This window comes from Rhamphochromis longiceps, linkage group LG23, assembly GCF_057381845.1.
Source record: "Rhamphochromis longiceps isolate RC_006_pf linkage group LG23, R_longiceps_female_GT1.1, whole genome shotgun sequence".
NCBI lineage: Eukaryota > Metazoa > Chordata > Actinopteri > Cichliformes > Cichlidae > Rhamphochromis > Rhamphochromis longiceps.
This window is the reverse complement of record NC_140578.1, coordinates 48235913-48380091: the sequence shown is the minus strand read 5'-3', so window position 1 is coordinate 48380091 and position 144179 is coordinate 48235913. Positions and strand designations below refer to the sequence as shown.

At 43.9% G+C, this 144179-nt stretch overlaps 5 protein-coding genes across 7 annotated transcripts in view; 4 read left to right on the top strand and 1 right to left on the bottom strand.

Moving 5' to 3' along the window:
* rcan1b (regulator of calcineurin 1b) overlaps positions 1–6891 on the top strand; it is a 20660-nt gene extending 13769 nt beyond the window's left edge. Inside the window, exons 3-4 of one of the 2 annotated variants that reach the window (XM_085397620.1) lie at positions 781–940; positions 3746–6891. In XM_085397620.1, the coding sequence (XP_085253746.1) occupies positions 781–940; positions 3746–3930 (345 nt within the window). In that variant the 3' untranslated portion in view covers positions 3931–6891. The remainder of the gene's footprint in view (positions 1–780; positions 941–3745) is intronic. The other variant, XM_085397619.1, reaches the window with a different exon arrangement.
* A 5323-nt stretch (positions 6892–12214) lies between these two features.
* On the top strand, positions 12215–27298 carry LOC146642975 (histone-arginine methyltransferase CARM1-like). The gene is made up of 14 exons (XM_085398068.1): positions 12215–12277; positions 13903–14029; positions 14836–14964; positions 15052–15206; positions 15278–15382; positions 15665–15775; positions 17212–17389; positions 17911–18001; positions 20295–20376; positions 23520–23605; positions 24101–24190; positions 24421–24558; positions 25968–26057; positions 26161–27298. The coding sequence occupies exons 1-14, from the start codon at positions 12215–12217 to the stop codon at positions 26201–26203; spliced, it is 1488 nt and encodes a 495-aa protein (XP_085254194.1). The 3' UTR covers positions 26204–27298.
* Positions 27299–54983: 27685 nt separating this feature from the next.
* Positions 54984–56842, bottom strand: LOC146642974 (uncharacterized). Its single transcript, XM_085397437.1, has 8 exons — positions 56440–56842; positions 56330–56365; positions 56073–56252; positions 55832–55943; positions 55598–55659; positions 55440–55514; positions 55250–55354; positions 54984–55132 (listed from the first exon to the last, which is right to left on the bottom strand). The coding sequence occupies exons 1-8, from the start codon at positions 56516–56518 to the stop codon at positions 55029–55031; spliced, it is 753 nt and encodes a 250-aa protein (XP_085253563.1). The 5' UTR covers positions 56519–56842; the 3' UTR covers positions 54984–55028.
* A 3793-nt stretch (positions 56843–60635) lies between these two features.
* On the top strand, positions 60636–127413 carry plcd4a (phospholipase C, delta 4a). 2 transcript variants are annotated; one of them, XM_085399356.1, is made up of 17 exons: positions 60636–60723; positions 74229–74276; positions 74441–74472; positions 74783–74941; positions 75148–75376; positions 83075–83204; positions 83757–83988; positions 84134–84335; positions 92235–92379; positions 96285–96437; positions 96581–96748; positions 119043–119199; positions 119284–119400; positions 124537–124715; positions 124828–124960; positions 125420–125569; positions 127148–127413. In XM_085399356.1, exons 4-17 carry the CDS (start codon positions 74812–74814, stop codon positions 127237–127239), a joined length of 2217 nt encoding a protein of 738 aa, XP_085255482.1. In that variant the 5' UTR covers positions 60636–60723; positions 74229–74276; positions 74441–74472; positions 74783–74811; the 3' UTR covers positions 127240–127413. The 2 variants fall into 2 exon arrangements, with proteins under 2 accessions (XP_085255482.1, XP_085255481.1); XM_085399355.1 differs by lacking the exon at positions 74441–74472 and having other exon boundaries at positions 60638–60723.
* A 6655-nt stretch (positions 127414–134068) lies between these two features.
* The window catches only part of slx9 (SLX9 ribosome biogenesis factor), an 11798-nt gene continuing 1687 nt past the window's right edge, over positions 134069–144179 (top strand). Inside the window, exons 1-5 of the mRNA XM_085398668.1 lie at positions 134069–134465; positions 135003–135123; positions 138456–138488; positions 141994–142062; positions 143959–144133. Coding sequence (XP_085254794.1) covers positions 134295–134465; positions 135003–135123; positions 138456–138488; positions 141994–142062; positions 143959–144133 — 569 coding nt within the window. The 5' untranslated portion in view covers positions 134069–134294. The remainder of the gene's footprint in view (positions 134466–135002; positions 135124–138455; positions 138489–141993; positions 142063–143958; positions 144134–144179) is intronic.

Sequence of the window (144179 nt, the reverse complement as noted above, 5' to 3'; positions counted from 1 at the left end):
CAGTTCAGTTTTATGTACACAGCGCCAAATCACAACAACAGTCGCCTCAAGGTGCTTTATGATGTAAGGTCGACCCTACAATAACACATGCAGAGAAAAACCCAACAATCATATGACCCCCTATGAGCAGCACTTTGGCGACAGTGGGAAGGAAAAACTCCCTTTTAACAGGAAGGAAACCTCCAGCAGAACCAGGCTCAGGGAGGGGCGGGGCCATCTGCTGCGACCGGTGCACAATGCCCTGTGGTGAATGACGCAGTGGGCAGTGATTAGACGTTCCACTTCACAGTAGGGCGGATCCCAGAAGCATAGGATTTCCACCTCCATGTTTGCTGTGGGGACTTTGGGTGGTACTCTCACTGGAGCAGTGGGATGATGACAGTTACATGCAAATCAACGTAGAACCTTTGCAACGTTTTTTCTTCTTCTACTAGAATGAAACTACCCTAAAAATGAGAAACTGTTCATTTGTTTTTAAGCAAACTTACAAAGTCAGAGGAGGATTGAATAAATAATTTTCTCACTGTAGTTAAAGTTGGTGAAATACACAGGAAAAAATATCCAATAAATCACTGAATCTACAGTTTAATGTGACTGTGTGGCTTCAGTGGTACGACTATAGAAGCACTGTATAAATATCAGTGCATTAGTTAGCTGGGTAGGTAGGTGACAGAAACATAATCATCAATCCATTTCTTTCTATATGATGCTACAGTCTCAGTAAACCTGTGATATATTGCTGGTTATTATAAAGTGCTGCCCTGCCTTTGCACTGTGTAGTCTGTGCACATAGGGAGTCCTCGGCTGGAGCCTCCCAAGCCAGAGAAGCAGTTCCTGATCTCGCCTCCTGCTTCCCCTCCAGTCGGCTGGGAACAGTCTCAGGACGCCACACCGGTCATCAACTATGACCTGCTTTGTGCCATCTCTAAACTGGGGCCAGGTATACAACACATTATGATTTGTGTTTTCCATCCGTGTGTGAATGTGCGACAGGTTTGTAAAACACAATCGACACTTCCTGCAGCCTCAAATGCAAACTGAAGGCTCTTTACAGGCTTGGAACGAAGCTGAGTGGTACATGATTTAAAACGCTGTTCCTCTTCTTTTAATCTTTTTGTCTTCCTTCATTTAATTCTCGATAAATTCATCACAACTGATTACAAGTGCAAAGTGTGTGAGCTTGTCTCCACACTGATATTGACATCAACGCCTACAACTCAAAGTCAGGAGCCAGGTAGCAATGACTGCCAGCAGAACTGCAGACAGGTGTGGTGGTTAGAGGGAAAACCCAACACCGCGATCAGAGCGTCGTTACTGTCACGGAAACAAGTACAACAAAATTAAGTGCTGTCCCTGCTGCACTGAAAAGAACAGAAATAATAAAGAGAAAAACTATAAAATGAGATTTAAAAAGGACAAAAGAACCATCTATTGCACTTAAGGAGCTGCGCTATGGTAGGTGCTCATTGCAGTGTTTCATTTTCATTTCCACTTTATTTAACAGGGACCATGTACAACAAAACAATCTCCTTAGAGAAAAGATGTCCCAGGCCGGGATCGAGATGACATCACGTAAATAGAGCAACAGTGCATACTAGATTCCAGATACTCAGGAAGCTGAGCCCTGAATTATGATACAAACCATTCACACTGAGATCTTCAAGGTCAGTTTCATGATAATTGGTCAATAATTGACTAAAAGGCTTAGAAACTATCATTATTACAAACAGTGTATTGTGAACATATAGAAGGTATTGCAGATAAGATTTAAAAGATTTAAAATATGTCACATTTGACCACTGACCTCTTTTTCATGGGCAATAGAAAGATCTGAAGGTAAAAGTCAGTTTTAAATGGCACTATACAACTTTATTATGTTTCTTACTGCTCTTGTTTCTATTGAATACATCTAGGGATTCTAAATATCACGTTACTTTTGACCTCTGACCTCTTCTTCAAGGTCAAACTTTCATGAAATGTGGGGGAGGTTCTATTAAATTAATGCTTACAAGTCTTGTGCATGTCACACAATCCATTGTTGTTGTTGTTGTTGTTGTTGTTGTTGTTGTTGTGATGATGATGATGTGTTAGTGAAAGTCTGGCAACACAGCTTTGTATAGCCGTACAGGCGAATGGCTCCTCGAGAGACATGGGTGACACTGAGCTCAGGGAAGTGATGGGAAACCCACACTTCATGCACATCTGCTAGCATAGACACACAGCACATTTAAAAGCAGTGAGGATTAGAAACCAACAAATGTTTCTGGCACAACTTCACCTTCTTCCAAGGTGCATGGAGAAGACAAAGATCTGATGACCCGAAGACTCCAGCAACACTTAAAGTAATCCGGTCTTTAAGTGATGACGTGACGAATCCTGCTTCCAAACTGCTGTGTTCACTAAGGCTGTTGTGTTTTTAACTTGTTTTAATGCTTTGTGTCTTGTTCTATGTAATCTACAAGCCCTTACAAACAGTCAGTGATCACTGTCGGCCTCTCGGTTTTTATTACCGCTAATCATGTTAAAGCTCTGTTTTTAAAACCTTACGATGTAACTACAGCCCAGCGCATGCAGCAGTATATTAGTGACTAACCTGGTATTGTGGATGGATAATCTCAGTTGTTCTCCTGACTGAAGCTTGGTCCGTTTACAGCATCCTGCTATGTGACTGCATTTGTCTCTAACCATCAGGAACCCTCACGTTAACTTTTATCAAGTAGCAAAAAAGTTAGCGTTCATCCTCCAGCTTCACCGTGTTTATGCTATGCTAACATAGCTGTGTCGCTAGCGATCACGTAGCACATCATTATATAGCAGCTAGCCCAACTTCAGTAACCCTACAAACGTCACTGCTGTTTAGTTTTGTCTTGATTTATGTTGGAAGTGGTAGCAGAGCTGTACGTTTGAATTTTTCAGAAATCTCTCAGTCAGAACATGCTACATCATGTTTAGGTGGAAGCTAGCGAGCTAACTTCCTGTTAACTTCTAACTCTGTTAAATGTAATAAATCCTGTTTTCATGGATGCCTGGATGTTAAACTTAATTGTTACACCTGGTAAAGCAGCAACGCTGATCATTTTATTACAGATGAAAGAATTTAGACAGTTTTTAACTCTCAGTAATGCCGCAGTGATCATGTGACTTTGGGACCTGCAGCAGAGTTTAGGCCCGGGAACGGCTAATGACGTCAGACTTAAAGACTGGATAGGGGCGGCTTTACTAAGTGACCAACACGCTTTGGCGTGTGGCCTTCAATGACCCCGATGAAGGCCACACCCCGAAACACGTTTGTCACTTAGTAAAGCTGTTCCCTATTACTTTAAATTTGACTATTTGACTGTTAAAACTATTTAGACCTGTTGCAGCTCCACATGCTGATGCTATGTTCACACCACCAATGTCAAAGTTAGAAGAAGTAAAGGTAGTATGGGTTAGGAGTTGGTGTCGGCTGATGTGGCTAAAGCATCTAGATTCTGCCTCCAGATGTATAAAAGCAATGTTTCCTAAAATTGAATGATTAAAATAGTTTCTTTGATACATTTGAAATTGCCAGCTGATGTCAGACCTCATTGACATCTAAAACTGAAATCATCAGGTCGTCAGGATCGTGACAGCTTTGTTCTCCATTTTGCATTATCTCTATCGCTGAAGAGGGAAACCTCATCGCTGCACAGTGACTTGGTACATTGTAGCACGCCCTGTGGGAAACGTCCTCCAATTTGACCTTTTTTTGTTTTATTCTTAGGGGGGAAGTACGAGCTTCACACAGCAACACCAACCACTCCCAGCGTGGTCGTCCATGTGTGCGACGACGAACGCGGTGACAGCTCCGCACCCGATGACAGCGACCAGGATGACAAGCCCCGCCCACCACGGCCAAAGATCATTCAGACTCGACGGCCTGACTACACACCTAGAGTTGAGCAGTGAGCGGTGCTGACAGGGGAATCTGTACTGTGTCAGCGTCGATCAGCAGCTGAACACGCTCGCAGAGATTTGGATAAAACTGTGAGAAGGCGTCTGTGGGTGCTGCAATATCCAGCTGAAGCAAATGACTAGAATTGCATGCTGCATTTGTGTCGTGTTCGACAGACCGAAGCGGGAAAGGGTTTAAATTGACTTACTGTACGACTGTTGATATCTGCTCTGATGCTCCATTTGTCTGTTATTAAGGTGTGAAGCAACCCGCTTCAGCTTTTTCACATTTTAGTGGCTTGTGTGCTCACTAGCATGAAGTCATGACAGTGTCCATTGCTCTGCACTGTTGTCTGATGTATCTGCTTGGCCTAAACAAAGCTGGCCTCCTGCTGTCTTTGCTGCGACTCAGTTTCCCAAAAAAAGCAGTTTTCCTGGAATTCTCTTCAAAGTAGTGTTTGAAGTTTGCTGCATTCTGTGTGTGTTTTGGTTGTCTCATAGCAAACAGCTGTTATTAAAGGCACCCACATAGGAAGTGATTTGTAGTGACGGAGACCTTCAGGCAACAACTATCAAGATGGCTGCTGGTGGCATGAAGTTTGGAGTTAACCCTCGAGAACCTGAATGTCTGCAGGCCGCTGACTCTCAACAACACAGCGATACACCGTGATCACATCCTGCGTGGACGGCCGTTTACTCTTTGGCTTAAAGTCCAACCAATGTTTATCTGTTACTTTAGAACGCCACACTTACCTGTTCGTGTCCCTGACCATGCCGTGCTTTAAAAAAACAGATGACACTTTCTGCCATGTGGGGGTTAAATAGTGTTCTGAAAAATGTCTTTCTGCCAATGTGTGCGAGCGCTGCTGTTCAACCAGTGACTCAAGCCCCAAACACGCTGCCGGTTATTTTGGGGCCTGTTTTGTACTTGTGGCACATCCAGCTCATGTCCTATGGCTTCTACTATGAAGCAGGATGGTCAAGATAAAAATGGTCTTATCCAGGTCATCTCAGGGTTAACCCTGGATTTTCTTTACTTAGATGGTGCAGTAAGACGTGGTATATATCACTCATGTACCCATGGTAACTAACCTCTTATAAAAAGAGGTTATGATAGAGATCGCAGATCACCACCTACGTACCAGTCTGTGCGGTCCCTCAGACCTCTGTGTGTGGATACTGGGAGGGTCTAAATTATTTTTAGTGTGTGAAGTCTACATGTTCGCTGCAATTAAACCGTTTCAGTTCTGTGAGGATTAGTGTATGGTCCCAAAACAGAGCTCCTTGTTGTACTTGCTCAGTTTGTATCAAATGAATTCTGCTCTTGTATTTATTCACTGTCAGGCTGCAGCTGATACAATAAAAACTCTTTCAAACAGACATTTCATTACATTATAGTCCATCAGATCCTCTGATGTCTTAATGATAGAGCTGTGATATTGAGAAGTTTGATAAGTTACACAGTCAGCAGTTTTGGCAGCTTTCCTTCCTGGTTTCAAATCGGCTAAACTTCATATAATTTTAATACTAAAGCAGTGTACAGCACCTCTGTTACTGCATGTGTTTAACTTCTCATATTTTTATCTTCCTTCTTAACTCTCAGCCGTATCAGACTGATGGGGACTGTGGTCACCCTGCCGACAGGCCCAAGTTTGTGAAGCGATAACTCAAGAATGAGGCGACAGGTTTTTGAAATTAATACCATAGGAGGCTGAGGGGTAGCACTGTAAAATCTGCTGCTCTGCTGGCTGTTTACGTACCATGTTTGACCAGGCAACACCATCCCTTTCATGTGATAGTGCAGAGAAATCCCGGGTTGACCAGCGATGGGAGGTTTTATCCTGATTTCAGATATTCCAGTAAGAGAATAAAGGATGGGATATACTGGACTTGCTTCGTAGTACAGGGCCCTGTTGTGTGCATGTTTGACTGTGTGCTTTCAAAGATGTACTAACTGCTGTGTTGCTGTTGCATCAGTAGGATTACAGCAATTTCCAACTAATTGTTGTTTGATTTCCAAAATGTTGCAGCCGTGAACGCGGCGTCATTGTCACCCTGCCAGTATGGGCTGGCAGACGTTGGGGACAACGAAGTATTGACTGACTGAACGAAGATGGCTTGTTTCACATTGATACCATAAGTGTATCTACTATGAGGCTGAGGTGCAGCACTGGCTATCTTTAATATGTCTGCTTTTCTGAAGTTTTTATAAGACTAGCTTAGCTTTTTCTGCTATATAGTGCTCAGCTGCAGATGTTCGAACGCTGTGTTTCAAATCTGTGTAGCTAATGCATAACACAGGACTGTCACCTCTACATGAACATTTCAGAACTGGACTGATGCTATATATCCCAGTTTAACTCTGTATAAATGGAATCACAACACACTTGTTTGTTTCAACCTGTAAATGGAACTTTAGGGCCACGTGACACTTTGTGATACTGAAAGAATCTAAAAATGAAAACGTGTCTGTCTTTGCCAGTCGAGCATCTTAACGGGCTGTAACTGCACCTTTAGTCCGGGTATTTTGTTTCCCTTTCATTTAGACACAATTGGACAGTGTGGTGGTTTGGCTACTTTTTTACTAGAATTTTATTATTTTTGAAATAAGTAATAAGTTACCGTGAATAAATATTTCACCATCTAATTCCATCTGTGTCATTGTCCTATATAAGAGTATATGTCTGTATTACACACATAAGTTTGAGTATATTTCTGAACTGTTTTAAGGACTCCTGGTTGAAGTCATTTGAATGAGGTTTGTGTTTTTCCTGTATGTGAATTTTGTAATATTTTGGTCACAGTGGGCTGGACGTTTTGACAGTGTAAATAAACACAGTTCGAAAGCCTTCCACAGACTAGAATCACAAAAAGAAGTGTCCTCACTCTGTTGTGTTAACTTCAGTGATCTCTTCCTCTAAACCATTAATGAGCCTTCTAGACTCCATTCGTTCAACACTTCTCAAAGACATTTTAGCTTTGATTAATGCTTTCTTTACTAACAGACACCGCATGTGTTCGACGTTATTAAACCATTCCTTTAAAAGGCCTTTCTTTGATCCAGCTGTCTCCCCTTATTTACTTCTTCAGACTGAAGACGTCACTTGGATGAGTGACGAAACGTTTCTCCCACTGAAAACTTCCACATGAACAGAATCAACTCTTTGGCTTTTTTAGCTCAGGTGGTAGATCAGTAACATTACTAAAATTTTATTTATATAGCACCTTTCAAGACAAACATCACAAAGGTCTTCGCACAAAAATACAAAGGCATTTAAAACAAAACAGACAAAAGTTCACCAAATGCAGGTCATTGCTTCGATCTGTGGATGCTCCATTCTGCATCTCAAATATCCTTGTGCGAGATACTAATCCCAATTCATACATCAGAGTATGAATGTGTGTGAATGTTAGATAGAAAAAGCATTTTTTTAAAAGTGCTTGTGTGAACGGGTGAATGAGGAATGTTGTATAAAGCACTGTGAGTGCTCAGGTACAGTAGAACAGCGCCATAGATGAAACGTTTTTGTGACAAATGCTAATGGAATCATTCTTATGAGTGGCATCTATTTGGTTCTTTTTTCTTTTTCTTTTTTTTTCTTTTTTTTTTTTTCTCGCCTGTCCCATTTGGTTCTTTAGCCATCAGAATTGTTGTCTGAAGACCAACAAGGATACCCAATGGATTTACTTTGCCAAATGGATCATCGTGGCATTGCCGTATTGTTCCATTTGGTCGATCTTTGTTTTTATTATTTATTATATTTTATTTTCAGATGTTACAGACGGGACAGACATGAGTGAGAGATAGGAAAGGGAGAAAGAAAGAGGAAGGAAAGGAAAAACAGAAGGGGAGAGGGACAGTGAGAAAGGGGGGGAGAAAAAAAATAAAAATCTCCTGGATCACCTGTTGAGAGAAGAATAGAAAACAAGCAAAAAAAGACCAAAAAAAAAAACAAAGCAACATACTAAACACAACACCATCGCATTAATCTAGCTAAGTGTAAACAGCAGTAAATACTAAATATTCAATGTTGTTGTGCAGCACGCAGGACAGATGTGCTTCGAAGTAGCAGCCAAGAAAGGTGTAATTTGGGTCTACGAGCAGTGAACACCCGTGTGCATACCTGTGTGGATCAGCGCGCTTGTATTCCAAAGGTTTCTCCATGTAACAATCTGCTAGGGAGTGTGGGGGGGCCACAGCCCCTATTTGGTTCTTTTCAATTCAATTTTATTTATAAAATGCCAAATCACAACAACAGTCGCCTCAAGGTGCTTTATACTGTAAGGTCGACCCTACAATAATACATACAGAGAAAAACCCAACAATCATATGACCCCCTGTGAGCAGCACTTTGGTGACAGTGGGAAGGAAAAACTCCCTTTTAACAGGAAGAAACCTCCAGCAGAACCAGGCTCAGGGAGGGGCGGGGCCATCTGCTGTGATTGGCTGGTGTGAGAGAAGGAAGACAGGATAAAGACATGCTGTGGAAGAGAGACAGAGGTTAATAACAGGTATGATTCAATTCAGAGAGGTCTATTAACACATCGTGAGTGAAGAAGAAACACCCAGTGCATCATGGGAATCCCCAACAGCCTCAGGGATTCAGCGTCACCTGATTGAGCCTGAATCTTAGCTGGAAGCTGGTTCCACAGAAGAGGGGCCTGAAAACTGAAGGCTCTGCCTCCCATTCTACTTTTAAATACTCTAGGAACAACAAGTAGGCCTGCAGTGTGAGAGCAAAGTGCTCTAATAGGGTGATATGGTACTACAAGGTCATTAAGATAAGATGGGGCCTGATTATTTAAGACCTTGTATGTGAGGAGCAGGATTTTGAATTCTGGATTTAACAGGAAGCCAAAACAGGAGAAATCTGCTCTCTCGTTCTAGTCCCTGTCAGGACTCTTGCTGCAGCATTTTGGATTAGCTGAAGGCTTTCAGGGAGTTTGTAGGACTTCCTGATAATAATGAATTACAGTCGTGTAATTCATGAACTAGTGAACCTTCTCAGGAGTGGCAGGCCGACTAATTACCCCAAGACCGCAGTGACGAGTCCTCCAAGAGGTCACAAAAGACCCCAGAACAACATCCCAAGAACCGCAGGCCTCATCTGTGCCAATTAAGGTCAGTGTTCATGAGAAAGAGACTGAGCACCAACAACAACAACATTAAAATATGGTGGTGGCAGTGTGACGGTGGCAGTGCCGCTATCGAAGAAGAATAGTTTGCACTGCTGACAGAGACGAATCTGTTGTTGAGGTATGAGGTGAGCCAGTGTAGTGCTGTGCCGCTGACACCAGCACTGAAGTGCAGGCGTTGTACAAGACCGTTGTGGTTTCTATTCTATGCTGCAGGTTGCCTTGATACTAATGATGGTCTGTTTGAAGTTGAAGCTTCATGTGTCATAAAAAGAAGTGACAAGAAAAGGAAGAACACAGCATGGATATGTCACATGATGTTAAACTGAAGCTGGTGGGCAGAAACTTGGTAGAGTGGGCAATCATAATGAAGCAGTTCCTTTTAATTTGTAGATTCAAGCTGCTCTTCATATTTCTGGCCACCAGATGTCACCAAAGACTGTATTGAAAAGCTTTGATCAATGAACCTTTTTCAATACAAGCGTCAGTGCTTCAGAAAGTGTCATTTGGCCGTCACTATCCGAAACTCACCTTTTGAGACTTTTGAGAGGATTGGAAGTTTGTAGGTTGGTCAGTAGTTTTTTGGTAAGGTGGGTTCTAGGTTATTGTTATTCATCAGAGGTCCAACTGCCTGCTTGAAGAGAGCTGAACCAGTACTGAAAGACAGAACTGTTGATGATTGAGAGAATGCTTGGACCAGCGTCTAGTGGATGGGTTGTGGATTTAATGAAAGAAGGATGGGATAGTGTGGTTTGAAAACAGATCAGAAGAAAGAATCAGTTAAAATGTGAGGGGAGGTAGTAATACTACTCCTAATATTCTGAACTTTACTAGCAGAGGCATCCTAAAAAGGCACTGGAGGAGATAACAGAGTTGGTGGTGGAGAACAAAATCCTCATAATGGGATTATTGGAGGTTTTTGTGATTTTGTAAAAGAAATATTTACAACAGCAGATTTACAGATTTCTTCTGGGTTATTTTACAAAATTAAAAACAGAGCTTGAAACTTGCTCCTCCTTCACTGTCTCTCTGGTTTTATACAATCTGTCCTGAGAGCTCCAGCAGTGTCACTGATCCAGGGTGACTTTTTAGGCCTGGGTTTACTCAGTTTATACGGAGCAATGGTTTCGATAACTGTGGCGCAAGTGGTGCTAAATAAGTTGATAAGGCGAGGGAGCTGGAGGCAGGTGCTTTCAAAGGCCTCACCAAAATTCTTAGCAGTAGAGGAATTAATACAACCTGATCAGCGTAATGTGTCCAATTCAGTGTTAGGTACAGGAAACATGGAGCAGTGCATACAAATGACAGGGAAGCTGTCTGATAAGCAGGCATCAGTTATATTCAGATTAAAATCGAACACCTGATGGCAACACAGTGTGTGGCCTAGTTTGAGAGGGTGTAGTCTGTTCACGAACCGGAAATCCAGAGAGGCTGTATAGATGAATTCAAAACGCTTCTGGAAAATATCTGTCAAATATGTGAAATCACATGTACCACATCACCCTATTAGAGCACTTCGCTCTCGCTCTGCAGGCCTACTTGTTGTTCCTAGAGTATTTAAAAGTAGAATGGGAGGCAGAGCCTTCAGTTTTCAGGCCCCTCTTCTGTGGAACCAGCTTCCAGTTTGGATTCAGGAGACAGACACTATCTCTACTTTTAAGATTAGGCTTCAAACTTTCCTTTTTGCTAAAGCATATAGTTAGGGCTGGACCAGGTGACCCTGAATCCTCCCTTAGTTATGCTGCAATAGGTGTAGGCTGCCGGGGATTCCCATGATGCACTGGCTCTTTCCTTTCCAGTCGCCTTTCTCACTCACTATGTGTTAACAGACCTCTCTGCATTGAATCACATCTGTTATTAACCTCTGTCTCTCTTCCACAGCATGTCTTTATCCTGTCTTCCTTCTCTCACCCCAACCAATCACAGCAGATGGCCCCGCCCCTCCCTGAGCCTGGTTCTGCTGGAGGTTTCTTCCTGTTAAAAGGGAGTTTTTCCTTCCCACTGTCACCAAAGTGCTGCTCACAGGGGGTCATATGATTGTTGGGTTTTTCTCTGTATCTATTAATGTAGGATCTACCTTACAATATAAAGCGCCTTGAGGTGACTGTTGTTGTGATTTGGCACTGTGTAAATTGAATTGAAGTGAATTGAACATGTCTGAGTAACTTGTGTACAAAACCTTTGGTGTTTCAGAGTAAGGTCTTTGGATATTGTTGATATTGTGCAAGTATCAAGATTTTAATGGTTTATATCGTCCCCAAATGACACTGGGCTAATTAATTAAATAGTTTATTGTTTGCAAGCACTGTAAAAAAACTACATCTGCTCACGATAAATTATAAAACTATCAGGTCCCAGAGAGTAGTTTTACACCAACATTTGTACTCTGAGTGAGAAGACCAGGATTTACTTACACTGTGATTAGTCAATGAAAATGTCACAAACACATCAACATAATAATTTTAATCATACTAATAAAGAGTTTTAACAGTTTATTTGATTAATTTAAAAATGTAAGAAGACTATTTTCACTATTGTCAAGTCACCATAAATCATATTTGTTTGTTTTATAAAGATGCAACAGTAATGATTCATGTCAACAGAATTTTAAAGAGCAGAGCACAAATACACTTTCAGTGCGCGTTTGTCCAAATCTTAAACGTATCAAGTATCGATCCAAATACAAGAACAAACAGCAAATAATCCACTTCTGAACCTGTCGATAATGTAAAGTTCCACTGACCTAATGTTAACACCAGTGTGAGAAAACAATTCTTCTCTTTGAAACACTGTTTGTGCTCCAGCTCAGCTGCAGGGTGTAGCTGTACTGAGACTGAAACGCTGATCTAACACCTCGACGTTACAATACACGATTGATACTGGAATACTGAATGCAGTATTCCAGTATTCCAGTAAGTTACTTCTGGAATACTAAATGCAGACTTTCGTTTTTTCTTTGGGAGCTATACCACAATGTACAACTGAGCCAGCGAGGCTACTGCTCCGATGTTATGTTAGTTGGTTAGTTCTGGATTTCTACGTAATTTATTTTCCCTGCTGGACTCCCTGCATTCATCCCTCCTCCCTCTTTCTTCCATTCCTTCTGTGCCTCCTCCTCCCTTTTTCTCTCTTTCCAAAGAGCAGCTTCCTTTTACACTGAAAAATGGAGACGAGAAGTGATCATTCACTGGCTTTCTCTGTCAGGGTCTTCACTCTGCAGGAAAAGGTGAGAGCTGAAGCATGCGTGGATACACATAAAGAGGTGATATTGGAGGTGACAGAGGTGCACTCTTTCACCTCCAATAAAGTGTTTTGCATGCACTGGCATTGGCTACTGTAGCTGTAATTCTGCATGAATGCTGTTGCTGTGGAAGTGAAAGCAAACAGGCTGCTGCTGTTGAGAACGTAGGATCAGCTGTGTATAATTCTAAAAAACATGCCTTTTTATTTATTATTGAGCTGTTAAGAAGAACAATTACACAAGAACTGAAATGAAAATCAGTGAAAGTTTTGGTTCAAATCCTCATCAGTATGTACAAAGGAGGTCTGGAGAGTCGTCGAAGTATGTGTGTCTACAGTCATCTGTAAAAGTCAGCAGAGGCTTTGTCACCTTTTTGCAGTTAGGCTGAAGAAGAAGAAACTGTTCATTGTTAAAGCAAGGTTAAACTAACAGATGCACATAAGTCTTACATCCTGTTGACTTGAACATTTACAGTATAGGGCCTGAAAATTCCAGTAGTGTTAATTTGTCATATTAATGTCGCTTTATAACAGTAAGGTTGACAGAGTATTTTTCCCGGTGTCAGGTAAATCATTCCTACAGTTTAAATGAGCCTGGCAGCCTGTGTTACTGTGGAGAAGCAGGGGTTGGTGCAATATGGGCTGTAAGGCCGGGTTAGGAGAGGCGTGTTCACATGTTAGTGCCATGATCGACGCCATAAGATAAGATAAGCTTTATTAGTCCCACACGTGGGAAATTCTGGTAGCTATCAATAAAGGCTGATTAAATGGCCTGTATTTATATAGCGCTTTACTAGTCCCTAAGGACCCCAAAGCGCTTTACATATCCAGTCATCCACCCATTCGCACACTGGTGATGAAGCTACATTGTAGCCACAGCCACCCTGGGGCGCACTGACAGAGGCGAGGCTGCCGGACACTGGCGCCACCGGGCCCTCTGACCACCACCAGTAGGCAACGGGTGAAGTGTCTTGCCCAAGGACACAACGACCGAGACTGTCGGGGCTCGAACCGGCAACCTTCCGATTACAAGGCGAACTCCCAACTCTTGAGCCACGATCGCCCAATTAGTGCATAGCACAGCAGCTATCTGGAATTTTGGTCAAGTTAAACCCAAAACTGTTCAAAGGATGGCTGGAGGGCAAAGGACTGCAGTACTTTTTGGGCGTGTCCCTGTAGCTCTGGCATCACATGAACATTTGACTGAAGCCTGGGTTCTGGCTGGACCACTCACTGACGAGTCTTCCCTGTTTTTGCAGCAAAAACAAACATTCCCACAGTATGATGCCGCACCACCATGCTTCACTGTAGGGATTGCATTGGCCAAGTCAGTAGCATCAGAACGACCAGCTCAGCCTTCAATTTGAAAGTGGAAATTCCCACCATGACATTTCCCATCACTGAAATTGCTGTGTTGAGAATTTATCCAGTCAACAAAAGCAAAAACTTTATATAGTTTTGTCCGTGCAAGATAGGTATTGTTTTTTCTCTGCAGTTAGCAAATTCTGCTCCATAACTAATAATGCAGTTATACATAATGCAGTTCGCTTGTAGGCAAACTTAAGATTTGGAAGACAGAGCTGAACACTTTGCTGTGGTTGGCTTCTGAAGGAGGAGCAGGTTCAAGGAGAGGTGAGCAGAGGCCAGCATATGAATGTGTGCGGACAGAGAAACGACCAAGAACTCACTCTTCATCTCACCACAGGACAGGAAGCTCAGCAGGTAACTGTGCAGGATGGTAAGTACGCAAGGAAAAGCAAAACACATACACAACTATACAAACACACTATGTTTGCTTAGACCAGTGGTTAGCGGCAGTAATAACAGAAAGCCAGTTAGTAATTGAAAGTATGTATATATGTATTTATAGTGAATATCATCTGGCAATAGAAGGTGGTTAGTTCTGACCTAACTTTACTGCTCTTGTATGGAAGTTTGTGTCCCAGTGGGTCACACGTTGGCTGTAACACTTTGCATGTGAGTGGGTAGCATTAGCAGTTTATGTTTTTTGTTTAAGTAAAGTTTTCATGGAAATACGTCGCTCTGTCTTGTATTTAGTTTTCCTCAGTGATGTTTCTGAGGTCTTTATGGGTTTTGGGGTCTTTCAAGCTCACGTAGGTGGCCCAGCCAGTGTTGATCATACTCCGGCTTTCATCTAATGAATCATTCTTCCTAATCCCGAGTCACCTAGAAGCCCTTACAGCAGCCTTCATGGTGAACAAGTGAAAAGGCAAGACCAGCACAGACCTTGTACAGTGAATGGCCAGCAAAACCTTGCGCCACACATTAGTCAGTTGACTTCCATCCTCCCCTCTGGTACTGATTCACGAGGTCGCCCCTGCTTCTGTACAGTCCCCGAGGGGAGGTGTCATGATCTGAAGAAGCTGAATACTGCACCATGTCTGGTGTCAATGCAGTTGCTATGACGTGTTCTTTAAATGACTCACAGCTGCTGATCTCGGTGACGTTTGGCACTTAAAAACTCTGTGGATACAAATCTTACTGTTTTTAAGTGTCCTCTTTATGTGTGGAACGTGTTTACAGCCAACGAAGCATTGGTTTTCCAGTTCACTGTTTCCGAGGAGATGGACTGCTGCCAGGTCGGAGGTCAGTCCTTCTTAGTCACCAACAACAACAACTTCAGTCTTCTGCTGCAATTCAAAACTCCAGCTGGTTTGTAGAGTATATTCTATAATAATTCCTACCATGAGAAGTTCTGATTTGTAGACTGCTGAAAGAAACTTGTCTTTGACTCTTTAGATATGCAGAACTTCCAGAGATTACTGAAGACCGAGGAAAATGAAGAGAAGGGGAAAGGTTGGATTGAAGTACATCAGGGAGGCAATAAGGATGCAGAGAGAGGACCAACAATGTTTAACAGAAGGATTGAAAAGAACCCTGCACAGTGCTACCAGGTAAGCGAACCAAGAATTCGAACCTTAAATTTGACACTCGAACATGGTTTAATGCTTCTGCGTGTTTGCAGTTCCACAGCTGTCTGACCCAGCAGCAGAGCCTGCTTCAGGACTACTTGAGGAACGCCACCTATCAGAAAGCCATTTTAGTCAATGAGGCTGACTTCAGAGACAAGGTGCACTTCTATGAATGGATAGTGTTATAGCACGTTCCTTAATTATGTCTATAAGGTCTGTACAGTTTACCTATTTCACTGCTGTGAAACGTGTTTTCCCATTTCCTGGTTTCTTATTGTTTTCCATATAAAAGCTTGTGCTCTTGCTGAAAAGCTGTCTACAGTTTTTGCTTTGTGACACTTTCAGTTCTTTTCCTTTTCACTTTTGGTCTGAGGTTTTCACTTTGTCTTTATTCTATGGGAAGTTTGACTTGGCGTCTGCATGCTTTCTTGTCTCTGTAGGTGGTTCTGGATGTGGGCTGTGGTTCTGGTATTCTGTCTTTTTTTGCAGTGCAGGCAGGGGCTGCCAGAGTGTATGCTGTTGAGTCCAGCCCTATGGCCAAGTATACACAGGTCAGCGTGGTTCATTCTTTTACCGTTTATATTGTTTTCCTTAACTGTGCAGGTTTAACTCTTTGTTTATATTTGAAAACCTTTCTTGCAATAATGAAGCCATTGTTTAGCATTCTCTAACTAACCTACAAGCATAATTTGAAGTTTTGGTGTGTAAGAGCTAAAGACATGAAGGGCCTGGATTACAGTCTACATGCATTTTGGCTTTGATAAAGTCTTAAGTGAGACCAGAGTCATGCGTGCAAGCACATAGGGCACATACATGAGATGCAGAGCGTGGCATTCTCAGGAGTTAATGGATTGCTTCAACATGTGGCCAAGAGTTTAGTAGGATAGGGGCTGCAGAAAGCTGAAGCACACAGTACAGACTTACACTAGTGCTGGAAATGATACATTCGTAACTGAAACAATACTACTGTCATGCAAAAGTGCTTTTTAAACACAGACAGGAACAGCTATTTGTAAAAACTCTTTGGGTTAAATAAGTAATGCAAACTTTAACAACAGCAGACTTTCTGTGTGTGCATTCTTCCTTTGTGTCTGCATGGATTTGCTCCAAATATTCTGCCATCCTACCACAGTTAGAAGACATTCGTGTTAGGTGGACTGGTAATTACATATTGGCATGTACAGTGGTTTGCAAAAGTATTCGGCCCCTTGAACTTTCCCACATTTTGTCACATTACAGCCACAAACATGAATCAGTTTTATTGGACTTCCACGTGAAAGACCAACACAAAGTGGTGCACACGTGAGAAGTGGAACGAACATCAGACATGACTCCAAACATTTTTTACAAATAAAAAACTGCAAAGTGGGGTGTGTGTAATTATTCAGCCCCTGAGTCAACACTTTGTAGAACCAGCTTTTGCTGCAGTTCCAGCTGCCAGTCTTTTAGGGTCTGTCTCTACCAGCTTTGCACATCTACAGACTGAAATCTTTGCCCATTCTTCTTTGAAACAGCTCCAGCTCAGTCAGATTAGATGGGCAGCGTTTGTGAACAGCAGTTTTCAGATCTTGCCACACAAGCAACTGTAGCTTGTAGGCTAAAGTACTTTAGTACTGCAGGCTTTAGACTACAAAAGTCCATTCCTGAGTCAAATGAGTTTAATAAACCCTAGCTAAAGTCCTGTTAAAAACTTGAGAAAACTATTTCTCATAAACATGAAAGTTTATTTGGAGACAAACTTCTCTAAAAAGTGGGGTTCACAATGGCTAAAATGATTACTTATTATGAAACAGATTGATAATGAGTGGGATACAAACATAAGACAAAATAGGAACGTCTGCTAACATGTTTCCAGAGTGTTGCACAGTACAGTATAGTATGTGGGACAGTGTCCTGGTGCTATGGAGTGAAGTTAATATTCTTTAATAGTCGTGCAGTCTTACAGTGAGTTGTTTAACGCAGGAGATATTTTCTGTCTCCTGTTCAGATCCTGGTGGAGGATAACCGTCTCTCTGAGCACATCAGGGTCTTTGAGGGGGAGATGGAGCAGGTCAATCTTCCTGACATGGTGGATGTCATCATCTCTGAGCCCATGGGTTATATGTTAGTTAACGAAAGGCTCATGGAGAACTTCTTGTTTGCCAGGAGATGGCTCAAACCCAATGGTAGGAATCCAGATATTGAGGTTAAACTATGTTTTAATGTAACGAGGCATCATTTGTATAAGCCACTATGGATGTGATTAAAAACACTGAGAAAAAAAACACCTTTAATTGAGTTCCAACTGCAGGAATTCTCTTTGTTCTGAGTAAGAAGGTACTTTGTTCCAAGTGGCACCTCAAAAAGTACTGAGCAGGGCTGGACTGATTAGTTCAGCTCTTCAGCTCGGTGCATTTTCTTTACGTGAGAGGAATAACAAATGAAAACTGCTGCTGTCACTCTATTGGTGGAAGTAATAAACAGCAATGCAGTGAAATCTTGATTTCCTCTGCTGACGAGGTTTGGTTCGATTTTATGGTGACAGCAGCTCATTGGCTGAAGCAGTTTTATGAAACTGCACCTTGAGCCTGCCCCCACATTCTGCAGTGGAACAGGAGCGACTATATCTTCCTCTGTTAGCGTTTTTGTCTTTCACTTATTCATTTTCTCTGCCTTTCTATTATTATCCACTTCTCTCAATTTCCAGGTGTGATGTTTCCCTCCTATGGAGACATTCACGTGGCTCCTTTCAGTGATGACCAGCTGTACTTTGAGCACTACGCACGGGCCAATTTCTGGTCTGTCACTCACGCACAGATGCACAGACATAACTCTATTCCCGGGGACACGAACACACTGGCTCCTTTTTATATCTCGCACGTTTGACAGTCAGGCTGTGAAACATTTAGTCCAGTCCTGACTCATACAAACCAAAATGGATTTGGGTTTTTTTGTATCAGTCGAAGTCCATAAAGAAAGCAGGAAAAAGTCAGAAGCTGAAGAGGTACGGGACATATAGTAGGGTGCAAACGAGGGAAAAACATGTCAAACTGAGGGCTTAAATATGCACAGGAGGTGATTAGAGAGAAGCAACTCAGCTGGGAAAACAATGCACTGGTGAACTGAACCGGACCAACGAGACAGAAGGGGAAGTAAAACCAAATGCAAGGCACACAAAAAAAATCTAAATAACACATAGAAAGTAATATTGCTGTACCCTCTGAGTGAGTGAAATCGGTTTTAGTAGCAAGGAAGGAAATGATCTTTTTGCACAGAGACACAGTGTGGTTAATCAGATGGTGCAAAAAGCTCCATTTGGTCAACCTCACAAATAGGACGAGTGGATTTGTACAAATTGAAATGGCTGGTGATGCACAGATGCAAGGTTATCAACGGTTCCACCCTCGTGCAATAAAGGACGTATGTTCTATCACAAGACGGCTAATCATCTACATAAGGCGTGAGGGTGTAGTATCCATGGCAGTTTATCTTGAAACAACAACTGTAATCTGCATATTAGCACAAATTCCCAAATAGAATCGTTTTCTCAAAATAGTATTTAAACCTTATTCTCTGAAACACAACTGGACCCTAGTCTTGACCTTCTGATTTTTAAGCTAAGGCAGGAATATTTCTGATCACCTGGACCCATCATTTCATGTTAACACAGGGAGAAATATACTTTGAAGAAACACAACAAAAAAGGAACAGAAAGAACTTTTATGATGAGACAGCATGCCTTTCTTGTTTTTATAACATTTGTCATTCATTTGTTTGATGTGATGTTGGACAAAGTGGAAAACGGCATGCATACTAGACCAGAGGTCATACAGGGGACTCTGAGCACCTGACTCATGTGGATACAGCCCTAATTACTGGGCTCTCAGGCCTGATCACCGCTCGTATGTGCCAGCATGCTTTGGCCAGTTCACAGAACATGTTTTTAAGACTTCTGACTTCATTTAAAATACAGCTCTGGTGACGATCGCTTCCATGCCTGCCACCATGTGTGTGTATGTGAGTGCTGCTATGCTCTCTTCCCCTCACTGCTTTACCACTATGTGCAGGTCAGGCTCCGTCGGTACTGAGGAATGAATGTAAACTGTAAACGTTTTCCATCAGTTTCTACTTCCCTCACTTTTCAGCAGTAGAAGAAAGACATTTGACAATTTTAATCTTTGTAATCACATTTACAATAACATTAATTATTCTCTGAAGTTCTGCATGATTTCCTGTTTTTTGGGGGGTGGGGGTTGTGTATTTCTCATACACATTTCTGATCCAACAAACTTAAATATTAGACAAAGTTAACACAAGTGAACACAAAATGAAGGCGTTTATTATTAAGGGGAAAAAAATCAAAACCTTCATGGCCCTGGGGGTCTGGTCTGGGGAGGTTTTGCTGCCGCGAGACCTGGAAGACTGGCCGTGGTAAACGGAACCATGAATGTCTACCAGAACATCCTGAAGGAGAATGTCCGACCATCTGCTCGTCACCCTGAGCTCTACAGCAGGATAACGATCCAAACACATCAGCAAGTCCACCTCTGACTAGACCCCTCCAAAGTCTTCATTTTGTTTTTCTTCATCCATCCAAAATCCTGACCTGAATCCGACTGACATGCTGTGGCACGACCTTAAAAATACCCTGCAGCGTGGCTGAATTACAACAATTCTGCAAAGATGAGTGGGTCTAAATTCCACTCTAAAACACTCATTGCCAGTTATGACAAACATCTGACTACTGTTGTTGGTGCTAAGCGTGGCCCAACCACTCGTTAGGTTTAGGGGGGGTAATTACTTTTGTAGGTTGTAGATGCAGATTGTTTTACACCTTCATTCACAAACTGCATGTTGTGTTTACTTTTGTTATGTTTTATCTAAATGGGAAAAAAGGAAGAGGGCAAACATTTTTTCACACCACAGTATATATAAGCTATTGTTAAATATTTTGCTCAGACTAATTAAGTTGCAATCTGAGCGCATTTAGAAACTGAGGGGTAAAATTACAGGTACGGTGTTAACCACCAGTTGTGCCAATCGGTCGACTGCAAATAACTTGATCTCTGCTCTTTACATGTTTCCCTTCAGGCAGCAGAGGAGCTTCTATGGCGTGAACCTGAGTGCTCTTCACAATGCTGCGGTGGAAGAGTTATTCAGGCAGCCTATAGTGGTATGGTGCACTGTATGATACAAAACATACACGTAGATGAATAGAAAATGTGTAATGAACATTAAACTCAGCACAAAAACTAAGGATATTTGTGATCTTAGATGGTTCCACATTTGTAAGGAAAATGTATTAGTGGGTTGCACCCATGAAAAACGTGCCAAATCTGCGCTACCATTTCCAGTCAGCTTGTTGTATGATTGACTCTTGTTTTGAGCTTCTGGTAGAGCTGATGATCAGGTGGCTGACTGGTGCCTGATTATCAGGACCTGTTAGCATGGACCCCGTTTCAACAGTCAATAGATATCTTATCCAAGCATGACACATTTGGCTGATCTGGCAACTACAATTTGGTCTTCTGCAAAATCAAGTAGCAGCATTGTTTCAAGTGAGGCCTAGTACCATCTCTAAATTGAAGGTGAAGTTTCATATAATGGGAGGTGTCAGAGACAGTCCATGAGCACTGAGTCCAGATTCTGCCTATGGCGGTTGGATCATGGCATCAAAGTACTTTTCGATTCGAGTACTAACCAGGCCTGATCGTATTTAGCATTTGAGTTTGGACAAGATCAATCATGCTCAGGGTTGTATGGTCATCAATGCCAAATTCTGTGTTAAACTGACTCCACTTTTAGCAATGAAAATTGTTCTCACAGATGGGTCATTGGCTTGAACCCAGAGACCATCATGAGTTTTACTGAACAGTCTAAACCAGGCAGGGAATAATGTGGTCAGCATGACCGGGAACATGTGATTAGTTTTTTCAATTGACTGCAGAACAGTTCCCAGTTGTTTTGATTGTCTTCCTCATCATGTTATGATAAAAACAAAAGATAAAGCTGTTTTATTGAGGGCTCATTGGATGGTTTTGATCAAAATGATGTACATAATATTGTCAGAATTGTGGAGTCCAGCACAATTGCAGGCACGGTCTCTGCGCACAGATGAAAAATCTAACCTGAATTGAAATTAAAATAAATACTTTAACAATTCAGTTCTGCAGTGTTAGTCAGTGACTGGCTGCTCCCGTATGGGATCAGAACGATGCCACCTTATCCCACAGTCCAGCCAATGATGCGATTCACATTCGTATATATGCAGCTAATCAACGTCGCTGACAGGCTCTGACAGCGTCCTTATGTGCGACACCGGTGTTTTAGCAAAGCGGCTGATGTGGAGTGAAGCCACGTTAATGACAACGTGTACAACCATTGTAGATGTGAGCAGGACAGACGAACAACTGACGGGAAAGTGTGGACTTTATACCAGTTTTTAAATTGTGTTGATCGGCCACGTAAAACCAGAGTTATGATAAAATATCTGCAATGTTTGTTTTTCTTCCTGAATACTGTCGTTGTTTATATTTACTGCAGCAAGAAACGGTAAAAACGGCGTTTTAGAAGGAAAACGCTCGAAAGCCTGTGGGCAAAAACAAAACTCCCAGCCTTTCCTATTGGTGGAAAAATGTACCATGTGGACCAATCAAAGAATGATATGGCAACATGGCCTTTAGTTGTTTAGGGAGGGGGAAGTTTTAGGAGTGACGGTGTGTTTGAGATGTGAGAGATTTGAGACGTTTAGCGCAAATCTTGTGTAGTTAGTGTGTAGTTAGCGTGTAGTGAGCGTGTAGTTAGTGTGTAGTTAGTGTGTAGTCAGTGTGTAGTGAGTGTGTAGTTAGTGTGTAGTTAGTGTGTAGTCAGTGTGTAGTTAGTGTGTAGTTAGTGTGTAGTTAGTGTGTAGTTAGTGTGTAGTCAGTGTGTAGTGAGTGTGTAGTCAGTGTGTAGTGTAGTCAGTAGTGTTGTGTTGTGTGTCAGAACAATGAGGCGCCTGCTGAGTGTTACAGGTGTTACAGCAGTGACACATCTGCTGCTGTCAGGCCTGCAGGTATCAGGCTGTTGTTCTCCTTCATCTCATAGTGGACAGAAATTATTTTTTGGAGCGGCACAAATAATTTGTGTGGCATCAGATTAGATGCAGAACAGCTGATTGTTCTGTAAATAGTTTGAAATGTTTGTTTAAAAACACCTTGGCTGCATTTTTAGGTAAACAGCTGCAAAACTTTGTTGTTTGCAAAACTCAGTTACTTTTTTGAAGAAGTAACTATGTAGTTAATTACCCAACATTGGTCATTATTTACTGTATTTGCAGACAGAGTTACAGACTCTCTCCCAGACCACAGACTCATAATACAGTCAGAGCTTTATTTAAAAAAGAAAGTTGTGTTTTCAAAATTGGAGTTCAAGTTATTTTTACTTCCAACAGTGTTAACATGCTGCAGGTCATGAACAAGATTCTTTTAAATTTTCATTGTAAGTGGGATAAAGCAGTTAATTAGAAGTCGTCTAACATAAATGCTGTAATTTGATTACTTTAATAAACATGTGACTTGGATGGATCGGATGCTGGCGTGACTACAGTGCACACGTCTGCTGTTGCTCACAGCAGTCCAAGAGATGCTCAGGGAGTTTGTGTTCGTTCAGACACGTGAAACATTAGAGGCAACATTGCATGAGGGGAAGGTAAACTGGCGGTCTGACAAAGGGAGCTGAAGGCAAGGTACACAAAACAAACACAAAATAAAGCAGGAGGAGTGAAAACTGAAGAGGGAAAACACATATTCATAAACTTAATACACGAGAACTGTCACCAGAAGGAAGGACACAAAACAAGGAATAAAGCTAAGGAAACTAGGAACTGAGAACTAAATACACTAAGGACTTCCTGAAGTTATTATAAACATTACACAAAGCAGCAACCACAATAAGCTTTTCTATTTAAAACAAAAACATCAAAGTGATGCAAAATGCTGCGTGAACTCACCCAGGACCATGAATAATATGTTCCTCAACACAACTGAGCACTCTCTGTGCATGACATCAAAACAGGAAAACAAGGAAATGTCTTTTGGACGAATGCGTCCACAGAGCCAGAAGTTCAAGTTCCAGCCTAAAGGGACAGAGAATCAGTGCAAAGGAGCCCTGGAGCCGCTGTGGACGAACACTTACTGTGACATTTTTTAATGTGTGCTCTTTTAATTTGTCATCACTCTGTGTGATAATTGGCATTGTTGCTTTCGCAGTTTCTTTTTCCTCCTAAATTTTATACTCTTATCAAAAGCTTGTAATAAATTTAAACGTTTGTTCCAGGACACATTTGATGTTCATATCCTGATGGCCAGGTCTGTCAAGCACTGCATCAATTTCATGGAAGCTAAAGAAGAGGATTTACTCAGGTTATACACTGAATCATATTTGTTGCCTGATCAGAAACATTGTATCTACACCTCATCTATGCAGTGATTATGTCACATTATTGATGATTTAAGATGTGACTGGAATGTACTTATAGGCAGAAAACAGATGAGTGGTTATATAAATAAACGAGTCACACCTGAGTAAAAACACAGCGTACATCAGTTAACGCTAAGAATTCCTGTTGGTTTTGTTATAGTGTGCTATAAATGATAGCTTTGCCATTTCATTTTTTTAATGTTCAAAGTTGAATTATTGACTTACTTTATGATTTAATACTTTATTATACTTTACATATGTTACTACTTAATGTTTTACTTTTTCTGGTTGGAAAGTAAGGTGATGCTAGATAGTCCAAACAGTTTGAGAAAAACACAAGTTAATGACATATTAACGAACACTGGATGCCAAAACCTTTGTGTGCAAAGGTTTTTAACTATTTGATGAAAATTGAAAAACAAAATCTGTGTTTACAGAATAGAGATTCCCTTTGTGTTTACTCTGCTCCAGTCTGGTCTGATCCATGGACTTGCCTTCTGGTTTGATGTGGCCTACCTGGGATCCAAGTAAGTAATCCAATGCTTTCTTTCTAAGATTTAATGAAGGATTTTCAATGCAGACCAAATGGAAGGATGCATGGAACGAAAATATGTTATAGCAACAGAAAAACTTTGATAATTCAAGCACACAGAAAATTTTGATCTGACAAACAAAATATTAAGCCATGTCCCCCTCAATAGGTATATTCACCTGAAGCCGTTCAGTATGGAGGTGATCTCTCTCACTCTCTTTGTAGGGCCACAGTATGGTTCTCCACTGCTCCCACAGAGCCTCTGACCCGCTGGTTCCAGGTCAGATGTCTACTTCAGACGCCGCTCTTTGCCAAGCTTGGACAGACTTTGTCTGGGACAGTCCAACTGGCTGCTAACAACAGGTACAGCTGTGCTGTCCATAGGACTGCATTATCAATAGGGCAAAGAGGGAAAAGCAAAGGAGCTTTAATACCCTGCTTTAGTTCCACAGGTGCTTAAAGTGCTCAAGTTGCCAGTTGGACACGTTTTCACAAGAAAAGAGAGAAACTCACAGAAAAATACATAATCAGCTAATTCAGACTGTCTCGTTACTTACAAATATGAATGATACAATATTTGCCAGTTACCGTATTTCCCGGACTACAGAGCGCACCTGAATATTAGCCGCACAAGCTAAAATCAGGGGAAAATCCTGTTTTGTACATACATTAGCCGCACCTGACTAAAAGCCGCAGGTTTCAATGTTGACTTATCATATGTAAGAGAACATGCACAAATCGAATTGTCAGGAAAGAGACGGCTGTTTGGTGACATCACTTTTATTAATATTTTGAAAAACAAGTTATGAGTACATATTTGCATAACTTTTTAGGGTACATGTACAAGTACCAGTAATTACAAGTACAAAACATGTACTGTGCTTCATAAATGAGTAACAAATGTAGTACATAATAACCTACAGCACACCAGAAAAATAGATTCAGACTACCTTTTAGGCTCAGGTGCAGTGACACGGCTTTATCAAGAAGAAAAGTCAGTCATTCACCATCTTTCTCTTCTTCCTGCGCACTAAAACCACCAAAGTCCTCTTCTCCAGTGTCGGAAACGAACAGGTTCAGGATGGCTTCGTCATCCACTCTCCGCTTCTCTCTTTCATTGTCACTTTCAAAACCAAAGAAATCTTCGTTGTCAGTGTCAGAGTCGAACACCCTCAGAAGGGCCGTGGCGGTGTCCTCCTCTCCATCATGCAGCAGTCCAGCCCTTCGAAATCCGTTGGTGATCGTGGATGTTTTCACACTTTTCCACGCTGTCAGAATCCACCGGTGGAGTTGGGCATAACTTGCTTTTCGCAAGTTTATCACCGCTCATCATCCACACCTCCCGCTGAACGCGTAGTGCTACTTTGAAGTTTGTTTTTCGCGCTACTTCGTACGGCACTACGTTGCCTGGCCGATGGACATGTGACCAACATACCACTCTTGAACCTCGATCCTTCCGCCAGGCAACGTAGTGCCGTACAACAGCGGAACAAACAAAACAAATCCGCTCATGGACAATCCATAGAAAAGCCGCACCTGACTAAAAGCCGCAGGGTTCAAAGCTTGTGCAAAAAGTAGCGGCTTATAGCCCGACAATTACGGTAATTATCTGTCAGTTGCCTTCCTAATCACTTTTTATGTACCTTTGTGGGCAAATAAAGGCACTTATCGCAGACAGGTCAGTGGGGTTGGGGATCAATAAAGGTTCAACAACAAGTTTTTCCCAGGTTACAGATTTCAACTTGTACCAACCCTTATCTTTCTCACTCCAGACAAAGCTATGACATCCACATCACAGCTACAGTGGACCAATCAGGCTTCAGATCTGGGAACATCCTGGATCTCAAGAATCCTTTCTTCAGGTCACTTCTCTCTACTCTTTAATGCATACATGCTGAATTATTTTGCTATAAAATTTGCCCATGAAATCTTGATTTGTTTCTTTTTGTTTGCTTTCAACTTCAGAAGTTACCCAAGTGGAAATCTTCAAAGTTCATTTTGTCAGTAGACCAAATTTAAACATGAGTACAATTTGTACAGTTCGTGTAAGTTCTATGTCCATAAATATCCATCCATCCATCATCTTCTGTTTATCTGGGCATGGGTCACGTGGACAGCATTCTAAGCAGAGACTCCAAGACCTCCCACTTCCCAGCCACCTCCTTCAGCTTATCCAGGGGAACACCAAGCTTTCCCAGGCCAGCTGAGAGATGTAATCTCCCCCAGCATGTCCTGGGTCTTCTTGGGGCCTCCTTCTGCTGGGACATGCCCAGCATGTCCCTTTCAAAAGACTGAACTCCTCACACTCTCTCTAAGGGAGAGGCCAGCTACCCTTTGGAAAAAAATAATTTCTGGCACTTGTTTCTGCGTTCTTGTTTTTCTTTCAGTCACCATCCAGAGCTTGTGACCATAGGTGTGGATAGGGATGTAGATCGACCAGCAAAGCGACAGCTTAGCCTTCTACACTATGACAAACTGGTATAGCCCCAATCGCTCTGTCAGTCTCTTGTTTCCCTCTCCCCTCACTCATGAACAAGACCCTAAGATATTTAACCCTTTGGGGTCCACGGATGCGCCAGCGCATCCAAATCACATGACCAATTTAAGATGACAGAGCAATAAGTTGCAGCCACCCTGAGTCTCCATTTCAACTTGTGTTGGAAATGTGGACTTCAAACTATATACCAGTTTTTAAATTGTGTTGATAGACCAGGTAAAACCAGAGTTATGATAAAAATAAATGTTTTTTCCTGAATACTATCGTAATGTTTACTGCAGGAAGAAGAGCATAAGAGCAAAGGAAAGAGCGAGATAGCAAGTTTTGAAATGTGAGAGGTTTGTGACGTTTAGTGTGTTTGGAGTGTGAAGTTAGTCTGTTGTCTTGCGTAGTTAGTATTTAGTGTAGTTGTCTGTTTTGTTTTGTGTGTCAAAATACCTCCTGCTTCCAGGCCTGCAGGTATCAGGCTGGTTATGTGCTCCTCTGTCTTATGGTGGACAGAAATGATTTTTTTGGAGTGGCACAAATAATTTGTGCAGCATCTTATTTGATACAAAACACCTGATTGTTCTGTAAATTGTTTTAAATGGTTACAAAAAAAAAATAACGCCTGATGTCTTGGTTGCATTTTTAGGAAAATAGTTGCATATAACTTTGTTGTCTGCAAAACTTGTGCATAGGTTTTTAAAATGTACAATTTCTATTTTCATTTTTAACAAAAAATAATTCATTAAACATGTTTGTGGTTTTTACAATAAAATATATACATTTTTTTACACTGATTTTATGTTTTATGTCTGATTTTAGATCAACTGTGTTAATAAAATTTGTCAAAATTGAAAAAATTGCTGTAAATTCAGACATGTGAGGTTGTGTTGATACCAAACAAGGCAAGATAAATAGTTTTTAAAGGTGAAATATAGAGGTAAAATCAAAGTAGTTAAAACAGCCAAGTATACCCTGGACCTCAGATGGTTAAACTCCTCTACTTGGGGCAGCAAGTCATTCCTGGCCTGAAGTGAGCACTATATACTCTTTTCTGGCTGAAGACCATGACCACCCAGATCTCTATGTGATGTTGCAGAGACATGTCAACCAAGACAGCCCTACAACATCCAAAGGTTTTGGGGAACTCAGGGGGAACCTTGTCAAACCTAGGGGCCCAGCTACCAAGGAGCTGTTTAACTACCTCAGTGATCACGTCCCCAGTGATGGGCGGGTCTTCCCCTTGTCACTAGACTCTGCTTCCTCTACAGAAGGCGTGTCTGTGAGATTGAGGAGGTCCTTGAAATATTCCTTCCACTGCCCAACTATATCCCCAGTTGAAGTCAGCACCACCCCACCTCTACTGCACAACCATGTAAGGGCAGCACTGCTTTCCCCACCTGCGCCATGTTGCACTTGTACATCAGCTACCTCTGAAATCCCACAAGCTAACCAAGCCCAACAGAACTCCATCTTCAGCTCTCTTTAGCTCTGGTGTCCATCATCTGGTTTTGGGGATTACAACCATGACAGGCACCAACCACCTTGCTGTCAAAGCTCCTTGCAGCTGCTTCAGCGATGGAGGTGTAGAACATGGTCCATTTGTCCCCAACTTCCCCCAGAATGCTGTCAACGTTTTGCCAGAGGAAAGAGTTGAAGATCTTGCAGACTGGCACCTCTTCCAGGTGTTACCAGAGCACCCTCACTATATATTTAGGCATACCAGCTTTGTCTAGCTTCCTTCTCTGAAACCTGATGCAACTGACCACCTGGCAATCAGTTGAAAGCTCAGATCCTCACTTCACCCAAATGTACAGAACATGTGGGCACAAATCCAATGATATGATTACAAAGATCAGACATCGACCTGCGACCTAGGGCATCTTGGTGTCTCATGCCCTTATGGACACCCCTGTGTTCGAACATGGTCCTTGTTATTCACAAAAGTAAGAAAACCACTCGGGTTCAGATCAGGCAGGTCTGCTCCACCATCTTCACTGTTGCTGTCCATGTTTAGTGTTGAAGTCTCCCAGTAGGATGTTTCTTCAGGCTGTGCCCAGCCAGGACCCATGGGCTAACCTGACCACCAGACCCTCTCCCTTGAGCTCCATCCCAAGGCCTGGCTCCAGGGTAGGGCCCTGGTAACGCTTTGCAAGGCAGGATACACTGGTCCCTTGATTTTATTCTTTCCTTAGGGGTCAACTGAACTGCTCTTTGTCTGGCCCCTCACCCAGGATCAATTTGCCTTGGGAGACCCTTTCTGTTTATAAATAAATAAGATATTTTTTGTCTGTGTATGAAATTACATTTATTTAAAACAAAAGCACTTCTCCTGAGATGGAGATCCAGTGCAGGTAACCTCTGCATGCTGTGGTAGAAAGTAAGTTGATCTTCAAAATCTCCATGTATAAACTACCTTATATGCCTATATGTTGTCAATACAAACAAAGACAAACAGCTTTAAATAGCTTTATATAGGACTTTTATCACGTTGACCCTAGATCTTTCAACTCCAGAGAAGAGGTCAAATGTGACATGATATTTTAAATCTTTATACAGTACTTTCTATATGTTGTTAATACACACCACACTTACTGCATAAGAATTATAGTTTTCAAGCTGATGTATGAGGTTTTTTTCCTGAACAATAAAGCATTAAGTTGACTGTCACTTGGTGTTCGCTCTCTCTGCGGTAGAGTATCACTTCCTGTTCCTGCTCAAACACAGTGGTGTTTCTGAGTAGCTTATCTGCTTAGCAATTTAATTAAAAACTTTTAGATAACTTCTTTTTTCATAGTATAATCTTCACGTGCGTCATCCGAAGCACACTTTCTGTGTACTCACTACCTAACTTATAGCCAAAGTATTCACTCTCTGTCTCTGTACTGTTTCGCTAGCTTAGCTTAGCTTAACTCGTAGCCGACTCGTTAGCACCATGGCTACTTCACCTGTCCCTCCTGCACTTTCCTGCTGATTGTGTCAGATGTTTAGTTACTCCTCGGCCTCCTTTAGCAGTAATGATATCTGTAACAAATGTAGCATATTTGCAGCTCTGGAGGCCAGGATTGTTGAACTGGAGACTCGGCTTCGCACCCTTCATTCACCCGTAGCTAGCCAGGCCCCTGTAGCTGGTGCAGCCGAAGGTAGCGTAGGCCCCGCTAGCTGTTCCCCGGCAGACCCCGAGCAGCTGGGGAAAGAGGGCGGCTGGGTGACGGTGAGGAGGAAGCATAGTTCTAAACAGAAGCCCCAGGTACACCACCAACCCGTTCATGTGTCTAACCGTTTTTCCCCACTCAGCGACACACCCACCGGGGACATGTGAAGCTAGAGACACCGGCAACCATAGTCAATTGTCTTCCAAGGGCCAGAGCAGGCGACATTGAGGGAAATTTAAAACTGCTGGCTAAGGGTAAATGTATGTAAATAAGGGTAAAATTCACGTCGGCAGTAATGACACCCGGTTACGCCAATCGGAGGTCACTATAATCAATATTGAATCGGTGTGCAACTTTGCCAAAACAATGTGGGACTCTGTAGTTTTCTCTGGTCCCCTCCCCAATCAGACCAGGAGTGACATGTTTAGCCGCATGTTCTCCTTAAATTGCTGGCTGTCTGAGTGGTGTCCCAGAAACGATGTGGGCTTCATAGATAATTGGCAAACCTTCTGGAGGAAACCTGGTCTTGTTAGGAGAGACGGCATCCATCCCACTTTGGATGGAGCAGCTCTCATTTCTAGAAATATGGACAAATTTATTAAACCCCCCAAAATATGACTATCCAGAGTTGGGACCAGGAAGCAGAGTTGCAGTCTTACACGCCTCTCTGCAGCTTCTCTGCTCCTGCTACCCCCCAAAAACCCATCTCCATAGAGACTGTGTCAGCTCCCAAACAGACAAAAAACAAACTAAAAACCAGCAACAAACAACTTAAACATAAACAATTACAAAGAAAGAACAATACAGTATCCACATCTGAACCAAAGAGTAAAACGGTGAAATCTGGATTATTAAATATTAGGTCTCTCTCCTCCAAGTCTCTGTTAGTACATGACTTAATAATTGATCAACAAATTGATTTACTCTGCCTTACAGAAACCTGGTTGCAGCAGGATGATTATGTTAGTTTAAATGAATCAACACCCCCGAGTCATTCTAACTATCAGAAACCTCGAAGCACAGGCCGAGGGGGCGGTGTGGCAGCAATTTTTCACACCAACCTATTAATCAACGAAAGACCCAGACAGACTTTTAATTCATTTGAAAGCCTGATGCTTAGCCTCGTCCACCCCAGCTGTAAAATTCAGAAACCAGTCTTACTTGTTATCATCTATCGTCCACCTGGGCCTTACACAGAGTTTCTGTCTGATTTCTCAGACTTTATATCTAATTTAGTTCTGAGCTCAGATAAAATAATTATTGTGGGTGATTTTAACATCCATGTAGATGCTAAAAATGACAGCCTCAACATGGCATTTAATCTGTTATTAGACTCAATCGGCTTCTCTCAAAATGTAAAAGAACCCACCCACCACTTTAATCACACTCTAGATCTTGTTTTAACATATGGCATAGAACCTGAACATTTAACAGTGTTTCCTGAAAACCCTCTCCTGTCTGATCATTTCCTGATAACATTTACATTTACAATAATTGATTACACAGCGGTGGAGAGTAGACTTTATCAAAGTAGGTGTCTTTCTGAAAGCACTGTAACTAAGTTTAAGAATATAATCCACCCACTGTTATCATCTTCAATGCCCTGTACCAACATAGAGCAGAGCAGCTACCTGAACGCTACTCCAACAGAGGTCGATTATCTTGTTAATAATTTCACCTCCTCACTACGTACGACTCTGGATACTGTAGCTCCAGTGAAAACTAAGGTCTCTAATCAGAAGTACCTGACTCCGTGGTATAATTCTCAAACACGTACCCTAAAGCAGATGACTCGTAATCTGGAGAGGAAATGGCGTGTCACAAATTTAGAGGATCATCATTTAGCCTGGAGAAATAGTTTGCTGCTTTATAAGAAAGCCCTCCACAAAGCCAGAATATCTTACTATTCATCACTGATTGACGCCAGGACCGCCTCCTACAACGCGGGTCTCGCCACTGGCGATATGAGCACCTACAAAGCGGCCTCATACGGCGTGCGGCGCGCGGTGAGAGATGCCAAACGCCGGTACCGGGAACGTGTGGAGTCCCGCTTCCACCAGGGCGACACACGGAGTATGTGGCACGGACTACGCACCATTACGGACTACAAAGCCAGGGACACTGCGCCGATCAACGCCGACTCTGCATTCACCAACGAGCTGAATCGGTTCTACCCCCATTTCGAGGTTAGCCAGGCGGCTAATGCTATCTACCGCCTGACTACCGAGGACAGTGACGTCATCAGCGAGAGACCGGTGACCAGCATCGCGGAGCATGACGTCCGAGCGGCACTGAGGAGAGTGAACACAAGGAAAGCGGCGGGGCCAGACGGCATCACCGGCCGTCTGCTGCGCTGCTGTGCTGACCAGCTAGCAGGTGTGTTCACTTACATCTTCAACGAGTCCCTGGCGAAGTCTGTGGTCCCCACATGCTTCAAAAGATCCACCATCATCCCTGTGCCCAAGAACAGCAAACCCTCATCCCTGAACGATTACCGGCCAGTTGCACTGACCTCAGTAGTAATGAAGGTGTTTGAGAGGCTGCTGAAGAACATCATCTCCTCCTCCATCCCAGACACCACAGATCCGCTGCAGTTTGCCTGCAGATCCAACAGATCCACAGAGGATGCCATCGCCCACGTCCTACACACCACTCTCAGCCACGTGGACAAGAAACAGGGTAACTATGTGCGAATGCTGTTTGTTGATTACAGTTCAGCGTTTAACACAATAGTGCCCTGCAGACTGTTCACAAAGCTGAGGGATCTGGGACTTAACAGCCGTCTGTGTGCATGGGTGTTGGACTTCCTCACTGGCAGAACTCAGGTGGTGAGGGTGGGCAGGTGCTTCTCCAACAGCATCACCACCAACACAGGAGCACCTCAGGGATGTGTCCTCTCGCCACTGCTCTACTCCCTCTACACTTCAGACTGTGTGGCCACCCACGGCTCCAACACCATTGTGAAGTTTGCTGACGACACAGTGGTGTTGGGTGCCATCTCCAACAATGATGAGGCGGCCTACATGGATGAAGTGAAGAATCTGGCATCGTGGTGCCAGGACAACCACCTCCAGCTGAACGTCAGCAAGACCAAGGAGCTGGTGGTGGACTTCAGAAGGGGTCAGCACAGAGACTACAAGCCCATTATCATCAATGGAGCTCCAGTGGAGAGGGTGCAGTCCTTCAAGTATCTTGGTGTCCACATCTCCTCAGACCTGGCATGGGCTGCCCACATTCAGGTCCAGACCAAAAAGGCTAGGCAGCGCCTGTATCACCTACGACAACTGAGGAAGTTCAGGGTCTCTCCAGAGATCCTCAGGATTTTCTATACAGGCGCTGTGGAGAGCATCCTCACACAGAACATGACATCGTGGTTTGGGAACAGCTGTGTGAAGGACCAAAAAGCTCTCCAGAGAATGATCTGTACAGCAGAACGCTGCTGCAGGATTGCTCTCCCCCCGCTTCAGGACAACTACACCAGGAGATGCCGGACTAGAGCAGATACTGAAGGACCCGTCCCATCCTGGCAACAAACTGTTCCAACTTCTGCAATCTGGTAGAAGGTTCCGCATCTTCCGGGCAAGGACAGAGAGACTCAAGAGGAGCTTCTATCCCCAAGCCATCCGTGCCCTAAACACACACACCCGCCCTCTCACATTATCTATAATTGACTGAGACAGGACTCTTCCAGACACTAAACCAAGGCACAATGTACATTTCAATTCCTTTAATTTTAAATATGTTTATATTGTCTATCCTGTAAAATAGTCAGATGTCTATTCATATTAATGTACAGAATTCACCTGCTTGCTGCTACTACTGCACATTCACCCAGTGTATATACTATATGTAATGTTCTTCCTCTACACCCCCCCCCCCCCAATTTTTGCACATGTCAAGGAGCGTGTCAGGCTACATTTCACTGTGTGTTATACTTGTATAACTATGCATGTGACAAATAAAGAACCTTGAACCTTGATTGAAGAAAATAAGAACAACCCCAGGTTTCTCTTCAGCTCTGTAGCCAGGCTGACAAAAAGCCAGAGCTCTTTTGAGCCAACCATCCCTTTAACGTTAACTAGTAATGACTTCATGAACTTCTTCACAAATAACATTTTAATCATTAGAGAAAAAATTACCAGTAATCATCCCACAGATGTAATATTATCTACAGCTACTCTTAGTACCATTGATGTTAAGTTACACTCTTTTTCTCCAATTGATCTTTCTGAGTTAACTTCAATAATTACTTCCTCCAAACCATCAACGTGTCTTTTAGACCCCATTCCTACAAAACTGCTCAAAGAAGTCCTGCCATTAAATAATGCTTCGATCTTAAATATGATCAACCTATCTCTAATAATCGGCTATAATAATGACAACATATTAAACGAACAATATTTGTCTCATATATATAATACAGCTATACATACACTGTCAAAGATACTTGTCTTTGAGTGAAGATTTAAGGTGATAGGAAATATAAATAACTTTAAATAAATAGCTTGAATCTTTGACACAGAGTTCAAGCTCACTGCTGTAATATCTCATAATAATCTGACAATAAATATAATATTGGCCACATTGTATTTACATTACCAAAGTGAGATGATTTTAGTCTCATGAACAACATCAGCTAATTGTTATTTACTAACAAACCTTAAAATGACTGTTCAGTACAGAAATGAAGCCCAACAATCATCTTTTACTAGGGGTGCAACGATACACAAAATTCACGGTTCGGTTCGATACTTTGGTGTAACGGTTCGATATTTTTTCGATACAAAAAAAAATGTTTGTGCCTTTTTAATTTGTCATTTATTAAAATTATAAATATATATTTTAACTCAAAAGTACAGTTTTTAAATTTAATGTTGCTGAAACATCAAAGTAATAAAATAATAAATCTATCTGATTGAGGAATCACTCATCTTTGGAAAAGAGTTTATTACAGAGAAATGCCTCTTTCCAAAATAAAAGCTATACTATACACTTCTTCTGGGCTATATAGGGCTTTGGAGTTGACGTCACGCCGCAATGCATTATGGGAGCGCAGCGCCATTTTCGGGGTCTACGAATCAAAACAAACACACTGTGTTGGAACGACGACTACAAGAAAGATGCTTAAAAGCAGCTCAAAAGAGAATGAACTGTATAGAGACCGATTGCGTCCAGAGGCGAAGCAGTGGTACTTGCAGAAAATAGCGTGCATTGGAAATGTGGACCCGTATGAAATACGGCCGTGGAGTAGAAACCCTGAAGACCAACCGCTATTGACGTAGCCTGACATATTTTCGTACCTTGTCTGTGGAGTCAGCGCGTACAAGTCGTCATTCAAACAAAGGTAAGTCAGCTCGAGTACTGCGAGTAAAATGCGTTTGATTTCCCTGCAAACATTCACATTAGTGCAGCATAAATTCATTCATGAGGGGAAATTACAGTGAGAACATGTGGAGGCTGTTAGGTGGATAACATAATGAGTTCAGTGCATTGATGAGACATTGTCCTGAAGGATTTAGTTATTCTTTATGGTTAAAGAAATTGCAATGATTTATTCATATTTATTATAAATAATCCTAATTATACATCTTGCTTCCATGTTTGTATCCTGTGTCACTAAAAATAAATTTTATTTTAGTTTCATATATTGATTAATGACCTGCAGAATCTCATATATTGATTAATGACCTGCAGAATCTCATTATCATATTAAGTGATTCATAATTGTCACTTTATGCTTTCTCCATCTTGAAAGTGATCACATCCTTGCATTACATACTTTAGGTTCATTTTCTGCAGGCAGGTTTCTGACAGAGAACAGGCAGATTTAGAATATAACATGCAGCGTTCTATACAGGGAGTGCAGAATTATTAGGCAAATGAGTATTTTGTCCACATCATCCTCTTCATGCATGTTGTCTTACTCCAAGCTGTATAGGCTCGAAAGCCTACTACCAATTAAGCATATTAGGTGATGTGCATCTCTGTAATGAGAAGGGGTGTGGTCTAATGACATCAACACCCTATATCAGGTGTGCATAATTATTAGGCAACGTCCTTTCCTTTGGCAAAATGGGTCAAAAGAAGGACTTGACAGGCTCAGAAAAGTCAAAAATAGTGAGATATCTTGCAGAGGGATGCAGCAGTCTCAAAATTGCAAAGCTTCTGAAGCGTGATCATCAAACAATCAAGCGTTTCATTCAAAATAGTCAACAGGGTCGCAAGAAGCGTGTGGAAAAACCAAGGCGCAAAATAACTGCCCATGAACTGAGAAAAGTCAAGCGTGCAGCTGCCAAGATGCCACTTGCCACCAGTTTGGCCATATTTCAGAGCTGCAACATCACTGGAGTGCCCAAAAGCACAAGGTGTGCAATACTCAGAGACATGGCCAAGGTAAGAAAGGCTGAAAGACGACCACCACTGAACAAGACACACAAGCTGAAACGTCAAGACTGGGCCAAGAAATATCTCAAGACTGGTTTTTCTAAGGTTTTATGGACTGATGAAATGAGAGTGAGTCTTGATGGGCCAGATGGATGGGCCCGTGGCTGGATTGGTAAAGGGCAGAGAGCTCCAGTCCGACTCAGACGCCAGCAAGGTGGAGGTGGAGTACTGGTTTGGGCTGGTATCATCAAAGATGAGCTTGTGGGGCCTTTTCGGGTTGAGGATGGAGTCAAGCTCAACTCCCAGTCCTACTGCCAGTTTCTGGAAGACACCTTCTTCAAGCAGTGGTACAGGAAGAAGTCTGCATCCTTCAAGAAAAACATGATTTTCATGCAGGACAATGCTCCATCACACGCGTCCAAGTACTCCACAGCGTGGCTGGCAAGAAAGGGTATAAAAGAAGAAAAACTAATGACATGGCCTCCTTGTTCACCTGATCTGAACCCCATTGAGAACCTGTGGTCCATCATCAAATGTGAGATTTACAAGGAGGGAAAACAGTACACCTCTCTGAACAGTGTCTGGGAGGCTGTGGTTGCTGCTGCACGCAATGTTGATGGTGAACAGATCAAAACACTGACAGAATCCATGGATGGCAGGCTTTTGAGTGTCCTTGCAAAGAAAGGTGGCTATATTGGTCGCTGATTTGTTTTTGTTTTGTTTTTGAATGTCAGAAATGTATATTTGTGAATGTGGAGATGTTATATTGGTTTCACTGGTAAAAATAAATAATTGAAATGGGTATATATTTGTTTTTTGTTAAGTTGCCTAATAATTATGCACAGTAATAGTCACCTGCACACACAGATATCCCCCTAAAATAGCTAAAACTAAAAACAAACTAAAAACTACTTCCAAAAACATTCAGCTTTGATATTAATGAGTTTTTTGGGTTCATTGAGAACATGGTTGTTGTTCAATAATATCATTATTCCTCAAAAATACAACTTGCCTAATAATTCTGCACTCCCTGTAGATGGATACATAAAAAAATGAAAAATTACATGTATGTGCTAACTTTCTAAACACTTTGTTACATTTATGATAAAGTAGATAAAACACATTTATGTCGGCCTTGGCTCATAGTTCTTGTCTTTAAATGAACTTTGTGTGTGTTTCAGGTCCTGCACTCTCAAACACTGAATGAACCAGCATTGCAGCCATGGGTCACTGTGAGCATCACAGGAAAGGTTGAAGCCGCCCGCTGCACCTGTATGGCCGGAGTCGCGGAGACCTGCAGCCATGTCGCTGCTCTTCATTTTAATGTAGAAGCAACAGTGCTGATCCATGGCACAAGGACTGTTACAGATGAACCTGCATACTGGGTTTTGCTGGGTAATATGACCAAGATACAGCCAGAGGTTGGCCATAAGATAGACTTCTCCTCTTCAGCTGCCCAAAAAAAGGCTCTTGATCAAAACATAAACAGACCATCTGTAGTGACAGGTAAAAGGAGCCATCCTCAAAACAGAAAAATCCCACCTGCTACTGTGGAGGAGTTGTCACTGCTATTGGATACTTTGCTGGAACGAGCTAACTGCGCTAACGCTCTAGTTCCCACCAATGTAATTGAGCATTGCGTGGCACATCCAACATACTGTTTTACTTTAGTCCATGACGCGCTTACCTTCAGGGTCATACATCACATGAAGACCAAAATAGTTCCAAAGGCCAGATCTGAATGAGGGTGGGGGAGGTTCAGTTTGCCATGTTGCAAGGAGACCTTAGCTTCTGTCTCGCTAGCTTGCCCTGTGCTCAGATCCACTGAGCGCTCAACACAGACAGCATCGTCAGAAGGAAAGTTGATAAAATAAATTACAAATGTTGTATTGTTCGATACGAATGCGTACCGAACCGAAAGCACTGTTTCGAACGGTTCAATATCAATACGAGTATCGTTGCACCCCTAATATATATAGATATATATATATTAGGGGTGCAACGATATGTAGCTGGGTAATTATGTCATTGGCATCGGTGAGCCACTGTCAATATGTGACATATTGAAATCGCGTTTGAATTTGCGCTTGTTTTTTTGCTTTCACTTTGCAATCGCGCGAACTGTGTATAGAGAGCGACAGCACTGATCTGTGAGTGATGATAATTTGCGCACCAATTCCTCTGACATCGTCTTATTAATCGTTAGCTTACTATGCAAACATGACAAGTGAAATCTCCCGCAGCTTAAACATGTGAGAGGTTGATCGCGCAGAGAATCGCTGAGCTTATGTGAGTGCGTGTGTAAAAGCAGGAGGATTTATATTTGACTACAATGACCTGGATGACTGAGAACCTTCACAGACAGATATATATTTTAGTTCTGCTGAGCCAAATAAGACAGGTCAGGGTGAAGAAGTGACAGCCAAAGAAAAGCTTACCACAAAACGGAGAAGTTATGACAAATCAGACTATAAGGCAAAAAGAAAGTGCAGCTTCATGGTTTCATGGACAAAATAATTTCTGTGGCTGCAATATGACGAGCTAAATAACCAGGGCTGCACATAAGTGGTCCGCAGGTGCGCATTCGCTGTCAAAATAAAAAATGCGCACAAGGGTTAGGGTTAAATTTAAAAACTGTACTTTTGAGTTAAAATATATATTTATAATTTTAATAAATAACAAATTAAAAAGGCATGAACATTTTTTTTTTGTATCGAAAAAATATCGAACCGTGACACCAAAGTATCGAACCGAACCGAACCGTGAATTTTGTGTATCGTTGCACCCCTAATATATATATATATATATATATATATAACACCCAGCACGCCCCTGCGGGCGGTTTATCCTTCAAGCTCGGGTCCTCTACCAGAGGCCTGGGAGCTTGAGGGTCCTGCGCAGTATCTTAGCTGTTCCCAGGACTGCGCTCTTCTGGACAGAGATCTCCGATGTTGTTCCCGGGATCTGCTGGAGCCACTCGCCTAGCTTGGGAGTCACCGCACCTAGTGCTCCGATTACCACGGGGACCACCGTTACCTTCACCCTCCACATCCTCTCGAGCTCTTCTCTGAGCCCTTGGTATTTCTCCAGCTTCTCGTGTTCCTTCTTCCTGATATTGCTGTCATTCGGAACCGCTACATCGATCACTACGGCCGTCTTCTTCTGTTTGTCTACCACCACTATGTCCGGTTGGTTAGCCACCACCATTTTGTCCGTCTGTATCTGGAAGTCCCACAGGATCTTAGCTCGGTCATTCTCCACCACCCTTGGGGGCATCTCCCATTTTGACCTCGGGACTTCCAGGTTATACTCGGCACAGATGTTCCTGTACACTATGCCGGCCACTTGGTTATGGCGTTCCATGTATGCCTTGCCTGCTAGCATCTTGCACCCTGCTGTTATGTGCTGGATTGTCTCTGGGGCATCTTTACACAGCCTGCACCTGGGGTCTTGCCTGGTGTGATAGACCCCAGCCTCTATGGATCTTGTGCTCAGAGCTTGTTCTTGTGCTGCCATGATTAGTGCCTCTGTGCTGTCTTTCAGTCCAGCTTTGTCCAGCCACTGGTAGGATTTCTGGATATCAGCCACCTCCTCTATCTGCCGGTGGTACATACCATGCAGGGGCCTGTCCTTCCATGATGGTTCCTCGTCTCCCTCCTCTTTCTTGGGTTTTTGCTGCCTGAGGTATTCACTGAGCACTCGGTCAGTTGGGGCCATCTTCCCAATATATTCTTGGATGTTCGTTGTCTCATCCTGGACTGTGGTGCTGACACTCACCAGTCCCCGGCCCCCTTCCTTCCGCTTAGCGTACAGCCTCAGGGTGCTGGACTTGGGGTGAAACCCTCCATGCATGGTAAGGAGCTTTCTTGTCTTTATGTCAGTGGCTTCTATCTCCTCCTTTGGCCAGCCTATTACCCCAGCAGGGTACCTGATCACGGGCAGGGCGTACGTGTTGATGGCCCGGATCTTGTTCTTACCGTTCAGCTGACTCCTCAGGACTTGCCTGACCCTCTGCAGGTACTTGGTGGTTGCAGCTTTTCTAGTGGCCTCTTCATGGTTCCCATTCGCCTGTGGGATCCCCAAGTACTTGTAACTGTCCTCTATGTCTGCAATGTTGCCTTCTGGTAGTTCAATCCCCTCAGTTCTGACTACCTTCCCTCTCTTTGTTACCATCCGACTACACTTCTCCAGTCCGAACGACATTCCAATGTCATTGCTGTATAGCCTGGTAGTGTGGATCAGTGAATCGATGTCTCGTTCACTCTTGGCATACAGCTTGATGTCATCCATGTACAGGAGGTGGCTGACAACTGTTCCGTTCCGTAGTCGGTATCCGTAGCCAGTCTTGTTAATGATCTCACTGAGGGGGTTCAGGCCTATGCAGAACAGCAGTGGGGACAGAGCATCTCCTTGGTAGATCCCGCACTTGATGGTGACTTGTGCTATGGGCTTGGAGTTGGCCTCTAGTGTTGTACGCCACATCCCCATTGAGTTCCTGATGAAGGCTCTTAGGGTCCCATTGATCTTGTACAATTCTAGGCATTCCAGTATCCAGCTGTGGGGCATTGAGTCATAGGCCTTCTTGTAATCAATCCAGGCAGTGCACAGGTTGGTCAGTCTGGTCTTGCAGTCTCGGCTGACTGTTCTGTCTACCAGTAGCTGGTGTTTTGCGCCTCTGGTATTCTTGCCAATTCCTTTCTGTGTCCCGCTCATGTATTGACCCATGTGCCTGTTCATCTTAGCCGATATGATGCCTGACAGGAGCTTCCATGTAGTACTGAGGCAGGTTATTGGTCGGTAGTTGGAGGGGACCGGTCCCTTCTTGGGGTCCTTGGGGATCAGGACCGTCCGGCCTTCAGTTAGCCATTCCGGGTGTCTCTCGTTAACTAGCAGCTGGTTCATTTGTGCTGCCAGACGCTCGTGGAGTGCAGTCAGCTTCTTCAGCCAGTATGCGTGACCCATGTCGGGCCCTGGTGCTGTCCAACTCTTCATACTGGAGACCCTTTCTTGGATATCTGCCACTGTGATGGTTACTGGACCCTGTTCAGGGAGGTCGCTGTGGTCTGCCCTCAGATCCTCTAGCCACTGAGCATTGCCGTTATGGGTTGCATCCTTCTCCCATATGCTCTTCCAGTATTGCTCCGTCTCCAGCCTTGGTGGTGCTGTTCTCTTATTTTCCCTTGCCACTGAGAGTACACCTTTGCTGGTTCTGTGGAGAACAGCTGGTTTATTCTCCTGCCTTCTATCTCTCTGGTGTACCTCCTCAAGCGGCTGGCCAAGGCTGTGAGTCTTTGCTTGGCAGTTTCCAAGGCCTCAGGTATGGACAGCTTGCTGTATTTCTTAGGCACCTTATTTGTCGCACCTTTCTGCAACTCCGTTAGTTGGCTAACCTCCCTCCGTGCTACTTTGATCTTGCCCTCTAGCCTCCTTCTCCATGGAGGGTACTGCCCCTTGTGGCTGTTCAACTTGTAGCCAAGCATCTCACTGATCACTGCTGCCGTATTGTAGATCAGCTTGTTAGTGTCGGTAATCGTGGTTGTAGGTATTGCCCGTAGTGCTAGAGAGATACTCCCATACAGCTTATGACAAAATTTAATCCGAAGTGATTGATGGCCCTAATCATGACCTTTTGACCTCCCCCCTCCCCCCCCGGAAGTGTGTAATGAGCGTGACGAATTGCATCCGGAGAAGGGGGGGTGAACCCCGGAAGCGCGCCATCTGTTGCTAAGCGTGTCGAATTGCATCCTGAGAAGGGAGGGGGAAACCTCCGGAAGCGCGCCATCTGTTGCTAAGCGTGTCGAATTGCATCCGGAGAAGGGAGGGGGGAAACCTCCGGAAGCGCGTCATCTGTTGTTGGGAAAAAAAAGTTTTTAGAGGGAGGGTCTGCAGCAGGGGAGGAGAATAAAAAGCAGAGAGGAGGAGTCCGTCACAATTTCTAAGTCACAGACACACAAGATGGATTTCCTTCTGCAGCCCAGCAGCGCTCCTGTTTACTTGGACGGCGAAGAAATCTGCTCTCCCTCCGAACCCTCGAGCATGGGGGGCAGCAGCAGCGAGTGGTCCTCGTCGATTATCAGCGATACGCCCGTCTCTGTCTACAGTAGCAGATCCGAAGCAACCGCCACTCCGCGGAAAGAAGGAAGAAGTAAGAGCGTCTTCATGTTCCGCAGCCAAATTCCAGCACCGAGAAACTTGCGGGGAGAATGGACTCTGCCTGCTGAGGGTTGTGGAAAGTGGGGCTACATATTCAAATATGAGTCGGGGGAGCTCTGGCTTTATCAGCTTAACGAAGGGGAGAGCTTGACGGAATCGAGCAGCATTGTGAAGCTGACTCCCGGTGACTGGGCCGTGCTGAAGCTGCTGGTTGCGATGGTTATCGGAGAGGCAAATGAGGATTTTCCCATTCCTGAAGAGGAAGATGTTGCCGCTAAAAGACGCCGGAGAGAGGTAGATTCTCCTTCCCCTCCTCCTCCTTCTCCTTTCGGCTCCGATGATGAAGAAGAAGAGCATGATGCTGCTGATGATGAGAATGATGAAAAAGATCCCCCTTCCCCTCCTTCTTTCTCCTCTGATGAAAAAGAGGATACTGACCCTGCTGTTGAGAATGATGAGGATAAAGAAAAGACCCCCTCTGTAGAGGATGTTTCCTCCCCTGATGAATCAGCTGTTGAATCAGCTGATGATGATGATCATCATCCTCTCTACACAGTTACAGAAGAAGAAGATGATGAGCCCCTGGATGAAAAACTTCCAGAAGACGACGATGTTCCCCCAGCTCCAGAAATAAAAGAGGAGAAAGCAGCCCCTGAGAATAAAGAAAACATTCCCCCAGCTCCAGAAATAAAAGAGGAGAAAGCAGCCGCTGAGAATAAAGAAAACATTCCCCCGGCTCCAGAAAAAGCTACGGAAGAAGAAATAGAAGCTATTCCCCCTCCTCCGCCACGGAACGGGGGCATACGCTTCAATGATGAGCAACTGATCAAGACTAAAACAATCTTGTCAACCGTCTGGTCTTCAGGAACCACAGCCACGGGGAGATGGAGAATGAGAGCCAGCCTGCGCTCAACGGATGAGTCTGATGCGCCTGACATTTTTGTCATGGAGAAATTCAACTCCGACTGCGGATTATTTCGCAGCATGATGGTTTTACCAGCCAAAGAGTGGGTCGTAAGAATGCTGCAAGTGAGGAAGGATATTACAATTCTTTTTCAAACTTGCCGCTGCTGGAGGGATGCTGTAGGAGTAAGGAAATGTCTCAGCTTTTGAAAATCCCCGCCCCTCCCGGACCACGCCCCCCTTCCTTCTGTTTTAAAAAAGGAAGCCCGATCAAAAAGCCTTTTTTAGCTCAGAGAGAGATGGACTCTGCACCCCTGCTTCGCGATGAGGAGACCAGCTCCACCGATTGTTTTTCTGACGAGGGTGAACTGGTACCCGACACTCCTGGCTACTACGGGCCTCTGAAGCGACAGCGGCGGCAGCGGCAGCAGCAGCATGCCGACGAGATGGACGGCTGGGCGTCTTCTTTATTCATCGACACTGTGAAAACGGCTGTGTATCATCTGGTCAACTTGGTGATAAACAAGTACCGCACCGAGGAATGTAACGGCTGTAAGATAGATCATCCCAGCCAGAGACAACACGAGTGTCTGCAAATTCTGGAGGATGATTTTTACTCCGACAACTATTACAACATCAGAAAGAAACTGCTCACCCCTCGCTTTGTCCCTTCCATTCAACGTCTGCTGATTGCCCGCAACATCAAGACTGAGGACGTTAAAGTTGGGATGGTTGCGGAGACTCTGCTTCATGAGCTGAAATCGGTGAGGAAAGTCTTTGACGCCATCACAGACGCTTATGACGATTTGGTGGGGCAAGACGTGGTCAAAATCGGGGAACTCCGTTTGGTTACGGAGTTTTACAAAGGTTGCTGATTCTTATCCTGCATGCTTCCTATATTTAACCTTGGTTTTTAATCATGTATTCTGTTTCTTTTAAAAAAAAAAAAAAAAACTACCTCGTTTTTTAATCCTGCTTTATTTTAATCATGTATTCTGTTTCTTTTTTTAAAAAAAAAAAAAAACTACCTCGTTTTTTAATCCTGCTTTATTTTAATCATGTATTCTGTTTCTTTTTTTTAAAAAAAAAAAAAACTACCTCGTTTTTTAATCCTGCTTTATTTTAATCATGTATTCTGTTTCTTTTTTTTTTTTTTTAAAAACTACCTCGTTTTTTAATCCTGCTTTATTTTAATCATGTATTCTGTTTTTTAAAATCCTACCTCATTTTTTAATCGTGTATGCTTTAAAAAAAAAAGTATCCTGTTTGTTTGTTTGTAACCTTTTAGCATGTTTACCTCATGTTTTTAAAAAAAAGAAAAATAAAAAAAAGAGTTTTTGTATTCTATAAGTGTGTTTTATCTCAGGGTTTTGAATAAAAATGTATTCCTGTTTTTTTTTTGCATGTTAAACCCTCTGGTTTTGAATTTAAAAAAAAAGAGTTTTTGTATTCTATAAGTGTGTTTTATCTCAGGGTTTTGAATAAAAATGTATTCCTGTTTTTTGCATGTTAAACCCTCTGGTTTTGAATAAAAAATATTTAAAAAGCATTCATCTCTGGTTTTTGAATAATGTATTCCTGTTTTCTGCACATTAAGCCCTCTGGTTTCGAAAAAAAAAAAAAATAATAAAAAACATTCATCTCTGGTTTTTGAATAAAATAATAAAAGCCGACTCCTGCGACGCTATAACGCAGACGGGCTTTTTATCAGAAGACGAGATGGCCGAGAAAAGTGAGATGAAAAAAGTGTATTACGACCCACATCACCCCGGTAGTTTCGGAGGGGTAAATAGACTCCGACGTGCTTTAGAAGATGAAACTGGTAAAAAAGTTGATATCCGCAAGGTGCAGAATTTTTTATCCGAGCAGGACGCCTATACTCTACACAAGCCGGCGCGAGTAAGATTTAAGAGAAATAGAGTGTTTGTGACCAAACCCCTGAAGCAGCTTCAGGCCGACCTGTGCGACATGAGACACCTGTCTGAATACAACGACGGATTCAATTATTTATTAACCGTCATAGACGTATTTTCAAAAAAGGCTTACGCCCGCCCCCTGAAAAAGAAGACGGGTTCGGAAGTGACTGAAGCTTTCGAATCTGTGTTGAGAGAGAGTGAAATACCGGAAAATTTACAGACCGATGCGGGAAAAGAGTTTTTCAACAAGAGTTTTCAAGCTCTGATGAAAAATCACAGCATCTCCCATTTTGCTACCGCCAGTGACCTAAAGGCCTCGGTGGTGGAGAGATTTAACCGCACCCTGAAAACGAGGATGTGGAGATATTTCACCGCGCACAATACCAGACGCTATCTGGAGGTGTTGCCCGACCTGTTAGAAGGATATAACCGCAGTTATCACAGCAGCATTAAAATGGCACCTGCAGAGGTGCGCCCCGAGAACGCGGATCAGGTGTTTCGCAACTTGTATGGAAAGACACCCGCCCGTCCTAAAATAAAGTTGAAATTTAAGAGGGGGGATCTGGTGAGAATATCCAAATTGAGTATTTGATAAAAAATACGAACAGAGTTTCACGGACGAAATCTTTACTGTGATCCGGGTCCTTCACCGATCGCCACCCGTGTATAAGCTAGAAGATTATGACGGCGAGCCTATCGAAGGGTCGTTTTATGAGCCCGAGCTGCAGAAAGTGAAACTGACCGAGGACAAAGCGTTTCATGTGGAGAAGATTTTAAAGCGGCGCACAGTCAGAGGGGAAAAACAGGTTTTTGTCAAGTGGAAAAACTGGCCGGATAAATTCAACAGCTGGGTGAAAGCCTCGGAAGTGGTAGGCGTATAAAAAAAGAGACCCCTCGCATCATTCGGCTCATTTTTTAAAATTCATCATGGAGTCCGAAGGGTTTTACGTGACCCTGCCTTCCAACGCCAGCAAGGACTTATTTAAAGATAACACCAGCGGCTGCTACACGGTGGATCTGGCCAAACCCCTCGAGCTGACCGGAGAATGGAGCGTGGGCTTATGCGAATTCATTTATCCGCGCACATGGTACAATCTACCGCCGGACGCCTCCTACTTGGAGCTGATGCGGACGAAGGAGGAAGATCAGCCCCTGGTGATTTTAAAATTCGGCAGGGGAGGTCATTACGGACACATTAAAGATCTATTGGATCACCTGGTGCCGGCGATCCAAAAGTACGACCCCTCCTTCGAGGCCTCTTTCAACAACATCACCAAACGTCTGGATGTCAAAGGAGTCGGGAGCCATAAAATAAAGGTCTTCCCTCCTCTGGCTTACATGCTGGGATTGAAAACGAACGAGTGGTGGACTCTGTCGAAGCGCTCTACTCCGTATCCGTGCGATATGAACGCAGGCGTATATAACCTGTTTCTCTACACCGACATCGTTCAGTACCAGCCGGTCGGTGACAGTTACTCACCGTTGCTCAGCGTCCTTAACGTGAAAGGCGATTACGGAGACGTGATCAGCATCAGACATAATACGGTCCATTACTTGCGCGTATCTAAAAAATACATTAAAACCATACGCGTAGAAATTAAAACGGACCGCGACAGATTCGTGGATTTTGTTTACGGGAAAACGATAGTCAAGCTGCACTTTAAACCGGCTTGAGAATGGCGGCGCGTCTCCCACAGGACCCCCACCGTTTTGTGAGGTATTATGAGGGGCAGGTGGGAGGTTCCCTTCCGGGTTTTTACGGAGCGCCCGTGATGTACGGCAGAGGGATAGGATCCATCTTCTCCAGACTGTTTCGTTTCGTGTCTCCTCTCTTCAAATCCGGGTTCGCCGTAGCTAAACCTCACCTGAAAACGGCCGCAACCAATATGGCTACAGACGCTGTGAAAAGAGTGATGGGTAAGCTGACCGAGCCTCGCCAGGAGGGGGCGGGGGGTATGATGGTCCTCTCCCGCAGGAAGAGGAAACGCCCTCCGGGCGAGCGGATTAAAAATAAAAGCACCGGAGTAAAAAGTAAATCAGTCAAGACCAGCGGTGGGAAGAGAAGGAAGCCCCAGAGGAGCTCGGACATATTTTAGAAGAAAATAAATAAATAAAAAATGTCTCTCTTACACAAGAAATCTGCCGAATGCACCCTTGCCGAACTGGATCTATTTTCGGCTCCCATGACCCAGCTATCCATAGAGGATAAAAAATATCAAGAATGTCAGCCCCTCTCTGTTTTGAACGACAACTCACCCATTGAATTTTTCATCCCCGGAGACGGGGAAAAGTATCTCGATCTGAACGACACCATGCTCCATCTGAGAGTGAAAATTACGGAAAAGGACGGGAGCAACATCCCACCCGATGCAGGGGTAGCCCTCATCAATTATCCTCTCAACACAATTTTCAGTCAGTGCGACGTTATTCTGGGGGATCGATTGATTTCGCAGTCCAGCGCCACCCATCCTTACAGAGCCATGATCGAGACGCTGCTCAACTTTTCAGAAGACACTCTAAAGAGTCAATTCAGCGCCGGTCTGTTTTACAAAGACACGGCCGGAGACATGGATTCTATAGTTATAAGCAACGGGCCGAACAAAGGGATAAAACAGAGAGCCGTTTTCACGGCCGAGTCGCGAGAAGTGGACCTGCTGGGTCCCCTCCACGCTGATATTTTCTTCTGCGAGAGGCTCCTGCTGAACTCTGTGGATTTGAGAATTAAATTGATACGCAACAGCGACGCCTTCAGTCTGATGGGAACTCGGGATTCGCAGTTTGCCCTGAAAATAACTTCGGCCTCTCTGTTTGTTAAAAAGGTCACGGTCTCGCCGGCCGTCAGGCTGGGGCACGCCGCGGCCCTGATGAAAGGAAACGCCCTCTATCCTCTTTCGCGCGTTTCTGTGAAAACCTACTCCATCCCTGAAAATTCCAGGATCTGCAACCAAGAGAATCTCTTTCTGGGAGCCATGCCCAAATACGTGGTCCTGGGCATGGTTCATCACGACGCCTTCACCGGGAGGAGGGATCTGTCGCCTTTCAACTTTAGACACAACGATGTGGAGTATCTGGCGTTGTGTCAGGACGGCAGGCAGGTGCCCGCCAAAGCTTTCCAGCCACAGTTTGACCGCGGAAATTCGGTCAGGGAGTTTTATCACATGTTTTCCGCCACGGGGAGACACCTCAAAGATTTACCTCTGAGCATCGACCGCCGGGAATTTAACGAGGGGTACGCCCTGTTTGCCTTTAATCTGGAACCCAGCGAGGATGCTGACGCCCTGTCTCCCGTCTCCAACGGGAATTTGAGGCTGGAGATGAGATTCAGAGTTCCTCTGCCTCAGACCACCACTCTCATAGTGTACGCCTGCTACGACTCCATTTTGGAGATTGACTCTAAAAGACAGGTGCTGGTGGATTATTACTAAAAAATATACATGGATAACCTTCAGCTGGAGCACATTCTACATCACGCCTTGGGAGACGTTTTCTGCGGGGTTTGGGCCTCGGACCAGCTGGCCTTTTTGAGGCGCGACTTTAAACCCCCCGCCTACTTTATAGTAAACACTCACCCCTCGCACTTGAGGGGAGAACACTGGCTGGCTCTGACTCTGGAAAGGGACGGTTCCTCCACTTTTTTTGACTCTTACGGATTCCCTCCCGACTTTGCTCACTATCCCTCGGTCATCTCAGAGTTTCTGGAAGGCCGCTCTGACAAAATACTCTATCACGATCGTCAACTTCAGCACCCTATGTCTGTCGTTTGCGGGCAACATTGCATTTTTTATCTATGTCACAAGGCTCAGGGGTTATCCGTCGGTAAAATACTTTCTCTGTACTATAACGATGTGTTTAAAAATGATGACATGGTGTCTGACTTTCTGAAAGGACGCTGCCCCGCTCGCTCTCGCAGAGGTCATCACGGGGTGTGCTCCTTACAAAAGTTTAAAGATGCATGTATCGAATAAAGAAACGTAAACAAAAAAAAAGTTTGTTGCAGCGTTTTTTATTTCATTTGTAAAAAACAAAAAACATTTGATTTTACATAGAGGTCCAGGTCGGGGAAAGCGTTATTTTGACCCGAGAAGGTTTTCTCCCCCTTCGCGCAGGTGTCTGTCCTCCCTCCTCCTCCTCCTCCACAGATTTAAGACGCGCATACTGGTCGCGAGCTCTACGGTTATGTATTGAGGATGAGGGAATGTTTGTTTCGACCAAAGTAGTTAAAAACGCGTTCCATCCTTTCGGTCGCGTTTGGTTTTTACTTTTAAAAGAGAGGGAGAGGTTTTTAAATAGATCGATCATGTGCGAACCCCGCACCGCATCCCCCTTGTAAACAAATTCACCCCTCTTTGTCCATCCTCCTCCACCCTCAGCTAATTTCTGCATAATGTAGCGGGCGTTTTTGCGATCTCGAGGGGGTAAGGATTTTAATACTTCCATCATTTCATCATCCTCCTCTCTGGGCCGCTGCACTTGTTGCTGCACCTGCTGATGCACCTGCTGCTGCACCTGCTGCTGCACCTGCTGCTGCGCCTCCTCGGGCGGGAGGTGGAAAGTCACCCTACTCTCCTCGTCCCGGCCCTGTTTAGAGAGTGTGAGATATCTCCGCAGCAGAGACTCGTATCTTTTGATTTTTTCGTACGAATTTAGCCGCGGATCCTCCAGTATGGCTTTCATCTTTTCGTCCAAATCGTCTTTGGCAGTTTCTCTGACGGTAGGCTCGGTGGGTCGGGTCAGTTTTTTCAACTCGTGAGAGGGAACGAGAATCATTTTTTTAAACATCTCAGCGTTTTTGAAATATTCCTCCCAGCAGGTTCCCCAGAATGGGTACGGCTGCGGACAACAGAGGGAAAAGAAACCCGCCCGTTTGTTTCTTTAAAATTTGACGTTTACGGTTTAAACTCGTTTTCTTGTCGGCCAGCAGCCTGATGATCTTTTTCTGGCGTTTCAGTTTTTGGTATTGAGAAGCGGAAAGAGGTATGTTTCCCTTTAAAAGATTTAAAGCTATCTCGCACAGCGCCTGGAGGAAATCCGGGGAGCTGTGAGCGAGAATGTCTTTGCGTTTCTGCGGCGACGCGTGGTACAGAGCTTGCAGTAAGACTGCGTTTCTTTTTATACGCTGAGACATGGCTACTTGGGTTTAGGCAGGTAAATGACGGGGTACTGCCCCGGAAGCAGACCGGCGCGCACTCTGTAGCGTTCTGGGCACGAGGGAGTGAGATCGAGGATTAAATACCCGTGGGGCTCCTCGGTGGCGTCTTTGAAACTGTCGGAGAAAAATGTTTTTTGCGAAGGGAAAATCTGACGGGCCAAAATCTCAATCTGCAGCTTGTCTCTGGGGTTTTTAAACAACACCATATAATTGGAGTTTAAGCTGATGGTGCGGCTGTATTTACCCTGATGGAAAACATTCTGGGTCAGCATCATGACCGAGACGTTTTTATGGTGGCGGTATTGAGTGAAAATTTTAACCACTTCCTGGTGATCCGAGGCCTGAAAGATGACGTCATCCAGCACCACCAGAACGTCTCGGAAATCTTCGAAAGAATCAGGCAGCCCCTCGACAAATTTAATGTTTTTATTGGTCTTTGAAAGCTCCTCGTACATGGGTTGAAAAGAAGTATAAATCCACACAATATTCGCGGGCACAGTTTTCCAAAACACACTTTACAAAATGAGTTTTCCCACACCCGCTAGGACCCACAACGAGACAGGAAAAAGGCACTTTCAGTCTGTGATCAAAATCAGTTTCCTCCATTTTTTTTTTTTTTTTTTTTTTAGAAGAAAACTAAAACAAAAACACTAGTACCCAAAAGGCAGAGTTGTGCCGTCTGGAAAGAGACGTCTCTTGTCGTAAACCACGCGAAACTTTTTCTGAAATGTTCTGTTTTTGAGCACAAAGCCTCTCTTATCCCTCTGAATCCCGTTCTGAGGGGTCTCGAGCTCCGCCTCTTTCATACCAGAAAGGTAACTTTCCACCAACCCGCTCATACTGTCGAAATTGACACGTTCGCAACATTCTCTCGTCTGCGTTATTCCTTTCATTTTTACCACCAGTTTCTTTTTGTTTCTGGTCCGGTAGGCGTAACTCTTTGGACCCGCGGAGACAAATTCCTGGATGGTGTCCCCGTCTAATTCGTCCGTGAGATCCCCTAGATAGTTGCCCAGCTCTAAAGGTTCCTCCCCCTCTTTCACTACGTAGATCAGAGAGTCGGTGTCGGTGTACAGAACGCTGCGCTGCAATTTTTCTAAATACTCGTAGAGTTTTAGACGGGCGTAGGCTGTGGTGAAAGCGGCGATGAAAACGTTATTGGTCGCGCCGGGAGGTATCACGCACCGCTCGTTATAGCTCCACTGAATTAAAGCCACTTCCTGTTTTTTGGTCTTTAAAAAAGAGACGTGTTTAAAGTCGTACTGTCCTGAAAAGACGTAGTTAAAAAACTGACTCGGCTTTCTGACCAGAGTGGTCTGAGTCAGGTTGGTTCTCTGAGCAAACTTTCCCCAGAAACTGTTGAGACACAATTTCGAAACTTGTCTTTTGGCCGGATTCACCTCTATTTTTGACGGGTCTAAACGTATGCCCTGATGCCTGTGGTACTCTTCCACGTATTTGTTCCTCTCATCCTCGTCGCGAGCTTCCGGAGGATAACCGGAGGCTTCCTGTTTGCCTTTGAGAAAAGTGTTAATATAACCGGCGAAAATATCGCTGCTGCGGCTATCAAAGTGCCAGACCTCTGTGATTTTAGCCACTCTGTAACCTAATTCTAAGGCTTTGTTAAACTCGACGGTGACCCAGACCCCGGTGAGAGCTCTGGCCTCGTCGTCGTGAAGGCACGGACCGCTTTGTTGATTAGTCTCGGCGCAGGTGCGACAGAGGGAGAATATTAATTTACCTCCGGGGGTTTTGTACGGTAGAACGGGGAAATAGAGCCCGCGCGGCGGGTAAACGGTGGCTCTGATCAGCCCGAAATAACTGCGAGGGTCTGCAAAATTCTCTCTGATGATTTGGGGGTGATGCAGAGGGTAAGCGCGCTTGGCGTTGACGTAAGGGTACAGGGATGTGACGTCTACGTAATACACATTTTCTCCTGGCGAGGCGCTGTAACGCAGCCTCAAGGCCGAAGTGCGGCCTCCGTAAAGTCCCGAGCGAGGAGTCAGAGGTTCCGGGGCTTCGTAGCTCCGCATAAAATTTTTAACCTCCTCGTTCGATTTTTTCATCTTGTTCCATTCGTGCTCCCACAGAGTGACCGTGCGGACGCTGTAAACGTTTCTCAGCTCCCGGAGCCTCGCCTCGGCAGAGGCGTGCAGGTCCCCGTAAGGAGCGCGGGTCAAAGGGCAGATTTCCTCAGGCCTGTAGCATTTTGGACAGCCGTGATAAAAGCATCCCAGAAATTCCCACACCCGCTTTTCCCCGTTAATCAGCGCGTATCCGTCGACAAAGTACAGGCCTATTTTTTTCTCCCCACCGGTTGTGAGAGCGTGTTGAACGGGAATTTTCTGAGAGCGAGCTACCCACTCCAGCCACTGAATGGACGCGTGCGAATAGGCTTTGAACCTGCGCCCGTAGTTGTCGGGCGAGGGAATGGCCAGACTGTTTTCGGGTAGGAAATTGGTGAGAAACACTTTCATGCAGGCTGAAGCTATAGTGACGCAGCTGAAAGGGTCTACTTTAGTTTCGCCTATAAACCCGTCTCTGAACTTTACGCACGCCTCCCTCAGGATATTAACGTCGTTTCGGCAGTAATACAGGGACTCTTTTTCAAAGTTAAACACTCCCCGGGAGGCCTCGCAGTGCCAACGCAAAAACTCAGCCCGTTCAGGGAGTGACATGCGCTCCACCCCGTAATCTGAAGGAGGAGGGTACGGACCCAAGTATTTTAATCGGTCCCGCGAGCTGAATTTGTGAGGAAAAAATCCCTTGGATTTGTCCTCGAAGCCTAAAGCTTTGGGCATAGCGCTGAGACGCATGGTGAGAAAAGAAAGCGAGTCTATGAATTTGAGAAGGAAATCAGATTCTGTGAAACATATAATTTTACTGCCTTGCATGATGAGAGAGGGCGTCATCCCCTCCCCCACCAGGTGACTTAGAATTAAATAGCTGTCAAACCCTTTCGCGTTGTGCGCAACGAACGTGGTCTCTCTGTATCTTTTCCTTCTGTATCTTTGGAGAAACTTTTCAACACAGTCTACACCGTAAGCGTGCCACTCTTCTCCTTCTAGAGATTTTGTGCACACTAGGTAAGGGACGTGCGCCCCCTCCCTGTCTGGGAAGGTTTCAAAGTCATAAAAGATTATGGAAGCGTTATCAGAGTTTTCATGTTTCAAAGGTTGGATGTAACACAGGTGTTGATCGTTGTTGGGAGGAAGCTCCGCGCGACAGATTTTACATCTGGCGGCTGTGCACCTGTGCTTTTCGCGACGGGAGAGGAGTTTGCAGTCCGGACATTTATACAATTGTTGACAAACGCTGAGGCCTGAACCGGAGTGAATTCTAGGTTGTTTGTGCTTTAAATAACACGCGCGTGTGCGACATGATCTGTTACAATCCGTACAGATTACAGAGTCCAGAAAGTGAGTGGGGCACGCGGGGTCAAAACAGAGGTTGCAGCGGTTTTGACAAAAGTGTTCCTCTCTTTTATAATACCCGCGGTGACACTCCTCGCAAATGTACTGGATTCCTAAAAATGTTTTTAGATTTTTTATCCCGTAATAGTGATGCTGGAATAAGAATAAGTACAGCGGGTGAGGCGTGTTCGGGTAGTCTGTTTCGATTAATGAAAGAGTTCTGTCCTCGGGCGGGCGGTAAAACACGACGATTTTACGATTTAGTATTTGTTCGAATTTACCTATGTCGGTGAGAGTTACCTGAGTGCGATCGCTCAACCCCGCTAAATGCTGCAGCTCTCTGCCGCGTTCCAGGGCCTGTTTATCTGTGAAATGAGGTTGAGTGAGGTGAATCAGGTTGATGGCAAAACACAGATTATCGTTTTTGTTTTTTACCACGTACAGACAGCGACGCTTTTTGACTAGAATTTCATCATCTAACATTTTGCGAATCTTTTTACGCGGGTCATTACTGCCACCGCCTCTAGGATTTCTAATTACTTGCACGACAATTTCTAGGGGAGAGCCTGCGACGATCGCTCCGTTTGATTGTATCAGCCTGGCTAGCAGGTCCTCAAAAACCGGTACAATGTTTTCAACGCTTTCGTCGACGTTAAAAACAGAGTGATTTTGCGCGTGCTCGCTGATGATCTCCAGTTGAACCCGGTCGTTACGACTAACTTCCGGTCTGACCCTATCCGCTAGATCTACAAAATTATCCCTGACGTCGAGGTAAAATTGAGCGAGGTCGCTCGCTTCATCCGGAGAGGGAATGTTAAATACTCGCCTTATTTCGAAATTATTAAATTGTTCGCGGCGAGTCACCGCATCGTTCTGTACCCGAGATCCTCCTCCTTGTTGATGCTCCGCAGGCCGGTCCTCCTCCCTGGGCTGCTGATGATGCTGCTCCACCTGCACCTGCTGCACCTGCTCCTCCCCCTGCTGCTGGTCGTAGAGCTGAAGAGCATTTTCTATCGGCTGCAGAGGGTCAAAGTTCAGTAGACCGGCAAGCCGTTCGTTTTCAATGTTTTGAAGGAGGACCTGCAATGCGTTTTCTAAAGGTTGTAGTGGATCGTTCGGTGGTGGGGCTATATTGTTTTCTATCGGTGGGGCTAAATGTTCATCGTTTCTGTTTAATTCTGCCACGGCTTCCAACAAAGCCTCAGGAATGCTGCGTTCTTCCGACATGATTTTCTTTATTTCTTAATTCACAGACTTTTACATGCGTATGCTTTTACTTTACAGGTCCTTGTGTCTGTATATCGATGCATATGTGCGAACTGTTATGGCGTACATGAAAGCGAGGTCTTCAAGGATTCTCTTCTTATGAAGCAGCCGTCGAGCTGTAAGAAAAGACGGACAGAATGTATTTTTAAACCTTACATTTTTTTTTTTTTTTTTTTTTTTTTTTTATAGAGCGGAGAAGTTTAATAGGATCGATTCATCCCCCCGTCAATTACCTCTCAGTCTCCTGAGAGGAGGAGCTCTCAGTCTCCTGAGAGGAGGAGCTCTGGACGGTTCCTCCTCCGCCTGATTTTCTTCCGCCTGATTTTCTGTATCGGTCTCTGTCGGGGAAATAAAACAGAAGAGATTTAAGAAAACAATCTCCTCCTTCCTATTTTTTGAGAATGAAAAAAACTTTTTATTTACCTCGCTCCTCCGCCTGATTGTCTTCCGCCCGATTGTCTGTAGCGGGGGATTGGTTAGGTATATCCGCAATCTCGGCTGTCGAGAAATAAAACAGAAGAGATTTAAGAAAACAATCTCCTCCTTCCTATTTTTTGAGAATGAAAAAACTTTTTATTTACCTCGCTCCTCCGCGCGATTGTCTGTAGCGGCGGTTTGTATAGGTATAGCCGCAGTCTCGGCTGTCGAGAAATAAAACAAAAAGAGAAAGATTTAATAAATAAATAAATAAATAAAAACTTTCTAGCACGCTTTATACCACTCCAAGTCGGGAGGGGCGGTATAGCACACTCGGATTACTCCGTCACATCCTGTTATTTATCGAAATGACGGATATTGCGTCATATTGTTTATCTTTTGGTTTAAAAGGTATTTTCCTGCAGTTCTCCGGGTATGCGTTGACAAAAATAACGTCGTCTTCTTCTTTTCGCTGCGGCGGCGGCGGGGTCTGTATATTCTCGATTACCTCTGTCGAGAAATAAAGCAAAACTTTTTAAAAATCTGCTCCGGGTCGGGAGGGGCGGTATAGCACACTCGGATTACTCCGTCACATCCTGTTATTCAACAAAATGGCGGATAATGCATCATATTGTTTACCTTTGGTTTTAAAACTTTTTTCTCCGTGGTTCTCCCGGTATGCGGAGACGAAAATAGCTCCGCCTTCTCGTTCTTCTTTTCGACGCGGCGGCAGCGGAGGTTCTGCGGGGATTATGGCGTCTAATTCGCCGCGGAAAACGGCCGGATTTTTGCTGCTACTCTCTGCACTATCAATAGCCTCTGTAAGTAACAGAGTTTGGTTAAATCAAGTCTATCTAAACTTATTTAAAAAATGGTATATACTTATTTAAACGTACCGTAGTCCACTTGCGTGAAATCATTGATGTAGAAATCTAAAAGAAAGTAATCAAATTATTGACATCTCTGTTGATATATAATTTAAAGTCGTAAAGAAAAAAAAACTTACCGGGGTGAGGTACGAACAGTTCTGGCGAGATGGCCCTGGCGCTCTGATCGGCGGCGTTGTTTGAACGGAATGCTGACATAATATTCACGGATTCTTCCTCGCGATTGGTAGAACTGTCACAGTAGGGGCTGAGCAGATATCGACTCCCCTCCCGTTTCTTCTCTCATTTTATCCTAGTCTAGCGAAGCATCTGTTTTTCGCATCTTTCTCTTGACAATACCAATAGTTAGAGAGGGTTGTTTTTTTTTTTTGTTGTTTTTTTTTGATTGCCTTCTTGCGAACGCCGTCTGTTTTCCACATTCTGCAACGGTAAAATATGACTTTGAGACGGGTATTTGTTTTACCAAATGGGCAACAGTTGTCTGACCTTGTTCTTGCTGTTGACAAAACTCGCCTCATGGTTGACTCTTTCCCACAGAGGGGGGTGCTTTAATAAACTTATTCGAAAATGAGCTTTTTTCCGCTAAGGCTTATTTTATTGGGAGATGTACGAAATTATTTACCGGGTTACAAGCAATGATAATATCGGCTGTTGACTCCTCAGCGGATCAACATTTTCTATCTATTGAGAAAACCCATTGTAAAAGTAATGAAGGAAAAAACTCTTCCGCCGTCTCACTCCTCCTTGACCCGCGGTGTGTGTGTGTGTGTGTGTGTGTGTGTGTGTGTGTGTGTGTGTGTGTGTGTGTGTGTGTGTGTGTGAAACAAGATCGCCTGTCGCTGCAATTATGGTTTGTTTTTCAGTCTCTCAAAAGGAAAAGTAGTATTCACTAAGGGATATTTATTCATTTTTTACACATAGGCAGCCTGTAGGTTACAAGCGGATAGAAAGTTCTTCTTTTCATCACAAGCTATGGTGTATCTTAAAGGTTTTTTACAGCGTCTGTATTATAGGAAAATAAAATACTATTGAAATCTCTACAGGAAGTCACTCTTTATTTCCATTACAAACGCCGGTGCAGCTTAAGAAAGTAAAATTACACCCGCTATTGTAAAAAAACAGAGAAAATTGTCATAATATCGAAACAGAATTCAGACTATGAGTTTGCGGAAAACTAGCTGCCGCTCTGTCTCTCTATACATCACAGAATCAGCTGCTGCATCACCGCTGTGCTTAGGGAACATGACGCATCAGGTCTGAAAATGACTAGACACTTCCGGAGTATTTCCGGTAGGGTCATAAGGTCCGGATCGAGGCCTTCCATGGTAAATATGCTGTATTTGAATATGTCATATTCAAAGCCTTCTTCTTTGGGAGAGCAGATCTCATCGGACACAGGAACGCTGCTGGGCTGCAGAAGGAAATCCATCTTGTGTGTCTGTGACTTAGAAATTGTGACGGACTCCTCCTCTCTGCTTTTTATTCTCCTCCCCTGCTGCAGACCCTCCCTCTAAAAACTTTTTTTTCCCAACAACAGATGGCGCTCTTCCGGAGGTTTCCCCCTCCCTTCTCCGGATGCAATTCGTGACGCTCATTACACACTTCCGGGGGGGGAGGGGGGAGGTCAAAAGGTCGTGATTAGGGCCATCAATCACTTCGGATTAAATTTTGTCATAAGCTGTATGGGAGTATCTCTCTGTGCTGCATTAACATCATCTAGCAGACCTTCTGAGGGTACTTCACGTAATCTTGGTAACCGGCTACGGGGGATCCAGGTTTCAAGCTTGGCCATGATCCTATTTTTCAGGTCAGTTCCTCTCGCACTCAACGATCCTTCTCCTATCGCACTTGGGGCTATGTACCCAATCTCGGGTGGGGGTGATGATATCGCCCCCCTGACCTGGCGTCCTGACTCCTCCTTGCCGTAGCATTTGTGTTGTACCTCGTCAATCTCTAGCTGTGAGAGCAGTCCCTTCTTTCGAATGTTGGAACACTGAGGTACTAGTTGTTTCGCCGTCATTGTGGATGTTGGGTATCGAAGAATCCATAGGTCCCTCATCCTATTCATGTAGCCCCTTCCGCCGGCGTTACTTGCGTAGTAGCATTCCATATATATATATATATATATATATATATATATACATATATATATATATATATATATATATATATATATATATATATATATATATATATATATATCAAATCAAATCACTTTTATTGGGGCGGCTGCAGCGGGGCGTGGTCTGAGCGGAGTATGTTCATACACTGCTGTCTCTCTGAGACTTGAGTGATCAGAGAAATGTCTGAAAGTCTTATGGGCATCACAGCATTTACTATTCTGAACAGTGACATTTTAAAAAATGGCTCAGACAATTTTTTGTTGACTGGAGAGCCACTGAGTTACAGTAAGTGTAATAACAATAAATTATGTTGCCATATCAACCACCTGAATGAAACATTTGAAAACATTTAAACAGATGTAAGGATTGCAGCGACCCAGAAGGTTTCTGGTTCCAGTTTTTGTGGGTGTTACCTCTTCAAGCAGAAGAATGAGCCACTGTCTGTTAACTTTGCAGAGCTCAAATTGCACTGGAATCTTGGGAATACTGTCCCATAGTTCCTGTCTGAATTCCTCAGCATATAGGTTGTCCTGCCAGTTTTACTCAACAGGTTTTACTGAAAATGGGAGAGACAAAATCGTCACATTGTATCATGTCAATGTCAATTTACTGGTCCAAAGAAAAATAAATAAAGATGATTTTTCAGGGGAAATGGTCCTCCAACTCTCCAAAGAGACTTCAGCCCGCTTGTTCAAGCTTGTGGTGCATATTATCTACATTTGTCTGACAACTCTGGGAACTTTTGTTATAGGAAATCTTCAGTGGTTTCATTTTTTTTCTTTAATCACTGCCATTAGTATGTTTTGCAACCATGAGATTGCAAAGGTCTTGAGAGAGCTCAGTGGTTTTACCCATCATTTCTCGTGTGACACTTTGGTAACAAGTTACCTTTTTAAGTAAATATATTTCTAAAGATGCTATTGTAGTTATAGTCCATCTAAAAATAAGGTTTTACCATGATGAGAGTCCTGTGATAAGTTGACTCCATGATTCAGTAACTTATGGAACCACCTTTACCAGCAGTAACTGCCAGTTTATTGGTGTATGCAGGAATTTGTTATGCACTGCTTTCTGAATGTAGTTTTCTTTTTGGACTCTACTGATGAATAAACTAGCCAACCCCCTGATGCATAGTCTCAGTTCTTCTAGCCTTCTACCTACTGGGTTCTACAGCTTGTGCTTGATGTGAGGGAGCCCATCCATTTTAACATTGGCTTAGTGAGTGTAATTTGAGGTGAGGAGCTGATCTGAAGCCACAAATTATTGATGCCCCTGAACCTGAGCAGAAACACAGATGAAAAGCACAGAGAGAATATTCATGTTGTAAACTGGCAAATTTGTAATGCAGCTCTCCGTTGCATAAGTAATGTTAGTAATCAGGCAACTGGTAATCTGTCACATTGTTTATTGTTTTGATAGGAAAACATTACCTGATGTATTCTCTCCACAAGCCTGCTGTTAAACTGACTTGATCAAACTTTGATGATTGGGGATCGGTAACATGACGCAGGGCAGAACACATGCTGCACTATCAGTTTGAGTTCTGCTGCTCCTAAACCTGCCATCACAGACAACGTAGTCTGTGTGCAATTCTCTGCCAAAGAGTTTGGGGGAATGACAACAATAAATATTTAATAAAAATAAAACACTGTAATATTTCAACACAAGAGATATAACGAGTCTGGCTGCTGTGAGTCAGTCTCACTCAACAACTTCCTAAATATTGAAAACTTTCAATTAGTTGGAAAATGTTTATTTAAAATGCACAGTAAATCATTTTTGGTAAATAGGCATTGAAAATTCTTAAAATCATTTATTACATTTAAATGTGAAATGAGCACAATCAAGGTGAGTCAAAACTACATTTATGCTCATGGCCAAGGTGCAAGTATTCACATGGATTCATAATGCCAGTGAAACTCACTGTACTGAAACCCTTCCCCACCAAACAATTCAGGCTATTTACGGCGCTTTCAACCCAACTCTGTGCTATTCATGATGTTTTAGGAGCTGAACTTTTGCATCCAAATGAAGTCTTTCTTCAGCTCCACATGTAATGCATGCACAGCTTGCAGAACACTTTAAGAAGGGGGACAGGAAGCAGATGGGGAACAGTGAGGAGGAGGGGCAGCTCACTCACCTGCTCACCCAGGTTTGACTTGTTCTCTTATCAGTGCATTGTGGCATGCAGATACACAGCAGCAGCAGAGGCTCCCAGATTTTATGATCTTTTAACAGCACAGCAGCAGTCAGCTGGACACCGGGATGATCCTGCAACAGGTCAGATTCACCTTCATTTTCCAGTGTTTTCCTCCCAGCCTCAGTTTTATTCTTCCATGGCTTCGTTTACATTCCTTATGTATGAACTGTAAAGGACACATACTCCTCAGAAACGCAGGAGCACGCTCACTTACTTGCTGTAATACTTGAATACTTGAATTGAATCTTTGTCATATTTTTTGTTTTCTAGTAAAATGTTACCTTTTATCACTTGATAAAAAACAACACCTTGCACTTACCAATATGTAACACAGCAGCTTTGTGGTTTTTGCTGTAGTCAGAGTATAGTGTAGCTCTGCCAGTGGTTTAGGTAAAGCAAATGACTTTACTAATGTCAGAGACAACTGTAACTGATTCTGTGAAACAGAAAGAGCTTGGTTAAAGAAATAAATGACTAACGGTAATGAAAAAAAGAGATTTGTCAAGCGTAGCTGGATTAAAGAGCTTAACAAAGACAGTATGAAAAATGTATTATGAGACATGAAACCATGAAAGACCAGCAAAATAACTCCCAGCAGCATAAACAGCACAGGGCAGGAAGCTTCTTCGTGGAGCAGGCATCTCATGAATATGCACTCGGAGAAAGTGAGTCTGCATTCATTCATGAAGTAAAACAGCTAGCTGGTGAATAGGATGTCTTGATCCACGCTCAATCATCCAGGTGAGTAAATCTCCAAAAGCTGATTCTGTTCATCTCGACGTTTTCAGTGGGAGAAACGTTTTGTCACTCATCCAGGTGACCAGCTGACTGCAGGTTTCCCCAATCTTATAAACTGTTCCTTCAGTGGGCTGGTGTCAGTTATTATGCACTGTTTATAAGGCTGGGGAAACCTGCAGTCAGCTGAGACTGAAGACGTCACCTGGATGATGATGAAACGTTTCTCCCACTGAAAACGTCCAGATGAACAGAATCAACTTTTGGAGATGTTATAGGACCTTCTTTCTTTGAGGGGACAACACAGATCTTCCAAAATACAAAACAACTTTGTCTCATGGTAAATGGATAAACAAGCCTTTCTTTACACCTTCAGATTGTTTATCTTCAGCATCCACTTTACTGTTTGTTGTTTTCTTTAACAGCCTAAAATGATATGCGGGCCAGGAACTGGTTTGATTTATTTAATAATTTATTTATTAATAATATAAGAAAATCCTACAGAATCGTATTAATACAGTGGTACAAAAACCGATCTTTTAAAAAGTAAAGGGACTGGTTCTTATATAACACGTTTCTACTCTGAGCACTCAAAGCACTTTGAACAACTTGCCTCATTCACACAAGCACTTTCTCTATGTTCTTTCTATCTAATGTTCACACTCCAATGGATGCATCCAGATCCTTATCTAGCCTAAGGATATTTGGCATGTAGACTGGAATCAAGCCACCAAAATGTACCATTTTAAGAAAAAAAATAGGCTAATTTTGAATTCTTTTGGCAGCAACACATATCAACAAAAGTTGGGACAGCGTACCACACCCTGTTCTTTAAACAAGAGTCCATAAATGTCTGAGGAGACCAGCTGCAGGACTTTTAGGAGAGATATGTTGTTGCACTCTTGTCTAGTTGTGAAATGTTTTCAGTTGGTAGAAGGACTGCATAAGCTGCAAACACTATCACAGTCTTTGCAGATTATGCAAGTTGGGAGGATATTTTTAGCTCTAAAAGCTTTTAGGATTGATAGGCACCGTGCACATTTTCACTGCTATGCAGATGACACCCAGCTCTGTCCATGAAGCCAGATAACACACACCAATGAGTTAAACTGCAGGAATGTCTTAAAGACATAAAGACCTGGATGGCCGCTAACTTTCTGCTTCTTCTTTTTTCCAGCAGTGTCTTTATTTATTTTGAACATAGCAGTGTACACATCTATGAAGCGTAACCAAACAAGTAGAATAGAATAGAATAGAATAGAATAGAATAGAATTAAACTTTATTGTCATTGCACATGCACAGGTACAGGGCAACGAAATGCAGTTTGCATCCATCCAGAAGTGCTTTAGTGATATAGATATATTACAATATATATTAGCAATAATATAGATATGTAAGTATATAACAGAAATGGGTCTATTATGGTATGTTATAATGTACACAGTATGAAGTATGTTGTGAATATTCTATAACTATAAGTATGTACAGGCTGTAGTGAGTACAAGCTATGTACAGGCTATGAACAGGATATAAATATGAAAAACTATACAGAATATGAAATAAATAACTTTACAGAATCTGGGATATACAGCTATACAGAAATGTGAACTATGCAAGTTGTAAACAGTTGTAGAATTAAAGATTATCGAATGTACAGAATGATTATTTACACAGAGCTATACAGTAGTGCAGTTAAGATAAGTGAGATATAATTTCTACAGAGGCTATATAAAGTGCTAGTGGTTGTGAGTGGTGGTTCAGTCCATGTTATTATTATGTGTTTGAGGGTACAGTTGTCCATTGTGGGTGTGTGTATGTTCAGTCCATGTGTTAACGTGGGTCAGATGTCAGGAGGCAGAGTTCAGGAGTCTGACAGCTGTGGGGAAGAAGCTGTTCCGGTACCTGGTGGTCTTAGTCCGGAGACTCCTGTGGCGCCTCCCAGAGGGCAGGAGGGTGAAGAGTCCATGTGATGGGTGACTGGGGTCTCTGATGATTTTCCCAGCCCTTTTCAGACACCGCTTCCTGTAGATGTCTTTTATGGCAGGAAGTGGTGCTCCGGCGATGCGCTGGGCAGTTTTCACAACCCTCTGCAACGCCTTCCGGTCCGAGGCAGAGCAGTTTCCGTACCAGACTGTTATACAGTTGGTCAGGATGCTCTCGATGGTGCAGCGATAGAAGTTCACCAGGATGTCTGAGGACAGGTGGTTCTTCCTCAGAGTCCTCAAGAAGAAGAGGCGCTGGTGAGCCTTCTTGACCAGCTTGGAGCAGTTGGTCGTCCAGGTGAGATCCTCGGAGATGTGGACTCCCAGGAACTTGAAGCTGCTCACACGCTCCACAGCCGTCCCCTTAATGTGGATGGGTGGATGTGGGTCAGCATTCCTCCTGTAGTCCACGATGAGCTCCTTGGTCTTCTCGGTGTTAAGCAGCAGGTTGTTTGTGTCGCACCACTCAGCCAGACGATCCACCTCCTCCCTGTAGGCGGCCTCATCGTTGTCACTGATGAGGCCAATCACCATGGTGTCATCTGCAAACTTAATGATGGTGTTGGAACCATCAGCAGGTGCACTTCAAGTAGCTACACTTACAGAGACTACAAGCTACACATACTGCCTTTATACACATAACACCATATAGGAGAGGATGAGAAAAAAAAAACAGCAACGACAAAACAACAAAAAACAACACAACACAAAAGCAAAACAAACAAGGAGGAAAAAAAAGAAAAAAAATTATGCACCCTCACAGGTATATGTTCAATGTAAATTAGAAAGTAGTTTTTTAATGTCAAGCAATAAACATATTCCCAAATGGACTGCAGAGGGCCACCTATGAATCCTCCCCAAAAATTTCCACCAAGTGGGGCAAGTTTTTATTAGCAAGGAAGTTTTTGAAGGGGCCCCAGATGCTATCAAAGCATCGTTGCTTACCCCTGATTGCGTAGGTGATCTTTTCTAAGGGCAGAGTAGACGTTAACTCTGAAATCCATTTACTTCTTCTTGGTCTATCCACCTCTTTCCAAGTAATGGCAATCACTCACTTAGCCATCAGCAGCCCTATGTCTAAAAATAAGCGATGTTTCCTTGTTATATTACAGTTAGCTGGACAGGTGCCCAGCAGAAAAAGTTTTGGTTCTAAATGCATTTTTATTTCTAATATTTCTTCAGTCCATTGTTTCACTTCTTCCCAGAATTTCCTAATTTCAGGACACTGCCACAAACAATGGAGAAGTGTGCCCTTTTCCTCGTTGCATTTTATACAAACATCCGGGATGGTAGTGTAGAAAGCATTAAGTTTGACTGGAGTCATGTACGTACGCATTAACCAAGAGATTTAAACGCGTGTTCACTGTTTGTGATTGTGCCCTGGCGCAAGCCCTCTCCCTCTCTTCAAGGGAGATGTTCTCCTGTAAGTCTTCTTTCCAGGATTCAAGCTTCTTTACGGACGTTTCTGTAGAGGCAGCCACCAGTTCATTATAGGTTTTGGAAATCAAGCCCCTTCCCCGGCAATCTTTCACCATCATTTCTTCAAGTGTTGATAGGCCAGGAATGGACAAGGGCTGGTTTTGCTGTGCTCTAATAAAATCTCTCAGCTGTAAATATCTAAAGAACTGGCTGCGGACTATGTCATGCTTTACAACCATTTCATCAAAGGACAGTAAATGTTTATTTATTATTGTAAAGATCTCCTATTTTTTGTAACCCCCTCTCAGCCCATATTTTAAATCCCCCTTTCACCCCGTCCTGGGGGGAAATTATCATTTCCCCATATCCACAGTGGCACATTCTCTTCTGAATAGTAAATTAGTGTTCTCAGCATTGCATTGGGCCCGAAGCAGCAATAAATTTTGGTGTATTTCAGGGGACCTTGTTTGATAGTATTCATTTTCTAATTCCTTTATTTTTGTCTCTATCCGTTTTGCCTTTTGGAAAGTCAATCTTGCTTTAGAGCTAGTGATGCTAATTATTTGGCCCCTAATAAAAGCCTTAAAAGCCTCCCATCTTATGCTTGCAGAAGTTTCTATTTTATTCATTTCAAAATAGAGGCTAATTTGTTCATCCAAAAGTGAGACAAAACCAGGGTCCGCCAACCATTTTTGTTTGCAACGCCAAATCCTAGCATCTTTCACAAGCTTTGAGTCCTCAACCAATGAGCCCTGACAGGCTCACCTGTGAGGTGAAACCATATCAGGTGATGACATCATGAAGCTCACTGAGAGAAGGCCGAGGGTTTGCAGCGCTGTCAACACAGCAGAGGGCGGCTACTGTCAGGAATGTAAAATATAAAATATATTTAGAGTTATTCATCAATTTTTTTTGCTATATAATTCCATATATCTTGTTTCATATATTTGATGGCTTCACTTTGTATCTACAAAGTAAACTATTAAAAATAAAGAAAAACCATTAAAGCGAACGTGGCTCAAGAGTTGGGAGTTCACCTTATAATCAGAAGGTTGCCGGTTCGAGCCCCGGCTAGGACAGTCTCGATCGTTGTGTCCTTGGGCAACACACTTCACCCTACCGCCTACTGGTGTTGGCCAGAGTGGCCGATGGTGCGATATGGCAGCCTCGCCTCTGTCAGTCTGCCCCAGGGCAGCTGTGGCTACAACTGTAGCTGCCTCCACCAGTGTGTGAACGTGAGAGTGAATGAATAGTGGCATTGTAAAGAGCTTTGAGGGTCTCGAAAAGCGCTGTATAAATACAATCCATTATTATTATTAAATGAGAAGGTGTGTCCAAACTTTTGACTGGTAGTGTAGCTCATAACTTGATCTTCAGGCATATTATTGTGGAGCTGATTGATAGATACAGAATGAAAGCATCAAATACTTTCCATTCAGTTTAAATGCTTAAGGCCTTAAAGCTAAGAGTAAAATTAACATTTAACTTGTGCTTGCTCATAATTCAATTCAATTCAATTCAATTTTATTTATATAGCGCCAAATCACAACATAAGTCGCCTCAAGGCGCTTCATAGATACAGAGAAAAACCCAACAATCATATGACCCCCTATGAGCAAGCACTTTGGCAAAAGTGGGAAGGAAAAACTCCCTTTTAACAGGAAGAAACCTCCAGCAGAACCAGGCTCAGGGAGGGGCGGGGCCATCTGCTGCGACCGGTTGGGGTGAGAGAAGGAAGACAGGATAAAGACATGCTGTGGAAGAGAGACAGAGGTTAATAACAGATATGATTCAATGCAGAGAGGTCTGTTAACACATAGTGAGTGAGAAAGGTGACTGGAAAGGAAAAACTCAGTGCATCATGGGAATCCCCCGGCAGCCTACGTCTATTGCAGCATAACTAAGGGAGGATTCAGGGCCACCTGGTCAAGCCCTAACTATATGCTTTAGCAAAAAGGAAAGTTTGAAGCCTAATCTTGAAAGTAGAGATAGTGTCTGTCTCCTGAATCCAAACTGGAAGCTGGTTCCACAGAAGAGGGGCCTGAAAACTGAAGGCTCTGCCTCCCATTCTACTTTTAAATACTCTAGGAACAACAAGTAGGCCTGCAGAGCGAGAGCGAAGTGCTCTAATAGGGTGATATGGTACTACAAGGTCATTAAGATAAGATGGGGCCTGATTATTTAAGACCTTGTATGTGAGGAGCAGGATTTTGAATTCAATTCTGGATTTAACAGGAAGCCAAAACAGGAGAAATATGCTCTCTTTCTAGTCCCTGTCAGGACTCTTGCTGCAGCATTTTGGATTAGCTGAAGGCTTTTCAGGGAGTTTTTTGGACATCCTGATAATAATGAATTACAGTCGTCCAGCCTGGAAGTAATAAATGCATGAACTAGTTTTTCAGCGTCACTCTGAGACAGGGTATTTCTAATTGTAGAGATGTTGCGCAAATGGAAGAACGCAGTCTTACATATTTGTTTAATATGTGCATTGAAGGACATGTCCTGGTCAAAAATGACTCCAAGGTTCCTCACAGTGTTACTGGAGGCCAAGGTAATGCCATCCAGAGTAAGAATCTGCTTAGATACCATATTTCTAAGCTTTTCAGGGCCGAGTACAATAACCTCAGTTTGATCTGAATTAAGAAGCAGAAAGTTAGCGGCCATCCAGGTCTTTATGTCTTTAAGACATTCCTGCAGTTTAACTCATTGGTGTGTGTTATCTGGCTTCATGGACAGATAGAGCTGGGTGTCATCAGCATAGCAGTGTAAATGTATGCTATGTCTTCTAATGATGCTGCCTAAGGGAAGCATGTATAATGTAAACAGAATTGGTCCTAGCACTGAACCCTGTGGAACTCCATAATTAACCTCAGTGTGTGAAGAGGACTCTCCATTTACATGCACAAACTGGAGTCTATTAGATAGATATGATACAAACCACTGCAGTGCAGTACCTGTAATACCTACAGCATGTTCTAATCGCTCTAATAGGATATTATGGTCGACAGTATCGAACGCTGCACTGAGGTCTAGCAGGACAAGCACAGAGATGAGTCCACTGTCAGAGGCCATAAGAAGATCATTTGTAACCTTCACTAAAGCTGTTTCTGTGCTGTGCTGAGCTCTGAAACCTGACTGAAACTCTTCAAATAAGCCATGCCTCTGCAGATGATCTGTTAGCTGTTTGACAACTACTCTTTCAAGGATTTTTGATATGAAAGGAAGGTTGGAGATTGGCCTATAATTAGCTAAGACTGCTGTGTCTAGAGATGCTTTTTGAGTAAAGGTTTAACTACAGCCAGCTTGAAGGCCTGTGGTACATAGCCGATTATTAGAGATAGGTTGATCATATTTAAGATCGAAGAATTAATTAATGGCAGGACTTCTTTGAGCAGTTTTGTAGGAATGGGGTCTAAAAGACACGTTGATGGTTTGGAGGAAGTAATTATTGAAGTTAACTCAGAAAGATCAATTAGAGAAAAAGAGTCTAACTTAACATCAATGGTACTAAGAGTAGCTGTAGATAATATTACATCTGTGGGATGATTATTGGTAATTTTTTCTCTAATGATAAAGATTTTATTTGTGAAGAAGTTCATGAAGTCATTACTAGTTAACGTTAAAGGGATGGTTGGCTCAAAAGAGCTCTGACTTTTTGTCAGCCTGGCTACAGAGCTGAAGAGAAACCTGGGGTTGTTCTTCTTTTTTTCAATCAGTGATGAATAGTAAGATGTTCTGGCTTTGCGGAGGGCTTTCTTATAAAGCAGCAAACTATTTCTCCAGGCTAAATGATGATCCTCTAAATTTGTGACACGCCATTTCCTCTCCAGATTACGAGTCATCTGCTTTAGGCTACGTGTTTGAGAATTATACCACGGAGTCAGGTACTTCTGATTAGAGACCTTAGTTTTCACTGGAGCTACAGTATCCAGAGTCGTACGTAGTGAGGAGGTGAAATTATTAACAAGATGATCGACCTCTGTTGGGGTAGCGTTCAGATAGCTGCTCTGCTCTGTGTTGGTACAGGGCATTGAACATGATAACAGTGGGTGGATTATATTCTTAAACTTAGTTACAGTGCTTTCAGAAAGACACCTACTTTGATAAAGTCTACTCTCCACCGCTGTGTAATCAATTATTGTAAATGTAAATGTTATCAGGAAATGATCAGACAGGAGAGGGTTTTCAGGAAACACTGTTAAATGTTCAGTTTCTATTCCATATGTTAAAACAAGATCTAGAGTGTGATTAAAGTGGTGGGTGGGTTCTTTTACAGTTTGAGAGAAACCAATTGAGTCTAATAACAGATTAAATGCCATGTTGAGGCTGTCATTTTTAGCATCTACATGGATGTTAAAATCACCCACAATAATTATTTTATCTGAGCTCAGAACTAAATCAGATATAAAGTCTGAGAAATCAGACAGAAACTCTGTGTAAGGCCCAGGTGGACGATAGATGATAACAAGTAAGACTGGTTTCTGAGTTTCACAGCTGGGGTGGACAATGTTAAGCATCAGGCTTTCAAATGAATTAAAAGTCTGTCTTGGTCTTTCATTAATTAATAGGCTGGTGTGAAAAATTGCTGCCACACCTCCCCCTCGGCCTGTGCTTCGAGATTTCTGGTAGTTATAGGGGGTCATATGATTGTTGGGTTTTTCTCTGTATCTATGAAGCGCCTTGAGGCGACTTATGTTGTGATTTGGCGCTATATAAATAAAATTGAATTAAATTGAATTGTTTGAGCCAATGTGGACTACATGGGAGACGACCAAGGAGGACACCATTACTGAAAACAAACAATAAAAAAGCCAGACTGGAATGTGCCAACCTACATGTTGACAAGCCACAAAGCTTCTGAGAGAAAGTCCTATGGAAGGATGAGACAAAAATGGAACCTTTTGCCAAGGCACATCGGGTCTATGTTCACAGACTTTGCTTGATCTGGCACAGTGTCTTGAATCTGTGCAGGGTACAATGAAATCTCAAGACTATCAAGGGATTCTAGAGAGAAATGTGCTGGCCAGTGTCAGAAAGCTTGGTCCCAGTCGCAGTCAGGGGTCTTGCAACAGGACAATGACCCAAAGCAGAGAGCTAAAACCCCCAAGAATGGCTAAGAGGAAAACATTGGACTATTCTAAAGTGGCCTTCTATGAGCCCTGACCTCAATCCTATTGAGCATCTTTGGAAGGAGCTGAAACATGCCGTCTGGAAAAGGCGCCCTTCAAACTGGAAAAAACTGGAGCAGTTTGCTCATGAAGAGTGGGCCAAAATACCTGCTGAGGTGCAGAAGTCTCATTGACAGTTACAGGAATCGTTTGATTGCAGCGATTGTCTCAAAAGGTTGTGCAACAAAATATTAAGTTGTGGGTACCATCATTTTTGTCCAGGCCTGTTCTATGCATTTATTTTGTAAGTAATTCTGTTGAAGCATGGAACGCTGAACACTGTAGCAATGCTCACAGGTACTAGTGAGACAGCTATTCAGGTGAAAGAGATTAGACAGGTTCTTCCGGCTTATCTCTCAATACATCTGAGGGAGGGCAAAAGGACTTTACATACAGCCTTTTATGATTAAAGTTATATAGAGTGACATACCAGAGTTTATCTGTACAGTGTGTGGTTTTGCTAATAGTTAATTATTCTTAAATCTAATCAGAATATGATAGAATAAGTGGTAAATGGCCTGTATTTGTATAGCGCTTTACACATTCAGTCATCCACACATTCACACACTAAATAGATCTAATCAAAATGTAATCAATAAAGTTAGAATCACCACAATGAAATGTTTCTGATACCAGAGTTCTGGTCTTTTGTCTGTGTGTGTGTGTGTGTGTGTGTGTGTGTGTGTGTGTGTGTGTGTGTGTGTGTGTGTGTGTGTGTGTGTGTGAACGTAATATGGTCAACACCTTGGAGACGCTTACAGCTGCTGTGAAGGCTCAAAACAACACCATTGAGCGTATGAGGGGAAACATCAGAGAGAGGCCTGCTCAAAATGAGACCCTTGAGCGACAGTTGGAAAACATCGCGGAACGGATCACTGCAGCTGTGAGGTCTCAGAATCAAAAGACTGACAACACCACGGAACAGAAGTTTGATACCATCATGGGGAGGCTCGCAGCTCTTCAACGGGAGATCGAGAGACCAGCCTCGGAGTGCTAGAATTCGAGCTGCTCACAAAGGAGAAATCAACAATATTCAACATTTGGACACCACGGCTCCAGCTGCAGGCCCAAGGCTGGAGCCCACCAAAACAACTCCCTGATAACGACTGTGTGATGACTATTCTTCCCGCCCCATGAAGGACACCTGGATTGGCTGGAGGACTGTTTACTTAGCCTGATAGGCCGAAGGACACTGTCTCAGCTAAACTATGGACACACACACACACACACTTACACTGATAAGCACTCACTCATCCCCCTCCCTTTCCAACGCCTTCGATGCTTGTGCCCTACCGGGGATGATAGCAGTCAACTGGACCAGCACAGATGCTGCAGGACCGGATGCGCTGTCTACGCCGGCTCTCTCTTACCCTTTACTCGCCCCTGTTGCTTGTCTCGTGTTTCTATGGTGTATTGATAGTCATGTGCTTTTGTGCTGAGGTGTTTTTTCTTTTATCAAACTGTTCTCCCACTAGGAGCTCAGTCTGAGTGGAGTTTTTTTTCTCCTCCTCTTACCTCATGTAGTGTATTTTCGTTGTTTTTTTCCTATCAGCCTACCTTCTGACATGTCTGCCCAATGTGATGTTTGTGTAAAGTTGGTCAGAAGGTTCCTTTGTGAGTGCGCATGCGCCATTAGCGTGCTGCCTGCTGTAACCCCTAATTTCCCTCGGGATGAATAAAGTATTCTGATTCTGATTCTGATTCTGAATGCAAACAAACGCTGTTGTGACAGTGATGGACACTGTTCTGATGGTATATATGTATCAATCTATCAATCGTTTGTTGTAAGATTCAGATAATTATTTATTAAAGTGAGACATTTTAAATGAGAATAAGAAAGAAAAGTATTTCCTTGTGCCCCCCTCTCCCTGTTAATGCCCTACCTGGCCCCCTGGCAACACTTTGCTAGACCCGCCCCTGCACAGTTACCAGCTGTCAGCTGCTTAGAAAAGAATCCTGGTGTTATTTGTCTCTCAGAAACAGTTCATAACTTCAACTCATTCATGTCACCTAAAAGGTAAACCTGTTTCTCCATCACAGCTCTGATGATTCAGTAAGGACATCTCCTGGTTTCATCTTCATGTTTCCCTCTCATCACATATCCAAACCACATCATGACCAGCAGCTTTACAGCTGTGGCTCCAGCAAACATCAGCTGATACTAGAAATTAATATTAAATAAATTCTAACAACAGCTGATCAAGCTTAAACCTGCTGCTGTTGTTTAGCGCGACATCCGCTGGTTTCCTCTTTCTGGCGCAAAGTTAGCGATAAACAAACAAGAGAGACGATCAGCTGATCATTGATCAGTTTCATGATTGAAGTAGAAACGGGAGAGGGAGGGGAGAGAATGAGAGAAGAAGAGGCAGCTGTGCAGCAAAGACACAGAATAACTCCAGCTTTGTGCCTTTTTCATTGTAGCTGAATTACGGGACAAACTGTGTTTCTTTTCACCTCAACACGAAACGAATAATATTTTCTCTGAATACGAGATGATTCCGTCGTTTTACAGGACAGTTGGCAACTCTACTACCTAACCTTATGAATAAAATAAAGTTAACTATCAGTAACATCATAGCACCACCCAGCTGTATAGAAACTCCGTCATACTAGCTAGTACCCAGCATAACGAAAATAAACTCCACCTAAACTTGGTTCATATCTGACCCAGATAGACTGCAGGTCATAACTTCTTACCTGAAGTTCAGTTCACCTGATACTCGGACCGGCAGCCGCCTCGGGTCTCTCCTCCTCCTTCCTCCCTTTCTCTCATCCACCTGCTGGCCTCCACCACTTGCTAATGTTGCTGAATCTGTGGAAGCTCCGCGATAGCCACCACACGAAGTAACGAATAACGAGCCTATCAAAATCCCAGTAACGAGTAACGCGTTCCCGGTTTTGGCATAATAACTAGTTACCGTGCTCGTTACCACAATAATAACCTAGTTACTGTAACGCGTTACTTACGCGTTACTTACGTGTTATGACAGACAGAGACACAGACGCAGACTCATAAGCAGGCTTAATGACATCATGGACAGACAGGGGGGGACATGGAAGGAGGGAGCAGGACAGGCACAGAACAGAAACCTAACAAAACGGCGAATAATACTGGGATACCTAATCAGAATAACAAAAGCACAAAGAAACACAAAACACAACACACAGACTCAGGACCATGACAGTGTGTGCTTCTGTGCTGCTATTGTTTGTGTTAACTGAGAACGTAGCAATGGCACAACGCCCACATCTTGTCTGAGGCGGACAAGCTTTTAGTGTATGGTCAGAATGACTAAGCAAACATTTAGGGAATGTCTGACTTTACCATGTATGATTTAATATAAGGAACCATATAGAGTATATTGTGTTTGAACCACAGACCCATGAAGAGAACAAGTATTCCTATGTAACTGAGTTAAAACGTAATCATATTGGAATCATGATATTCATATGGGGTTGCGTTAAAAGGAAGTATTGAGAGATCATACAATCATAAAGAGAAACGGTATATTCATGTCATGTCAAGTATATAAATATATGATTACGCTGAAAAAAATCATTTGAATCTATCTGTGACTGAGCTAATGAGAGCTGCTTGTTTGAGGGCCTTTCTGTCTGTTCATTGGGTTAATATCAGGCGAGTGACTTGACCATTCAAGAATATCCCACTTCTTTGCTTTAACAAACTGCTGGTTACCACTCCTAATATCATAGCAAATTCTTAGATGTTTTTCTGTTTTCACAGCTCGAGGATGGCTTGTTTTACCTGCACGGGGAGCTCCTTTGACTGCATGTTGTCAGTTTACAGCAACATTTTACAAATGCAAGCACCACACCTCAAATCAACTCCAGGACTTTTATCTGCTTAATTGACAATGACATAACAAAGGAGCTGACCACACCTGCCCATAAAATGGCCTTTGAGTCAACTGTCCAGTTAATTGTCGTCCCTTTAAAAAGAGGCCCAAACCGCTGATCCAATTCGAATGTGGATGAACGCTGAGAGTCTGCACATTATGTCCATGAGAAATGTAACCAGAGTAATAAGATGATTTAAATGAAGTAATCTCTGACCTGGTAGCTGAAAAATGAGAGAGAAAGAGGGTAACAGGGTGTGGCTGGACATCAGGTGATTGGATGTCAATAAAGTTGATGCCAGAGGTCATCTCGGCACATGTGACGTCTAGAAAGGACGTCTAAGAGTTACTTGAAACAAGGCATTTTTTACAGTCAGAGCTTTTCTCCTTTCCTTGCACTGACTGCTATGTTATGCCCTTTAGATGGCAGAGTGACCACACAACAAATGGCTTCCACAGGAAATGGCCTCCGTAAGTCAGCTCACGTCTTGTTTATGCCTGCTGGGGTAACTTTGTTTGATTAATAAGTACATGTTCCTTTTCCCCCCTGACCTTTTTCCTGTGTGTGTACACTGGAACATCTGATTCATTTTAAACAGTTCATTATAGCATCATTCTTGTCACTCTGATTTTAGAAAGATAATCAAAGAACACAAATGATACAAATGTGAGTAGAATATCTGCTTAATATTTGATTCACAGATGAAACAAACTAAATCTTATTTTGCTAAACCTGACTTAAATGAAATGTTCTTTTTTTAAAATTCACATTTAAGATGCACAATAATCTTTTTTGTTTAGCATATCTATTCAGTAGTAGATGTCTAGACAGTGTCATAACGCTTTGGATGTGTGATGGAACTTCACATTAGCCTGTCAGAAACTTGAAATTAAAATTAAACATGGCATGTTTGCATTTAAATTTCTTCGAACCATGCTTTATTTTTTTATTTGTGATGACTGTCTCTTTTACACAGGTAGTCAGGGGGATGATAACCTCCAGGCCATGCTGGTGGGGGCGATGATGAGGAAAATTAAGTCTCGTAACTGGAAGAAGCAGCGATATTTCAAGCTGGAGGATGACTTCATGACCATCTGGTACCAGTCTAAGAAGACTGGCAATGTCCGCTCCACATGTAAGAGAACAGTTATAATTAAAGAACCCGTGGAAAAATGACCTAATAGACCTGATCCAACAGTGGGCGTTTTGCTTACAAGTATATGTGTGTGCGGGTCACAAGCTCTTGGCATTAAGCATGCTCACAATCTGGCACAATTTTTCTTTTTTTTTGCTTTATTTTTGTGTCTAAAACCTCCTAAATTCCACTTTCTTTGTTCCTAGTTTCTGTGAATGATGTGGAAGCAGTTCGAGAGGGGCACCAGAGTGAGGTCCTCCTCAGTATTGCAGATGAGTTCCCACCTGACAGATGCTTCACATTGGTCTTTCGCGGTCGCAGGGGCAATTTGGACCTGGTGGCCGAGTCAGCTGAGGAAGCACAGTCCTGGATATGGGGCATGAGGAAACTGATTGAGAATGTGGAAAACATGGGTGAGAGGGAGAAACTCGATCAGTATCCTTCACTCAGTTTACATACATATGCGGTCAACCTAACTATATATAAAGAATTTGTGTTGGGTGTACATTACATCACATTACATTTTTCAGTAATACAGTAATGTAATGAGTTACTGTACTAAACTCAGTAATCTTATAATCACATTTGCATGTCAGATAGAAAGAGAAAAAAAACAAACATATCTTCTTCTTCTTGCTGCAGACATGTGCTACTCTTTTGTGTGCAGAGAGGAGAACTATAGTGCCGGGTCTACAACGTTTCGGGAGTGGAGATTTGGGGTTTATTTTTATTGCATGAAAACACAGTAATAAAGTATGTCAAGGAAAGAAACTGCAGTATACTGCTATCAAAATGTCAGCTCTTTGCAAACGTCTGAACAGATAGCAGGCGAACACAAAACTGGCGAAAAACCCAGTGTGATCTTACAGCTACATGTATGCTGACCTCAGCCAGCAGCCAGTGCAGGTAACATGGAAGTGATGAGCAGTCGGGTTTACACAAGTAAACAAAATGCAGTTTCTAAATGAAGGTGTTTATTATTAAGGGGGAAACCCTAAAGGGGAAAAACTCCAAACCTGCATGGCCTGGTGTGAAGTGATTGCCCCTAAACCTAATAACTGGTGGGGCCACCCTTAGCAGCAACAACTGCAATCAAGTGTTTGCAGTAACTGGCAATGAGTCTTTTATAGCGTGATGCAGGAATTTTGGCACACTCATCTCTGTAGAATTGTTGTAATTCAACCACTTTGGAGGGTTTTCGAGCACAAACCGCCTTTCTAAGTTCATGCCACAGCATCTCAATCAGATTCAGCTCAGGACTTTGACTAGGCCACTCCAAAGTCTTCATTTTGTTTTTCTTAAGCCATTCAGAGGTGGACTTGCTGGATCATTACTCTGCTGTAGAACCCAAGTGCACTTCAGCTTGAGGTCATGAACAGATGACCGGACATTCTCTTTTAGGATGTTTTATTTGACAGCAGAATTCATGGTTTCATTTACCACAGAAAGTTTTCCACGTCCTGAGGCAGCAAAACAGCCCCAGACCACCATCACCATTTTTTTTACTGTTAATATGATGTTCATTTTCTTTTCTTTTTTTTTTCTTTTTTTTTTGTGTCCCGTTTGGATCTTTAGCATCAGAATTGTTGTCTTAAGGCCAAGAAAGATGCCAAGCGGATTTATTTTACCAAGTGGATCATCATGGCCTTGCCATATTGGTCCATTTGAGTGACCTTTATTATAATTATGAATTTATTTTATTTTCAGTTGCTATAAACGGGACAGACATGACTGGGGGATAGGACAGGGAGAAAGAATGAAAGAAAGAGAGGGAGAGAAAGAAAGAAAACCAAAGGGGAGAAGAGACGGTGAGAAGGGGGGGAAGAAAGAAAAAAAAATAAACAAAAAAAAACAAAACACCTGGGTCACCTGTATGGAGAAAAAAAACAGAAGAGAAAGCAAACAACAAAGAGCAACATAATAAAAAAAACGGCACCATCACAATAAACTAGCTAGCAGTAAATATCAGTAGATACTAAATAATAAACGATATTGTGCAGCACGCAAGATAGACAGCGCACAATGTGCTTTGAGGCAGCAGCCAGGAAAGCTGTAGTCCGCGTTTGTGAATACCCGTGTGTACACCTGTGTGCATACCTGTGTGGATCAGCATGCTTGCATTCCAAAGGTTTCTCCATGTAACGATCTGCTAGGGAGTGTGGGGGAGCCATAGCCCCGTCCTCCAGGGTATGAAGCAGGTATGGAGGAGATCAAAACTCCAGACATCCAGAGGCCCCCAGAACACAAGAGACCATGGAAGACCAACAGAGGGGCAGACGCGCCACTGTCCCAGTAAGAGCTGAGGAGAGTCCCAGATGAGGGCTCACTCAGCAGCCGCAGAGCAGAAGCCAGGGGGAGTTGCAGTGACGCGCCCGTGAGCTCCGCCGGCAGCCAGCTGTGCCTGAGTGACCGAGCCCCAGGCCGAGAGGCCGGGGGCACCCCACCTCCGAAGTGGCCCGAGCGAGCCCCAGGCTCCAGGCCCCGATAAGTGGCCGCCAAGGAGTGAGCCGGTGTGTACCCGGACGCCCACCCCCAGACACAAAGAACCACCAACGCACCGACACCTGAGGGAGTCCGCCACTGGCAGGGGAAGTGGTGGTGGGTGGAGATAGGCCTCCAAACCTTGGAGGGCCTGAGATGTCCCCAGAGAGGTGGCGTCTGATACCCAACCTGACATATAGACACAGACATACAGGCACACACATATACAAACATCCATTCCCACCCTCATGCTCTCATATGCACTTATTCCACACTCAACCAACGTGGAGACAGACATAAAGAGACGCTGTACACACGATCATACTCCCCAAGCGTACTCTACGAACCGGGTCTAGGTACCCTTGCCCCTGGAGGGGGGAACTGCACCCAGACCCAGGTGGTGTTACCCTTTTCCCTGCGGTGGGGAGAGGCAGACCGCCCCGACTCCGCAGCAGCAGGGAGGCCCCACACTCCAGACCGCAGTCGGACGGCCAACTCCTCCTAGCCCCCCCGCTCCAGCAGGCCGCAGAGAACGGGGGTGAGAGAAGACTCCAAACCTCCCTCCACCCGCTCATTGTAGTGTTGATGCATGTGTGTTCTAAGGTGCATTTAAAACCCAGGAGGGCATGGAGCTACCTGCCAGAGAGCAGCAGGTAAGCGCATGGTCCCTCCTGCTAGCCCTCAATGTCTACGTGTATTTAAAATTGAGAGGTGGGCAACGACGCCAGGGGTGGGGTGTACACCCTGATGGTAATTTGGACTCCGTGTATCGTGCCCACCCCCAAGATCCTATATGTATGAGTAATGAGAGTGTGAGTAATGTGAATGTCTAAGTTGTGGGATAAAATTGAGGCAGAGGCAGCCAGAAGGGGACAGAGGGGGGAGTAGCCTCCTCTGCACCCTGGTGACATACCCCTACTCCAAGGCCCTGCATGTGTGGGTGGTTGTGGTGGAGCAGGAAGAGGGAGGCAGCTGGAGATGGGGAGGGAAGGAAGGGAGGGGCAGGTGACCCCTCCCTGGGGCCAGCTCTCCCGCTGACCCCAGTAGGCACTCCCATACTCCGCGACCCGCCAGGGAAAGGGGGCCCAGGCCCATCCAGACCGGGGCCCAGCGCAGCAGCGCCCCCCGGCCCCACAGAGCCCGGGACAGTCCACCCAACCCCACCACAGAGAAAACTGCACCCACCCCACCATCCACTCATCTTCCAGACTACATGAGACAATAAACACCCAGGCTGAGATCTTCCTCCACCTCTCCTGTATCTCCCCCTCCTGCAGAGAGTTCCTGAGGAGAGGAAAGCTCCTGCAAGGTGTGACAATCTCCCCCACCAGTTGAAGAGCCCCCCAGGTGGCTCGACGCACCGGCAGCACCCTGCGCCAGGGATGGGCCCCCATGCACCCACCCGCCCACAACCCCGGCAACACACAAACCAGGACCCAAGGCCCCGAGGCCCGGCCAGGGCCCCAGCCCAGAGACGGAGCGCCCCCAGAACCTCACGCCCCTCCCGGACCCACCCAGGGGCAGCCAGGCTACCAGGTCAGTAACCCACGTCCGTCAGCACAGACTCTCCCCTAGCCCCGCTACATGCAGCCACGAGGAAACAGTCACTCGAGAGCCAAAAGAGCCCCCAACCGGACATAACCGCTACCCCGGGTTGAGCCCCCCAAGGAAGATGCCTCCGGGGAACCCCCCGACGCCCTAAGCCTGTCCCTACCCCCACACCAATCACAACAGTGAAGGCGGGACCAAACTATGACCCCCCACCCCCATGTTCATTTTCTTAAAAGGTGTGTTACAACTGTGTTACTTTTACCCCAGATATAATGGGGACAAACACCTTCCAAAAAGTTCTGCTTTTGTCTCATCAGTCCAGAGAATATATTCCCAAAAGTCTTGTGGATCATCAAGATGTTTTCTGGCAAAACTGAGGTGAGCCTTTAATGTCCTTATTGGTCAGCAGTAGTTTCTCCTTGACCTGCTCTGACTGCTGCTTTTGATATAGTAGACCAGGGGTCCCCAACTCCAGGCCTCGAGGGCCAGTGTCCTGCAGTTTTTAGATGTGTCCATGATCCAACACAGCTGATTCAAATGGCTACATTACCTCCTCAACATGTCTTGCAGTTCTCCAGAGGCCTGGTAATGAACTAATCATTTGATTCAGGTGTGCAGACCCAGGGTGAGATCTAAAACCTGCAGGACACCGGCCCTCGAGGCCTGGAGTTGGGGACTCCTGCAGTAGACCATCTCATGTCCCATTTAGAATACCATGTGGGCATCAAAGGTACAGCTTTTGAGTGGTTCAGGAGAGAACTTTCTCAGTCCACTTTGGTGACTCTGTATCTTCCTCAGCCTCTCTGGCATGTGGTGTCCCACAAGGAGTCCTTCAGGTGCCTTTTGGGAAGCTGGAACAGGTGGCCTGTTTCAAACTTGTGATTCTTTCTGACAGTCTTGTCATTGCCATAGTATTATTCATATACTCAAGAGTACTACTCCATTTCTCTTCATATTTACACCATGGACGTACTTGAATCCACCTTCAATGCTCCCGGCTTTGCTTTACCTGTACTACTACATTGTCACACATAAGATCCCAAACTTATTTTTGTATTTATACCTTCATGCAATTTGCACATCTCTCTTACAAATTATCAGTCTTACTTTTACTGTTTTTAACTAACTTCATTTCTACCTTTCTTTAATTTTTATCACCATCCATCCATCTTCTTCTGCTTATCTGGGCCCAGGTCAGGGGGGCAGCAGCCTAAAAAGAGAAGCCCAGACCTCCCTCTCCCCGGCCACCTCCTCAAAGAGATATAATCCCTCCAGCATGTCCTGGGTTTGCCCCGGGTTGGACATGCCCAGAACACCTCACCCAGGAGGCATCATTTTCAAATGCCCAAACCACCTTTTCAATGTAGAGGAGCAACAGCTCTACTTTACACTCAGTGCTCTCTTTACCACAATGGACCAGTACAGGATCTGCATCACTGCAGCCGCACCACCAATCCATCTCCTGCTCCTGTCACTCGTGAACAAGACCCCAAGATACTGTCCCGGAGTGGGGACCCTTTTCCAGCTGAGGACCATGGCCTAAAAATTACAAACAGAATAGGTGACAAAGGGCAGCCCTGGCGGAGTCCATCAACCACCTGAAATAAGTCTGACTTATTGCCGGCTATGTGGACCAAGCTCTTGCAACAGTTGTGTAAGGATTGAATGGCAACGCATACTCCTGAAGCACCTCCCACAGGACACTCCGAGGGACATGGTTGAATGCCTTCCCCAAATCCACAAACAACATTTAAACTGGTTGGGCAAACTCCTATGCACCCTCAAGTATCCTCAAGAGGATAAAGAGCTGATCCAGTGTCCCACGACCAGGACAAAAAACACATTGTTCCTCCTGTATCCAAGGACTTTCCTTTCCACCACACCAGTCTGCCGATCCAGATGTACCGCCCCTGAGCTCCACACAACACTAAAGAGGCATGTCAACCAAGACAGCCATACAACGTCCAGATCATTTAGGAACTCATCCACCCAATGGGCCGTGCCACCAAGGAGTTGTTTAGCTACCTTAGTGACTTCACCCCTGGAGATAAGCGAGTTGCCCCCCTCGTTCCCAGATGCCACCTCCACGGAAGATGTGCCAGTGGGATTAAGGAGGTCCTCAAAGTATTCCTTCCTACAATTTTCTCAGTCAAAGTCAGCAGTGCTCGACCCGCACTATACACAGTGCAGGTAGAGCACCACTTTCCTTTTCTGAGTCGCCTGACAGTTTGGCAGAATCTCTTCAAGGCAGTCCAAAATTCTTTTCCATGGCTTCTCCAAGCTCCTCCCACACCCAAGTTTTTGCTTCAACCACTGCCTGAGCCACGTTCCGCTTGGCCTGTCAGTATCTATCAGCTGTCTCCACAGTACCACAGGCTAGCCAAGCCTTCTTCAGCCTGGTGGCTCCCTTCACCTCTGGTGTCCACCATTTGGTTCGGGGGTTACCACCACGACAGACACCAACCACCTTGTGACCGCTGCTCAGTGCAGTGGCTTAATTCAATTCAATTCAATTCAATTTTATTTATATAGCGCCAAATCACAACATAAGTCGCCTCAAGGCGCTTCATAGATACAGAGAAAAACCCAACAATCATATGACCCCCTATGAGCAAGCACTTTGGCAAAAGTGGGAAGGAAAAACTCCCTTTTAACAGGAAGAAACCTCCGGCAGAACCAGGCTCAGGGAGGGGCGGCCATCTGCTGTGATTGGTTGGGGTGAGAGAAGGAAGACAGGATAAAAGACATGCTGTGGAAGAGAGACAGAGGTTAATAACAGATATGATTCAATGCAGAGAGGTCTGTTAACACATAGTGAGTGAGAAAGGTGACTGGAAAGGAAAAACTCAATGCATCATGGGAATCCCCCGGCAGCCTACGTCTATTGCAGCATAACTAAGGGAGGATTCAGGGTCACCTGGTCCAGCTCTAACTATATGCTTTAGCAAAAAGGAAAGTTTTAAGCCTAATCTTGAAAGTAGAGATAGTAGCAATATGCTTAATGCTTAAGCAATAGAGGTATGTCATGCTTTTTATTTGTTCTTGTTTCTAATGTCTCTGTAAAGCACTTTGAATCACCTTGTTGTTGAATTGTGCTATACAAATAAACTTGCCTTGCCTTGCCTTGCCTTACTGTACATATATATATAAAAAAAAAAAACACCCAGCACGCCCCTGCGGGCGGTTTATCCTTCAAGCTCGGGTCCTCTACCAGAGGCCTGGGAGCTTGAGGGTCCTGTGCAGTATCTTAGCTGTTCCCAGGACTGTGCTCTTCTGGACAGAGATCTCCGATGTTGTTCCCGGGATCTGCTGGAGCCACTCGCCTAGCTTGGGAGTCACCGCACCGAGTGCTCCGATTACCACGGGGACCACCGTTACCTTCACCCTCCACGTCCTCTCGAGCTCTTCTCTGAGCCCTTGGTATTTCTCCAGCTTCTCGTGTTCCTTCTTCCTGATATTGCTGTCATTCGGAACCGCTACATCGATCACTACGGCCGTCTTCTTCTGTTTGTCTACCACCACTATGTCCGGTTGGTTAGCCACCACCATTTTGTCCGTCTGTATCTGGAAGTCCCACAGGATCTTAGCTCGGTCATTCTCCACCACCCTTGGAGGCATCTCCCATTTTGACCTTGGGATGGATAGATAGATAGATAGATAGATAGATAGATAGATAGATAGATAGATAGATAGATAGATAGATAGATAGATAGATGGATGGATGGATGGATGGATGGATGGATGGATGGATGGATGGATGGATGGATGGATGGATGGATGGATGGATGGATAGATAGATAGATAGATAGATAGATAGATAGATAGATAGATAGATAGATAGATAGATAGATAGATAGATAGATAGATATACATACTGCACTTTGTCATAGTATAGGCCCTTACCAGGCCCCTGTGACTCTTTTAATTGTGGTGTTTATTGTGACTTTACTATTTTTATTCTTTGTCATGATGCTGTTAGGTAACAATTTCCCTTGTGAGATCAATAAGGTATCTGTCTGTCTATCTTTACAGTGACCATTGTACCATTACTGTAGCAAAAAAAAAAGTTTTATTAGAAAGTTCCTTGATTGTTGTACTCAGATGGATTGGTGAATGGTTCAAAAAGGCAGACAAGAACAATGATGGCAGGATGAACTTTAAGGAAGTGCAAGACCTGCTGAAGATGATGAATGTGGACATGAATGAACATCATGCTCACCACCTTTTTACAGTGAGAGACCTGTACTAAATGTGTATACTAACAAAGTATACACATTCCTGTGATTTAAATATTCAGTATTAAGGTTGTTTGGGTTCTGTTGTAATTTTCTTGGTACTAGGATTAGGAGATTATTAAATCCAGTTCTTTGTATTCTTCAACGAACAAGAAAGACACGGCTCAAAGTGGTCTAACTCAAAAGATCTTTAATTTGACATATTCCAGAATATGGAGACTAGGCACACACAGCAACGCCAGCTCAAGTCTCAGGCAAAAACAGGAAGCTTGGTTATTTATATACTTCATCTAGACGTCACACACACTTTAAGTTTCGATCAAACACTCTACTTAGTTTCACTTTCGGCCTGCAGCTCCTATTTTTGCAAAAGCATGCAGTTTCCTGTCAGCCTGCGACCTAGTTTTACACTGAAGTTTGGGCCTCTCATAAAACAATCTAATCAGAAAATAAGCATTAAGAATATATATTTATTTCTCAACAAGATCTTACACTTTGATGCATCTGTCCACCTGGCTACAGTACACATTTTTTGCCTCTTGTCTCAGATGGCTGATAAGTCCCAATCAGGTACCCTGGAGAATGATGAGTTTGTGCTCTTCTACAAGATGTTGACTCAGCGAGAGGATGTACTGAAGGTATTTCAGGAATACTCTGTTGATGGTCAGAAGCTATCCCAAAGCAACCTGGAGGACTTCCTTAGAGAGGAACAGCTTGAGGGGGATGATATCCAACTGCATGCTAAGCAGCTCATTGAGTGCTATGAACCCTCGGACAAAGGTGCACACATTGTAAAGAATACACTGCATCTTGATGTTTTGTTTGAATATAATTTTTATGACATTAGGATCAGTCTATTCCCTCATGAGATTTTATGGTACAGTTAGCACATTACACCATTGACACCATCTTACTGTCATTCCAGCCAAGCGCATGAATGCCATGACATTTGATGGCTTTTTGATGTACCTCGGCTCAGCTGAAGGCTCCATTTTTAACCCACAGCAGAGGGGGATCTTTCAGGACATGACTCAGCCACTCTGTCATTATTTCATCTCATCGTCCCACAACACCTACCTGATGGAGGACCAGCTCAGAGGACAAAGCAGTGTGGAGGGATACATCAGGTAGCAGTACTGGCTTAAAATTACCATGCTTTGATCAAATTCACCCCAACATTATTCTAAAATATGTTGCACATGAAGAGCTGGGGTAGCTAGTGAACCACTCCTTCTAACAAGCGTGTCTGCAATATGCTAGCTTGTCCAGAGATACTTCTAGAGAGTAGTACCTTGAAAGAGTAGGGGTTTGTAAAATTGCACAGTAAGCCAAAACATGGTTGCTCACAGCTAATTCATCAGGTTGAGATTTATCAGTATGTATTCGTAGTCCAAAGTTGGATTATCATCAATTTTGATCATTTTGGTTTGCTTAAGTCACGCACAAGTAAATACTGGACTAGATCATTAATAATTAAATGCTTTCCTTTGTAATCATTTTTGTATATTTGTAATATTCTTCTTATGTATTTCATGCATGTATTATTTTAAGACAGGTGGGGATTATGTCTCCTCCCCCCCGTCTTCATCATTAATGATCTAGGCCAGTATTTACTTGGGCATGACTTAACCAATTAACCAATACCAACCTGTTATATATCAGCTGATTTATCTATGAAGATGTGATTGGTTCATTTGAATTTTTTTCTGTTTTCTGAAGCACACTTCTACTACAGGGAGTGCAGAATTATTAGGCAAGTTGTATTTTTGAGGAACAATGTTATTATTGAACAACAACCATGTTCTCAATGAACCCAAAAAACTCATTAATATCAAAGCTGAATGTTTTTGGAAGTAGTTTTTAGTTTGTTTTTAGTTTTAGCTATTTTAGGGGGATATCTGTGTGTGCAGGTGACTATTACTGTGCATAATTATTAGGCAACTTAACAAAAAACAAATATATACCCATTTCAATTATTTATTTTTACCAGTGAAACCAATATAACATCTCCACATTCACAAATATACATTTCTGACATTCAAAAACAAAACAAAAACAAATCAGCGACCAATATAGCCACCTTTCTTTGCAAGGACACTCAAAAGCCTGCCATCCATGGATTCTGTCAGTGTTTTGATCTGTTCACCATCAACATTGCGTGCAGCAGCAACCACAGCCTCCCAGACACTGTTCAGAGAGGTGTACTGTTTTCCCTCCTTGTAAATCTCACATTTGATGATGGACCACAGGTTCTCAATGGGGTTCAGATCAGGTGAACAAGGAGGCCATGTCATTAGTTTTTCTTCTTTTATACCCTTTCTTGCCAGCCACGCTGTGGAGTACTTGGACGCGTGTGATGGAGCATTGTCCTGCATGAAAATCATGTTTTTCTTGAAGGATGCAGACTTCTTCCTGTACCACTGCTTGAAGAAGGTGTCTTCCAGAAACTGGCAGTAGGACTGGGAGTTGAGCTCGACTCCATCCTCAACCCGAAAAGGCCCCACAAGCTCATCTTTGATGATACCAGCCCAAACCAGTACTCCACCTCCACCTTGCTGGCGTCTGAGTGGGACTGGAGCTCTCTGCCCTTTACCAATCCAGCCACGGGCCCATCCATCTGGCCCATCAAGACTCACTCTCATTTCATCAGTCCATAAAACCTTAGAAAAACCAGTCTTGAGATAGTTCTTGGCCCAGTCTTGACGTTTCAGCTTGTGTGTCTTGTTCAGTGGTGGTCGTCTTTCAGCCTTTCTTACCTTGGCCATGTCTCTGAGTATTGCACACCTTGTGCTTTTGGGCACTCCAGTGATGTTGCAGCTCTGAAATATGGCCAAACTGGTGGCAAGTGGCATCTTGGCAGCTGCACGCTTGACTTTTCTCAGTTCATGGGCAGTTATTTTGCGCCTTGCTTTTTCCACACGCTTCTTGCGACCCTGTTGACTATTTTGAATGAAACGCTTGATTGTTCGATGATCACGCTTCAGAAGCTTTGCAATTTTGAGACTGCTGCATCCCTCTGCAAGATATCTCACTATTTTTGACTTTTCTGAGCCTGTCAAGTCCTTCTTTTGACCCATTTTGCCAAAGGAAAGGACGTTGCCTAATAATTATGCACACCTGATATAGGGTGTTGATGTCATTAGACCACACCCCTTCTCATTACAGAGATGCACATCACCTAATATGCTTAATTGGTAGTAGGCTTTCGAGCCTATACAGCTTGGAGTAAGACAACATGCATGAAGAGGATGATGTGGACAAAATACTCATTTGCCTAATAATTCTGCACTCCCTGTATGTGTTACTATGACCCTGATGAAGGCCACAAGCCGAAACGCGTTGGTCAGTCAAAAAAATTGTTCCTCTTTCCTTTAAGTGTGCTGTCTTTAAGTGTGCTCTGCCACTAAGAGTACTCCTTGGGTGGTTCAGTGGAGTTCAGCTTGTTTTTTTTTTTCTCTCTGGCATACCTCTTTAAGCAGCTGGCCAAGGCTGTGAGTCTTTGGTTGGGAGTTTCCAAGGCTTCAGTTATGAACAGCACTTTTTAGGTACCTCTTTTATCATCGCACCTTTCTACAGCTCCGATAGTTGGCTAACTTCCCTCCATTATGGCTTGATCTTGGCTTCTTGTCTCCTTCTCCATGGAGGGCACTTCTTCTTGTAGCTGTTCATTTTTGAGCCAGGCCACATCTTCTAGTAGACCTTCAGAGGGTCTTGGTAACTGGACACTTGCTACGGAGAGTCCAGGTTTCTGTTGGAGAACTTGTCCCCTTGGTGCTCAGAAAATAACCGAAAACTGAACATCCTATCACGGGTAATGGGAAATACAGACTCAGTCGTGAAGCTCTGGATGCAAAGCAGACAGTGAGTTTATTTACAGTCCCAAAAAAACAGTCTTAAACATGAAAAGAAGTGCAATAGTCCAACAGTGCTTTTCTCCAAATTCCCAGTAGTGGTGCAGGTGAGTCTCCCCAGTGGTAATCCTAGCAAGCTTCTTCTCTCCAACCCTCCTCCCCGTACTTTTCCTCCTAAAAGACAAGCAACAACAACACATGAGCAGGTTAACCAGCTAAAGCTACATCACCAATAACGAGCACACTTTACTTACGAGTACAAACCAGCGTCGACTGCCATCCGGACACACCGTTACCTCAGCCCAAAATGGGGGCTGATTAGTGACAGCTGGGTTGAAGATTAGGTACAGGTGTGTTGGCTGCTGAGCGGAGACACTTCCGGGTCAGGGGTCGCCACACTCTCACTCTCCCAGAAGCAGACCCAGAGGGCGGGGAGAAGAAAAAAAGGGAGAGAGCACACAAGCACACCACAAGCAGGTCGTCCAGGGAGGACCTGAAACAACTTATCATGAACTTTGGGAGGCACAGGCAGGTCCACTCCCCACCTTACAAATGGAGAATGGCTTCACAAACACCATCGCCCCGGTAAAGAAGGCCCAGCAGCGGATTCACTTCCTCTGTGTCCTCAGGGAGAATAACCTGTACTGGAAGATGCAACTGGCCTTCTACGACTCCTCAATGGAAAGCGTTCTCTCCTACTGCTATGGTGTTTGGTACACAGGGGTCAAACACTATCAGCAAACACTTTCCTCGCAAAACCCACCCCTGCCCACCCACCTCATCAATATGAGCCATGGTCTGAGTAACTCTCATCACTAAGGCCAATCACACACAGACTCTACTCAGACCAAGTCCTTTGCTCTACTTTCAAGCACTTTGCAACCTTTTCTCCAACGTGTTCCTTTTCTATTGTTTTTAATAGATTCGTCTTGATTGTATATATTTCTCCTGTTTGTTAATTATACCTGCTGTCTTACTATTTATATTTTATTTATCCACAGTTGGTGTGGAGCACCCATAATTTAATTTTACATGTGCAATGGAAATAAAGGGCAATTCAATTCAATTCTTATTACGACACTTAAAACAGAGCAAAGTGGCTTAATGCTTCCCACAACGTCTACTTTTTAAATTTAAATGTAAAATTCTAAATTTTAAAAGTAAGTAGACAATGATTTAATTGATTTCAGAATTTTCTTCTCAATCAATCAATCAATCAATCAATCAATCAATCAATCAATCAATCAATCAATCAATGTTTATTTCTATAGCACATTTAAAAAGGACCAGTGTCCACAAAAGTGCTTCACACAAGTGCCGGAATGCAGGTTACAACAAAAGACAACAAAAACAGTTACAGTTATGTAGCACAAATGCAGACCAGGTGGAAGTCCGAACTAATGTGCTTAAAAGGCTAGATTAAACAAGTGAGTTTTTAAGCGCGATTTAAGTCTAACTCTAGTCTTTCGGCGGAGCCTTGGTTGCACTAAGAGCAGTTGGTTAGAGGATCTAAATGCTCTTATGGGGCTATACAAGTCGATGAGGTCAGTTAGGTAACTTGGTGCCAGGTTATTTAAAATTCTAAAAGTATACAAAAGGATTTTAAAAACGATATGGTATTTGATGGGGAGCCAGTGTAGATTGGCTAGAACAGGGGTGATGTGATCATGCCTTCTGGAGCCAGTTAAGAGGTGTGCTGCGGCATTTTGAACTAATTGCAAGTGTTGGAGGAGAGAGAATTGGAGGCCGAAATATAGCGAGTTGCAATAGTCCAATCTAGAACTAATGAAGGCGTGGATAAGCTTTTCAAAGTCTTAATGTGGAATATAGGGCTTTGCCTTGGAAATTTGGCATAGCTGGTAAAAACTCATTTTTGCAACTGTGGGCACTCACTCGTGCCCACAGTTGACTAGCTTTTCTAACTGGAAAACATTCTTATCACTATACTCCGCTGAGTTTAATAAAATAAAGAGAGGGCCTTGACATCATATTATTTTTAAGTGATTATTTCTCATCCATTAAATGTATCAATGAAAATATTAGAATAACACAAGGGATACCATGAAAGATTTGCTAATAGTCTTAGTTTGGAAATTAATATTCAATTCAATTTTATTTATATAGCGCCAAATCACAGCAACAGTCACCTAAAGGTGTTTTATATTGCACAGTAGATCGTACACTAATAGATACAGAGAAAAACCCAACAATCATATGACCCCCTATGAGCAGCACTTTGGCGACAGTGGGGAGGACAAACTTCCTTTTAACAGGAAGAAACCTCCAGCAGAACCAGGCTCAGGGAGGGGCGGGGCCATCTGCTGTGATTGGTTGGGGTGAGAGAAGGAAGACAGGATAAAGACATGCTGTGGAAGAGAGACAGAGGTTAATAACAGATATGATTCAATGCAGAGAGGTCTGTTAACACATAGTGAGTGAGAAAGGTGACTGGAAAGGAAAAACTCAATGCATCATGGGAATCCCCCGGCAGCCTACGTCTATTGCAGCATAACTAAGGGAGGATCCAGGGTCACCTGGTCCAGCTCTAACTATATGCTTTAGCAAAAAGGAAAGTTTGAAGCCTAATCTTGAAAGTAGAGATAGTGTCTGTCTCCTGAATCCAAACTGGAAGCTGGTTCCACAGAAGAGGGGCCTGAAAACTGAAGGCTCTGCCTCCCATTCTACTTTTAAATACTCTAGGAACAACAAGTAGGCCTGCAGAGCGAGAGCGAAGTGCTCTAATAGGGTGATATGGTACCACAAGGTCATTAAGATAAGATATTATGAAAATGTTTCCTCCTTAATTTAAATATTTCTTTTTAGTGTTAGATTAAATTCAAAGTCAGCTGTTTAAATAAGAACAGAACATTTTTCATCAGGGGATTTGATGTGAAAATATCTTAAAAATTTATTTTGTGACCCAGAAAGAGTAATATTTCAAACTCCGCCACTCTGCGTTCCTCCGCAACTGCCTTGTTTAAGTTTTGGACAAAATGCATTCTGGGATATTTGCCTGGGTTTGGCTACAGTAGCTTGCGAGCTGTAAATGTATGTCTTCTAATGATGCTGCCTAAGGGAAGCATGTATAATGTAAATAGGATTGGTCCTGAACCCTGTGGAACTCCATAATTAACCTCAGGCTGGCTGAAACTCTTCAAATAAACCATTCCTCTGCAGATGATCTGTTAGCTGTTTGACAACTACTCTTTCAAGGATGTTTGATATGAAAGGAAGGTTGGAGATTGGCCTATAATTAGCTAAGACTGCTGGGTCTAGAGATGCTTTTTGAGTAAAGGTTTAACTGCAGCCAGCTTGAAGGCCTGTGGTACATAGCTGATTATTAGAGATAGGTTGATCATATTTAAGATTGAAGCAATACAGTTTTTTCTGAATGCTTAAACCCTAACTGTGATTCTTATAGCACAATTCCTAAAACTATTAATACTTATAGCAAAACCACTCACTGAGTTTGCAAAACTAAAAGCACAAACACTGCTTTGCACTCAGCTTCCAAATGATCAACACACTCCTAGCAAAACTATACACATTTATGGCTGTTATTTACAGTATTTTGCCAACTGTCTGGCACACTGTCTCATGTGAAAACTGTGTTAGATAATTAGTTCACTTTGCAATCAGCCTACGCACTATAAATAAGCTACAGGTAAGCTGTGCGTGTGGAGTACAATGGAGGGAGCAGGAAGAGTGAGAAGAGTGAGAATTAGAGGAGGCCGAGGAAGAGGACGTGGAGGTGAAGAAGTAGGACGAAGAGGACGACAAGGACAAGGAGGTGAAGTTAGAGGACAAGGACAAGGATGAGGAGGGGGAAGAGGAAGGGTAAGAAGAGTAAGAAATAGAATTACTGATGACATCAGAGCTACAATAGTGGACCATGTAATCAACCGTGGAGTGAGTTCCATTTACCACAGCAGGTTTTCCAGGTCCTGGCAGGCAGCAAAAGAGCCCCAGACCAACACACTACCACCACCATATTTTACTGTTGGTATGATGTTCATTTTCTGAAATGCTGTGTTACTTTTACACTGGATGTCGATATGGGACACACACCTTCCAAAAAGTTAAACTTTTGTCTCGTCAGCTCAGAGTATATTCCCAAAGGACTTGGGGATCATCAAGATATTTTCAGGCATAACTGAGATGAGTCTTTGTGCTCCTTTTGCTCAGCAGTGGTTTTTGAACTCTGTCATGAAGGATCTCTTTCTCATGGTGGAGTCACGAACACTGACCTCAACCAAGCGAGGCATTCGGGTCTTTGGATGTTTCTCTTGGGTCTTTCTAACATCTTCATCGCTGTACTAGATTTTGAGGATCTTTTGGCATACTCTACTTTGTCAGACAGATCCTATTTAAGTGATTTCTTGATTGAGAACAGGTGGTGGCAGTAATCAGGTCTCGGTGTGGCTAGAGAAATTGAACTCGGCTTTCCAAAGATATAATACACCACCATTAATTTAAGTTATAACAGGGGGTTGCAATGATTTTTTCACACAGGATCCTGTCAGAAAGTCAGTAGAAGCAATCCAGAATCCAGAATGTGTGAATAAAAGGCAGTGAGGTCAAGTGAGTGTAGGCAGGGTTGTCTGGGTGGAGAGAAGTGTTAGGGATGATGTGTGACACAGGGATAGCAGCAAGAGTGAAAGGGAAGGTGTACAAGATCATAGTGAGACAGACTGTGATGTATGGTTTGGAAAAAGTGGCACTGACAAAAAGACAGGATGGTAAGCCGGAGGTGGCAGAGTTGACAATGATAACATTTTCATTTAAAAAAAATGAGTGTATTAGAGGGATAGTTCATGTAGAGGAGTTTGGAGACAAAGTTAGAGAAGCAAGGTTGAAATGGTTTGTGCAGAGGAGAGATGGTGGATATATTAGACAAAGGATTATGATTATGGATCTGCTTGGAAGGGGGAACACAGGAAGACCTCAGAGGAAGTTCAGGGATGTAGTGACGGACATATAAAGGGTTGGTGTGACAGTGGAGGATACTAAAAATAAAGTGACACGGAGGCAGATGATCCACTGTAGGAGCAATCAAAGGAAGAAGAAGAAGAAGAAGATGAAGGATATATTCATGGCCATTGTATTTTTTACCTTTCTGTGAACCAGAACAGAATCAATAATAAAGGAAAGATTGTATTTGTCCTTGTTCTTCAGGGCTCTGAATCGTGGCTGCCGATGTGTTGAAGTAGACTGCTGGGATGGTGCCAATGGAGAGCCCATTGTATATCATGGACACACTTTCACCTCCAAGATACTTTTCAAGGATGTGGTTAGTGCAGTTGGAAACTATGCCTTCAAGGTAGGATCACCTGAGTGGGTTATTTTACACTTTTATAAGGGAATAGCAGTGTTTCGGTTGATAGCTGTCCTACAGCTTAAGCAGAATGCTTTGCCTAAAACCTCTGCTCCCTGAGAAACAGAACAACATACAATGTATTTAGTATAGGATATCACACCCCCATGTGTCCTGGCTGAAGAAACATCTACTCACGCCTTTAAAGCAGATGACCTGTAATGGCACATGTGAGGCCCTGCCTGCACATATACATCCCCGTCATCACAGTCATAAACCAACCTCTTTTTTTTTTATTCCAGACCACTCACATGGCTTTACTCCTTACTAATATTCATTACCTCCCTGTCCTTTGGATATTAGAGAGACATCCCTCCGTGCTGAAAGAGAGAGCTGCACCGTAAGCTACATGGAGAATGTAACCCATGGTGACTCTGAACCCATTAAGAGGCTGCAGTGGGCTGTCTGTGGGAGCCACTCCACAATCACTGGCGCACACCCCACTTTGCAGTTATTTATTTGTAAAAATGTTTGGAATCATGTCTGATTTTCGTTCCACTTCTCACGTGTGCACCACTTTGTGTTGGTCTTTCACCTGGAATTCCAATAAAACTGATTCATGTTTGTGGCTGTAATGTGACAACATGTGGGAAAAGTTCAAGGGGGCCGAATACTTTTCAAGCCACTGTATGTTATACTGTATAACAGATTAATGGGACAGCAGTGCAGTGGCTTCAGAACTTGCCTTAGAAGCCTCTGGTTTAAAATATTTCTTCAACAGTAAAGTAACCCAGTGACAGTTGTCAGTATTTCCACTACTGCACAGCAAACAATAATTGTTAATAGTTCATTTGGCAAATCTCATTTTTCAAATTGTAAACAAATACAGTTTAAAAGATGGTTTCTGTTGCTGCCACAGTATAATTCAGTTTAATGTAACCTGAAATGTCTATCATAGTGGCCAATCATATTAGACCTCGTCTTCCTTTGGGCTCTGCCTCCAGACAGTCAAAAGTAAGTTTATTCATACAAGCAGAAGGTGCAGAGAGCTATCTGTGAGAGCCTAAGAGTATAGCAGCGTGTGCAAAGCAGACACTGTCCCAGGCATGATGGCTTCTTTGTATGCAAGGCTGCTGAATTCTATACGCATGGGTTGTTGAATTGACATGAAAGGAATCTAATTCCAAATTTCATATTTGTTGGAAACTCAATATTGCCCATCCATCTGCTGGTCTTACAGCCAGTCAGGCACAACCCGAGATGATGTGCAGACATTTAAGTTTTCTGTTATCATACAGTGGTGTGAAAAAGTGTCTTTCCAATTCCTGATTTCCAATTTTTTTACATGCTTGTCATATTTAAATGTTTTAGATAATCAAGTAAATTTAAATTTTAGATAAAGATAACACAAGTACACACAAACTGTAGTTTCTAAATGAGGGTGTTTATTATTAAAAGGAAAGAAAACAAATCTGCGTGGCCCTGTGTGAAAATGACTGACCCTCCCTCGTTTTAACATAAACTGACATCTTTGGAGAGCTGAGTTCAGTTTCTCTACGCAGACCTGATTACTGCCAACACCTGTTCTTATTCAAGAAATCACTATACAGGACCTGCCTGACAAAGTGGGGTAGACCAATAGAACCTTTAAAAGCCAGACATCATGCTGTGATCCAAGGAAATTCAGGAATTAATATGAAACACATTTATGGAGATCTCTCAGTCTGGAAAACCATTATATGGCTTTATTATGGCCTTATAAGGCCATTTTTAAAGCTGTGGGAGTACAGTGAACCACAGTGAGAGCCATTGTCCACAAATGGCGAAGAGGTCACAAAGACCCCAGAACAACATCCAAACAAGGCCTCAGCTGCCTCAGTTAAGGTCAGTGTTCATGACTCCACCATAAGAAAGAGACTGAGCAAAAATGGCATGCATGGCAGAGTGTCATGGTCCTGGGTTTTGACCCAGTGTTTTGCATTTGAAGACTTTTGAATCTTGGTTATTCATTATTGTCGTATTCCTAGGGTAACTTATATTTCCTAGTTCAGTTTTCTTATGTGTTTGAGATTTTCTGATTGTGTTTATCCCTTGTGGTTCTGGTCTAGTTCCCTGAGTGTTTTCCTTTCCCTTTGTTTCCTGTGTATGTCAGTCTTGTTCTCATTTCCCACAGTCTTTGTCTCTGTGTTCTGTCTTTACTCCTTAGTCTCCCTGGCCTGTTGTGTCTCTCGCTCCCTCTCTCTTTGTTTCTTAGCCATGTCTCTGTTTCGTCTCCCTTACCTGTTCCCATGTTACTCTCCTTATATTTCTTCCTTTGTCTCCTCTGTCTGTTATGACCTGTGTTACCACCTGTTGCCCATCCTCTCGTTATCCAGTGTATTTAAGTCCTCAGTTTGTATTTGCTCCTCATCACATCATCAGTCTTCAGGTAGTCCTCCGGTCATGTTACCCCTGTGCTGTGTGCTCCATGCTTTGCTTTCTAGTGTCTAGCTACTATGCCAAGAGTTTAGTGTTTTGTATTTTTAGTTTGTAGTTATCGGCAATAAAGCTGCTTAAGTTCAGGTTTTGTCTCCAGAGTCCTGCATTTGGGTCCTCATCCTGGCTGCCACACAGCCAGACCTTGACACAGAGTTCCAAGACAAAAACCACTGCTGAGCAAAAGGAACTTAAAGGCTAGTCTCAGGTTTCCCAGAAAACATCTTGATGATGCCCAAGACTTCTGGGAAAATATTCTGAGGAATAACGAGAAGAAAAGTTGAACTTATTGGAAGGCATGTGCCCCATTACATCTGGCATAAAAGTAACACAGCTGTAAACACATTGTCAGAAAAGGAACATCATACCAACAGTAAAATATGGTGGTGGTAGTGTGTTGGTCTGGGGCTGTTTCCCTGCCTCAGGACCTGGAAAACCTGCTGTGGTAAATGGAACCATGAATTCTGCTGTGTAGTAAAACATCCTGAAGGAGAATGTCCATCCATCTGTTTGTGACCTGAAGCTAATGTGCACTTGGGTTTGGCTCTGGATTCAAAATGGACAAGCAAATCTACCTGAATGGCTTAAGAAAAACAAATGAAGATATTGGAGTAGCCTAGTCAAAGTCCTGACCTGAATCCAACTGTCATGTTCTGGCTTGACCTTAAAAATACAGTTCATGCTTGAAAACTCTCCAATGTTAATGAAATCCAACAATTCTGCAAAGATGAGTGGGAAAAAATTCCTCCACAGTGCTGTAAAAGACTTCCAGTTATGACAAATGCTTGATTGCAGTTGTTGCTGCTAAGATGCTAAGCTGGCCAACCAGTTAGTAGGTTTGGGGTCCAGTCACTTTTACACAGGGCCTGTCTTTATAATAAACGACTTCATTTTGAAACTGCATTTTGTGTTAACTTGTGTTATAATATTTTAATTGGTTTGATCTGAAATATTTAAGTTTGCCAAACATACAAATATAGGAAATCAGGAAGGGTGCAAACACTTTTTCACACCACTGTAGGGGCGATCGTGGCTCAAGAGTTGGGAGTTCGCCTTGTAATTGGAAGGTTGCCGGTTCGACCCCCGGCTTGGACAGTCTCGGTCGTTGTGTCCTTGGGCAAGACACTTCACCCGTTGCCTACTGGTGGTGGTCAGAGGGCCCGGTGGCGCCAGTGTCCGGCAGCCTCGCCTCTGTCAGTGCGCCCCAGGGTGGCTGTGGCTACAATGTAGCTGCCATCACCAGTGTATGAATGTGTGTGTGAATGGGTGGATGACTGGTTGTGTAAAGTGCTTTGGGGTCCTTAGGGACTAGTAAAGCACTATACAAATACAGGCCATTTACTATTTTTACCATTTCACTGTAACTGTTTCCAGTCTTCAATTACAAAAGGTACTCACTCCCTCCATCTCTCTTCCTCCTCCTCTCCCCCATTCAGGTATCACAATATCCAGTCATCCTGTCCATTGAGAACCACTGCAGTGTTGAACAACAGAGAGTCATGGCACATCATCTAAACCACATTCTTGGTGACAGGTTGTTGAAAACTATACTGGATGGCAAGGCCCCCATCAGACTGCCCTCTCCTGAGGTGAGGGCCGTAATCTATTGTCCAACTCTAATGCCATATCATTTGATAGAAATGCAAATTATCAACTACTAGAATGCTAAATTCAAAGAAACCCCGAACACCTATGGTATATGTTAAAGATGACTTTTTGACCCCTATGTTAGGATCTTAAGGGGAAGATTCTTGTGAAGGCGAAGAAAGATGGTGGTTTAGAGCAGAGTTTAAGTGGGATGGTGGAAGATTCTCTGAATGGGGAGGTCAGCGATGACGATGAGGCAGCTGAAATTGATGAAGATCACCCACACCATGAGAGTATCCATTGCAGACTCAAGGTGGGTCTAGATGTTTGACACAGTCTCACAACTCTCAGACAACCCACTGTGCATGTGCTGATGATCCAGTCTGATATACAGGGTGGGCCATTTATATGGATACACCGTAACAACATGGGAATGGTTGGTGATATTAAAGTCCTGTTTGTGGCACATTAGTAAATGTGAGGGGGCAAACTCCTCAAGATGGGTGGTGACCATGGTGGCCATTTAGAAGTCGGCCGTCTTGGATACAACTTTTGTTTTTTCCAATAGGAAGAGGGCCATGTGACACATCAAACTTATTGGTAATGTCACAAGAAAAACAATGGTGTGCTTGGTTTCAACGTAACTTTATTCTTTCATGAGTTATTTACAAGTTTCTGACCACTTATAAAATGTGTTCAATGTGCTGCCCATTGTGTTGGATTGTCAATGCAACCCTCTTCTCCCAATCTTCACACACTGATAGCAACACCGCAGGAGAAATGCCAGCACAGGCATCCAGTATCCGTAATTTCAGGTGCTGCACATCTCGTATCTTCGCACCATAGACAGTTGCCTTCAGATGACCCCAAAGATAAAAGTCTAAGGGGGTCAGATCGGGAGACCTTGTGGGCCATTTAACTGGCCCACAATCACCAATCCACTTTCCAGAAACTGTTCATCTAGGAATGCTCGGACCTGGCACCCATAATGTGGTGGTGCACCATCTTGCTGGAAAAACTCAGGGAACGTGCCAGCTTCAGTGCATAAAGAGGGAAACACATCATCATGTAGCAATTTCAAATATCCAGTGGCCTTGAGGTTTCCATTGATGAAGAATGGACCCACTATCGTTGTGCCCCATATACCACACCAAACCATCACTTTTGTTGTTCCAACAGTCTTGGAGGGATCCATCCAATGTGGGTTAGTGTCAGACCAATAGCGGTGCTTTTGTTTGTTAACGTCACCATTCACATAAAAGTTTGCCATTCTGCAAATTCTGTGCGCCGATCTGGGTCATCCTCATTGAGATGCTGCAGTAGCTGGAGTTTGTAAGGGTGCCATTTGTGAGTAGCTAACATCTGCCGGAGGGATGTTCGACTAATGCCACTCTCCAGTGACATGCGCCAAGTGCTATGCTGTTGGCTCTTGCTGAATGAAGCGAGGACAGCCACTGATGTTTCTTCATTAGTCACAGTTTTCTTGCGTCCACATTTTGGCAAATCCAACACTGAACCAGTTTCACGAAACTTAGCAAGCAGTTTGCTGACTGTAGCATGGGAGATGGGTGGTCTCGTAGGGTGTCTTGCATTGAAATCTGCTGCAATGACCCGGTTACTGCGTTCACCAGATAGCAACACAATTTCGATCCGCTCCTCACGTGTTAACCTCTTCAACATGTCAATGGCTGTGAACAAAGAGAAACTTGTAAATAACTAATGAAAGAATAAAGTTACGTTGAAACCAAGCACACCATTGTTTTTCTTGTGACATTACCAATAAGTTTGATGTGTCACATGACCCTCTTCCTATTGGAAAAACAAAAGTTATATCCAAGATGGCCGACTTCTAAATGGCCATCATGGTCACCACCCATCTTGAGGAGTTTGCCTTACAAACCCAACAGTGAGATCTTAAGAGATCCAGCCTACAGCTCTTCAATGGGTGTCACAGGGTCCCCAGGAAAAAAAATTGTAAATGTAAAATAATAAAATAAATATTCTTCGGTGGCAATAACAAAGTATAACATCAATTATTCAGTAGCAATTACACAAGAATATCCAGAAATGTCCCTGCCTACAATTAAACACATTCACTTACCGAAAATTGGGGGCATCTGCTGCGGCAGCCTTTTACCACAAACTTAGTCACTGCTCGGTGACATTCGTCTATCCTGGCCTGAAAGGAGACGCTACCGGTAGACTGCAGCGAGAACTGCCAGCATCTGAGCCAGACTCTGTCTGTCTCATCATGGTCACCTAAATGCACATAATGGCAGGTTTGTAATAAGGCAGATCGCGCTAACATAATATGCACTGTTAGTTGATTATTTACCTGCCGCATTAACGGGAGAGGACATGCAAACGTTACCGCTGCTGCTGGGTTGAGATTCACGAGTCCGGAGCGAATTAAAAACACGACATTCATTTAATGTCATCGTGTGTTTTGTGAGCAAATGCTTTTGCATATTCGTAGTGTTTCCACCCTTAAATGAAATATCTACTTTACAAGTATTGCAAGTTGCCCTGTTGTCATCCGTTCTCGTAAAGTATAACCAAACTTTTGAGCGTTTGAGCCGCTTACGTGCCGTGTTTCCTGCCAGGTAAATGACGCTCCGCAACGTGGTGACGTCATTTACCTGGCAGGAATCGATAAGGGAATCGTTTGCAAAAATGGCAAACAATTCCAAGGAACTGAAACAGTGGGAACCGGTTCTCAACAAGAACCGGTTTTCGATACCCATCCCTATTCAGGATCATTTGTTTTGATCTCTACGATAAATCGCTTGCATTAAAAACTGTTTCCTGAGGAAGTCAAATGCTGGTTGAACCATGAGTCTTATCAGAAGTAGTCCTTGGGAGAAGTTACAGTGAGCAGAGAGATAGCCTTGCTAAAATCTGTAAACTTTTATTCGCATATCTATATATGATTCCAACCAATTATGGAATAATAGACTCCATAATTAACCTTATTGTGTGAAGAAGGTTCCCTGTTTACATGGGCAAACTGGAGTTCCACAGCATTACGTGCTAACACCAATTTTGTTTACATTGTATTTGCTTCCCACCTGCGGTTTCCCAAGGCATGGGTGTAACCCTATTAATACATACACGATATATAATAATTTACCCTCTCCCAATTGCATCCGTCACCCGCCATTGTACCACTCAAACAGATGACTTTGATGGGAATGGGAGGCAGTGGCTTCAGCTTTCCGACCACTCTTCTCTGAGGCCTGCTCCCAGTCTGGATTTGGATGACAGATACCCTGTCTACTATTAAGATTAGGCTTCAAACTTTCCTTTTTGCTAAAGCATATCGTTAGGGCTCGACCAGGTGACCCTGAATCCTCCCTTAGTTATGCTGCAATAGGTGTAGGCTGCTGGGGGATTCCCATGATGCACTGGGTGTTTCTTCTTCAGTCACCTTTCTCACTCACTATGTGTTAATAGACCTCTCTGCACTGTATCATATTAATCTCTGTCTCTCTTCCACATCATGTCTTTATCCTGTCTTCTTAACCCAATCGGTCAAAGCAGATGACAGTCCTTCCTGAGCCCGGTTCTGCCGGAGGTTTCTTCCTGTTTTTCATTTCCTAAGTGTCAAACACCTCACACAAGTTTGTCACAAGGCTGAAACAGCCATGAGCACTCAATGGAACTCAAAGGCAGACCCACCCAGGGAAACAGAACAGGATTCACAAGGAGGGGGCTCACTAGGAGAGAGGGAAATAGAGTTGGTGTCACTGGTCCAGGGGAAAACCTTCCAGTTACACTGACTGGAGGTGGTGAACTTTGCTTACTTGAGCAGAGTAAAGTGATTTTCAGGGAGGGGAAGCAACTGCTAGACTCTCTCAGCTCCAACAATCGCTCTCTCCGATTCCAGTGGGAGACAGGGTCCAGGAGGGCAGACAGGTGAGTAATGAAACAGTGACCGAGCTTAGACCAGTGCGGTGGAGAGAAGAAGAGCAGTGTTGAGTGAACAGGTGAACCAAGCAGGTAAGTGATATAACCTGGACCCAAACTGAGACAGACTGGAAACAGGGAGAGAATATCATTAGCCACGAGAAGTCAAAAGATCTAAGAAATTACATAGAGAAGCCAAGTTACCACTAAAGTGTAGCAGAAAATCTGGCTGGATCTGGACTTGGTGGCTGGAGAAAACACTGGAAAAATCCCAGTATATGACAGTATTATATTTGCATATTATTTAAATAGTTAAATAGATCAAATAGCATTTGCAGATCTTCTTTGTCTCTAGATGTTTTAGGGAGTGACAACCCCTCACCCACCGTGGGCAGCGAGAACTGTCTCAAGGTTAATGGTTACAGTTCTGGGTCAGGCCACCATGTTTCCTCCCATTAACAAACACTCCTGTGGGAGACAAGGCAGCAGCATTACTATGGGAGGAAATAAACACCACCATGATTGGAAGGTCGGGGGTTCGAATCCACTGAATGGCTACCCTGAGGTACCCCTGAGCAAGGTAGCGTCCCTACACACTGCTCCCCAGGCGCCCAATGGCTGCCCACTGATTCACTGAGTGAATGGGTTAAATGCAGAGAGGAATTTCCCCATGGAGATCAATAAAGTTTGGTGACTTTTGAATGCAACTGGCCAGGGAAATTTTCAAAATGTGATATGTGATGGCACAGCACAATGCAAGCTCCATATCAGCTGTTTAGAGCTGCTAGACACTTTTCTAGCTCTAGAGATGTTTCTCTTCAGTTCTAATTTAAGAAAAGACAGTCCAACGGTGGTTACATAGAGCAACGGGGGGACACTCCCTTTCAATCCGAATGTGCTTTTTCTGTCTTGTCTTTTTAGAGGTCAAATGTGATCATAAGATGTCTGCAACCAAAGTGCAAGGGCTCCGTCCACCAAGGGCCTTCATGCTTATGAATAGCAAGTGTTTGCCAGGATTAGCATGTTGTCCTTTTCTAGGGTTGATGTTTTGAAAAGTAATTTTTACAACAAGTGTCATTCACCCAATGACACGCATATTCATGCAAGCTTTTTCCTATACCCGAGTGCCTTCTCTAACATTTAGATACACATTCAAACTCCAGTAGATGCATCAGGAGCAACTCCAGCTTCAGTTGAAGGATACGCCTTTGACTGAGACTCCAAAAGCCAGGAAACAAATGACCATCCTATCCGGTCCTTAAGTCTGTCGTCATTAGCCGTTCCTGGGCCCAAACTCCACTGCAGGTCACACGATCACTGGGGCATCACAGAGAGTTAAAAACTGGCTAAATCCTTTCATCTGTAATAAAATGATCAGCGTTGCTACTTTACCAGGTGTAACATTTAAGTTTAACATCCAGGCATCCATGAAAACAGAATTTATTAAATTTAACGGAGTTAGAAGTTAGCAGGAAGTTAGCTCGCTAGTTTCCACCTAAATATAATATACCATGTCCTGACCGAGAGATTTCGGAAACAAATTAAGATGTACAGCTCTGCTATCTTCTATCTGCTATTCCAACATAAATGAAGACAGAAAACTAAACAGCAGTGACATTTGTAGGGTTACTGAAGTTGGGCTAGCTGGTATATAATAATAATAATAATAATAATAATAATAATAATAATAATGAATTTCATTTATATAGCGCTTTTCGAGACCCTCAAGGCGCTTTACAATACCACTATTCATTCACTCTCACATTCACACACTGGTGGAGGCAGCTACGGTTGTAGCCACAGCTGCCCTGGGGCAGACTGACAGAAGCCAGGCTGCCATATCGCGCCATCGGCCCCTCTGGCCAACACCAGTGGGCGGTAGGTGAAGTGTCTTGCCCAGGGACACAACGACCAAGACAGACAGAGCTGGGGATCGAACCATAAACCTTCCGGTTACAAGATGAGCTTGTTGGGAAGCATGTAATGATGTGCTACAAGATCGCTAGCGACACAGCTATCTTAGCATAACATAAGCACAGTGAAGCTGGAGGATGAACGCTAACTTTTTTCCACTCGATAAAAGTTAACGTGAGGGTTCCTGATGGTTAGAGACAAATGTAATCACATGGCAGGATGCTGTAAAAGGACCAAACTTCAGTCAGGAGAACAACTGAGATAATCCATCCACAATACGAGGTTAGTCATTAATATACTGCTGCATGCGCTGGGCTGTAGTTACATGACAAGGTTTTATAAACTGAGCTTAAAAATGATTAGCGGTAATAAAAACCGAGAGAGGCTGACAGTGATCACTGACTGTTTTTGGATGTCATGGATAATTCCTCCCAGCTACTCCATGACGTGCTGGCTGGGCACAGGAGCACGTTCACTGAGAGACTGAGATTACCAAAAAGCAACACTGACCATCTTCCATTAGTTTTAATAAGTATGAACACCCAGCCCCCAACTCGAGGATCCCCACAACATAACCTAATAAACCTACACCTTAGTTCACAGATTCGCTTTGTCTAGGCTGTATTTCTGGGGTTACACACAACCCAGGAATGAAATCATGAATACATAATGGGCTTGGATTTACATCATTATGAATGAAATGTGCTCTATTTGGAAGCAGCCGGCCCCGCCCCTTTCGACAGGTTGTGTGAGACTTTAAATCATCAAACTGTAAATTATAAATTTTAAATTGTTATTGATCCTTTACCTCTAGTCCTAAAGTGTATATTTATTTTCTTACTCTTCTTATATTTATTGTTTGTTTACTTGCACTGCTGTAACTGGAGCCTCGTCGTCTCTCTATATACTGTATTTTCACGACCATAAGGCGCACTTAAAAGTCTTAGATTTTCTTCAAAAAGTACGGCACGCCCTATAGCGCAGTGCGCCCTGTGTGTTGTAAGGAGGACGTAGTAGAGAACACCATGAGAACGCTAAAGGGTGAAGTGTGGGCGTTGATCGTATATACCGGACAATCGCACATACCTGTATAAAAGGACAGGTATGTGCATTATGTGGAACATCGTTGTTTTAACAACCCTGAAAATGGCAAAGAGACACGCTTATGAAGCACAGTTTAAACTGAAGGCCATCAGCTACGCGGAGGAACATGGAAATCGAGCAGCGGCGAGAGAATTTAAGATTAACGAATCAATGGTTCGCAAATGGAGGAAGCTAGAAAACAAGCTCCGGCAGGTCAAGAAAACGCAGCTGAGTTTCCGCGGACATAAGGCGAGGTGGCACGAGTTGGAGGAAAGACTCGAGCGGTGGATCATCGAGCAAAGAACGAGCGGGAGAAGCGTTTCGACGGTCACCATTCGGCTAAAAGCAGTTTCACTTTCACTTTTTATGAAACTGTGCCATTTTTCCATCCGGACCAGGACTACGGCAGCGCAGCAACTTCCAGCGGATTATAAGGAAAAGCTGGCCATCTTCCGCTCCTACTGCAGCAAACACATCGGCGACAAAAACATCCAGCCCAGCCACATCACAAACATGGACGAGGTCCCGCTCACTTTTGACATCCCGGTGAGTCACACTGTGGAGAAGAAGGGGACCAGCACAGTAGCGATACGCACAACGGGGTATGAAAGGTCTTCTTTTACTGTTGTGCTTGGCTGCCATGCTAATGGACAGAAACTGCCGCCTATGGTGATAGACTTTGCCTAAAGAGAAGTTTCCAGCAGGAATCATCATTAAGGCAAATGAAAAGGGCTGGATGGATGAGGAAATGATGAAAGAGTGGCTGAGGGAGGTGTATGTAAGGAGACCAGGTGTTTGTTTGTTTTTTTTTCCACGCATCACCATCGCGCTTAATCTGTGACTCTATGCGTGCCCATCTCACAGCCGATGTGAAAAAACTTGTGAAGCAAATGAACTGTGATCTTGCTGTCATTCCGGGAGGCCTGACAAAGGAACTCCAACCGCTGGACATCAGTGTGAACCGCCCGTTCAAAGTAAGGCTGCGAGCGGCGTGGGAGCGATGGATGACCGATGGAGACCACAGTTTCACTAAGAGTGGAAGGCAGCGCCGGGCGAGTTACGCCACAATTTGCCAATGGATTGTAGATGCTTGGGCTAACATGTCTGCTGGCACTGTTGTTCGAGCTTTCGCAAAAGCCGGCATCATTTCCGAGGAGCCGCACGGCACGGAAAGTGACTCTGACGGTGAAGACAGTGAACCTGGCATGTTTGATGGAGATTTAGCGCAGCTGTTCAATTCAGACACAGAGGATGAGGACTTCGATGGGTTTGATTGATGATAAAAATGTGAGTACCAAACTTTGTTTTGCTCCTGCTTTATTTTTAAATACGCACACTTGTATGCTTGTGTGTTGTTGATGATGACGATTATTGGTAATAAAAATGTGAGTAAGGTACCGAACTCAGGTTTGCTCCCGCTTTATTTTTAAATACGCATACGGTATTTGTATGCGCCCTATGATCCAGTGCGCCTTATGTGTGTGTTAAATACAGTAATGGCACACATAACTGAGACTGCGCCTTTTAGTACAGTGCGTCTTATGGTCGTGAAAATACGATACTGGACTGTATGTAGCGGAGATGACAATAAAGTTTACTTTGACTTCAGCAGCGAGCAGGCGCACCGAGGGCTCTCGCGCTCAGTTTTCGTGTACAGAATTTCGAAAAAACATCGGTGCAAATTATACGTCTGTATCCTGATGTCTGGTGTTTTCGTGTTTTGTTGTTTTGTTTTTATTTTGCGAGTTGGTTATTAGACGCTGCTCCAGCCACCAGTGAATCCCCGCCGCCCCGCCCTCTCCTCCCTGTGCCGCAAGCAGCAGGCGCACCTCGCAAACGGAGGGCGTCCTTACTCCCAGGAAATGGGCGATAGAAAACCGATCAGTGCCTATGACATTCCCAAAGTTTGCTGACATGATGTCGGGGCAGCATGAGTACGAGCAACTTTTTTTTTTTGCCAATGCCTGTGATGCCGCCCCCATCACGATGCCGCCCTAGGCAACCGCCCATGTCCCCCATATCAAAAGCCACTGCTGGGTATTGGTATGGTGAGTAGCCTTCAGTGATAGTAATAACAGCAGTAGTACATTCATGTAGTTGTAAAAAGCATGATAATATATTAAGTAATCCAAAGTATTCAGAATACGTTACTCTCATTGAGTAACGTAACAGAATACGTTGTAAAATAGATTTTGGGGCATGTAATCTGTAATCTGCAGTGGAATACATTTTAAAAGTAACCTTCCCAGCACAGTTTGTGTCTGGTGTATGCGCTTCATACCTATATTGACCACACTCAGATTATATATTTATTTGATTGCTCTTGCTAATCCAGCCATCTCTGTAAAGCTCTGTCTAATCAGAGGATATCCCACCGGATTGTGGAGGCTTGCAGCAGCAAAGGTCTGGCAACATCACGGTGTCGTGGTCTGGGTGAGTGCTGGGGTTTTTCCACTCAGTCACAGTTCCACCCCAGGGCGGAGTTGCTGCTTTCCTGCATGTCTCCACACCTGCTGGCAATTGAGCTGCCAGTACTTAAGACCAGCGCTCACCTCTCCTCTTCGCCAAGTCTTCAGCTAACCACACTATCCTGTTGTCTGCCACCTCCATCTCCTGGCAATACACACTTTCATCCGGAAGCTGGTTTGTGCTTGGCAGCTCTTTGCGTCACAGCACCTCTCGGATTCACTCACCTGCCTGCCCTCCTGTCACAGTACTCAATCAGACCACCATCTCCTGGAGACCAAAAACTGCTCACTCGGACCACTCACTCCTTCCTTGCCATTCCTCCACCTGCCAAAGTAAGAATGTTTCTTTATGGTTCATACTCACCAGGATTCACAGACTCAGTCACTAAAACTTGTCTCCTCTCATTCTAGTGTTCAGAGCCTCCAGGTCATGTTTCCTGCCCCGTGCCCCTGTACATATCTCCTCATCACAATTCTCTGGTGCTTTCCTAAGTCTAGTATTTCTCATAGTTTAGCGTCACTCCTGTTTACCGCCGTAATTGAAGTCCCATGTTATTCCTCATAGTTCACAGTATTTGTCAGGCCCTAGGAAATAAAGTTCTGTTTATCACACTCGTCCGTGCCTCTGTGTGATCTGCATTTGAGTCTGGTTATCGGGTTCCGCCGCCACTGAGGCTGGTTGGTCAGGGCGAGTACTGCAGGGAGTATTCCTGCAGTCATTAAGTGATGCTATGAAGGATCAGCTTGCTACCCGTGATGAGCCTGCTTCCTTTGAGGAGCTGGCCTCTCACTCTCCGCATTGACAACCGGTTGCGGGAAAGAGAGAGGGAGAGAAGCCGCGAATCACAGTACTCTCTTCCCCGCACCCCGCCGCGTTCGCTGGCGCCCATGCTTATGGTCTCTCAGCCTCTGGATGCCGGAACGTCCACCTCCGTCGTGGACATTAAGCCCGAACCCATTCAGGGTTACCACTCTCAGTTATCTCCAGAGGAAAGAGAGAGGAGATTGAGCTCTCGTGCCTGTTTTTATTGTAGCTCGCAGGAGCATTTAGTCGCATCCTGCCTCAGGAAGAGATGGAGCGACCCACCTGTAGTTTCGGGGGTACGGGTGGGCGGTTCACACTTCACCAGGAAACCCAGACTGGTGCTGACAGTCACTCTAGAAAGTAATCAAGCTCTCCATTCCCTGCAGGCATTAGTGGACTCTGGTTCTGAGCAGAATTTAGTCAACACAGGCCTTTCCACACAGTTAGGAATTCCACTGACTCGACTGGAGCAGGCCATTCCAGCGCGTGCATTAAATAATCCGATTTTCGCCCAGATCTCTCACATCACCAAACCCGTCACTTTAAATTCAAATTCAAATTTTATTTGTCACGTACACAGTCATACACAGTACGATATGTAGTGAAATGCTTGGACAACTGCTCGTGACCTAAAGAAAACAAAAAAGGAAAAGGCTATGAATAAGATAGGAAATAAATATGAAAAATTAAAAAGGGTAAATTTAACTAGGAAGGAATAAAATATATATTAAGGTTAAAAATGAAATAACTGTACAACACAAATTAGAATGAAGGGTAAATTTAACTGGGAGAATAAGATAAAATATATAAATTAAAGTTGAAAATAAAATAACTGTACAACAAAATACACAATATAGAACTATATAAGAATGTATGAAGAAATCTAAATCTAAATAAATATATACACAATAACAGCAGCTGTACAAGTATTAACCGGAAATGAAGAATATAGTGACCAGTGTTGTGCAAAAACAATGTCCAGAAAGTCCAGTGTGTGTGTAAGAACCATATGTGTGGGTCAGTACTGTGTGGTGGTGTGATTGAGAGACCGTATCGCCTGCGGGAAGAAGCTCCTCCTCAGTCTCTGTGTTGGTCTTCAGGGAGCGGAATCGCTTTCCTGACCTCAACAGAGAGAACAGTCTGTTGTTGGGATGGCTGAGGTCCTTCACGATCTTCCTGGCCTTGGTCCAGCACCGCCTGCTGTAGATCGAGTGCAGGTCAGGGAGCTCGGAGCGGATGGTGCGCTCAGCTGACCGCACAACCCTCTGTAGAGCTCGTCTGTCCTGCATGGTGCTGTTCCCGAACCAGGTTAAGATGTTTCCCGCCAGGATGCTCTCTATGGTGCACGAGTAAAAGTTCCTGAGCACCTTGGAGGGCAGTTGGAAGTCTCTCAAGCGTCTGAGGTGGTAGAGACGCTGTCGGGCCTTTTTCACCACGGTGTTGATGTGACAGGACCATGACAGGTCCTGCGTGATGTGAACTCCGAGGTATTTGAAGCTGTCCACTCTCTCCACTGGGCACTCGTTGATGACGGGGGTCTGGTAGTTCCTCTCCTGCTTAGTGCTGAAGTCCACTATCAGCTCCTTTGTCTTACTGACGTTTAGAAGGAGGTTGTTCCTCTGGCACCAGTTCTCCAGATTCCTAATCTCCTTCAGGTAGGCCGTCTCGTTGTTATCAGAGATCAGGCCCACCACGACGGTGTCGTCAGCAAACTTGATGATGGTGGTGGAGCTGGTAGTGGCCACACAGTCATATGTGTACAAAGAGTACAGCAGGGGGCTCAGAACACACCCCTGGGGGGCTCCAGTGCTGAGAGTGGTGGAGGCTGAGACATGTCCGCCCATCCTTACTGCCTGCGGTCTGCCAGTTAGGAAGTTGGAGATCCACTGACACATAGATGAGCTGAGTCCCAGATGCTCCAGCTTGGTGGTGAGTGTGGAGGGAATTATGGTATTAAATGCAGAGCTGTAGTCTATGAAGAGCATTTTAACATAATTCCCCCTTCTAGTGTCCAAGTGAGTGAGTGATGTGTGGAGGAGATGAGAGATGGCATCGTCTGTGGAACGATTTGGACGGTAAGCGAACTGTAGTGGGTCCAGTGTGTCTGGTAGTGAAGAAATGATGAAGTCTCTGACCAGGCGTTCAAAGCACTTCATCACTACTGAGGTGAGGGCTACAGGGCGATAGTCATTGAGAGAAGCAGGGTGGGGTTTCTTCGGGACAGGAACAATGATGGACTCTTTGAAGCATGTGGGGATCACCGACTGAGATAAAGAGATGTTGAATATCTCAGTGAACACAGGAGCTAGCTGGTATGCGCAGTCTCTGAGGATACGACCTGGGATGCCGTCTGGTCCTGCTGCTTTCCTGGTGTTCACTCTTTTGAAGGCTCTCCTTACTTCATGCTCGGAGATGACGAGCACGTTTCCGGTGCTGGCAGTATCTTCCTGTCTGCAGCCGTTAGCGCCGCTAACACTATTAGTCACCTCAGGTAATCACAGAGAGAGCGTCACCTTTTATGTTCTCCCTTCTGCAGACTCGCCCCTCACTCTAGGCTTTCCTTGGTTAAAACTCCACAATCCCCACCTGGACTGGGAGGGACAGAAGGTGATAAGCTGGAGTCTATTTTGCCATTCAAACTGTCTGACCTGCGCACGTGTGCCCAGGCCCAATGAGGCCACTCCCTTGAGTGAGAGGTCACCCGACCTCACAGGCGTCCCCACCATTTACTATGACTTACGTGAAGTGCTTAATAAAAGCAAAGCTCAGTCACTGCCCCCTCACAGGCCATATGATTGTGCAATAGATTTGCTCCCCGGCGCACAGCCGAAGATAGCGTAGGCCCCGTTAGCTGTTCCCCGGCAGACCCCAAGCAGCTGGGGAAAGAGGGCGGCTGGGTCACGGTGAGGAGGAAGCATAGTCCTAAACAGAAGCCCCAGGTACACCACCAACCCGTTCATGTGTCTAACCGTTTTTCCCCACTCGGCGACACACCCGCCGGGGGTTAAACTCTGGTAATTGGTTATTCTGTTCTCAGACATGTGAAGCTAGAGACACCGGCAACCATAGTCAGTTGTCTTCCAGGGGCAGAGCTGGCTAAGGGTAAACATAAATTCAGTAAGATCATAATTCACGTCGGCAGTAATGACACCCGGTTACGCCAATCGGAGGTCACTATAATCAATATTGAATCGGTGTGCAACTTTGCCAAAACAATGTGGGACTCTGTAGTTTTCTCTGGTCCCCTCCCCAATCAGACCAGGAGTGACATGTTTAGCTGCATGTTCTCCTTAAATTGCTGGCTGTCTGAGTGGTGTCCCAGAAACGATGTGGGCTTCATAGATAATTGGCAAACCTTCTGGAGGAAACCTGGTCTTGTTAGGAGAGACGGCATCCATCCCACTTTGGATGGAGCAGCTCTCATTTCTAGAAATATGGACAAATTTATTAAACCCCCCAAAATATGACTATCCAGAGTTGGGACCAGGAAGCAGAGTTGCAGTCTTACACGCCTCTCTGCAGCTTCTCTGCTCCTGCTACCCCCCCAAAAACCCATCTCCATAGAGACTGTGTCAGCTCCCAAACAGACAAAAAACAAACCAAAAACCAGCAACAAACAACTTAAACATAAACAATTGCAAAGAAAGAACAATACAGTATCCACATCTGAACCAAAGAGTAAAACGGTGAAATGTGGATTATTAAATATTAGGTCTCTCTCCTCCAAGTCTCTGTTAGTACATGACTTAATAATTGATCAACAAATTGATTTGCTCTGCCTTACAGAAACCTGGTTGCAGCAGGATGATTATGTTAGTTTAAATGAATCAACACCCCCGAGTCATTCTAACTATCAGAAACCTCGAAGCACAGGGCGAGGGGGAGGTGTGGCAGCAATTTTTCACACCAGCCTATTAATTAACGAAAGACCAAGACAGACTTTTAATTCATTTGAAAGCCTGATGCTTAGCCTCGTCCACCCCAGCTGTAAAATTCAGAAACCAGTCTTACTTGTTATCATCTATCGTCCACCTGGGCCTTACACAGAGTTTCTGTCTGATTTCTCAGACTTTATATCTAATTTAGTTCTGAGCTCAGATAAAATAATTATTGTGGGTGATTTTAACATCCATGTAGATGCTAAAAATGACAGCCTCAACATGGCATTTAATCTGTTATTAGACTCAATTGGTTTCTCTCAAACTGTAAAAGAACCCACCCACCACTTTAATCACACTCTAGATCTTGTTTTAACATATGGCATAGAAACTGAACATTTAACAGTGTTTCCTGAAAACCCTCTCCTGTCTGATCATTTCCTGATAACATTTACATTTACAATAATTGATTACACAGCGGTGGAGAGTAGACTTTATCAAAGTAGATGTCTTTCTGAAAGCACTGTAACTAAGTTTAAGAATATAATCCACCCACTGTTATCATCTTCAATGCCCTGTACCAACACAGAGCAGAGCAGCTATCTGAACGCTACCCCAACAGAGGTCGATCATCTTGTTAATAATTTCACCTCCTCACTACGTACGACTCTGGATACTGTAGCTCCTGTGAAAACTAAGGTCTCTAATCAGAAGTACCTGACTCCGTGGTATAATTCTCAAACACGTACCCTAAAGCAGATGACTCGTAATCTGGAGAGGAAATGGCGTGTCACAAATTTAGAGGATCATCATTTAGCCTGGAGAAATAGTTTGCTGCTTTATAAGAAAGCCCTCCGCAAAGCCAGAACATCTTACTATTCATCACTGATTGAAGTAAATAAGAACAACCCCAGGTTTCTCTTCAGCACTGTAGCCAGGCTGACAAAAAGTCAGAGCTCTGTTGAGCCAACCATCCCTTTAACGTTAACTAGTAATGACTTCATGAACTTCTTCACAAATACAATTTTTATCATTAGAGAAAAAATTACCAGTAATCATCCCACAGATGTAATATTATCTACAGCTACTCTTAGTACCATTGATGTTAAGTTACACTCTTTTTCTCTAATTGATCTTTCTGAGTTAACTTCAATAATTACTTCCTCCAAACCATCAACGTGTCTTTTAGACCCCATTCCTACAAAACTGCTCAAAGAAGTCCTGCCATTAATTAATGCTTCAATCTTAAATATGATCAACCTATCTCCAATGATCAGCTATGTACCACAGGCCTTCAAGCTGGCTGTAGTTAAACCTTTACTCAAAAAGCATCTCTAGACCCAGCAGTCTTAGCTAATTATAGGCCAATCTCCAACCTTCCTTTCATATCAAACATCCTTGAAAGAGTAGTTGTCAAACAGCTAACAGATCATCTGCAGAGGTTTATTTGAAGAGTTTCAGTCAGGTTTCAGAGCTCGTCACAGCACAGAAACAGCTTTAGTGAAGGTTACAAATGATCTTCTTATGGCCTCTGACAGTGGACTCATCTCTGTGCTTCTCCTGCTAGACCTCAGTGCAGCGTTTGATACTGTCGATCTTAATATCCTATTAGAGCGATTAGAACATGCTGTAGGTATTACAGGTACTGCACTGTAATCTGATAAAACTTTTCCAGGTCATCCGCAGGTGTGCTCGTCTTCACTGCAACTATCTAATAGACTTCAGGTTGTTCATGTAAATGGAGAGTCCTCTTCACACACTGAGGTTAATTATGGAGTTCCACAGGGTTCAGTGCTAGGACCAATTCTGTTTACATTATACATGCTTCCCTTAGGCAGCATCATTAGAAGACATAGCATACATTTACACTGCTATGCAGATGACACCCAGCTCTATCTGTCCATGAAGCCAGATAACACACACCAATGAGTTAAACTGCAGGAATGTATTAAAGACATAAAGACCTGGATGGCCGCTAACTTTCTGCTTCTTAATTCAGATCAAACTGAGGTTATTGTACTCGGCCCTGAAAATCGTAGAAATATGGTATCTAACCAGATTCTTACTCTGGATGGCATTACCTTGGCCTCCAGTAACACTATGAGGAACCTTGGAGTCATTTTTGACCAGGACATGTCCTTCAATGCACATATTAAACAAATATGTAAGACTGCTTTCTTCCATTTGTGCAACATCTCTAAAATTAGAAATATCCTGTCTCAGAGTGACGCTGAAAAACTAGTTCATGCATTTATTACTTCCAGGCTGGACGACTGTAATTCATTATTATCAGGATGTCCTAAAAACTCCCTGAAAAGCCTTCAGCTAATCCAAAATGCTGCAGCAAGAGTCCTGACAGGGACTAGAAAGAGAGAGCATATTTCTCCTGTTTTGGCTTCCTGTTAAATCCAGAATTCAAAATCCTGCTCCTCACATACAAGGTCTTAAATAATCAGGCCCCATCTTATCTTAATGACCTTGTAGTACCATATCACCCTATTAGAGCACTTCGCTCTCGCTCTGCAGGCCTACTTGTTGTTCCTAGAGTATTTAAAAGTAGAATGGGAGGCAGAGCCTTCAGTTTTCAGGCCCCTCTTCTGTGGAACCAGCTTCCAGTTTGGATTCAGGAGACAGACACTATCTCTACTTTCAAGATTAGGCTTCAAACTTTCCTTTTTGCTAAAGCATATAGTTAGGGCTGGACCAGGTGACCCTGAATCCTCCCTTAGTTATGCTGCAATAGGTGTAGGCTGCTGGGGGATTCCCATGATGCATTGAGTTTTTCCTTTCCAGTCACCTTTCTCACTCACTATGTGTTAACAGACCTCTCTGCATTGAATCATATCTGTTATTAACCTCTGTCTCTCTTCCACAGCATGTCTTTATCCTGTCTTCCTTCTCTCACCCCAACCGGTCGCAGCAGATGGCCCCGCCCCTCCCTGAGCCTGGTTCTGCTGGAGGTTTCTTCCTGTTAAAAGGGAGTTTTTCCTTCCCACTTTTGCCAAAGTGCTTGCTCATAGGGGGTCATATGATTGTTGGGTTTTTCTCTGTAACTATGAAGCACCTTAAGGCGACTTATGTTGTGATTTAGCGCTATATAAATAAAATTGAATTGAATTGAATTTTCAACATGGATGTATTTTTCAACAGATTCAATACTGCAGTCAGCCAGCACTCCACAGCCGCTCCAGTGTCTCTCCCTCTCTCTCCATATTGTACCATAGCTTCCTGTGAGAGTCCTGACACCCCTCCCCCACCGGTCACTTTTACTCATGGCCAGGTTCAGAGACTAATGAGAAGACTCCAATCAGGCCAGTCTGCTGGACCAGACGGGGTGAGTCCTCCAGGCCTGTGCACCCCAGTTTTATGGAGTCTTTCACAAAGTGTTCATGATGAGTCCGAGCGTCCCAGTGCTGTGGAAGATGTCATGCCTGATTCCTGTACCAAATACGCCACATCCCAGTGGCCCCCACTTTCCACGTCATGAAGACCCTGGAAAGACTCATCCTGGACCAGCCCCGACCCATAGTCAGACCACATCAGGATCCTATTTAGTCTCCTCGAGCTAAGGAGGCTCAATCTACACCCAGCTGAACCAGCTGGTGACCACTGTGAGTGTCATGTTTTTGTCTAGTGTATTGAACACCACCAGCCTGACCCTCTTGGGTGATAAGCTGACAGCGATGCAGGTGGATGCCTTTTCCGTGGCCTGCATTGCTGACTACAATATGTGTCTTCAACATTGTGTGCCTGACAAGGTGATCAGCAACAAGGACTGTCCTCTCCCCCTCCCTCTTCACCCTCTACACCACAGACTTCAGCTTCTGCACAGAGACCTCCATCTTCAGAAGTTTTCTGATGACTCTGCGGTGATTGGACTCATCAGTGAGGGTGAACGAAACAGAGTACCGGGCTGTGGTTGAGTTGGCATTGCACCCTACATTTGCTGATGGAAGTACTGATGAAACTTGCATCCATCTATTCTCTTCTTTATCCTTGTTAGGGTTGTGGGGGTGCTGGAGCTGTCTTAGGGCGAGAGGCAGGGTACACCCTGGACAGGTCGCCAGTCAGTCGCAGGCCTAACACAAAGAGACAAACATTCACACTCACATTCATACCTATGGGCAATTTAGTGTTTCCAATTAACATAACCCCACTAACTGCATGTCTTTGGACTGTGGGAGGAAGCTGGAGTACCTGGAGGGAACCCATGCAAACATGAGGAGAACATGCAAACTCCACACAGAAGGGCCTTGGCCTGAGGGTGGAATCAAGCTCAGGACGTTCTTGCTGTGAGGCAAAAATTACAGCACTGTGCTGCTTTGAGTGTAAAATCAATGATCATAGGCAGGTAGTGCTAGAGGTTTTTCCTGATGTTAGGCTTCAACCTAAACATCATTATGCAAAACATTATCCAACTCTGCTTTGGGGCCCTGCTGCACATTTAGACCACAATAATTGAAGCCAAACATCTTTTTTTTTTTTTTTTCAAAAGAGTGGTGCATGACACTCAAACATTTGAAAATATACTTTGAAAACATTGGCAATTAGCCACCAGCAAATCATGGCAAACTCCCAGCAGATAGATTCCTGTCACAATCATCATCATTCTGGGTGTCTGAACTCTCACAGTCAATGTTGTTGTTAAGTGGAATGAAACTATAAATCTCTTGTGAGCTACTCTGAGCTACAATGAGGCTCTCTTCTTTGCAGGATGAGTGAAATGGCTGGCTCTGCAAAAATGTGTGGTCATATGACCAATTTCTTCTATGGTTCCCTAGAAACAGGGGTGGCACAACTTCCCCGCTGGCACAAATCACCCCACTTTGCCCTAAAGCAAAGGTAAGAACTAAACTTACCTTTTTTTAACCTCTGGCAGTTCACCACTTACCTTTGTACCATTTCAAGTTATTCATTGGACGGGAAACGACCTGAATTGCAATAAATAACTGGAAAGATTGGGGTGTTCTAAAACTTCGATAGTGTGCAGATTTAAGAAAGCAAATTTTTGCTGCCATCTGTTTGTCTTTTTTTTTTTTTTAGCGTTTTCGTTGCATCTCAGTTAGAGTACCAAATATCCAGATTTGGTCATCCTTAAAAGTCTGTAAGTCAATCAGAGGGATCCGATTCCAGTTCTCACAACCAGGACAAATATTGGCTGGATTACATGATCCATCATTTACACCTATTCAGGCTCAGACCATAACACTATCATCACGTTTGACTGTTGGTATGATGTTCTTTTTATGAAATGCTGTGTTAGTTTCATACCGGATGGAATGAGATGGAAACCTTCCAAAAAATTCAGCTTTTGTCTCATCAGTCCACATAATATCTTCCCAGAAGTCTTGGAGATTGTTAAGTTGTTTTATTGGCCAATGAGCCTTTGTGTTATTGGTCACCTGTGGTTTTCGTCTTGGAACTCCTGAATGCCATTCTTGCCCAGTCTCCCAGTCTTTCTTATTCATGAACACTTACCTTTAACTGTGTTAACAGTGGGAAGTAGAGGGGCAGTTCTCTGGATATTGTTCTGGGTTCTGTGACCTCCAGGATGAGTCGCTGATGCACTCTTGGAATAATTGTTGTAGGCCTATGAGGGTTCACCTCTGTTCCAGTTTACGCTCTTTGTGGATAATGGCTTTTACCATGGTTCACTGGAGGATCAGAGTCTTAGCAGTGGGTTTGTAAGCTTTTCCAGACTGTTGATCTCAATTACTTTGTTTTATCGTTTTCTGTTCTATAGTTTATAGCTTCTTTAAATGATGACTTGATATGTTGTTTTTGAGATCGCTTAGCCTGCTTTGCTTTGTCAGACAGCTTTTATGTAAGAAATTGAAGTGGTTGTAATTCAACATTGTTTTGTTCTGTCTTTGATGCTGAGACGTAGTGGCCGGGATACAGCAAAGCTGAAACCATGAAACTGCCTTCACCATGTTTCACAGATGGAGCTAGGCTTTTGTTAGAAGAGTAACAGTAGATAGAAATCACCTACATAGAAAAAGCAACTGAAAAAATGCTTGTATGAGTGAGTGTGAATGAATGAATGAGGCATGTTATATAAATAGCTTGAGGTGCTCAGGTAGGGTAGAAAAGGGCAAAATAAGAAGCAGTCCATTTACCATTTATACAGTTTATTTAAGTGTCCTTAGAGATGCTTCTGTAAGCCTTTTCAAGCTTGATGAGCATGAACAACTCACTGTTCTCAGACCTCTTTCGTTTTCCCCATGATATTCACTACTCCAGAAAAAAGAAAAAAGAAAAAGATGAAAAGGAGCACTATTTAAAAAAGTACAGCATCAAGTCAGTTAAACTGTTGGGATACTGACCTGGTAGTTAAGTAGCACAGGAGCTTGCTTCATTTTCTGCTGCTTTGGTGTTAATAAAATTAACAACAAGTGCACCAGAGGAGCAGCAATGAAACACCCCAAAACAGGAAACGTTTCACAGGTGGAGGCAACACATTTTTCCACATCATGGTAAATAAATGGTAAATGGCCTGTATTTATATAGCGCTTTACTAGTCCCTAAGGACCCCAAAGCGCTTTACATATCCAGTCATCCACCCATTCACACACATCATCTTTTCTGGATTTTGGGGTTGTTGTTTTTTTTTTTTTTTTCTTTCACCAGTTTTTCACTCCCTGCACAGTCTCAAGAGCATGGAGGAAATTCGAGGAGACAGCAGTTACTGTAGGACAGCTGGGCAGGAGGTGCTGGACCTGCCTCTGACCACACAATCAGAAACAGACTTCAGAGTCACAGAGGAGAGCAGGTTCACCCTGAGCACAAGTGACAGACATGAAAGGGTCAGGGGAAGCCCAAAGTCATGTAGCCTGTAACGTCGTTCAGCATGAGATGTTTTGTGTTGGGGCATTAATTATCTGGGAAGAAATATGCTTGGGGGGATGCTTAGACCTCAACCAGCTAGGCCTCATGTAGCAGGAGTATCCACCTGAGACTGGGAGCTGTTCACGAGCATGGAGGATGAAGGAATGAATATTGACTGGTTTTTACTGAAACATAGTATTTAATAATGCAAGAGAGAAAACCCAGCAATCATGATCCCTGTTAAACAAGCATTTGGCGACAGTGGGAAGGAAGAACTCCCTTTTAAAACAAAGAGACCTCCAGCAGAACCAGGCTCAGCAAAGAGAAGATGGGTAAGAAAATAGAAAAAAGAGAACATAAGGAGACAAGGATAAAGCAATCTTTAGCAGCATAACAAACAGATGGTTCAGGATCAGCCTGTCCTGTTCTAAGTTTTTTTCAGTCGAATCTTTAATGTAGCAGTTGTGTTTTTCTCCCAAATTGTAACCGGTTCCACAGGAGAGGTGTTTGATAGCTGAAGGCTCCGCCTCCCATTCTACTTCTACAAACAAATAAGCCTGCATCAGTTTTTCCTAGGGTGCTTTATTTGGATAATACAGTGTTTTAGAGTCATTATTCAAGATTTAGTTTGGGAGGAAAATAATCTTAAATGAACTTTACAGATGCCAACAAGGAGAAGTAGCTTCTTCCCCTAAAAGGCTGCTCCTCTTAGGAGTTACTACAGCCGATCATCTCCTTACATCTCACCGTATCCCTGTCACCCTCCTGTAATTCCAAGCCTCTGCATATCCTCTTTCACTACATCCATCAATCTTCTCTGCGGTCTTCCTGTTTTCCTCCTGCCTGCCAACTCCATATTTAAAATCCTTTATTTAGTATATCCATCTTAAACAGTCCCTTCCACTCCTGCTGTTGTTCTTCTTTCACACGTTACCCCTGACACCTGTCTCCACTCACTCCACCCTTCCTGCACTCTCTTCATCTATTGTGCTCTGTGCGTTTCTTTGAATGGGTGACCCCAGGTATTTAAATTCACCTATCTTCCCCGTTTTTTGTCCTTGATGCTCACCTTTCGACCCGTTTCCCTCTCATTCACATACATGTAGTTCCCCTGAAAAGAAACTGACAGAGAAATATGGTGATTCTTTCTACACGTAGTTATTACTCTCACTGGAGTGTTAAGGATCAACTTTTAGGCTGATTTTCATTATGATTTTAAAACAGTCTGATAATAAAGTAATTATAGGACTCCAGCCTAGAAGTAGCAAATGCATGAACTACTTTTTCAGCAACACTTGGAGATGCTTCTAATTTTGTGTAATAATGAGGACCCCAACCTATTGCAAAACTAGCAACTGAACAGATGATGGAGATGGAAAGCAGTCCTACATATTTGTTTAATATGTGCACTGAAGGACCAAAATGATCAAAATGACTCCAAGGTTCCTCACAGTGTTCCTCGAGGCTAAGGTAAGGTCATCCACAGTTAGCATCTGGCTACACATCAGGTTGCTAAAAATTTTAAGGCCAAGAACAATAAGAACTTTTGTCTGAATTTAGAAAACTACAGTTTACCCACGGCTTTAAGAATGCTATATATTTCAATTGACTGATTTGTGATAGGTTTCTGGTTTCATATAACGGGGTATCGTCTCCATAGCAAAGACTATATATACACACCTTCATTCAGTGTCTTACTTCATTTGTCCTTTGTGTTTTTCACAGAAGTCAAAGCAACGCCTCTCTAAGGAGCTGTCAGACTGTGTTGTTTACTGCAAAAGTGTCCATTTCACTAGCTTCAAACACTCACGTATTCACTCCAAGTTCTATGAGGTGGCTTCTTTCACAGAGTCTAAAGCCCGGAAACACCTTAGAGACGCCGGTTAGTTCACTCACATGCTTGTTTTCTGATACAGATTTTGTTTTTGACCACACGAGAGTGTAACTTTTCTGATATCTATTTCAGGGGCTGAATTTGTGCACCATAACTCACGGCAGCTGAGCAGAGTTTATCCCAGTGGTTTTCGAACAGACTCTTCCAATTTTAATCCTCAGGAAATGTGGAATGCTGGTTGCCAAATTGGTGATGCAACAATAAGACAGATTTAAGTCTATATCAAGCATTTTTCAACGCTGCTCTCAGATCATTTACATTAATGCCTGACTTCTCACTGTGATATGTTTTGCTTGATGATATAATTTCACTCTTAATTTGGAATGATTAGGAGTTTTATTTTCATGGTAGTCCAGGTAAAATACAGAAATACCAGGTTTGCTGGCAGGAATCCCCTAAATCAGGCTCCTTTCAGCGTCTTTAGATCTTTTCTGAAGCAAAACTAAAGCAGAAAGTCGGTATTGTCCTTATTTTAACACTATGTTTAGCAGCAGCCACCATCTGTGTTAGGTGTGGCTGTGTGCAGACAGGAATAGGACCCAAGGTGCAGACTCCGGAGACAGAACTTAAACCAAAACAGCTTTAATGCTGAACTCAAACATAACATAACTGGGGAAAAAGGTCAAAAATAAACTAACACCAGCGGATTGACAAAAGACACAGCAAAATAAACGGTAGATCGCGACACGGACACAGAGAAACACAGGGCTTAAATACACAGAAGGAGCAATCAGGGAATGAATAACAGGAGGGAAACACAGCTGGGGCAAATCAGAACTGACGAGACAAAAGGAAGCGTAAACTGAACACACTGAGATAAGACAGAGACCTTCAAAGTAAAACAGGAAACACATAACACAGACTCACATGCAGGCACTACAGAGGGAACAGAGACGTGGGACCAGGGCAGACACAAACACTGACTGAACACGGGGATATAGGAACTAAGGATACATAGAGACGCGAACTAGACAAGGGGATACAGGTGATAGGGGAGACAGAGCAACTAAAGAAGACAGAGAACTCAAAGAAACCAAAGACTAAAAAGTATAAATAATATAATAAACTCAAATACCCTGGGTCAACGACCCAGGCATCCTAACAGTACCCCCCCCCCCTTAAGGGCTGGCTTCCAGACAGCCCAAACCAAAACACCAAAACAAAAAAACAAAACAAAAACAACCCAACCAGGGCGGGCGGCGGGGGAAACAGGATGGAGGGCTCGAAACAAAACCAAACAAGGAGCCAGAAACAAAACAAAAAAAAAAGAACAAACAACGGAGCCCGGAAAGCAACAGAACAAAACACAGGAACAAAGTCCAAAACAACAGCACCAAGGCCCAGGCACAGTCCAAAAGCAAACAAACAAAAGAGCTCACGAAAGGCGCAGAGGCCCAGGCAATAGTCTCAAAAAAGTTCAGGGGGGCCAGCCCGGAGGCTAACGGCACAACAGTCCAAACCCGGGCAGGTCAGGGGGGCGGCCCGGAGGCTGATGGTCCAAGAGCCCAGAAAACAGGTCAGGAGGCCGGCCAGGCGGGAGGCACCGGTGGCGACGGAGCAGATCAGGAGGCCGGCCGGGCGGGAGGCACCGACGGCGACCGAGCAGATCAGGAGGCCGGCCGGGCGGGAGGCACCGACGGCGACGTAGTTCAGGGGGCCGTCCATGACGGCAATGACGTCCAGTCATCGGCCGGACAAGACGTGCAGGACGAGCAGGCCGGACAGGACGTGCAGGACGAGCAGGCCGGACAGGACGTGCAGGACGAGCAGGCCGTGCAGGCCGGACAAGACGTGCAGGACGAGCAGGAACAGACAGCATGGAGACCTCAGGAGCAGACGAAGCTGAACACTCGGAGGCCGGACCAGGCGGAGCTACAGAGGCTGAGGCCGGACCAGGCGGAGGAGCCGGTGGTGGCTGAACGGCCTCGCCAGAACCATCAGCAGACACTGGGACGTGCTGGCTGGGTCCTCCCGGACCCCCAGCTGACGAGGCAAGAGGCTGAACGGGCCCCTCGGATCCTCCAGCAGGAAGAGTCGGCTGAAGCGGTTCCTCGGACCCTCCAGCGGCGACAGGTGGCTGAACGGGCCCCTCGGACCCTCCAGCAGAGACAGGTGGCTGAACTGGCCCCTCGGATCCTCCAGCAGGAAGAGACGGCTGAAGCAATCCGGTTGTTCAGTGATGACGCGACGAATCCTACTTCCGGGCCTAAAGCAGTCTGCGTTTAATATGGCTTTTGTGTTGTTAACATGTTTAATGTTATGTATTTTCTTCTATTTGATCTCAAAAAGCTCCTAAAACAGTCAGTGGTCCCTGTTGACCTCCCTCGGCTTTTATTACCGCTAATCATTTATTTAAGCTCAGTTTTTAAAACCTTAGGATGTAACTACAGCCCAGCCCATGCAGCAGTATATGAATGACTAACCTCGTATTGTGGATGGATTATCTCAGTTGTTCTCCTGGCTGAAGTTTGGTCCTTTTACAGCATCCTGCCATGCGATTACATTTGTTCCTGACCACCGAGAACACTCACGTTAACTTTTATCGAGTGGAGAAAAAAAAGTTAGCTTGTTTATATTATGCTAACATAGCTGTGTCGCAAGCGGTCACGTAGCACATCATTATATACCAGCTAGCCCAACTTCAGTAACCCTACAAACGTCACTGCTGTTTAGTTTTCTGTCTTCATTTATGCTGGAAGTGATAGCAGAGCTGTACGTTTTAATTTGTTTCCAAAACCCCGCAGTCAGGACATGCTATATTGTATTTGAATAGAAGCTAGCGAGCTAACTTCCTGCTAACTTCTAACTCCGTTAAATGTCATAAATTCCATTTTCATGGATGCCTGGATGTTAAACTCAATTGTTACACCTGGTAGAGCAGAACGCTGATCATTTTATTAAAGATGAAAGACTTTAGACAGTTTTTCAACTCTCAGTAATGCCATAGTGATCGTTTGATATATGGACCTGCAGCGGAGTTTAGACCCAGACACGGCTAGTGACGTCAGACTGAACAACCGGATTCCTCGGACCCTCCAGCGGAGTCGGGTGGCTGAAGCGGTTCCTCAGACCCTCCAGCGGAGACAGGTGGCTGAACGGGCCCCTCGGACCCTCCAGCTGACGAGGCGTGAGGCTGAACGGGCTCCCCGGGCCCTCCAGCTGACGAGGCGTGAGGCTGAACCGGCTCCCCGGGCCCTCCAGCTGACGAGGCGTGAGGCTGAACCGGCTCCCCGGGCCCTCCAGCTGACGAGGCGTGAGGCTGAACGGGCTCCTCGGGTCCTCCAGCTGACGTGGCGTGAGGCTGAACGGGCTCCTCGGGTCCTCCAGCTGACGAGGCGTGAGGCTGAACGGGCTCCTCGGGTCCTCCAGCTGACGAGGCGTGAGGCTGAACGGGCTCCCCGGGCCCTCCAGCTCACGTGGCGTGAGGCTGAACGGATGACCGAGGAGAGGAGCGACGGTGGCGTCGCTTCCTTTTAGACGAGGGAACAGGAACCGGTGGAGAAACGGAGACCTCCTCCTCATCCTCCGACCACACAGCCGCCAGAAAAAGGCAGGCGAACGGACAGGCGAACAAGGTCCCGGCTGGCGTGAGGAAGGGGAGGAAGCCTGCAGTGGCAATGAGGCAGAGTGTGCGTTGCCCTGCGGCAGCGGTGGGGAAGATGTAGTGAGGGAGAGAGCAAGCTCACTAGCCCTGACTTGCTCTCTCCAGGCAGTTATGGTGTTCCCCAACTCAGTGTCCTTAGCAAACTGCCTAAGCCGGGGATTATGCCGAATGATGGCCTCCACCGCGCTCAGCCCCACTGCCATGGTCCTTAAATCCGAGGACTGGGCGATGCGGTCGAGCAGGCTCACCAGCCGCTCCATCTCGCCGCTGAACTCTGAGAAAAAGGAGTCTGCAGGGTCCATGTTCTGGTCGCGATCTTCTGTTAGGTGTGGCTGTGTGCAGACAGGAATAGGACCCAAGGTGCAGACTCCGGAGACAGAACTTAAACCAAAACAGCTTTAATGCTGAACTCAAACATAACATAACTGGGGGAAAAGGTCAAAAATAAACTAACACCAGCGGATTAACAAAAGACACAGCAAAATAAACGGTAGATCGCGACACGGACACAGAGAAACACAGGGCTTAAATACACAGAAGGAGCAATCAGGGAATGAATAACAGGAGGGAAACACAGCTGGGACAAATCAGAACTGACGAGACAAAAGGAAGCGTAAACTGAACACACTGAGATAAGACAGAGACCTTCAAAGTAAAACAGGAAACACATAACACAGACTCACATGCAGGCACTACAGAGGGAACAGAGACGTGGGACCAGGGCAGACACAAACACTGACTGAACACGGGGATATAGGAACTAAGGATACACATAGACGCGAACTAGACAAGGGGATACAGGTGATAGGGGAGACAGAGCAACTAAAGAAGACAGAGACATAAACCATAAGACAGAACTCAAAGAAACCAAAGACTAAAAAGTATAAATAATATAATAAACTCAAATACCCTGGGTCAACGACCCAGGCATCCTAACAATCTGAGTTCTGTGTGTACATTTACAAAGATGCTCTTTTTCAGCTTTTTATAATGACGTACTGATGACGTGTTTGAAGGGTTAGAAACAGGGTTGGTCAGCAGGCTCAGCACAGTCTAAAGTATTGTTTGTGCGTCAATGGTCATTAAGTTTCCATAGTAGAAACTCAGCTTTGCAAAATGAACCCTTTATTTATCTTATTGTGTTTTTCTTTGACACCAACAAATAATTGTATTGAATTATTATTATTATTATTATTATTATTTACACAAAACTGTGATTTTCTGAGTTCTAACAAATATGCTTGGATATAATAATTATTTATTTCACATTTTTGTTCAGTTTTTTCATAATTAATATAATTATATTATATTAATATAATTAAATTCACAACTAAGCCTGCTGACAAACAAAACGTGACAGTTAGGCGTCCCAGGAAGAAACTGATACAAATGTAAGGAGACTTTCGTAAAACACTTTTTATTCATTTAAATTCAAATGTCAGTGACAGATGAGGAAGGAGATCCAGAAAGGAAAATTAAAATTACTTTAAGATGAAACAAATATTTTTCCTTCAAATAAAACATAAATAATATCTGTCCACATAATGTCACCACTTATTATACTGAATGATCCTGGCTGAAGCTAAAATCTGTGCAGCTTTAATAATAAAACAACAAAATGCCAAGTGGCCCAGCACATCATGCACTTAATCAGAACTGAACAGACCCAAACATTTCCCCAAAATCCCCACAAAAAATGATTTTTCTCCTCTTCCACTCAGTTGCTTTAAACTTCCAGACAGCAGGGGAGGGGATGGATGTGAACGATGGACTTTTTAGTCAGAACGGCTGCTGTGGCTATGTGTTGAAGCCCAGCTTCATGAGAGAGGCGGACGTAAGGTTTGACCCTGAGATGCCTCAGAAACGGGATCACTACCATCCTGTTGTCCTCACCGTACAGGTGAAAGAGAGATTTTTTATATATATTTTCATTAAAAATTCGATGGATCTCTTTAAAAGTGACGTCTTTACCACGCTGAACAAAATGTGTGTTTTCATTAAATGTAATGAAGGTGATCAGTGGTCAGCAGTTACCCAAAGTCAACATCAAAGAAGACTCTATAGTGGATCCTCTGGTCAGAGTGGAGGTCCATGGAGTTCCTATGGACCAGGCCAAGCAAGAGACGAGATATATTGAGAACAACGGTACATACTCACACTGACTTCAGTTTGATAAGGAGAGATCACTTGGAAGAATTGGACATCATTTATAGAGATAGAAAAGTTAGACTGCGATTACCCATCGTGGCAGAATGGAAACCCAGCCGTGGTAGGTTTAGGACCGGACCCCCCAGGAGCTCTGGCTGAGGTGTCTGAGGTGGAGATGGGGAAGAGGTGGGTCTTAAAGGGAGAATGACGGAGAGCACAGATTTAAACCGTGCAAAGCGGAGGCTGATTGGCTCAGATTAGACTAGTAATGATGTCAGCATTGACACTGACAGCGTGGTACAGCAGTAGTCATGTAAAGAACAGGAAAGCAGGTAGATGAGTGATTACAGGCCTTCTTTACTGCACTTATGTTTAAGCTTCATCAGAAACCATTTTAAATGTGATATATTAGACCCTGTCTGAGCGCTGGTGCTGAGCAGTTCATCCTTTTCACAGGGTTTAACCCCATGTGGTATGACACTCTGCATTTCACCATTCACACGCCTGAGCTGGCCATGGTGCGCTTTGTAGTGGAAGACTATGACAAGACATCTAAGAATGACTTTGTGGGCCAGTACACACTCCCTCTGAGCTGCATGCAGCAAGGTACGGATCAGTTTCTTCTTTAAACTTTGTCTTCATATTCACATTAACATTTAAAACAAATTTTTATTTGTATAGCGCCAAATCACAACAACAGTTGCCTCAAGGTGGTTAATATTGTGAGCTAGACCCTACAAGGATATGTTGGGTCTGTGTTTCCACAAGCCCCGCTAATTCTAGAGACTTATTCATCATGAAGAAAATAAGACAGTCGATCGATCAAACACTTGCGCAAGGGAGGCCTCATCTGTGTCCACCACGAAAATGACCTCGACCACGACCTCCCTCGCTGCCCTTTTTATTGAGACACAGTTCACACAAAACATGTCAGAACAAAGCCACGCCCCCTTGGTTCTGAGACAAAGCATTTGTATGTATATGTGTGAACTTCTGTAAGAATGTGTGTGTGTGTGTGTGTGTGTGTGTGTGTGTGTGTGTGTGTGTGTGTCAGACCTTCTGCTGACCAAAGGGTCGTAAACCCTGGAAGCTTACATCAAAAGAAACAGATCTTTCAGATAGGATGTATCTACAATAAAACCTCCCCAGCACAGAATGGTTGGAGAGGTGGTCAGGATCAAAGGAATGGCTTTGATCCTACTGCTTGAACTAACGCTGTACAAATTTAAGAAACACAATGGCAACATTCAACAATTAGACTTATCAGGATACCCCCCCCCCCCCCCCCCCCCCATGTTCTCATTGGGTTTTCATGTGCTCCTCTTTGAGAGTCATCACCATTGCTAAGAAGCTTCAAACACATTATATTCTTTATGCAAACTTACTGTTTGTGATCAGTGTTGCGGTCATTATTCAGAAGCGGTCTTATATTACACACATTACACACACATTACATTTGTAATGGAGTACATTAATTAATTAGAGAAGAAAACAATGTTGAACTGCTACTTTGGCGTTTCTCTATAAAATAACCTGAAATGTCTCATAATTAGCATTTAACAATGTGAACCTGAGGCTACAGTTACACACCACATACACACATCCCACGTGTGAGGACACACATGTGATCTTTCTCTTAGTATTTAGCCTGACGGCTCATCACTGCTTTTGTTACCTGTTGAAGTTTAGGATCTGGCTGCTGGGTTGGAGTCGCCATTCACTGAGCCAAGAACCCAGACTGATGTTAAAGCTAACCTAGTGTTAGCATGCTGTGCAGATGCTTGCAAAGAGAAGATTGTGTTAGCAACATAACGCATTTCTTTCTGTCCTGGATGCAGTTTGCGCTTTACCATCGTGCTCTCGTCCTTTTGTGCAATAATAAGTAATTTCCATATCCACACTGTACACTGCACCACTATTTTCCTCCTCTGACACACAAATCAGCTGATTGTAGTGAGAGTGGAACAGATAAGTGGGATCAATAGGCAGGCAGACCAACGATTCCAAGGAACTGGACTACTGGGAACCAGTTTATTTTCCATTATACAATAAGAGTCTGAAAGATGTGGTGAAAACCCTCACTAGTAGAACCATAACATGACATTTGCAGTATTTTGTCTCTCATCTGTCGGCGTGTATAAATATACCTCGTTGCCTCCTAATTGTTTCCTCTTGTGTTCTTAGGTTATCGTCACATTCACCTGTTATCCAAAGATGGGACCAGTATACCTCCCTCCTCCTTATTTGTTTACCTCAGGATCAAACATCTGGAATAGCTGTGGGATTCTTTCTTCATACTATAACATTAATCTGAAAACAGTTCCCACCTGATCCTGTTACATTCAGATCATTTTTTTAACAATCACTTTATTTAATGAAGCTGCACAAAATGTCAAAACATTCATGATGAGAAAAATATGAAGTTACAGGATTTTTGCATTATTCTTACTCTGTCATACTTTTAATGTTTGAAATAAAAAAAAAATCTCAAAATATCGATTTTGTGCAGAATTTTTTTCTATGAACAAATATAAACATCGATATCATGAGAAATCATAGTTTCAGTGGTGGATCAGAACTATTTTGATGTAATAGTACTGTTGTACTGTTTGTTTTTGATCCTTCACTGGAGGAAACATTTCCAGTTCAACTTTAAATGGTCCTACGTTCATGTAATGATGTTGACCACATTATAAAATAGTTGATATGAAAGGAATCATGGATAATATGATGGCTTCACTTTATAGCTGCAGTTATTGTACTCGTGCTTTGATGAGATGAGAGAATACGTCCAAATCATAGAACCATTTGTATTTGTTGTCTTATTTGACATCACTGATACACTGCCCAGTGTGGGTCGTAGGGTTAGTAAGTAAATGTGCATATTTCTTCTTTGCTCCCTGCCCAACATTACTGCTCCTGTTGGGTGGACTGTGTGCACCTGCTGTACAGGTGAATGTGCTCCTTTCTATCAGTGCACTGTAGATTTTTACTTAGACAATCATGACTACTCTCCAGTCCTCAGGTTTAACTCTGGTCAAAGATCAGGACAAAATTATTCGCCCCCCTTTGAAAATTTCATTTTTTATATTATTTTAACGATTATTTTCCTACTGCTGTTATTTTACCATAGTTATATTTTTGTTACTGTATCGTTTTACTTTGCACACAGAAACAAAATTAGTTCACAAAAATAAAATCAAGTTTGCTTATTGCTGATAACAGGTATCTGCAGGTATTTGTTGTGTCTCACACACATCTCCTGAGTAATCCCAGCCCATTCTTCTTTGGTCAGTCATTGCACCAAAGAAGAATGGAAAGAACTTTTAACAGGAGGAAGAGTGAGGGAGGGACAGCCATCTGCCCTGACCGGTCTGGGGGGAGCGCAGGAAGACACAGTGTGAAGCAGAGCTAGAGTTTAATAATGACTGAATACAAAGTGGTGTATAAACACAGAGTGAAAAGAGGCTGATGAAGAAGTGCATCATGGGAAGCCCCCGGCAGCCTCGGCATATTGCAGCACAAGTAAACAAAGGATCAGGGTCATCGAGGATCCTTTGGGAGGCAGCGGCGAGAGAATCACTCTCTGCTCCTGAGCTGCAGTCACCCAGCTCCTACAGGGAGAGAAATAGGGAGGGACGACCTCCCCACACTAAACGACCACCCAGGCATAGTCTCACACACACACACACACACACACACACACACACACACACACACACACACACACACACACACACACAAACGAATGACACAAGAACACACAAAGATATTTGAGACCGAGAGGTAGATCACTCCCATGGAGGGAGGGAATCAACCAGGAAACGGGTAACCCTGAACACCAAGGCCCCAGACTCCCCTGCAGCATCCACCAGCACCCCACACCACCCTAGACCTCTTTTATAGATGAAGAAACTCTTTCCTGGCTAAATGAAGATCTTCTGGGTTAGTCCAGCACCATTTCTTCTCCAGCTTACAGGTTACGTTTTTAAAGGTGCACATTTGTGAACAGGGAGTCAAGCACTTCTGAACGGAGGCTTTTCTTTCCAGACGGGCAACAATGTGCAGGGTCGTGTGCAGTGAGGATGTAACACTATGACCAATATAATCCACCTCTGTGGGAACAGAGTTTAACCAGCTGCTCTGTCTGTCACACTTTCAAATGACTGTTTTGGTAAATCACCAGAGGTGAAGGGAGCCACCAGGCTGAAGAAGGAGTCCTATCGGGCTTGGTTAGCCTGTGGGACTCCGGAGGCAGCCGACAGGTATCGACAGGCCAAGCAGAATGCGGCTCGGGCAGTGGCTGAAGCAAAAACTCGGGTGTGGGAGGAGTTCGGAGAGGCCATGGAAAAAGACTTTCGGACTGCCTCGAAGAGATTCTGGCAAACCGTCAGACGTCTCAGGAGGGGAAAGCGGTGCTCTACCTGCACTGTGTATAGTGCTGGCGGAGCGCTGCTGACGTCGACTGAGAAAATTGTCAGGCGGTGGAAGGAATACTTCGAGGACCTCCTTAATCCCACTGACACGTCTTCCGAGGAGGAAGCAGAGTCTGGGGATGAGGGGAATGACCCGCCAATTTCCGGGGGCGAGGTCACTGAGGCAGTTAAACAACTCCTTGGTGGCAGAGCCCCTGGTGTTGATGAGGTCCGCCCCGAGTTCCTGAAGGCTCTGGACGTTGTAGGGCTGTCCTGGTTGACACGCCTCTGCAATGTTGCGTGGAGATCAGGGGCAGTACCTGTGGACTGGCAGACCGGGGTGGTGGTCCCCATCTTTAAGAAAGGGGACCGGAGGGTGTGTTCCAACTACAGGGGGATCACACTCCTCAGCCTCCCTGGGAAAGTCTATGCCAGGGTGCTGGAAAGGAGAGTTCGTCCGTTAGTCGAACCTCGGATACAGGAGGAACAATGCGGTTTTCGTCCTGGTCGCGGAACACTGGACCAGCTCTTTATCCTCTCCAGGATACTTGAGGGTGCATGGGAGTTTGCCCAACCAGTCTACATGTGTTTTGTGGACTTGGAGAAGGCATTCGACCGTGTCCCTCGGGGTGTCCTGTGGGAGGTGTTGCGGGAATGTGGGGTGTCTGGCCCATTGCTACGGGCCATTCGATCCCTATACAACCGTTGCAAGAGCTTGGTTCGCATTGCCGGCAATAAGTCGGACTCGTTCCCGGTGGGTGATGGGCTCCGCCAGGGCTGCCCTTTGTCTCCGGTTCTGTTCATAATTTTTATGGACAGGATTTCTAGGTGCAGCCAAGTGGCGGAGGGCTTTCGCTTTGGTGGCCTCAGAATCTCATCTCTGATTTTTGCAGATGATGTGGTTCTGTTGGCTTCATCGGGTGAGGGCCTCCAGCTCGCACTGGAACGGTTCGCAGCCGAGTGTGAAGCAGCGGGAATGAGGATCAGCACCTCCAAATCTGAGGCCATGGTTCTCAGCCGGAAAAGGGTGGAGTGCCCACTCCGGGTCGGGGATGAGTTCCTGCCACAAGTGGAGGAGTTCAAGTATCTCGGGGTCTTGTTCGCGAGTGATGGGAGAAGGGAGCCGGAGATCGACAGACGGATTGGGGCTGCAGCTGCAGTAATGCAGACGCTGCACCGGTCCGTCGTGGTGAAGAGGGAGCTGAGTGTAAAAGCGAAGCTCTCAATTTACCGGTCGATCTACGTCCCTACCCTCACCTATGGCCACGAGCTGTGGGTAGTGACCGAAAGAACGAGATCACGGATACAAGCGGCAGAAATGAGCTTCCTCCGAAGGGTGGCTGGCCTCTCCCTTAGAGATAGGGTGAGAAGTTCGGCCATCCGGGAGGGGCTCAGAGTAGAGCAGCTGCTGCTCCACATTGAAAGGAGCCAGCTGAGGTGGTTCGGGCATCTGACAAGGATGCCCCCTGGGCGCCTCCTGGGTGAGGTGTTCCAGGCATGTCCCACCGGGAGGAGGCCCCGGGGCAGACCCAGGACACGCTGGAGAGATTATATCTCTCGGCTGGCCTGGGAACGCCTTGGTGTTCCCCCGGATAAGCTGGAGGAGGTGGCTGGGGAGAGGGAGGTCTGGGCCTCTTTGCTTAGGCTGCTGCCCCCGCGACCCGGCCCCGGACAAAGCGGATGAAGATGGATGGATGGATGGATGTTTTGGTAAATCTATACGTAGGTTTGAAAGACTGCTGCTCCTCCTCCTTTTACAGCATATGTGCTTTAACTGATTCATCCTGGTGTAACCAGGTCTCTGTGAGGCAGAATACATCAATCATTCACTAACAGGTCATCAGAAGACAGAGACATGATGTTTAATTGTCCACATTTAACTGCTTCAGTCTTTGGTTCCCACAGGGTGTCACAAGCCCGAGTCAGCCGGCCTGCAGCCTGGTTCAGGTGCTCCTGTTTTCAACTTTTTTCTTACTTTCTTTATTGGTTTGTTTTGAATACTGTTCTCTCTCTAAATTGTGGTGATATTTTATGCTTGGATTGTTTGTGATAATTTTTGGTGGTCTGGGCCCAGACAGTCTCTGTGGGGATGGCAGGAGGCGAGAAGCTGAAAAGAGGTTTTGCATCTCTGCTTCCTGGTCTCAACTCTCAATAGTTTTTGGGGGGTTTAATAAGTTTCATCAGATTTCTAAACATCAAATGTTCTCCATCCAATCTTTCCTAATAAGAAGAATTATCTTTTCTTATTTAAGAAGACCGCCAATTGACACAAGTGGGTGTTGACGTGAATTCTGATTTTACTCGATCAGTTTCTGTCCTTAACCAGCAGTTTTGCTGGGTTTGGGTGATCATTGGCTTTGAGACTACAGTTCCTGAAGTCATTCAGTGTTGGCAGCTGTTCTGGAGTCTTTAGATACATCTCTCACTATTTATTTCCCCTACTTCTGCCAGGCTTGTTCTTAATTGTGTGGCTTCCTTTGAGCATCTCAATGATACTTATCAGTTCAGCTCTTGACACTTGGAGACATTGCAATACTTTTGTGTATCCATCTGCATGTTCATATTTCTTTTTGTAAGCAAGAGCAAATACAAAACCTGAGCGAGGTTGTTGTGTGTGTGTGTGTGTGTGTGTGTGTGTGTGTGTGTGTGTGTGTGTGTGGATAATAGCAAACACTGAAATACATTTTTTGCACGCAACAATGAATTTTGTTCACTCAGCTTGTCTTCGCTCAAAATAAATTTCTCCTCAAAACGCAGCACTTGTACTTGCAAATTCTTTTCACGTGCGCTCAGAGTAGTAACACAAAAATAACACCATAGGCCAGTATGTCCCAGGCTAACACACAGACAACCATTCACACCTGCCATTGATTTGGAATCACTCATAAATGTGGATGCATGTGTTTGACTGCGGGTGGAAGCTGAAGAGAGCATCTGCTCATGATAAACTGATTATTATGTTATTATATGTTGTAAAGTTGAATATTTTACTTTACACCTATTACTGAAATGCGTGTTCTTAATGTTTTGTCCCCAGTGCCAACATACAAATGTTTAGGAAGACACTTTGTGTAAGTAAAAGCTTTATAACAGCAGAATCATAGCAGAGCTGATCCCGTTAGAAATGCTTCTTATAAAGTAAACGAGTCATTATAAAAAACCTGCTGAATTATTTTATTTTCTATTGACAACAGTAAGTGACTAGACTGAGTTGGTAAAGCTTTGTACTGTCCCACTGTGAACCAGCTGGAGGCTGGAAATGAAGAAGCATGAGCACACCTCCCAACACGGCTGCTTGTGTGCATTTCCCCCACATCCAGCTGCACGAGTTTCTCAGAAAAGTCAAAATGATTGTAGACGATTTGCTTGAGTTCTTATTATCCAGCTGTGTTTCACCATGTCTGTGTTTGTTTACACAGGCACATAATGTACAGTGTAGCACACTAGTGCTGAAAAGACTGGTTATTTTTTATTGCTAAATCCAGCAACAAATAAACATCGTTTCCACGTAATGATGGAACTATTTTATCTTTCATTTTCTTGCATGCTGATGATCTTATTACCTATTAATCCAAGTCTGGGGCATTCTGTTCGGCCCAGAGGAAATATCACCCTGACTTTAACTATGATGTGTAAGTATGTTTGCAAAATCCCTTCTGGTCTCTACTTGTTATTCTCAATAACTCACTTCAGTCATAGCGCTGAATCGATGCTTTTGACTCTTATTACATGAAGGGCCAACTCGCATAAAGCAATGTCCAAAATCATTATTCCTGACAGTGGCAGAGCTGAACAGCCAGAGGTTTACAGGGAAAACCTGCTTCTAACCAAATAAATCCTGAGAAAACTCTAATAAGAGACTCAGGGCAGTAATAATTCGCTTATTTTTCTTTTTTAAATCTTGCATCTTATTTTAGGTTTGTGGGGGCGCTGGAGCCTGTCCTGCTGTCATAGAGAGAAAGCACACCAGTCTATCACTGAGGCAGTTAAACATGCTCACATTGACACTTACATGCGTTCAGTCCCTAATCTCTTTCTCCTTTAACCCACAGTTCAAACCATTCCAAAATAGTCATGCACAAATTATTAAATAGGACGTCCGTAACGTATACGCATTTGTACTTTTACTTGTTTCGTGAGCTATATTTAAGAAGACTAAAATTATTCACATAAATAAATGTTTTGTCATACTGAATTTAAATGTGCAGATGATGTGAATATGAATTGGTTGGCTACCTTTGTGGCTTACTTCCAACTATTGTATAAATAGAAAATAAAATATAAAAAGATGTATCAGAATAAATATTTTGTGCACTCTCCTCGAGTTGCAATGTTAACTACTATTTGTTTTATTTCATCAAACCAAGTTATTCAGCAAATTTAAGGAAGTAATTATTTTCCCATTTTCTAAAAGGTAAAAATAAATAAATAACATAACTTGGTACTAAACCTTTTTTGGAAATTATACCAATATATATATTAAAGTTTTGGAGAACAACTTTTGGAAATTAGTATCACTAGGAACTTTCACTCCTCCTCGTTTTACACCGAGGCACTAAGCTGGTACACCAGTCGCCTCAGAACTACTATAACTACTTCCGGTAGTTATTACCAAAGTAAAATATGTTCAAGCTTCTTATACGCTCTCTAAGTCAGTTAAAATGTTAACACCGTCGATGGCAGCTGCGATGACAGGGGGGAAGTTAAGTACGCGGCGTGTTTCCCATTAAGGAAATACCAAAACCTTGTTTGAGGCAACATGTTCAAAGGAGAGAAAACACTTTTGAAGGCAAAACAGAACGATTTCCGGTGTTAGCTTGGACGACTTGACCTACATTGCACGCTCTCTAATGGAAATATCAACACGAGGGAGTTCGTGTAAGAAGTGGACTTAAAGTTGGTTCGGCGGTATTAAAATGGTTGGGAAGATAAAATATGTTCGGCAGAAGCTTCACCACGAGGCCGTAAAGGTCGATGGGCCGATCGGCTTCGCGCAGCACGGCTCACTGGTGTCTTCTACTGTACGGAAGGATCCTGGTGAACTACTCACAGCAAATCTAAGACTGGGGAGCAAGCCTCACAGACAGGTGTGTGTTTAAAACCATGGACATAACGAACAGTCCAAATCCGTCACTGCCACTTTCTTGGGACGGACGTGACAATATCAACCTTTACCTGACTGAAACTCTTCATATAAGCCATTCCTCTGCAGATGATCTGTTAGCTGGTTGACTCTTTCAAGGATTTTTGATATGAAAGGAAGGTTGGAGATTGGCCTATAATTAGCTAAGACTGCTGGGTCTAGAGATGCTTTTTGAGTAAAGGTTTAACTACAGCCAGCTTGAAGGCCTGTGGTACATAGCTGATTATTAGAGATAGGTTGATCATATTTAAGATTGAAGCATTAATTAATGGCAGGACTTCTTTGAGCAGTTTTGTAGGAATGGGTCTAAAAGACACGTTGATGGTTTGGAGGAAGTAATTACTGAATTACTGAGTAACTAATTACCAGCTCGAGACCATTACACTTAGAGACAGACAGAATCACACATTAGGCTCCATTCTAGCACAAATGTGGTGGATAGAAGTCTTTGAGTTATAGATGCACTTTCAAACCCTTGCAGGCGCCTGCGTTGGCATCCTTCCCCTCCAGTGTTTTTGCTGGCACCAAGATCTCTCCTGAAGCTCTGGTACAGACACTCAAGTTTGATGAAGCTCCAGATGTGCCCACACCTGTCACGAAAGGTAAGAGACGTTTGTCCATGTCAGTGTGATGGCTTATTTGATTATTGTATTATGACCCACAGAGGTCAGTGAAGCAAATTAAGGTATCAACTGTAAAGACGGTATAAGTGTGGCTCAGGTCTAAAGCTGCACTGAAGCACACAAAGCTCTGTGTCCTTTGCTTCTGTGCCTGAGTCTTAACCTACATGTAAATAATTCAGAAAATGTATTCCTAATCGGGTAAACTGCTACAGTTAAATGAAAACGATTCATTATTTATTTATATCAGTGACATTTGTAAGGTGTCTGATAGGGCTGGGCGATATGGCCTAAAATTCATATTGCGATATAATTTGAAGCATGTGTGGTAACGATATATATCACGTAGGGGTGCAACGATACACAAAATTCACGGTTGGGTTCGGTTCGATACTTTGGTGTCACGGTTCGATATTTTTTCGATACAAAAAAAATGTTCATGCCTTTTTAATTTGTCATTTATTAAAATTATAAATATATATTTTAACTCAAAAGTACAGTTTTTAAATTTAACCCTAACCCTTGTGCGTGTTTTTTATTTTGACAGCGAATGCGCACCTGCGGACCACTTATGTGCAGCCCTGGTTATTTAGCTCATCATATCGCAGCCACAGAAATTATTTTGTCCATGAAACCATAAAGCTGCACTTTCTTTTTGCCTTATAGTCTGATTTGTCATAACTTCTCCGTTTTGTGGTAAGCTTTTCTTTGGCTGTCACTTCTTCACCCTGACCTGTCTTATTTGGCTCAGCAGAACTGAAATGCTTTTACACACTCACTCACATAAGCTCAGCGATTCTCTGCGCGATCAACCTCTCACATGTTTAAGCTGCGGGAGATTTCACTTGTCATGTTTGCATAGTAAGCTAACGATTAATAAGACGATGTCAGAGGAATTGGTGCACAAATTATCATCACTCACAGATCAGTGCTGTCGCTCTCTATACACAGTTCGCACGATTGCAAAGTGAAAGCAAAAAAACAAGCGCAAATTCAAACGCGATTTCAATATGTCACATATTGACAGTGGCTCACCGATGCCAATGACATAATTACCCAGCTACATTTCTGAAAGAATGCAAAAGCATTGACATATATTTTTCTTCCTACAATAGCCTGACGGGCAGGGAAGAGATAGATTTTGGTAGCCCGACTGAAAAAAATCGCTAGCTCCAGGACGTCGGGCTAGCGATATTGCGAGCCCTGTATCTGATTGAGGAATCACTCATCTTTGGAAAAGAGAGTTTATTACAGAGAAATGTCTCTTTCCAAAATAAAAGCTATACTATCCGCTTCTTCTGGGCTATATTCTCAGCAGCATAAGGAGAATCATGTGCTAACAGCTGTCTAAATGACTCGGCTAAAGTTAGTAGCATGCTTGTTGTTTTTGTCTTTGCACTAGGATGATGTCGGTGTAAATGTGCAGTCATATTCGTTGTGTTCCCACTAGTGCTTTCAGGTTAATCTCGTTGAAATGACCTTAACGCCACAACACGGCAAATCTCCGTTAACGAGCTACCGCCGATCGCCCCGTGCATGGGGCTAGACGGCCAACACGTTAATGAGCTAACTGCGCTAACACACTAGCTCCCACCCATGTAATTGAGCATTGCACGGCACATCCAACATACTGTTTTACTTTAGTCCATGACTCGCTTACCTTCAGGGTCATACGTCACATGAAAACCAAAATAATTCCAAACGCCAGATCTGGAGAGATTAACTTCTGTCTTGCTAGCTTGCCCTGCGCTCTTCCTTCTGACTATGCTGTCTGTGTTGAGCGCTCAGTGGATCTGCGCTCGACAGTGCAGCCTAGGCGGAGTAGTCGAACGCAGATTCACTGAGCGCTCAACACAGACAGCATCGTCAGAAGGAAAGTTGATAAAATAAATTACAAATGTTGTATTGTTCGATACATATGCGTACCGAACCGAAAGCACTGTATCGAACGGTTCAATATCGATACGAATATCGTTGCACCCCTAATATCACGATATACTCTTTTCTTCTGTATAACGTATTTTTCACACTATAAGGCACACTTTGGTAAGTCGCACTGCTTGATGGATCGTCAGAGCATTACGGCTGCCGTAGTGAGGAGCTTCGCGAAGTAATCTGGGTCCAAAACTCCGTCAGTTCAGGTCCCAAAGTCAAACGAACACTGAGAGTTAAAAACTGTCTAAATTCTTTCATCTTTAATTAAATCATCAGCGTTGCTGCTTTACCAGGTGTAACAATTAAGTTTAACATCCATGAAAACAGAATTTATTAAATTTAACAGAGTTAGAAGTTAACAGGAAGTTAGCTCGCTAGTTTCCACCTAAACATTTCATACCGTGTTCTGACAGAGATTTTTTTAACTAATTCAAATGTACAGCTCTGCTATCACTTCCAACATAAATGAAGACAGAAAACTAAACAGCAGTGGCGTTTGCAGGGTTACTGGAGTTGGACTAGCTGGTATATAATGTTGTGCTACGTGACTGCTAGCGACACAGCTATGTTAGCATAACATTAGCACAGTGAAGCTGGAGGATGAAGCCAACTTTTTTTCCACACGATAAAAGTTAACGTGAGGGATTCTGGTGGTCAGGGACAAATGCAGTCGCATAGCAGGATGCTGTACACGGGCCAAACTTCAGTCAGGAGAACAACTGAGATAATCCATCCACAATACGAGGTTAGTCATTAATATACTGCAACAACATGGGAACAGAGCAGCTGCAGAGAATTCAACATTAATGAATCAATGTTATGGAAGTGGAGGAAGCGCAGTTTTTGGCTTCCCCCATATTTCAAAAGTGCTTCATCTCTTTGCCGTGACTGTCGGCCGCCATCATTTGCAGATGATAATGGTTTTAGCCGCTGCCATGCTTTGACCAAAACAGGCGCAGCTTGATGACATCATCAACATGCGCTATCGCGATAGAGCGGTATAGTCAAAATCTCTATCGTTGGCCAAATTTATATAGTTTCTATCGCCCACCCCTTGTGTCTGACTTATTAAAATGAGTGTTATTAAAATGCTGATGAGAGAAATATTTTGTGTTTGGGACCTAACAGAGCTGCTCGATATGGTTACTTAAGAAATGTACAAAATTTTAAAAAATGGTGTGACAGGAACAAACTATGCTTGAATCTCTGTAAACTGTTGATGTGATTTAGAAATAAAATGAAATTCAGTCAAGTTGTTGAGCTGACTGAGTGTCTCTCTTGCTCAGCTGTGAAGCCAGTTGCAGTTAATCTTAGGTTTATGTGCTCAGGCCCCGGAGTGTAAATGCTGGTTTTCACTCAGTGTTTTGATTTTATTTCAGCATTTGAGAACAACAGAGAAAAAGCAACAACAGGTAAGAAGACTTCAGAATCTCTGTAATTTGAGAATAGAGCAGTTTCAAGTTTGAACTGTACAGAGGCAGAAAAACAGCATAATTGTGTGTGTCTTTTAGGGCTGCCACGATTAGTCGACTAGTCACGATTATGTCGACTATTAAAATCGTCGACGACTGATTTAATAGTCGACGCATCGTTTGAAGCTTTGTAAGATCACAAAGGACGCAGGAATCAGTAGCAGGATTTAAGAGTGTAATAACGGACTGAAACAGAAGATGGCAGCATTGTATGTACAAGGATGCCAGCTGCCGTTAAACCCCGAAGAAGAAGAAGCTGTGTCCCAGAATTCATAGCGCAGCCCAGCAATGGCGGCAGCTAGTTAGTTTTAACTTTACTCTTATTATTCTTTCTGGGTCACAAAATAAACGTTTAACATATTTTCAGGCGAGAATGTAGCTGTGTAAACCTCAAATATCTGCTCAGTTTATCAGGACACCGCATATTTTCAAAAGCGCTCCGACGTTTTCGGAGACGTCTGTTACCCACTAGCTCGATAGCTAGCCGGGGGCAAGGCTCACTAGAGCCGTGAGAACACCGGACTCCTGGCAAATCTTTTTCAAACCCACCGCTGTCTTTCGCTACTCAGGTTAAACATGATATATAAGTCACTTAGATAACTTAACAATGTTATTGTTTGGCTTTCTTTAGTATTTTATTTGTTCCTGAGTAAATCGGTTTGGCTGAGATTAAAGTTTTTGCACAGCTAAAACTGTCAAGCAGACAGCTGATTATCAGAAGTGTGAGACGCTGGAGAATATACTCCGGTGTCCTGTTATATTTTAGAAAGCAAGGAGTTTATTAAACTTCACCGAAACAATCTGCAAATTTCATTAAAAATTAATAAACTACCATCTTGTCTTTATTTTTAGTTAGCACAGACCTTAAACACTTAAAGCTGTAAGCTAATGATAGTTATATAAGAGCAGATGCTGCTGGTGCAATAAGCTGTACGCTGTACGTCCAGTGGATGATGATCTGATTAGTCGACTAATCGCAAAAATAATCGGTGACTAGTCGACTATCAAAATAATTGTTTGTGGCAGCCCTAGTGTCTTTAATGAGCCTGTTTTGGTTCTTCCGTGTATATGAAGGCCTCCATGAAACTGTTGAAATGCTCGTCACTACTTAGAGTCGTCTAAAGCAGCTGCAAAGCTGTGATGTGCTGAACCAGTCTTCTCTCTCCCTGCTGTGGTGTTGTTTTCTCATTTGCCTTCAGCTGTTCGATATCACTTACTCTGCAGTGTGTGCGGTGTGGTGGATGTACGACGGTTAGGTGGAGAACTCGTCTTCTGCCCACCTCAATCACAGAGATCCATTTCATCTGACAGTGGAAAAATGAGGCTCCCAGTGGGAACAGTGGTGGTAAAGCATGCCCCCTGCCTAACAAACACACTGGAAACCCCCACCTACTTGTGAAAGATTGGATTTCTCCACCTGTGCTCACAGTTGTAGCCAGTGGCAGATGCTTATCTTTGCCTGTTCTGTTGAAACACTTGTGTTGTTTGGTGCTGTGCTGGTAGATAAAGGCCTGCTAGGATGTCTGCACTGTTCACAGTGTGGAGATAACATGCCTGTCTGAACAACACTGGCTGACATACAGTGGGGTAAATAATTATTGGATGAGCAGCAGGTTTGCACACATCTCAGGGGGGATTTTGGCCCACTCCACTTGACAAACAACTCCATGCTTCAGCTCCCTCCACAGATGTCCTGGAGCATTGACGTTTGGAGACTGGGGAGCCTTTAATGGGCCTCTTCCTTAGCCTGTCTGTTGTTGCCTTGGTTGGTATTTTGTCTCTCCATTACATTTAAACATGATAAAAATGATAGACAGCTCATTCTTTGTAAGTGAGCAAACGTACAAGATGTTGAGTTAGGCATGTCTCCCCATCGCTAGCTTAAACAAGTCCTTGGCAGTTCCTGTTATATAAAATATATAAAAAAATTCCCCACTTGCCCCTGTGGGCGGTCAATCCTTCAAGCTCGGGTCCTCTACCAGAGGCCTGGGAGCTTGAGGGTCCTGTGCAGTATCTTAGCTGTTCCCAGGACTGCGCTCTTCTGGACAGAGATCTCCGATGTTGTTCCCGGGATCTGCTGGAGCCACTCGCCTAGCTTGGGAGTCACCGCACCTAGTGCTCCGATTACCACGGGGACCACCTTTACCTTCACCCTCCACATCCTCTCGAGCTCTTCTCTGAGCCCTTGGTATTTCTCCAGCTTCTCGTGTTCCTTCTTCCTGATGTTGCTGTCATTCGGAACCGCTACATCGATCACTACGGCCGTCTTCTTCGGTTTGTCTACCACCACTATGTCCGGTTGGTTAGCCACCACCATTTTGTCCGTCTGTATCTGGAAGTCCCACAGGATCTTAGCTCGGTCATTCTCCACCACCCTTGGGGGCATCTCCCATTTTGACCTCGGGACTTCCAGGTTATACTCGGCACAGATGTTCCTGTACACTATGCCGGCCACTTGGTTATGGCGTTCCATGTATGCCTTGCCTGCTAGCATCTTGCACCCTGCTGTTATGTGCTGGATTGTCTCTGGGGCATCTTTACACAGCCTGCACCTGGGGTCTTGCCTGGTGTGATAGACCCCAGCCTCTATGGATCTTGTACTCAGAGCTTGTTCTTGTGCTGCCATGATTAGTGCCTCTGTGCTGTCTTTCAGTCCAGCTTTGTCCAGCCACTGGTAGGATTTCTGGATATCAGCCACCTCCTCTATCTGCCGGTGGTACATACCGTGCAGGGCCCTGTCCTTCCATGATGGTTCCTCGTCTTTTTTAATTTGCTTCGTATTTCGCCGCATGTCTTCACAGAACAAATGTGGACTCACTCAGCCTTAATGTTAAACAAGAGGGAGTTGTTATGGAATTTAAAACACCAACATATAGTCAGTAGATTTTATTTAAAAGTGTTTATATTGACAGAATACTGCATCTCTAATGTAATTAACCCCAATATGAGCAGTAGTGCACCGTATACCAGAACACACTGACTGGGTAAAGCTGCCTGTGTGGGCGCTTCATGGGTCAGTGTTGACCTAGCTTTTACTTTAGTGCTGGGCACTGCTATGATTTAAAAAAGGGACGTAGAGCAAAGAACAGCATGTTTGAAGCTGCTGCTAAAGCATGGATCAATAAGCTTCAATATATTTCTGATGCTGTTGCAGCTACAGGGACAGGACTGCTCAGAGCCTCTACAGCCTTTTGTCTTCACTCTTTCATTTCCAAAAGGAAAGAACTGTGTTTCTACGTTGGGTTAACCCTGCATGGGTTTTGGTCCTGACACATGCACGGAGTGTCAGCGCTGGTTTATGCAGCACGAAGCTTTGTTTTCTGTTCACGAAGGAAGGTTTGCAGCCATCTTTGATGAGTCACATAAAGCTGCCTCTCATAGGCCCCTCCCACTGTGCTGTTATATCGACTGATATTCCTGTTTGTGTGTGTTTGTGTTTCTACAGGCACAGAAATCAAGAAAATGCAGTCAAAGAAAGAAAAGATGAAGGAGAGGAGGGAGCGGTGGCTCAGCAGTGAGTTCACATGGACACAACAATGTAACCTGCTCTTATTTAGTCTGGCAGCTGTGGTTCAGTCGTACAGCTCCATTTCTTACCAAAAATCTCAGGCCAACACGTATTTTCATCTAAGTGAACAGTCCAAACACACTCTGGAGTCTGCCACGTTGGGACCTGTGTTCATTCTTATTAATGTAATATTTTTGTCAGTGTCACTTCACTATTACACTGTTTTAATTACTGAGTTAGGGTTAGTTTGCAGGGAGGCTGAGGTGAAGGTACTGGTGTCTGATCGCTCTGTGCTCGAGCCCCACTGTGGTCCACAAACTCTTCAAAAACATCAGAAACAACAATGGCAGGTTTCGATCTGCCGTCCAGAGGGACCTGTGTACGGTCCAGGTGTCGCATCAGTGCTGCTAGAACTGAATTCAAAGCTCGTGAAAAAACAGTCGGACGCGTCGTTCTGTGGAGAAGGTGAACCCGTCACACTCCACTCACCGTGGACACGCGTGTTTGGAAACTGTGTGTTTGTGTGATCTTAGTTGTTTTCATGTAACACAGATTATTAAAGGTTTTAAAAACGACATCTTCTTCCAATTAGGAATCTTCTCTCCGTGATCATTTCAGCTAATTGGGATTAGCCTGTAACAGTAGCCCTGTGATGAGCCAATCAATTCGTCAGTAACACAACACGTCTCCTCTTCAGGCGTATAATTAGTTACTAATGGCTTCATGTCTCAGCCCTGCTGAAACCCTAAACCAGCTCCACAGTGGATCGTCCCAGTGTTACAGTCTGGGCTCCACTGGCCAAGGACATCCAGCTTTCACTTTAAATGTACAGCTTGAATGGACACGTTAGGGAAAGAAGATTCATTTCCAGGAATTGCTAAACTTAAAGTAATTCTGATGCTTGGGGAGTAAGAAGTATGGTAAATGGTCTGTATTTATGTAGCGCTTTACTCGTCCCTAAGGACCCCAAAGCGCTTTACATATCCAGTCATCCACCCATTCACACACACATTCGCACACTGGTGATGGCAGCTACATCGTAGCCACAGCCACCCTGGGGCGCACTGACAGAGGCGAGGCTGCCGGACACTGGCGCCACCGGGCCCTCTGACCACCACCAGTAGGCAACGGGTGAAGTGTCTTGCCCAAGGACACAACGACCGAGACTGTCCAAGCCGGGGCTCGAACCGGCAACCTTCTGATTACAAGGCGAACTCCCAACTCTTGAGCCACGATCGCCCCTGTAATATGCAGTACATACTTTAATGGTTTGTTTCCACATCACTGGGGCTCAGCTGTTTGACAGGAGAATGAATCCTGGTACTTGGTCGTCAGCTGTGGAGAGTTTAGTTGGCATGAAGGTTCCTTTGGGATCAATACTTCTTATTGTTTTGGTAGACACGCCGCTCATTTTCACTGTGATGCCAGAAAATAGTTTGAAAAGAATTAAGTGACAGTAAAATGGATAAAACCCTCCTGTTAAAGTACCACAGAGGCTTTCTTCATGTGCAACGGTCTGCATGTGTGATGTCACAGAGCTGCCATCACAGAGCGGCTGAGAACGCCGTCGCTCACAGGTTCGGCTTGTTGTTGTCAGCCGTCCCTCGTCTTTATTCTGTAGTCTGCAAACACTGTCTGCGTGTGTTACTCAATGTAACATCTCAGTTTAAATCAACTTTGACATGTTTAAGTTCACATGTGAGAGATAACGGTGTCATTGCACAGTCCTACGTGGTACAATAGCACAATGACACTGATAACTGTCCCACGACGGCACATCACAGTAACTTCAGTAATAAAATGAAGAAGAATAAGTGTATGTTATATAGAAACCTCACATCTTGTACTGACATTTCCTGTTACTATATGTCTCACTGTAATAATTTCGCTGCTGTTTCTCAGAGATCAGCTCCATTAAGCAGGCGAAAGAGCTCCAAGCAGCCGAGGTCCGGAGACAGGCCACTCCTGTAGTGGGAGACATGAGGCCGCTGGCTGACGCCTTACCGGATCTCTCTCAGCTCTTCTCCCCAGCTTCCACAGCCCCCGTCGCTTGCCGCAAAAGCAGGAAAATCAAAGTGTAAGTGCCAAGGTGACCGCTGAGCAAGCCAGGCATCAAGTGTCAA

Bases quoted from the DNA above. Each gene is read 5' to 3' on its own strand.
- LOC146642975 (XM_085398068.1), top strand. From the start codon at position 12,215: ATGGAGACGAGAAGTGATCATTCACTGGCTTTCTCTGTCAGGGTCTTC. The intron at 15,383-15,664 runs GTGCACTTCTAT...TTGTCTCTGTAG, and splicing joins AGGCTGACTTCAGAGACAAG to GTGGTTCTGGATGTGGGCTG. The intron at 24,191-24,420 runs GTAAGTAATCCA...CTCTCTTTGTAG, and splicing joins GTGGCCTACCTGGGATCCAA to GGCCACAGTATGGTTCTCCA.
- LOC146642974 (XM_085397437.1), bottom strand. From the start codon at position 56,518: ATGTCAGCATTCCGTTCAAACAACGCCGCCGATCAGAGCGCCAGGGCC. The intron at 56,366-56,439 runs GTAAGTTTTTTT...ACTTTCTTTTAG, and splicing joins ACTGTTCGTACCTCACCCCG to ATTTCTACATCAATGATTTC. The intron at 55,133-55,249 runs GTAATTGACGGG...CTTTTCTTACAG, and splicing joins TCCTCTCAGGAGACTGAGAG to CTCGACGGCTGCTTCATAAG.
- plcd4a (XM_085399355.1), top strand. From the start codon at position 74,252: ATGGCTTCCACAGGAAATGGCCTCC. The intron at 74,942-75,147 runs GTAAGAGAACAG...CTTTGTTCCTAG, and splicing joins TGGCAATGTCCGCTCCACAT to TTTCTGTGAATGATGTGGAA. The intron at 92,380-96,284 runs GTAGGATCACCT...TCCCCCATTCAG, and splicing joins TTGGAAACTATGCCTTCAAG to GTATCACAATATCCAGTCAT.